We start from the raw sequence: 144,179 nt of genomic DNA on the forward strand, positions 1-144,179 counted from the left end.
AGAGTTATTTTGGTGTATTTAAAAGTAAAAAAAATGTTTTGATAACGGTAGTTCAATATTATTTATTTAGTTATTTATATAAAATATTAATTAATATTATTATAAATGATAATAATAATATTATAAATTAATAATATTATAAATTAACATTATTATGTTAATTTTTCTTTGATAACATTATTTATTTATTTATTTCAATATAATATTTGAATTTAATATGATTATAAATGTACGTAATATAGACAGCATGGAGAATATTTTATTCACAAATGCAAAATAAATAAATAAATAACCAATTGTTTTGAATACCTATTTATAATACCCTATTTGTAAATTTTCTTTCTTTTTGTTAAAGTATGTTTATCTAAGTATTTTTTATGGTTGCTTTTGATCATGTGTTCAAAATGTTGCAATAAAAATGTCAGAACAGTGACATTAGTTCCATTAAAACTATTTTAAACAACATCTGATGTACTTATCCTCTTATATTGACTATACTGATCGTGTTATGACTGCACATTAATTCATAGACATTTGTTCTTAACTTTTTATATACTTTTTACATAACTTAAAGTTCATGTGTTTCAATTATAATATATTTTTAAATTAATATTAATATTTTAATGACATTATTTCCCTTAAAATTTTAAACATCTGATGTATTTTTTCTCTTATATTTGCTATACTTGATCGTTTTTTGACTGCACACTAACTGATAGACATTTGTAATATTTGTGTTTTTTTTTATAGCAGCCAGTTCTTAAATTTTTATACGTTCATGTGTTTCAATTATAATATATTTTTTAATTAACAATAATATTTTAATGACATTATTTCCCTTAAAATGGTAAACAACATCTGATATATTTATTCTCTTATATTCACAATACTTGATCGTTTTCTGACTGATAGACATTTTTAATTTTTGTGTATTTTGTATAGTAGCCAGTTCTTAACTTCTTATACATTCATGTTTCAATTTGAATATCGTTAAATAATTTAACTTTACTTTATCATTTATTTTATTTATATACAAATTTGTTTTAACTTAAAATCTTGTGCAAACAAAACAAAATTAAATTAAAATAAATTAATAACATTATTTTTTGTTTGTTCTGTTATTCTTGTGTTCCGCCTCTAGAGGGCGCGTCAGTGCGGCGCGTCGCGTTCTGTGTGTCGCAGCTTTGGTGACGTTTTTCCAATCGACTCCAGAAAACTCTCCGCCGCCGCGGCCTAGCGCTCCCGGTCCCTCTTTCCCGTCATTTTATCACTCATGTCCGTCTGTCCCAACCCAAACCGAGCGGGACCCGCTGCCGTATGAGGCGCTGAACACGGGACTGTCGATTTAAACTGAGTTTTTACCCGGAAAGCGAGTGAAATTACAGTAAACAGAGTGAGGGAGCGATGACATCCCGAAGGTGAGAAACAAGCAAAAACAAACCCAATATTGTTCTAATTTCTCATTTATTTAGCATTTCTCGTCACTGTCGGGTATCTTGCTTTCATAATAAAGCAAACCAATGTTTGTTTCGAGTGTTTTAAGTCTGTAAAGTGCGAAAATGAACGCGTTTAGTTTAAATGTCAGCCAGTTTAATGATTTAAACCCAACAGGGCGAGACTGAACATGTTTGAGTCTAAAAGAGTCGGTCTAATGAGGAATTACTTTGAATTTACTTGTGTTTGGACATTAAAAGCTTTATTAATGGTCCTGTTTCATATCAGCTGATAATGATTGACAGGTCACATTGTAGATATGACCACAGATAGGGATGATCAACAAGAAAATGGCTCTGTGTTTTGAAATATGAGCTGACAGCAGTGTGGTGTGAATTTGTGTTTATTTGCTTATTGTAGATCATGTATCTGGACAGCTTTTTTGATTTTGTTTTGATGTGATTTGCATAGTAGATAGATAGAAATACGATTATTAGATGCCTGCATAATTAATCACATTAGCAATGTCTACATTTTTTGATATATATATTTTTTTAGATTAAATAAGCATTCCATTGATGTATGGTTTGTTAGGATAGGACAATATTTGGCTGAGATACAAGTATCTGAAAAATCTGGAATCTGAGAGTGCAAAAAAATCAAAATATTGAAAAAAATCACCTTTAAAGTTTTTAGCAATTCATATTACTAATCAAAAATTAACTTTATATATAATTACGGTAGGAAATGTACAAAATATCTTAATGGAACATGATTTAGATTTTTGGCATAAAAGAAAAATCGATAATTTTGACCCACACAGTGTATTATTGGCTATTGCTACTTAAAACTGGTTTTGTGGTCCAGGATCACAAATGTTATTGCATTAGAAGCAAACTGACAAATCTATGATCACTTGAGAAAACATTTGACAAAAAGTTATCATTTAGGAAAATTTGTTTGTGACATGCAAAATGCATTGATTTTATTGTTGCAAGTACTTTTGGTGTCCGTGTATAAAAATACACACGTATGCAGAGGCATATAATGCACAATTTTGTTCCAATATTCTGTAAATAAATTCCAATATTCTTGGAATAAAATAAATGTTAACTGAAATAAAATCAAATCAATTTCAAAAGCCAACACTATTCATTTTAATTTAGTTTAGCTTGTACTAAAACAACTAAAACTAAAACGAACGAATAAAAACTATGAAGAAATATTTAAAACGTATATAGAAACACAATACAATTACTAAGACTAACTAAAATGTTAATAAAAGCTAAAATATAACAATTAAAATTATGATTTTTTTTAAACTTAATGATTAAAAATAACTATTTATTAAATGTAATAATATTATTACAATTATTAAAACCAAAAAATACTAAAACATTTGCTAAAATTAAAATGAGAAATATAAAAATAAAACTGATTCAAAATAATAATAACAACTATAATAGTGTCTCAGTAATACTAAAATAACAGATCCCTCCATATTAAATGTGCTAAAGTGGCTTTATTTTTGAGCTGCAACTCTGGCTTCTGATTCTGAATTATGTTTTTTCATATGCGACGCTGAACCACAAAACCATAAGTTGCACGGGTATTTTTGTAGCAATAGCCAACAATACATTGTAATGGGTCAAAATGATTGGTTTTATGCCAAAAAATCAATAGGATATTAAGTAAAGATCAGGATATTTTGAAGATAGTTTGCAAATTTCCTACTATAAAAATATAAAGATGTAATTTTTGATTAGTAATATGCATTGCTGCAAACTTCATTTGCACAACTTTAAAGTTTTCTTAATATTTAGATTGTTTTGCACCCTCAGATTCCAAAAAGTTGGCCAAAAAATTCCAAACAATTTGCAAAAAGTTGTTTGTCAGCCAAATATTGTCCTATTCTAACAAACCACACATCAACAGAAACCCTTATGACTGGTTTTGTGGTCCAGGGTACCTTCATGCTTACTGTCCATTTATTGGTCAGTAGATGTTTTGCTTGTTGTCTGAAGCATTATTCCATGCAATCGCTATTTCATGTGATAAAGTGTTGCCTGTGTTTGTTTCTTTAGGTGGTTCCACCCCAACATCACTGGAGTGGAGGCGGAGAACCTTCTCCTCACTCGTGGTGTGGACGGCAGTTTCTTGGCTCGTCCCAGCAAAAGCAACCCTGGAGACTTTACACTCTCTGTCAGGTGAGAAAGGACAGATGAATCAGGATTTAGGCTGAGAATAGCAAGCGTTTATTGAAAAAATAGATATATACTATGCACTTGGCTGCAGTGTAAAATATCCTGCTAACTTTAAAAGTTAAAAAACTTCACATTTAAAGTTAAAAAAGGCAGAAATTCCTGCGTTTGCAGCAGGGAAGGAAATTAGCACCCCCATTAGTTTGAAAAGAACGCTTTTCAAAATCCCGTTGGTGTCCACCCAAATGGTTTTGTTAAGTAATCTCTTGTATTTTAGAATGCACGCTCTACGCTGCCGAGAGTTTCGCACTATAGTAAAAACGAAACCAAAAGTAAAACGCGCACGTGCATTCAAAAGCAACTTTAATACCCTGCGTTTAGAGAGCGACTCCCCAATGTGCGCAAATTAGGCTACATAAAATATCTAGGCTGTTATAGTATGTGGGCTATAAGTTGTGTAGTTGTGAAGATAGCTCTGTATCATGATAGAAAAAATCGGTGAAAATGTCAGTATTTCATTGAGACTTGAGATTAAATAAACTGCTCAAGTATAATAGATCTTGTAGTATTAATTTTCACATGCAGCTACACATTGTCTGTTAAAAACATAAAGTGGCTGGTAAAAACATTTAGTGGCTGGTAGATTTTGAAATCCACCAGACACACTGGCCGGTGGACAAAAAGGTTAAATTCCATCTCTGGTTTGCAGTGTTACCAGATGGATTTCATTAAGTGATATAATGTTAATATACTTTTCTACTAGCGATGTAACGGTATTATCAATGTCGTGGTATCACAATATCAACATCGTGGTCACATTCGATAGGCAAAAAGTGTAGTTCTTTAAAATATATTCTTATTCTAACATAAAAGATCTTTAAAATTGTGTTGTGGGCCATTGTGCTTTGGCACAGTATCTGTCAAACAAACTAAAACTGAAAGCACAATATAGCTTAATACTTTCATCAAGTCTATTTTTGCTGCGTGTAAACGAAGATGATCTGGTGTTTTCCGCACCTCAGAACGGCTCATTTCACAGTGAATGCATTGAACTCATTTATTGCATGTTCTGTGAGTTTAGCGTGCATTTGGGAACACAACGGCCACTAGTTATGCTTTATGTTCATGGCAGATGATTACAGCATTTCACTAGATTTGTGGTGAGGTGCATAGAGTTTTCTGTCAAAATAAAAGCTCTCCTGTTGTTTCCATCAAAATAAAACTTAAAAGTGCAGTATTAATTGCTGACAACTTGCAGTTTAAATGGGTAACGTTACTGCAGTCCAAATTCAAAGTCATTTTTTCAAGTGTAAAAATTAGGAAAGAAGTGTTGTAATTTCCCTACTGTAGTGTAATGCAAAAATAATATACCTATGAAATATTCCTTTTCATTTATTTTACAGTGCAATTGTTTTGCAAAATATGGCTGGCTATTACTGTCATAGGAATAACAATAATATAAAATTGTAGTTATTACATTCTAATTTGTTTGGCTTCGTAAAACACCAGTGTGAATGTAATTTAAACTGAGACAGTATACCACAAATAAAAAGAGGGTTGAGTCCCCTTTAAAGTTCAGGTACAAGTCAATTAACTTTTTTCTGATTTTTGCTTTTAATTTTGAACTCTTAAAGTTCATTAGAAAGAAGAGTTTAATTTTAAAATATACAAAAGTCTTCATTTGTCTTTTTTTTATATTGCAGTAATATCGCATTGTGGGCTTCAAATCACTAAATTATCGTATCGTGAGAATTTTGATATGGTTATATCCCTACTCTCAACTTAAACTACTAACTAAACTCTGCTATTTACCTTAAAAAGTGTTGATATCCATCATAATAATACAGTTTTGTGTGTAAATGTCTGTGTTTATGACTGTCAGCTGTCCAGCGACACTTAGTAGCTTAATGTATTCAGCGTCTGTTTATTTCTCTTCACAAGACACTGAGAATGTTGTGTAATAAAATCATAAAGCATTTAAACACCTTAAATTAAAACCCCTTTAAAACATTGATTACTCAGTACTCAGTCATGTAAAGAGGGCACCCACCGTCTGAACATCTGGCACCCGCAAGTCTTAAAGCTTGTGGAGGCTTGTCATAAATGCAAGATAATTATAATTCTCGAGGACCTTTCCTGACCCCGCCCCCTATCTCACCCTCGTTTCCTGTCAATTCTGATCTGTCCTATCTAGGGCCGGGACTTTAACGCTTTAATTTAGATTAATTAATTACACAAAAATAATGCGCATTTTAATCGCACTAAGTTTTGCACCGCGGAACGTTTCTCACTGGATGAGATTAGGCGGACCGATTATACTGGAGCACAAACTAGCGTTCAGACAAGCCAAAGACGTCCGTCCTAAATAGTATTGTATGTCCCAAATCGTAGTATGTTTAAAAAGTATTCCAAAGATTCCCGGATGGTCTACTACTTAACGATCAATGCACACTTTTAACTGCTAATATTGCCCGCAACACACAGCGCCGTGAACGAGGATTCAATTAGAACTACAAACACGCATAAAAAGTGTTAAAAAACTACAAACATGGAGGATATACGCGACCAACGGACAGGTAGAGAAAGGGGTTTGAGTGATAAATAATCAGTGTGTAACCTGATAAAAACTATTTTTTAAATGTTATCCGCATTATATTCCATGTGCAGCAACTTTTATAATGATAGGTTTGGTCATTAACGTTTAAATGCATAATTAAGCAAACACAAGAGCAGAGTTCTCGGAATGAAAGACTCGTTAAAGAACGTGCCTCTTGCTACACTTAATGGCAATATTCCACTGGTCTGTTGGACTTGGTTGAACAAAAATAAACAATATTTTGTTGCTTAAGCTTATGTATTCAGTCATTATTCAATGGTATACTAAAAATCCATGTAAAATTCTTAATTCTCACTGTTCTCAGGTAAAATATTTACATGCGATTAAAATGCGATTAATTTCGATTAATTAATTACAAAGCCTCTAATTAATTAGATTAAATTTTTTAATCGAGTCCCGGCCCTAGTCCTATCAAATAAAGGCAAAAATGCCAAAAATAAATCTTTAAAAAAAAAGAAAAAAAAGGAAAGAAATGCAATGCGGTTCTAAACAGTCTCTCACTGATGGTACTTGTAATGATTTTTGCGTCTTTCTTTGACAGACGTGCTTCCACACTACTGACATGTTTGCTGCATTAGTGCACGCCTCTATTTGATCGCGTCACGTCGTTGTTCAGTATAATTTATAGGGGTGGGCGATATGACCTAAAATTAATATCACAGTATTTTTTATCTTTTGAATGGTGACGGTATAATATCACGGTATTACTTTTTTTGGTACATTTTGGGAGGAGTAGCCTGTCCTGTCCCTTTAGTATGTGAATAAAGTTAATATTTTTTATAATATAATAAGTAAATGGTAGGTATCCTTATCAAAAAGAGACATGGAAGAGTATTATGCATTCTCAACATATTTATTTTGCAAAAAACATAAAGATCTTACTTAACAGTGTACAACAAAACAAAAATTATTTTTTATTGAAATTTAATTTCTGCAATATTTAAAACCTTTAAATAACTGGGGGAATCAACCCATAGCAACAGTTTAAAAGTAGACCAATTCTGTGGGGAAAAACGCAGACTTGGCAACCCTGCATCCAACACGAGCTGCTGGAGTTAATGTCATTGCACACATGAGTGCGAAATTTTCATCTGACATTTTTGCACATTAAAAAAAAAAATACAGGTTATGTTAATCGAGTTTACACACTGCCTCTGAAACGTTCGTCCGTCATAAAAAAATTCGGATCGTGTTTGATTTTCTGCATTTTCGCATCCATAATAAGCATTTTGAAAAGGATGGCGAATATGAGAAAACTTAAAAAAACGCATACGAAAATCGGACTCAGTGTACAATGACCTTTAGATTTGAATGATCACGGGTCGAAAGTAAAGAGAGATGACAAAAATAGACTGGAGGATTTGCTGCAATCTTGTACTCACTGACAAATATCTATTGTAAGATGTGCTGCTCCATTTACACAGAGTGTGCGTTATCGCAAAATCGAAAGTAAAAGTAAACAGCGCGAGCACTCAGTTAAAAGCGGTTTCTATACCCTGCATATTGAAAGTGCGAAAATTAAATTGTATACAATATTAGTTCGCCTCGCGCCCGCTCAATTTGTGATCCGCTGTATAAATCCTTCGGTTGCCACTCCGCCCCTGGTATAGGCTACAGGCCCGACCTTTCTTCACAGTGTTTCACCAGTCGTTTAATGGCCACTCCCCTTTTACCTAACCACCTGCAAAGCTGATACGAATATGTTTTACTTTTTTATTTACAACAAGATATATAGTATAAGGACAGGTATTCAGACCACAACTGAACGTTTGAAGAAAATGTAATGCCTTATTATTTTGAATTTGCCATTATTGGTGTAAATGCAGCCGTTCGAGGCACATCATTGATTTATTACGGTATTGACGGTATTAAAAAATCAATGTCGTGGCGCAATGTCACACCGGTGCTGACTATGACACCGGTGTACCGCCCACCCCTAATAATTTATTTGTCTTATCCGGCCGAACACCTAAAGAGCTTTTTTTGCTATTTTCAGACAAATAATTTCACTTGCCGAACATTCGGTGCCTCCATATTATATGGCAATGTTACGTACAGGTCTGCTATTATTAACTGAAGTTTCATGCACACTGAATTGAATCTCCTCTCATCACTAGGCGAAATGGTGCCGTCACTCACATTAAGATCCAAAACACGGGAGACTATTACGACCTGTACGGTGGAGAGAAGTTTGCCACCCTTGCTGAGCTGGTGCAGTATTACATGGAACATCACGGACAGCTGAAAGAGAAAAACGGAGACGTCATTGAGCTGAAATACCCGCTCAACTGTGCCGATCCCACTTCTGAGAGGTGAGTGTGAGCATAGCTCATCATGTGTCTGTCCTTCCATGACAACATGAGCCGATAGTTCTGTTTTATAGGCCTTTTTATTGGCGTCTGACTCTGATCCTAAACACTCTTCTCTGGCATTGTCCTTTATGTTTTTGCAAGGTGGTTTCATGGTCACCTATCTGGTCGTGAGGCCGAGAAGCTGTTGACGGAGAAGGGCAAGAATGGAAGCTTCCTAGTGAGGGAAAGTCAGAGTCACCCGGGAGATTTTGTGCTGTCCGTACGGACTGGAGATGACAAGACAGAAACCAGCGACGGCAAACCCAAAGTCACACATGTGATGATACGCTGTCAGGTAAAGTTCTTTTATTTCTTTGAAAGGGGCTAGGATGGGTAACTAGGTGTTAAACAACCAACTAGTCACTTAGTGAGCTTAAATAATGCAAATTAAAAAATATTCTACTTGTTTATTAAATGAAAAGATATGACTCTGCAATCTGAATACTTTTCATGTATTTTCTTCTACATTCATCTGCTCTAATTTATTGCTAATAAATAGCAGTCTAGTTTTGAACAGTAAGATTTTTAATGTTTTTTTAAAAGTCTCTTCTGCTCACCAAGCCTGCATTTATTTGCTCCAAAATACAACAAAAGCAGTAAGACTGTGAAATATTTTTACCATTTAAAATAACTAAATATGTTTAAAAATGTAATTTATTCCTGTGATCAAAGTCTTCCTTCAGAAATCATTCTAATATGCTGATTTGCTGTTCAAGAAACTTTTTTTAAAATTGTTATTATCAGTATTTACTAGTTACCAGTTTACCATTTTTTTGCCGGATTCTTTGATAAATAGAAAGATCTAAAGATCAGCATTTATCTGAAATAAAAAGCTTTTGTAACATTATACACTATAGCAACATTCAAAAGCTTTTTTTTGGGGAAAGAAATTATAGAAATGAATACTTTTATTTAGCATTTATTATTTATTTCATTTATTTATTTATTTAAATTGATGAAAAGTGAGAATAAAGACATTTATAATGTTACAAAAGATAAATTCAGTTCTTCTCAACTTTCTATTCATCAAAGAAACCTGAATTCTACTCTGGTGTTTTCAACATAATAATAATTATAAATGTTTTTGAGCAGCAAATCTGAATATTAGAATCTTTTCTGAAGGATCATGTGACTGGAGTAATGATGCTAAAAGTTCAGCTTTGAAATCACAGGAATAAATTACATTTTAAAATATATTCAAATAGAAAACAGTTTTTCCACAACATTATTGTTTTTTTTGCTGTACTTTGGATCAAATAAAAAGAGACTTCTTTAAAAAATATTAAAAATCTTACTGTTCAAAATCTTGAAACTTGGCAGTGTATTTTAAATAATTGGAAACCTGTTTTTATAGTGAGTTTGTTCATTTAGTTCCAAATCACAGTAATACAAAGGATGTTTATCTGTGTTATGTTATGTAAGTGGCTATAATTTCTGTTATCGTTTTATCAGCATGATCTGAAATTTGATGTTGGCGGTGGGGAGAAATTCGACTCGCTCACAGATCTGGTGGAGCATTACAAGAAAAACCCTATGGTGGAAACACTGGGGACAGTCTTGCAGCTCAAACAGGTGTGTATTTGACCATTTGAAGTAATCATGCGTTGAGAATTGCACTTGTAAATCATAAAATTGTCTGCTAAATGAATATACTTCTGTTTAGGAGACTGGGGTTAGTAAGAATAAAAAAAAAAGAAATTAATACTTTTCAGCATCAAAAGTGACACTTAAAACATTTATAATGTTGCAAATTGTTATTTAAAATAAATGCTGTTCTTTTGAACTCTGTTCAATAATAATGAAAGATGTTTCTCAAGCAACAAATATCAAGCACAGCATATTAGAATGATTTCTGAAGGATAATGTGACACTGAAGACTGCAGTGATGATGCTGAAAATTCAGCTTTGCATCAGACGAATAAATTACATTTGAACATATATTCACATAGAAAATAGTTATTTTAATTTACAAAAATATTTCACAATATTACAGTTTTTACTGTTTTTTTTAATCAAATAAATGTACCCTTGGTGAGCAGAAGAAACTTCTTTCAAAAACATACAAAAAAATCCAACTAACCCCAAGCTTTTGAACACTAATGTATATGTACTTGGTGCATTTGACATCTCTAAACACTTATTTGAGATGAACTGAACAAGATTATTCCTGGCCCAAGAGTTTTCTAATGCAGTTTTATGCTCTTTGCAGCCTCTGAACACTACCCGCATCAATGCAGCAGAGATCGAAAGTCGGGTACGAGAGCTCAGCAAGCTGGCAGAGACCACAGATAAGGTCAAGCAGGGATTCTGGGAGGAGTTTGAGGTGAGAGCCAATCAGCATTCAGTTTAGTGACAGACTGACCAATCAATATATGCTGCATCAAGAGTCAAGTTCTGACAATCATTTTTAATTCTTTGTCCACAGACGCTTCAGCAGCAGGAGTGTAAACTCCTCTACAGTCGCAAGGAGGGTCAGCGGCCAGAAAACAAAAACAAGAACAGATATAAGAACATTCTTCCCTGTGAGTGAACAACAACAGCAGCATTATGCAAAACTCTCACAATCACGTGTGCCACGTTTATGAACGATTACTGTCATTAATATTGTTATCTTCTTCAGTCGACCACACGCGAGTCGTGCTGACCGACGGTGACGCCAACGAACCTGGCTCTGACTACATCAACGCCAACATCATCATGGTAATAAAGGTGCCTTCATGTCCAGTCAGAATGAATAAATATTTATAAGTGTAGTAACGTTTTTTTGTGGTTTTCAGCCTGATATCGAGACTAAAAGCAACAATTCCAAGTTGAAGAGGAGCTACATCGCCACGCAGGGCTGTCTGCAAAACACCATCAGTGACTTTTGGAGGATGGTGTTCCAGGAGAACTCTCGAGTCATCGTTATGACCACAAAGGAAGTGGAACGGGGAAAGGTGAGGTGTTTCCTAATGGTTGGACCAGTTACAGACATTTTCATTCTGGTTCACAGGGTGTTGTATTGTTAAAAGAAAGATCGGAATAGGCAGAAAGTTTGTATAATGCGAAATAATGTTTTTTTCAAAACTTAGTTGGCGAAAGTAGAGTTGCGTAATTTAGATCTAATTTATTAAAAAAAAATTGTTATTTATGATTTAAATTGTGATTAAAATTTTTTTTAAACAAACTAAAACAATAAAAACTGTTTTATTATTTAAAATCAAATAACCAGTAATATGGGTAAATGGTTTTAAATTGAGATAAATAAGCTTTCTATTGATGTATGGTTTGTTAGAATAGAACAAACTTTTCTGGAAAATAAATCTGGAATCCGAGGGTGCAAAAAAGTTGTCTAAATGAAGTTCTTAGCCATGCATGTTACTAATCAAAAATGAAGTTTTGATATTTACGGTAGGAAATGTACAAAATATATTCATGAAACATGATCTTTACTTAATATCCTAATGATTTTTGGCATAAAAGAAAAATTTATCATTTTGACCCATACATGTATTGTTGGCTTTTCTGCAACATTTTTAGTAACTTGATCAACTAAAATAACTAAAAGTATAATAAAAATGCATAAAACTATAGACATAAAAAAAAAAACAATTATGACAAAGCACATCTACTTACTATAAACTTTTTTTTCATTATTAAAATGAAAATGGGAATTATACAAATATTTTTTTGCTGCACTTGTTTGTGAGGGTGTAATTACACTATTAAAAAAAGAGTTTTAAAATCTCATTTTACAGAACAACAGTAAAATTAAAAAATGAATTATAATAGCTGTTCAAATGTTCTAATCATTTTCAAATGTTAAACCATAAAACCTTTATTTTGGCAGAAAATTGTTGGGAGATTTTAAAGCTTATTTGCTGGTAACTAGGGTTGCAAAGGGGTGTGAAGTTTCTGAAAGTTTCTATAAAATAGCATTCTGGAAAGTTTCTGGAAATTTTCAAGAATTTTTCCACCACTTTATTCTCTTATTTTCATTAGAAATTTAGAAATGTGACCCTGGACCACAAAACCAGTCATAAGGTAAAATTTTACAAAACTGAGATATATACATCATATGAAAGCTCAACAAATAAGCTTTCTATTGATGCATAGTTTGTTAGGATAGGACAATATTTGACCGAGATACATCTATTTGAAAATCAGGAATCTGAGGATGCAAAAAAATCAAATTACTGAGAAAATCACCTTTAAAGTTGTCCAAATTAGTTTCTTAACAATGCATTTTACAAATTAAAAATTACATTTTGATATATTTACAGTAGGAATTTTAAAAAAAATCTTCATGGAACATGATCTTTACTTAATTTCCTAATGATTTTTGGCATAAAAGAAAAATCTAAAATTTTGACCCATGCAATGTATTTTTGGCTATTGCTACAAATATACCCCAGCGACTTAAGACTGGTTTTGTTGTCCAGTGTCACAAATATAGTTGGTGCATATTGCTTCATTCTGAAACTTTTATTTTTATTTTTTTTAAAGAAATTAAAACTTTTATTTAGAAAGGATGCATTAAATGGATCAAAAGTAACAGTAAAGCTATGTATAATGTGACATTAAAGACTGGAGTAATAATGCTAAAAATACATAACAGGAATTCAAATAGAAAAGAGTTATTTTAGCAAAGAGTTCTCATTTTACAGAACAACAGTACAATTAAATTAATTATAATAGTTGTCTTAATTCTCAAACGTTCTAATCATTTTCAAATGTTACACCATAAAACCTTTATTTTGGCAGAAATCTGTTGGGAGACTTTAAAGCTCTTTTGATGATAACTAGGGTTGCAAAGGGGTGTAAAATTTTCGACCATTTTTCAAAACTTTCCTAAAGTCCTAAAAATTTTTCCAGAAATTTCACAACCCTTTTATTCCCTTATTTTCATTAGAAATGTGGAAATATGTTGATGCATATTGCTTCACTCTGAAATCTGCAGTGTAACTCAACAAAGACAACATACATACAGGAAGCAGCGATAGTTTTTTTTTTTACATAAGAATTCTCACTTCCTCTTAGTAAACTGTATGTAAACGTACATGTAGAACACCATGTAAATAGTAGAATGTAAAACCATTACTGAAACTTAACATGCAGCGCATATATTTATTTAAATAAATCACAGCCTTTGTAATATGAAAATCACGCTAAACCATATCCAACATTGGGATAGTTGATAGCTCTATCTGAAATATGCTGAGACTCATTGTGTTTTCCTCCACAGAGTAAGTGTGTGAAGTATTGGCCTGACGTGTCTGCGCTGAAGGAGTACGGAGCCATGCGCGTGCGGAACGTGAAGGAAACGTTGGCGCACGATTACATCCTGCGAGAGCTGAAGCTGTCAAAAGTTGGACAGGTAAGATAAACCAAAATGTTTAAATCACCCCAAAACACAGGAGTGTTTCTCTAATACCGGTGATCTGTCTGATATTGTAGGGTAATACTGAGCGTACAGTGTGGCAGTACCATTTCCGCGCCTGGCCTGACCACGGTGTGCCTGGAGACCCTGGCGGCGTGCTGGACTTCCTGGAGGAGGTCAAAATGAAGCAGGAGAGCATAACCGGGGCTGGACCCATCGTGGTGCACTGCAGGTTATGAGAACACAATCAAAAACTAAGGTTTCTGTGGGTTTTAAAACTGCATCACTTGCACAAATTAAGGTCTTAAAAAGGTCTACGCAAATATCTAAACATCCTCAAATCAAGATGCATTTACTTTAGATGCAAAATTAAGTTATGAGTTAAGTCTCGTTTTCTGAGAAATATAACAAAATTAAGTGCGTTTATGCTTAAGGCGAGACACTGCAGGTAAATATAGGGTAAATAGGGTAAAAAAAATTAACTAATAGTTATCACCTTACTTACTCAGTTGATTCAGATTGGTTACATTGATAATTGCAAAAAAAATGTAGTTAAGTTTTCTAAAATGTTAGGTTTAAATATGCAAATGAGACATTTAATGAAATATGCACTAATTTGCATACATTTCTAGTACAAAAATCTAAACACTGGATGAAGTCAGTTTCAAAATGATTGTTTGTCTTTTTTTGACAAATTAGTCAAATCTTTTTACAGAGGGAATTTGGGGTATTTTCCCCATAATTCAGAAAATACTTTAGAACAGACAGAAAACAATATATTTGTAAAATTTTCGGGAGGCAATACATTTTTGTATGTAATTAAGCAATTTCTATATGAACAAATCCCTCTGTAAAAACCTTCAGGATATAGACCGGAATAAAAATGTAAAGTTTGATGTGTGTGAGTGCTACTGAAGTGGAGATTTATGGCTCAGTGCAGGAGATAAATCTCATTTTGAGAAAACGGCCTTTAAAAACATGTATTGTAATTGAAATCTATTGACACAAATAGATAAAGTGCTATAAAAGAAACACTTAACAGTGTCTTTTGGATGTTTTCTTTCCACTAGTCTGAAAAAACACTTGTATGAAAAACCAAAAAGCCCAGGTGCATGAAAAAACTGTTTTTGCCTTAAAACAAGAACAAATGTGACCCTGGACCACAAAACCAGTCTTAAGTCGCTGGGGTATGTTTGTAGCAATAGCCAAAAATACATTGTATGGGTCAAAATTATTGATTTTTCTTTTATGCCAAAAATCATTAGGAAATTAAGTAAAGATCATGTTCCATGAAGATTTTTTGTAAAATTCCTACTGTAAATGTATCAAAATGTAATTTTTGATTAGTAATATGCATTGTTAAGAACCTAATTTGGACAACTTTAAAGGTGATTTTCTCAGGATTTTGATTTTTTTGCACCCTCAGATTCCAGATTTTCAAATAGATGTATCTCGGCCAAATATTGTCCTATCCTAACAAACCATACATCAATAGAAAGCTTATTTATATATATACATCTCAGTTTTGTAAAATTTAACCTTATGACTGGTTTTGTGGTCCAGGGTCACAAATATCTGTCAATGGGGAATGAAAACTTGTTTTCCCTTTGAATTAAGTTGACTTATACTAAGTCCAATGGCAGATATTTGTTAGTTTTAATCATAAACGTCATGTATTTTGATTGATTTTCTAATTTTTCAACACATGAAACTTCAAAGTATTTATAATGCAACTCATTGTGCTTCCTATTTTCTTTACTTGGTCTTAATCTTAAATTTCCTTTCATAAAACCTGCAGAAACCCTAAAAACAGACTTGAACTGCTTTAAATCATCTCTTAAAATCAAAATGTTTGTCTTTTAGTTCTTATACTTAGACATGTAGTTTGACATATTTTTGTCAAGTGAGTGTGATTGTTGGTTATAAACTTTTTGTTTCTCTTTCTCCTGCAGTGCTGGGATCGGACGAACAGGAACGTTTATCGTGATCGATATTTTAATAGACATCATCAGAGAAAAGGGTGAAGTCCTTACATCTACATTGTTCATCTGTTAATGCCCTTTTTGTTAACTACTAGGCCCTACAATCTAAGCTAGGCCACAGTAGCAAGTTTACTTGAAGTTAGATCTGATCAGCAGTCTGTGTTGCGCAGGAGTGGACTGTGATATCGACGTGCCCAAGACTATCCAGATGGTGCGATCTCAGCGTTCAGGAATGGTACAGACAGAGGCCCAGTATCGCTTCATCTACATGGCCGTGCAGCATTATATTGAGACTCTACAGCGCCGCATAGAGGAGGAACAGGTGTGTATGACACTGTTATTCACAGAAGAGAGGCATTTCACTCTATTGATAGTGTTTAGCATATTTTGACTTTCATTTTTTTAGCAATAAGACTGTGAAATCATGATAATTATTATGCAAAATCATAGTTTTTACTATTGTAATATGGCTATATCACAATGCTATTCTATTGTAAAACAAAAAACATATTTAAAAATGTGCATATAATATAAAATAATGGCAACTCTTTACAAAAAGGTGTCATTTGTTAACATTAATTTATTAACTAACATGAACGAACAATGAACAATACATTTATCACATAATTTATTAATCTTTGTTGATGTTAGTTAATAAAAATACAGTCATGCATTGTTTGTTCATGTTAATTCACAGTGCATTAACTAATGTTAACTTGTGATTTTAATAATGCATAATTAGGATTAATGAACTAATAACGAACAACACTTATACAGCGTTTATGTTAACTAATGTTAACTAATGAACCTTATTGTGAAGTGTTAAGAAAATAATAATTTATTTTATTTGTTATTTTTACAAAACAACAATAAAATTACAGTTCTAATATTTAGTCTGTCTTAAATTATTCACTTTCAAATATTAAACCATAGAGTTTTATTTTTGCAGAACAAAGGCGAAATAATAAGTACAATATATGTAACACAAAATTAGATAAGAGCATATACAAAAAATGTCTCGAAATTACTAATTTTCAACTATTAAACCATAGAGCTTTTATTTTGGCTGAAAAATGCAGGGAAACTTTGAAGCTTAATAGATTTATAAATAGAGGAGCAGAATGATGTAGATTTGCTGTGTTGCCAACATGAATTAGTCTCATAGACTAATATTTTGTTAATTTCTTACCGTAAATATATCAAAACTTAATTTTTGATTAGTAATATGCATTGCTAAGAACTTAATTTAGACAACTTTAAAGGTTATTTTTCCCCAAAAAAATGTTTTGCACCCTCAGATATCAGTGATTCAAATAGTTTATCTTGGCCGCATATTGTCCTTACACCAATGGAAAACTTATTTATTCAGCTTTCAGATGATGTATAAATCTCAGTTAAAAAAAAAAGACCCTTATGACTGGTTTTGTGATCCAGAGTGACATATTAGAATTTGATTTATATAGCTGTACAATAAAATATATAAAATATAACTGTAAAATAATGATAATACTGTTTTATTATGATTATTATTTTTATTATTACTACTGCTACATTTAAAAAATGACTAAATATAATACAAAATGAGAACTATTAGAATTGTAATAATGCTGTTACATTATGAAATAAAACTTACATAATGATATGAAGTAATAATAATGGTATTTTATAGAACAACAATCATTAGACCTTTTATTTTCACAGAAAACTGCAGGAAACTTTAAAGCTTTTCTTCTGTTGACAGCAGATTTATAAAGAGAGGAGCAAAATGGTGTAGATTTGCAGTGTTCCCATCATAAATTTGTCTCATGGACTGTTTGTTTTGATTCCCTTTCAGAAAAGTAAAATTAAAGGACGCGAGTACACCAACATCAAATACTCTCTATCTGACCTGACCGCAGGAGATCAGAGCCCTCTGCCACCGTGCACACCAACACCAACCTGTGCCGAGTGAGAACACGCATGCATTTACACACCAAACCTCACCACATACACAGTTTCAATCATTTATTAAGTGGAAATATGTGTTTGTCATTTTAGAGAGAAAGTTTCTCATAAATCTGTGAATTAAAGACATTTTGGAAGGACTATGAAAAGCGAGCGTTGCGTAACGGAATGGAAACAGATTAAGTTTTCTGACATGTTTTTAAATACGAAGATTATGAGCTATCTAAGTAAATATGCACTCATTTGCATACATTTCTCGAACACTGGAAAAAGCCAGGTGCAAAAACTTCAATTTGGTTACATTTTAGAGCTTTTTATGGATTTTTTGGGATGTCAATTTTGTTAGATGAATATAAAATACTGTCAACAGACAGAAAAAATGCATTTTCACCATGTTATTATTTATATAAATCTGGTGAATGTTATATGAACAAACCCTACTATAAAAACCTTAAGAATACAGATGCAAATGGATGAAGTGTAATAAAATAAACACACGTTTTTGGAAATGCACAGATGAATTGTTTGCAGTACGACCAGTGACTGCAGGAAAAAAAACTGTTTTTCATGCACCTGTCAAGTTATTTTGGGCTTTTTGGTTTTTCGTAAAGTGCTTTTTCAGACTAGTTGAAAGAAAACATCCAAAAGACACTGTCAAGTGTTTCTTTTATAGCACTTTATCTATTTGTGTCAATAGATTTCAATTGCAATCCATATGTGACCCTGGACCAGAAAACCAGTCATAAGGGTAATTTTACAAAACTGAGATGTATACATCATATGAAAGCTCAATAAATAAGCTTTCTATTGATGTATGGTTTGTTAGGATAGGACAATATTTGGCCGAGATGCATCTATTTGAAAATCTGGAATCTGAGGGTGCAAAAAAATCAAAATACTGAGAAAATCACCTTTAAAGTTGTCCAAATTAAGTTCTTAACAATGCATATTACTAATCAAAATTTACATGTTGATATGTTTACAGTAAGAATTTTACAAAAAGTCTTCATGGAACATGATAATTACTTAATTTCCTAATGATTTTTGGCATAAAGGAAAAATTAATAATTTTGACCCATACTATGTATTTTTGGCTATTGCTACAAATATACCCCAGCGACTTAAGACTGGTTTTGTGGTCCAGGGTCACAAATTTTTAAAGGCTGTTTTCTCAAAATGAGTTTTTTTCTCCTACACTGAGCCATACATGTCCACTTCAGTAGCACTTACACAAACCAAACTTTACATATTTATTCCAGTCTATATCCTGAAGGTTTTTACAAAGGGATTTGTTCATATATAATTTGCCTGATTATATAAAACATTTGATTCCCCCCAAAATTGTAAAAATATATAGTTTTCTATCTGTTCTAAGTATTTTCTGAATTATGGAGTGACAAAAATGAGAATTCTTCCTAAAAACATATGACTCTAGTATATCATTAAAAATTAAACAAGAATTTTGAAACTGTCTTCATCCAGTGTTGATTTTTGTACTAGAAATGTATGCAAATTACTGCATATTTCATTATAAATAATGGATAATTTGCATATTTAAACCTAACATTTTAGAAAACTTGTAATACAAATTTTTTTTTGCAATTATTAATGTAATCAATCAGCTGGGTAAGTAAGGCCATAACTATTAGTTCATTTTTTTTACCCTATTTACCTGCAGTTTCTCTCCAGGCTTAGTTTTGATTTCAGGCCAGCTAAGTTGAAAACTTGTCTCATGATGTCTGGTTAAGATGTAAATCTGTGTTTTTTCAGCATGAGGGACGACAGCTCTCGAGTCTATGAGAACGTGGGTCTAATGCAACAGCAGAAGAGTCACAGATGAGACTCGGATTTCAGCACTGTCCAATTCACAGGTACGACGGCTCACTTTTCATCACAATACATCACAGTATCTTCAGTCACAGATTTAAGTTTCTTAAATCTACACATTTACATTTGTTTTTGATACTTTACAAGCCTGTTTACATAAAGAACTTAAAAAGTAGTTCACTTCCAGAGTGAAAATTTACAGATAATTACTCGCCACCATGTCATCCAAGATGTTCATGTCTTTCTTTCTTCAGTCGACAAGAAATTAAGGTTTTTGAGGAAAACATTTGAGGATTTTTCTCCATATAGTGGATTTCAATGGTGGGCAATGGTGTGAAGGTCTAAATTGCAGTTTCAATGCAGCTTCAAAGGGCTCTACACCATTCCAGCCGAGGAATAAGGGTCATTTTCTAAAGAAAAAAATAATTTATATACTTTTTAACCACAAATGCTCATCTTGCACTTACTCGACCTCACGCATTACGTAATCACGCACCTGTGGCTTAGGCAGAAGTAATGACCCAGTGTTTACAAAGCGAACGTGCAAAGGAAGTCAAACGGCCTTTTATCAAAAAAGGTAAACTACAATGTCAGATGATTTTGAAGTTGGAGGAGAAAACAAGATTGAGTTTTGTGTGTAACTTTTCCAATGTGATTGCATAATGCGTGAAGACGCACATGCACATCACAGAATTAATGCAACGTGCATTTGTGTTTAAAAAGTTTATAAATTGTATTTATTTATTTATTTTTGAAAATGACCAATCGTTTCACTAGATACGGCTCTTATTCCTCGGCTGGGATCGTGTAGAGCCCTTTGAAGCTGCAATGAAACTGCAATTTGGACCTTCAACCCCATAGAAGTCCACTATATGGAGAAAAATCCTTACTTACTTTTCAACTGAGAAAGAAAGACATGAACATTTTGCATGACGTACACTCGGTGCTTCACGATGCCATAGAAGAACCTTTTATGCCTAAATGATTACATAAAGAACTTTTAACATCTGAAGAAGCTTTCTGTTTCACAAAAGGTTGTTTGTTGTAAAAGAAGGTTTTTCAGACTATAAAAAGGTCAGACAGAGATAGTTCTTTAAAGAACCTTTGACTGAATGGTTCTTTGTGGAACCAAAAATGGTTCTTCTATGGCATCGCTGTGAAGAACCTTTTAAAGCACCTTTATTTTTAAGAGTGTAGGGGTCAGGAAATTTTTATTGAAATTTTTAGTGAACTTTTTTTCCAGAAACAAACTTCCCAAAGCTTGTGATAATTTGTGTACTTTTTTCCACACCTTATTAACTTGTGGTGTTTTCAGTCAGAAATGACCAATCTACAAAATTGCATAAAATTGTCTTATTGTTACCAAGTATTTAATTTAGGGCTGCAACCAACGATTATTTTGATAATCGATTAGTTGGCTGATTATTTTTTCGATTAATTGATTAGTTGGCTTAAAAAATATATATATATATATTTTTTTTTTTTTCAAAATCACACTATTCCACATTCTGAATGCTATGAAAACACAGTGGATAACATTTTACAACAATTCACCTGTCGTAATAAAGAGAAAAGACAAATATCTGAAGAAAAACACACTAACAAGCATAAAATAGAGTGTTTCTGCTACTTATTCTGCCGTGGCGGTGTTTAGTGTCCCTCCAACAGCAGCAGCGCCAGTGCCTTCAGCAGAGTCCCGCGTTCAGATGCACGCAGTAAACTTAAACTGGCCGCAAAGCCCCAGCTAAAGCAATTACCATGAATGTGCCGGGGGAAAAGTAAGGAGATATTCAAATTATTTATTAATAAACTAGTATTTTCTGAGTCAGTGTCGCAAAGATGAAGTTGACGATCCTTACTCGCTGCTCGCTGGACGCGCTTTTAAAGCCTAAATGCATCTTTATGGATTAGGCCTATAGCTAATGAAAGAGTTTTGTTTTCGATTTGAATTATTTTGTTTTATAGTAGTGAAGTAATAATTTAAAGTCAATTTATTACTCTTACATTTATGAGCAAAAATGAAGTTTCACATAGCTCTGGTGGCACCATGTCCTGCAAAAGCTTTCACTCTCCAAACAAACAATTGGATATGCGCCTAGTAGTACACATTTATCTAGGTTAAACGATTAAACTAATATTGTGATATGCTTTAAGTTTTTTTTTTTTATATCTAAGGATTTTAATTTAAATCGTGATGACTTGAGAAGGCTAAATTGATCTGTCTGCCGCTGACCGCTTGCGGTCGTTACTTTAAAAAATGAAAACTTTAATTTCACAAATAAAACGTGGTCCAAATATATTTCTAAATTAACTTTATAAACTAAAATAACGAAAATAAATGTAATTACTTTGCTATTAAAAACTTTCTTATTTAAATGTATTATTTCGTTGATTTATTTTAGCGTTTTGTAGGCTGCTTGTTCACCGACGGAATTGCTCAAACACGCACGTTTGTGAATAATGTTTGAGCCTCATTTATTTATCTATAAAACACCGCACCACCGGCGGTGGTAAGAATCTGCCACGGTCACAGCCATACAGTTCCTACCCTCCATAAATAGGTATGTGCACTACATGTTGTATTTAAATCTAAATTTAACATTCAACGACAGATGTTTCGGCAAAATAAATGTTTTTTACACTGAGTATTAATTGCCTCCCGGTCTGTGTTCTTGTCTGACACGCTCATTCAGTACAGTGTTGTTTTCGTCAACGATGACGATGACAAAATCATTTCGTTGACGGCACTTTTTTTCATGACGATAACGAGACGATGACGAGAGGAAAATGGCTCTTTGATGACTAAAACATGACGAGACGTGTGTGAGTTTTCGTTGAGAATAGACGAAAATGTTAGGGGGTGGTCCGTCAGACGTTTAAAATGCATGACATTTCTGCTAATTGTGCATGCCAATTAAAACCTAAAAAGTATCTGCCGCTATGGCAAGCCGTTTTAACATTAAATACTCTTTGCCATACTAGTATGGCAAGCGTTTTAGCATTCTATTCTTGTTTGGTTTAGCATTCTATTCTTGTTTGGTTACGCCCACCACCTGGCGTGCAGCGCACATAGTGCTCAACACGTCACATTGTTGTCACTCAGACAGACGGGATTAAACATGATGGCGGCAGTTTGCACACAGGGTGGTCGCAAACGGCGAGAGGACCTATGGGTGTATTTCAAATATATGTCTTTTATGTCTAAAACCATTCCTTCATTATTGTAATTATTGGTGAAAATAGTCGATCCGGAAGCTCACAATGTGTTGAACTATAGATCTGCTATTTTCACAACTTATAAGTGACACTACCCAACAGCAAAATACTTACTGACCTACATTAATTTGTTAAAAGACTACTTTTTCCCCTTTTTTTTGACTAAAATTAGACTAAAACCTTTTTGACTTTTCGTCGACTAAAATTGGACTAAAACTATCACATATAGAAGTGACTAAAATTTGAGTAAAACTAATAAGCATTTTAGTCCAAAAGACTAAGACTAAATCTAAGATGGTTGTCAAAAACAACACTGATTCAGTATAGATTTAAACTTAACACAGACTGCCAGAATGGACTTTTATGCATAAATGGAAATGCTCTTGTGAATTTGTGATATTTACAGATAATGATATGACCGTAAACTAAAAGTTTTCATACTGAGGATGCAAACGGATCTCTAAGCGCCTCACAGGGCAAGCCATTACTCTATTAGCATCAAGTTTAAAATAAGGAATTCTCATGTTTTGGGCAGCTTGGATCATGTAACTATCCTGCAGCATCTCAGTCTGTTTCCTCCACTATTTTTAGATGCATTTTGTCTATAGAAATGCGTCATTCAGTGCTGTAATTTGGCGTAATCCTCTGGAGTTGTACGTGCACTGTGGGGCGGACCCGATTAATCGATAATGAGAATCATTGTTGACGAATTTCATTATCGATAATAATCGATTTTATCGATTAGTTGTTGCAGCCCTAATTTAATTCGATCTTTTCTTGTTGTTTTCTTTCAATTAGCACAGGTTTTGTATTTCTTTTTTTAACTAATTAATCGTAAGCCTCATTGGTCTGTGCTCATGCAGCCTCAGCTCTTAAGTGAACATTGACAAAAAGATTTACAACTAATGATTATTTCAGTCTAAACTAAGGTGCATAAGCTCAGATCAATAAGGCCTAAAATCAATCAGTTCATTAAAGAAATACAAAACCTGTGCTAATTGAAAGAAAACAAGTTGACAAAAAGATTGAACCCAAAGGTGGGTGATTAATAAAGCATAATGAGAGATTTACAAGCTTCTTTTAAACGGCCATTCATTTTTGACTGGAAACAGGATTTTAGGCACAGCTCGAGCATTAAAGGACTATTGTACTTCCAAAACAAAAATGTACAGATAATTTACTCATCCCCTTCATCTAAGATGTGTATGTCTGTCTGTCTTCAGTCATAAAGAAATTATGTTTTTTGAGGAAAATTTTCTGGAATTTTCTCGATATAGTGGACTTCTATGGTGCCTGTGAATTTAAATGCAGCTTCAAATGGCTCTAAATGATCCCAGCCGAGAAAGAAGGGTCTTATCTAGCAAAACATGCTTGTTTTGTGTGCACTCCAGTTCAAGACAGTTAGGGTATGTCAAAAAACTCCCATCTAATTTTCTCCTCCAACTTCAAAATCCTCCTACATAGCTGTTTTACCTTTATCTTGTAAAGGCCGTTTGATCTTCTTTGCACATTCATACCCTAACTGTATTGAACCGGACGAATGCACATTGCAGAGCTAGACAAGATGAGCATTTGTGATTAAAAAGTGTATAAATATTGATTTATTTCAGAAAATGACAGATTGTTTCACTAGATATGACCCTTCTTCCTCAGCTGGGATCATTTAGTGCCCTTTGAAGCTGCATTTAAACTGCATTTTGGAAGTTCAAACTCAAGGGCACCATAGAAGTCCACTATATGGTGAGAAGTCCTGAAATGTTTTACTCAAAAAACATAATTTCTTTACGACTGAAGAAAGACAGACCTGAACATCTTGGATGACAAGGGGGTGAGTAAATGATCTGTAAATTTGTGTTCTAGAAGAGAATTAATCCTTTAAAATGCCTTGATTCACTCAAAAATTGCATTGCCATCAGCCTCTGAGAAGTTCATGTACCATTTCTGTTCAGGTTGTCTTTTTTAATCTTTGAATTTGTTTTTAGTTCCTCATTTCTGTCCAGTAATGACTGTGTACGATCTTTCTCTTTCTTATTCCCCGACAGGAACTGTTTTTGTTGTTGCCAGACGCTCCTGAAACACCTAAGAAGCGATCATGACCTCAACGCAGTGACAAAAAAATACAGGAAAAAATAAAAAAAGAAGAAAAAAAAATTTCCAGAGACCGGTCCACACGAGCTCAGAGACATGTGGATGGAGTGAATTTGATTTCTCCTTCCAGCTACGTAGCCTTTTAATCCCACACTAAGAAACCACTGTGACGATCATGAAGCCTTACACAGAATAAACCCAAAACAGCCCCTGCAAAATCATGTCTTTTTGGGTGTGGAGTTTTCTGAAATCGATTCAGGCTACTTTTAACGCGTGTGGGAAAAGCTTACGCTCTTTCGTTCATCTCTTAACGTCGTTTCTTTCTCCATCTCTTTTTAAACAAAGCAAGAACGCTTTCTGGAACGCATCAAGTGTGATATATTCAGAAAATGGACACTGTCATCACATACGCCTTTAGTAAAATAACCGGGAACAGAAGAGAAGCGAAAGGAATGAGGTGCATCCCTTTCTCTTTAGCGAACAGGAGGGATGCACCTCATCATCCGCCGTATTTGGTTCAAAGGCCCGATGTGCCATTCTAGTGCTAGTGCTAAAGTCAAATCAGAGGATCCAAGTCATTCTAGTCCACTCTCACATCCTCTGCCTTCAGTTTAAAACCCAGCGTCCTTAAGACTTTGCTCCAAACAGCAGGAGATCTTCAGCACACCCTCGGTTTGCCTTTTCGTCCCCCTCGAGAGCGACGTCCTGACTTTTCTGTGGGACAAAACGTCCGTGTCACTGGCTTGTTTGTGTTACTGAATTATTGTTCTGCTGCATCAGACCACCCAGCAGCTGCTTTGGCTTGACTGCCGAATCTGTTTCTTATTATTTTATAATGATTTTGCTGTCTTTTTAAAAAAAAAAAAAAACTTTTTATTTACGTCAAAGCACCGTATGAACTTAATTTCCAAATCACTGTTTTTTAAGAGTGACTGTACATTCGTAACCCTAGTGATTTCTCGCTTGTAAAGAGCTGTGGAAATAATTATGGGTTTTAAAAAGTGTTATTCGGGCCCTCTATGATGGACAAACTTGACTTTTGGATTGTTTTTGCCAGGTCACATGCCTACTTTTTGGGCTTTTCTAGTTTTTGCCCGCTTCACTAAACTAAACTCTTGTTGTGTTCAGCATCAGCAGTATTTCGTAATTCGTTTTAACGTTTTCGCAAGTGCTTCTTTCTTCATAACCATCGGTTCAGACCTTGTCTTTGTTCACAGCCTTAGGTGTCTTAAAGGAAAAGTGCACTTCCAGAACAAACATTTACAGATATTTTACTCACCCCCTTGTCATCCAAGACGTTTATGTGTTTCTTCACTCATAAAGAAATGATTTCTCTCCACATAGTTAGGGTTGGGTATCGTTTGGGGTTTTTTCGATACCGGTGCCAAATCGATACTTTTAAAACGGTACCGGTGCCAAAACGGTGCCTGAACAGATACTTTTAAAAAAGCCACAAACTGGTGGATGACACAAGAATATAATTTTTATTGAACGAAAACGTTCTTTAAATTGAACAATGCAATAAAAGTTTAAAGTATACATTGATATTTATGTAAATACAAAACACAACAACAAAACCTAAGCCACCTAACCCAACTACAATAATTTACCAGCTTCAAATTTCAGCAATTCTGTTGCAGAAATATTTCCATATTTGTCTTCTCTGAAAAAAGAGACACCTCTCCTGACTTATTGCATGTCCTGGTATGACTGAGGCAAGGGGCGTCCACATTGACGGTGCGATTTGTGAAAAAAAAGCAAAGGGGGGATGCTTTTAAAAACTTTTTTCTCTTCCCGTAGGCGGAGGTTGACCAAACTGTTAGTGTAATCTGTTAACAACGCACATTATACACCCGGTTTTTTAAGGCAAGAACCAGATAACGAGTGTCACGTCATGAAATGTTTTTAATACGAAAACGGTCTAATGTGATCACAATTTAATAAAAACATAGCAAGTTAGGCCTATTAATTGTAATGATTTTATTTCAAACAACTAATACATTATATAGAGAAAGTGAGCAGAGTATCAACGGAGCTTTTTGAAACTATTTGAAACTTTTTACGAATTAGTAAACCACTGCGTCGCAAAATGATTCACTGTTTCGAAGCGCTCCAACTGGACTTCAATCCCAGCTGATGTCCGCAAACTGTCAAACACGGTACATGCCTCTGCTTTCAAGTTTATTCCATGTGCCCTCAAATGTTTCATTAGGTTTGACGTGTTTCCCCCTTTACACGCAACACGTCGCGGTGTCAGAGTCATTTCTAGTGAAATATAGCCACACTTTAAAACGTTTAGTTTTTGGCATTTTAAGTTAAGCGCGTTTAATGTAGCTAGCTAAGCTAACAGCAGACCACCTGCTGCAGTCAGAGCAAGTGTGACAATAGTTGCTGTTCTCATTTCCCGACGATTTGTGCTTTTAATTCGAAATGTGCAAAATGGACAGTAATTACAAAGACGTCTTGGATTTGTATCATCAAAGCTTTCCGACGTTCACGTGAGTTTTCTCATTTAGGAAATATTTTTTTCCGATCATTCTAACACCCCATACCGGTAAATGCACTATTTATATGTGACCCTGGACCACAAAACCAGTCATAAGGTTAAATTTGACAAAAACTCAATAAATAAGCTTTCTATTGATGTATGGTTTGTTAGGATAGGACAATATTTGACTGAGATACATGTATTTGAAATCAGAAATCTGAGGATGCAAAAAAATCAAAAAGACTGAGAAAATCACCTTTAAAGTTGTCCAAATTAGGTTCTTAACAATGCATATTACAAATCAAAAATTACATTTTGATATGTTTACAGTAGGAATTTTACAAAAAATCTTCATGGAACATGAACTTTACTTAATTTCTTAATGATTTTTGACACAAAAGAAAAATCAAAAATTTTGACCCATGCAATGTATTTTTGGCTATTGCTACAAATATACCCCAGCGACTTAAGACTGGTTTTGTGGTCCAGGGTCACATATTTAACTAGCGATCATGCCTATTGATGAATCAGTGCTTCGTACATTCGTGTCATAGCACCAGAAGACAGTTACTTCAATCGATGGTTCAGGCATTTATGTGGCACCGAAATTCGCGTTTTGATTCGGTCCGGTACATACTGGTACCCAACCCTACATATAGTGGACTTCTATGGTGCCCACGAGTTTGAACTTCCAAAATGCAGTTTAAATGCAGCTTCAAAGGGCTCTAAACGATCCCAGCCAAGGAAGAAGGGTCTTATCTAGCAAAACGATTGGTTATTTTCTAAAAAAAAAAAAAAAGGGAAATTTATAGACTTTTTAACCTTAAATGCTCATCTTGTCTAGCTCTGCGTGTACTCTGTGTATTCCTGTTCAAGACAGTTAGGGTATGTCGAAAAACTCCCATCTTCTTTTTTTTTTAATCCTCCAACTTTAAAATCGTCCAACTTTTTGACCTTTTTTTCTAAAGGCCGTTTGATCTTCATCGCACGTTCAGTTTGTAAACACTGGGTGAGTACTTCTGCAGCGATGTAGGATGATTTTGAAGTTGAAAATTAGTTTTTTGACGTACCCTAACTGTCTTGAACCAAAATACACAAGAGTATTAGAGGTTAAAAAAGTATATAAATATATAAATAACTGATTGTTTTGCTAGATAAGACCCTTCTTCCTTGACTCGGATCATTTAGAGGCATTTAAAGCTGCATTTAAACTGCATTTTGGACGTTCAAACTCGGGGGCACCATAGAAGTCCACTATATGGAGAGAAATCCTGAAATGTTTTCCTCAAAAAACATAATTTCTTTACGACTGAAGAAAGAAAGACAGGGGTGAGTAAATGATCTGTAAATTTTTGTTCTGAAAGTGAGCTAATCATTTAAGATCAACATTTTGTTTGTATTATCTGGCTTTGCTTTGTTCACTTTGAACGTCGATTCCTTACACATTTATGACAGAAATGTAGTTTTTCTATTCGCCGTACTGTAGTGTTTATCGTCCTAAAGTGTGTGGGTCTTCTGTTTCAGCCATGCTTTTTGTTTTTTTGTAAACATTACACACGTCTGTGTGTTGGTGACCAATTATCTTTCTTTTGAAACCAACTAAAAAAAGTCCCAGTCCTCTTCGCTCCACAGAAAGCATTACGGTCCAAAGCAACTAATGTGAATTTTTGTCATCGTGAAGAGAACGAAAACGATTGTGGAACTCGATGCAAACTATATTTTTTAAACTTGTATATTGTACATGAATATCTTGTAGAGGAGAATGTACTTACTAAACATATGTAATTGCCATTAAGATATACTGTATGTTTAACCCAGCAGCATTTCTTCTCGTGCCAGACGGTGAGCCTTACGGAAGCTAATAGGGTTGATCGTGTTGTTCGGCTCGCAATGCAATTAACCAACATGAACTCCTTGATAACAATAAACAAGAAGCTCACATCTTCATGCTTGAGTCCTTTTTCTTTATTGTAATCTGTGCAGTTGAATGTAAATTTGCTGAAACTTTTCTCACCCTCAGGCCTCATCCGAGATGTAGATGAGTTTGTTTCTTCATCAGGTTTGGAGGAATGTAGCATTGCATCACTTGCTCACCAATGGATGTGAATGGGTGCCGTCAGAATGAAAGTCCAAACAGCTGATAAAAACATCGCAATAATCCACAGGTACTCCACATTGTTGTTTTTGAGAATGATCATAACAGGTAACGCTCTGCAAAACAATTTTAGGTTTGTTATGAACGAGTTACATGGCCACAATAGATGTAGTTGTGCTGGACTGTGGTTTTCTGTTGTGCAGCTGTTTCACTGCAGGACTGTGAACAAAATTCTTATGACTGCAAGGCTGGATTTTCCTGGGAAGCCACAAGGACTCAAGGTGAACTTGCTTGGAATAAGCAAAGTAAAAACTAAATGTGAAAAATCACACAATGTTTCAAATGTTTCTTGGATACAATCACAACTTATTTGCTGAAGCCTGAAACTTCTCATATGTTTCCCTTGTGAGAAAGACTTCAGTAATCTCAGTTTCAAAGACATTTGATCATCTCAGACTGCTCCAAATGGCTTCCAAGATTTTATAAAGAAAAGTACAGTAAAAGGTTTGCAAGTACGCAAAGTGTCATTGTTATACTGTTATAGTGTCTGGTAATATTTTAATTAGATTTCATCATTTTTTTATTTTTTTTATTTATATTTATTTATTACTTTTTTTATTCATTTAAAGGTTTAGTAATTTTGTTGTGGGTTTTTGAATTTTTAATCTTTTTTTGTTTAGTTTTAAGTTTTCTCTTTTTTGTAGTTAGTGTTTTTTTAAGTGTAATTTTTGTTGTGTGTTTGTGCTTTTTTAGTTTTTTTATTTAAGGTTTTAGTAATTTTGTTGTGGTTAAGTTTTAGTAATTTTGTTTTGTTTTTGTCATTTTTATTTTTTTCTTGGTTTAAAGTTTGTAATTTTGTTGTGTTTTTGACATTTTTATTTGTTTAATTTTAGTAATTTTCGGTTTTGACATTTGTATACATTTTTTTTTAGCTAATTTTTTATTATCTTTTTTTGGTTTAGGTAAGGTTTTAGTAAATTTGTTGTGGGTTTTGACATGTTTATTTTTTTGGTTTTAAGTTAAGTAATTGTTTTTCTTTTTTTTTGTTAAAGTTTCAGTAATTTTGTTTGTTTTTGTCATTTAAATTATATTTGTTAATTATATTTATAGTTTGAGTCATTTGTTGTGCTTTTTCATTTTAGTAGTTTTTTAAAGTTTTATCATTTTGTTGTGTGTTTTTTGACGTTTTTTTCATGCGAGTTATTTTTTAGTTTGTGTTTTTGTCTTTTTTTATTCGTTTTTTTGTCATTTTAATATTTTTTTCTTAGTTTAAAGTTTTTTTTTATATATATATATATATATATATATATATATATATATATATAATTTTTTGTTTAGGTAAAGTTTTAATTATTTTGGTGTGTTTTTGACTTTATTATTTTAATATTTAGACTTTATTATGATTATTAATTATTATTGTTATTATTAGTCTCTTTTTATCATTTTTAGTATAGGTAACATTTTAGTAATTTTTTAAAATTTAGTTTTAGTAATTTTGTTGTTTCGACAGATTTTTTACATTTAAGTTTCAGTAATTTTGTTCAGTGTTTTTGACATTTTTATTTCTTTTAAATATGTGAATAGATTTATTTATACGTTTTTAATGAATAGTTTTATTTTATTTTGTTTGTTATTTTAGTACTTCAACTAACTAAATAAAAATGAGAAATGTTGCCTTTGCAACTATAGCTAAAATAAGTTTTTTTTTTTTTTTTAAGTAAACATTTATTTTGGATTGTGTGCTTTTATTTTTACTACTATTTACATTACTATTTTAACCTTAAGTTCCCCTTTCAGTATGGACTCAAACATTTCTCTTGAAGATCAAATGATCTGAGCTGCTGTTCTCCACGTTCATTTTATAGCTGTAAAACTCTTAATGTATGACAACTTCTGACTCATTTGTGTCTATTTGTGTTTGGAGTGAAATGAAACGTTACTAAGTACTGCATTACATCTCATGAGCTTTGAGAGCAAAATCTGGTCTATAATTAAAACGGCATGAATGTTAATAATTAATACATTGTGCACATACTGGTGCATTTCATTACAAGGTCTATGTTTTAAATCACAAGATGCAGATTTAGATACAATTGCTTTTATCTATTTTTACACTAAACCTTTGATGCTTTTAGGCATTTTTAGCTATTATTGTGCACTTACAATAATCCGCTAGTTGTCTTTGAGGTTTAATTATGGCAGAACCTTTGGATCTGAACACACAAGATATTATCCACCCAGAGCAGACGAGGACACGGACCCCGAGGAGCCGCGAGACGTTATTGACTGCCGTCTTGATAAAACAGGAAAAGGTTAAGCTGCCGTCTGTCTAGAGATGCAGTCCTGTGTTTGATAATGAAGAGCAGCTCTGCTAAAAGAGCATGTGGACATTCAGGACCAGATAAAGAGTCACTGGTACACATTCATGTTGCTTTCTGCCTAGTTTTTGTTAGTTTATGACAAGTAATTGTACATTTTAAAAAAGGGGGGTAAAGTAATGGAAAAATAAAGAATGTAAGAATTCAAAACAGCAGTAGTAAAGAATCAAACAGCAGGCAGATCATTCTATCGCTGTCATTTTTCTGTCTCTTGTTCTTCATTCTCCTCCTGTTCAGTGATGTGAGGCTGTTAACTCTCTCATGCGTCTCTCGAGATGCTTTTGGTTCCTGTGAAGCATTTTCTCATTCTGCTCACTCTCATCTTCCACTTTCATTTCGTTTGACCCCTGTACAGCAGGATCTCTGACCTGACATCAGCGTCTGAATCAAAGTATTACAGAGTGACTGTCGGACCGAGAGGAAATCGAACCACGATGGGTAACGTTAGGGTTTTAAACAGCAGCAGGCAAGTTACAGTGACAGATGAACACACATTCAAATTGAAAATATAAGAATGAAAAACTGATTCAGAATATTAATAAAATTATATAGATGATTCTAAAATAACACCTGAATTAGTTTATTATATTTTCCTTTTTTATTTTAATTTTAATTTTAGAACCTGCTCCGAAATCCAGATCCTAATGATTTGCGAACCCGCACCAAAGTCCCGGTTTGAATCAAATGATTTGTGATCCTGCATCAAAGACCAGATCTGAATCATTCACGAACCCGCATTAAAATCCAGATCTGAATCAAATGATTCGCAAACCTGCATTAAAGTCCCGAACTGAATCCAATGCTTCACAAACCTGCATCGAAGTCCCGATTTGAATCAAATGATTCGCAAACCTGCATCGAAGTCCAGATTTGAATCAAATGATTCGCAAATACTCACTGAAGTCTCAATAATCAAATGATTTGCAAATACTCACTGAAGTCTCAATGATCAAATGATTTGCGAACCCGCTCTGAAGTCCCGATTTGAATCAAATGATTTGCGAACCCGCTCTGAAGTCCCGATTTGAATCAAATGATTCGCAATCCTGCATCGAAATCCTGATCTGAATTAAGTGATTTGTGAGCCCACATTGAAATCCTGATCTGAATCAAATAATTCGCGAGCCTGCATCGAAGTCCCGATCTGAATCAAATGATTTGCAGAACCTACAACGAGTCCCGATCTAAATCAAATGATTCGTGAACCTGCTCGGAAGTCCCGATCTGAATCAAATGATTTGCAGAAACTACAACGAGTCCCGATCTAAATCAAATGATTCGTGAACCTGCTCGGAAGTCACCGTCTAAATCGAGCGAACCCGCTTGGAAGTCACCTTCTGAATCAAATGATTCACGATCCCGCATCGAATTCCCCATCTGAATCAAATGATTTGTGATCCCGCATCAAAGTCCCGATCTGAATCAAATGATTCGCGAACCTGCTCCCGATCTGATTCGCGATCCTGCATTGAAATGCCGACCTGAATTAAGTGATTCGCGAACCCGCATTGAAATCCCGATCTAAATCAAATGATTCGTGAACCTGCTCGGAAGTCCCGATCTGAATCAAATGATTCGCGATCCTGCATTGAAATGCCGATCTAAATTAAGTGATTCGCGAACCCGCATTGAAATCCCGATCTGAAATAAGTGATTTGCAAAACCACAACGAGTACTGATCTGAATCAAATGATTCGCGAACCCGCTCGGAAGTCACCATCTGATTCAAATGATTCGCAAACTCTCGGAAGTCACCATCTGAATCAAATGATTTGTGAACTCTCGGAAGTCACCGTCTAAATCGAGCGAACCCGCTTGGAAGTCACCTTCTGAATCAAATGATTCACGATCCCGCATCGAATTCCCCATCTGAATCAAATGATTTGTGATCCCGCATCAAAGTCCCGATCTGAATCAAATGATTCGCGAACCTGCTCCCGATCTGATTCGCGATCCTGCATTGAAATGCCGACCTGAATTAAGTGATTCGCGAACCCGCATTGAAATCCCGATCTAAATCAAATGATTCGCGAACCTGCTCGGAATTCCTGATCTGAATCAATGATTTGCGAACCTGTATAGAAGTCCCAATCTGAATCAAATGATTCGCGAACCTGCTCGGAAGTCGCCATCTGAATCAAATTATTTAGGAACTCTCGGAAGTCGCCATCTTAATCAAATGATTCGCGATCCCGCATCAAAGTCCTGATCTGAATCAAATGATTTGCAAAACCACACAGAGTCCCGATCTGAATCAAGTTATTCGGGAAACCACAACGAGTCGCCATTTGAATCAAATGATTCGTGAACCCGCTCAGAAAGTCGCTATCTGAATCAAATGATTTGCAAAACCACAACGAGTACTGATCTGAATCAAATGATTTGCGAACCCGCTCAGAAGTTACCTTCTGAATCAAATTATTTAGGAACTCTCGGAAGTCACCATCTGAATCAAATGATTCGCGAAACCACAACGAGTCCCGATCTGAATCAAGTGATTCGGGAAACCACAACGAGTCGCCATTTGAATCAAATGATTCGTGAACCCGCTCAGAAAGTCGCCATATGAATCAAATGATTTGCAAAACCATAACGAGTACTGATCTGAATCAAATGATTTGCAAAACCACAACGAGTACTGATCTGAATCAAATGATTCGCGAACCCGCTCAGAAGTCACCTTCTGAATCAAATGATTCACGATCCCTCATCGAAGTTCCCATCTGAATCAAATGATTCGTGATCACACGTCAAAGTCCCGATTTGAATCAAATGATTTGCAATCCTGCCTCGAAATCCCGATCTAAATTAAGTGATTTGTGAACCCGCATTGAAATCCCGATCTGAATCAAATGATTCGCGAACCTGCTCCCAATCTGATTCGCGATCCTACGTTGAAATGCCGATCTAAATCAAATGATTCACGAACCTGCTCGGAATTCCTGATCTGAATCAAATGATTTGCGAACCCACATCGAAGTCCCAATCTGAATCAAATGATTTGCGAAACCACACAGAGTCCCGATCTGAATCAAGTGATTCCGGAAACCACAACGAGTCGCCATTTGAATCAAATGATTCGTGAACCCGCTCAGAAAGTCGCCATCTGAATCAAATGATTCGCGAAATCCCAACGAGTCCCCATCGGAATCAAATGATTTGCGAAACCACACAGAGTCCCGATCTGAATCAAATGATTCCGGAAACCACAACGAGTCGCCATTTGAATCAAATGATTCGTGAACCCGCTCAGAAAGTCCCCATCGGAATCAAATGAATCACGAACCCACTCGGAAGTCGCCTTCTGAATCAAATGATTGGCGAACCCACCAGGAAGTCACCGTCGGAATCACAAAACCACACAGAGTCCGATCTGAATCAAATGATTTGTAATCCTTCACCAAAGTCCCTATTTGAACCAGGATTCGCGAAACCAGAACGAGTCCCTGTCTGAATCAAATGATTCATGAACCCGCTCGGAAGTCGCGATCTGAATTAAATGATTCGCTGCTTTTTAAAATCATTACAAGCGATGTCGAAATTCAAAAAAAAAATCTCTTTTTTTTTTTTTTTGCTACTGGGTTGCTTGAACTGAATAATCGAAGTCACGTTAGTTTGAATCAATCGGAGCGGTTCCAGCGTAAATGAGTCGCTCAATTTATTCTGTTTGTCTGTTCCTCTCGTCTTGACTCTTTTTATAGGTGACACTGTCAGCTACTGGCTAGCTCGCTCGCTAGTTTTATGACATTAACTGATATAAGCGAAAAAGTATGATGTTTACAAACAAAATATCCATATTTCCATTCTACATTCAACACAAATCTACAAACATATTCAGGTGAGGTAACCGGTTTAACGTTACTGCTAACTAGTGAAAACACTATTAAAATGACAGGCTGCAGCTCAAAATACATGTTAGATGGAAACATTGCTCATTATCTAGTTTGTAGCTTAATTCGCTATATTTGAAATAGTTTGAGCACAGTTCAGTTGGAGACATTTCATAATCATCTAGTCATCTCACCATTGAAGTGAATGACTTTATCAGCATGTATTGTAATAAATATTTGAGAAATGACTGTTGTATCTGATTGTATTAGTCTATTATAGAGTGAAAGTCAATGTAAAAAGTTACTTTATCATGTGTCCTTTCTGACATTATTTCTCTGTGATTCTAGTGTAATTTGCTTCAAAAACAATCACAAGGGGGCAGTAGAATCACACGAGGTGAGGTCACACGGTCACTGACGACTGTAATTTTGCTCAGTATTTCTAATTATAACAAATTACAGCATAATTGGCCATTTCACTCGCACAGAGGCAAATGTGACCTTTTAAAACTAATGAGCCACGGTTAAAGACGGTGGTTAGTAAAGAAAAGAGCTCACCTGAGCAAACCAAACTGGACAAGATGTATGTATAACATTGTTGCTATATGTTAGTGTACAAATGCAAATAATGCAAAATGACTTCTTATTTGCAGGCCTATAGGAAGAAACGCTGCCAGAAGGAGTGGATTAAAAAAATGGACTCATAATCATCATCATGATGATGAGCATCATCATCTTCATCAGGTATGTGCGGTGTAAATGAATTGTGCAGTTTCTTTCTCATTGGATGGCAGCACAGCTCGGTCAGACAGGAGGGGGTGGGGGTTTGGCTTTTCTTCTCCCTAAAGACAGTATTAAAGCATCATTCCTGCATCACTGTGGAGGAGAAAGAGAGAGAGACGCACACATCTTCATCTGTGCTGCTGCTGCTGAGCGCAGGAGGAGAGCGGTGAGTGACTTCACATCACTGACAGCTTGCATCAAGTCTCATAATGCAACCCTGATATTCAGACAGAGCTGATATAGAATGATTAGGCCTTGCGTTTCATCGCATTTTAACCATTTAGATAAATGCATCGGGTCAGGAGGAGATTTATGATTGTTATGCATGTCTGTAAAATCTTGCACTGGTCTATTATTAGACACATGCATTGGAAGAAAGCAACACAGATGGCAGGGACATCCATGCATGTTGTGCAATTAATGTGGCATGATTGGAATTGGTGCCTGTGATCTAGAGTTTGTGCCACTCTTCTTTAGTGGAGTTTTGAACATAGATTCACATAGTTGTGAAGAGCTCTAAAGGGCTTTTGAACAACATCCTCAAAAGGCTGCTGATGAGTGTGCGTTATGTAATGGGAAGTTGAGTCTTTTCTCTCTGGGGCCGCGCTTTTGTGCGCGAGACGGGGATCTGACGGCATTCGGAGGCAATAAATGCTCCTACAAGATGCAAGACACATTTACAAGTTTGTGAGCTTAAAAATAACTATTTTGCTTTTGCAGATCAAAGCTTTGCAACATCAGTCCTTGATCACAGAAAAGCAAAGTCAGTCTTAGGAAACCTGTGTTGTTTTGGCTCAGGGCGCAAATGAAGAATAGGTCACGATTGCATCACATCCAGGTTTCTTGTAGTCATAGTCTAAACTCCAGTGTTCTTTCAGCTCAGATCTTTCTCTAATTCCTCAACGCTCGACTGGCTGTGTGCGCGATTAGTGGCTTTCTTTGCTCTCAGCTATTGGATCTCAAAATACAAAGCTTATAGAGCATGACTGTTGACGCTTTACAAGACTTAATGGAAGCCTCTACTTCCTTAACCCAGGATGCTGAAAATGAAATGCACTCTACAGTTAAATTGATCACTTCTCCAGGGTTAAGTGTTAACCCTGTAAAACCTCACATATGAAATGATATGCCATTTATTGGACCTTTAGACTCCACAAAACCAACCATAAGGGTCTTTTTTTTTTTTAATTGAGATTTATACATCATCTGAAAGTTGGTTTGTTAGGAAAGGACAATATTTGGCCAAGATACAACTATTTGAAAATCTGCAATCTAAGAATGCAAAAAAATTTGCCTTAAAGCGAGACACTGCAGGTGAATAGGGTAAAAAACAACAACTAATAGTTATCACCTTACTTACTCAGTTGATTGATTACATTGTTAATTGCAAACATTTTTTTGTATTACACGTTTTATAAAATGTTAGGTTTTAAAATGCAAATGAGGCATTGTTTGATGAAATATGTGCTGATTTTTAGTACAAAAATGTAAAAACTGGATGAAGTCAGTTTCAAAATTCTTGTTTAATTTTTTTGACATATTAGAGTCAAATGTTTTTACAGAGGGGATTTGGGGTATGTCATTTTGTCACTCCATAATTCAGAAAATGCTTAGAACAGGCAGAAAACTGTATATTTTTGACAGTTTTTGGGGAATTAAATGTTGTATAAAATCAAGCAATTTATATATGAACAGATCCCTCTGTAAAAACCTTCAGGAAATGGACAGGAATAAAAATGTAAGGTTTGGTGTGTGTGAGTGCTACTAAAGTGGAGATTTAATGGCTCAGTGTAGGAGAAAAAACTCATTTTGAGAAAACGGCCTTTAAAAATATGCATTGCAATTGAAATCTATTGACACAAATAGATAAAGTGCTATAAAAGAAACACTTAACAGTGTCTTTTGGATGTTTTCCTTTCACTAGTCTGAAATACACTTTATGAAAAACCAAAAAGCCCAAAATCTCAAACATGACAGTTGTCCAAATGAAGTTCATGGCAACGATTAAGTTTTGATATATTTTCGGTAGGAAATTTACAAAATATCTTCATGGAAAATGATCTTTACTTAATATCCTAGTGATATTTGGCATGATTTTGAACCATACAATGTATTTTGGCCTATTTCTACAAATATGCCCATGCTATCTAAGACTGGTTTTGTGGTCCAGGGTCACATACAGTGAAAATATGGATGTAAAAACAGATTTAGAAAGCCCAAACTGAGCAAAAATATGCAATTTGTTGTAAACGTTAAGCACAAGCTGAATGGGTTTAGGGTCCTGCACCAAAACTACATATTTTACAGTCACCCTTACACACATTGATCATAAACACATCTACAAAGCTAAGCACCACAGCGGCCATCCGTTAAAAAACTAATATGTACCACGATAGATATCAGAGGTAGAATGCAAAATGTTTCAATACAAGCATTTCAGTCAAATGGAATTTATGCAATATTTCAAACTTTTAACCCACGGGAGAAAATCAACCCACCGCAACAGTTTAAAATCAGCCCAATTCTGTGGAAAAAATGCGGATTTGGCAACCCTATGTCCAACTCGAGCTGCATCCAAAGCCATTTAAATACTCTGCATATTGATATTGACTTTTATATTCAATATTAGAATGTCCCGCACAAGGCTTTAAAGGGATATTTCACCCAAAAATGAATGTTTATCTGCTTACCCCCAGGGCATCCAAGATGTAGGTGACTTTGTTTCCTCAGAAAAACACAAACGAAGATTTTTAATGAAAACCGGTGCAGTCTGCCAGCCTTATCCTTTAAGAGTAAACAAAAACATGCACAGACAAATCCAAATTACACCCTGCGGCTCGTGACGATACATTGATGTCCTAAGACACGAAACGATCGGTTTTTGTGAGAAACTGAACAGTATTTATATCATTTTTTACCTTTGATACACAGCCACGTCCATCTGTCATGAGCACGAGTTTGGCATCAGTCACGTCACATGAGCACGCGCTCTAGCGTAGAATACGCAAACGCCGGAAGCGATCTGTCGCATGAATACGACGCTCATTGTTTCCACAGTGCACAGAGATTGTGGGTATAGCGGCTATTCAAAATGGTAATTACTTGCGCTTATCCTGATTGTTTAAACCGATTTAACCCTCATACCGTAAGCTGGACAAATGTGGGCAAAATAATTTTAATTAATTTTAAAAAATACTTCCCTTGATCTGAGTGGTACAAGACTTGGTTACTTTTCCTAAGTTTGCCACCTGAACACGCAAAAAAAAAAAAAACGACTGGATTCTACAATGTTAAGTGGGTGAAAAAAAAAAAACTCCTTAATCCCGTATTCGTGGACAAAAATGGGCACCCATAGGAATGAATGGGAAAAACTGTAATTCAGAGAATTTTTTATAATTTTTGGCAAATAAAAATCAGTAGATCCAATACAATGCATATATTACATACACAAAAATGAAGGGGTGATCCTGTACAACCTTCTCAACATGGCAACAACTCTCTCACACACACACACACACACACACACACACACACACACACACACACACACACACACACACACACACAAACAAACAAAGCATTCAATAAGCCTATAACAGAGCTGGAATTTTTTTTTTTTTTTTTTTTTTTAATAAAAACTCACTCACACATACAAAAAGACCCAGGAATTGGCACCAATTAGTTTGAGTTATTGAAATTTGATGTTCTTTGTTTCAAAAAAAATAATGAATGATTTACTACTTTGTCTTTTCCTTATAGCATGGTCATATATATCTAAGCATATTTTGGCATCTTTGTATAGTCTCACCTAACACAGATATATATTTATTAAAATTACAATTTTAACTTGTGATAAAGTAAAAAAAATTAAGAGGTCAAATTCATCATAACAGTGGTTCATAGAGTTCAACCTATATGCAGCAATTCAGTACTGCAGCCATCTAGTGGTTATTGATATTATTGTTTTTTTTTTGTTAATTTTATACTAACATAAGACACCAGATGCCACCAAAGTCACTTCATCTTTAGGGTTTAACTCTCTGAACTTACTGGAATGATTTTTTTTAATTAAGATAATTAAATATTAAATATAACATAAAAATAAGCATAATTTACATAAAAAATATGGTACTTTTAGAGGTAAATAAATTCAAAAATACCCCCAAAATAAAAAAAACACCATAAATTGATAGATTTTATTTTATCGAAGATAGTGATATAACATTTATTGAACACAAATTTTTTGATCACACCTGAGACCTCTGTGCCTACATTTGTCCACAAACACGGGATTAAGGGCTGTAATGTGAATACGGTATTAGGGTTAAAGCTAAAAGATTACGTTTGCTTGGGCAAACTCATCCGGGACTTTTCACTGATTTCCCCTTACGGCGTTTGCGTATACTACGCCAGAAGCGCGTGCACATGTGACGTGACTGATGCCAAACTCGTGCTCATGACAGATGGACGTGGCTGTGTATCAAAGGTAAAAAAATGATATAAATACTGTTCAGTTTCTCACAAAAACCGATCGTTTCGTGTCTTAAGACATCAATGTATCATCACGAGCCGCAGGGTGTAATTTGGATTTGTCTGTGCATGTTTTTGTTTACTTTTAAAGGTCTGGTGCCCATCCACGTCCATGATAAGGCTGGCAGACTGCACCGGTTTTCGTTAAAAATCTTCGTTTGTGTTTTTCTGAGGAAACAAAGTCACCTACATCTTGGATGCATTGGGGGTAAGCAGATAAACATCAAATTTTCATTTTTGGGTGAACTATCCCTTTAATACAAAAACACGCACAGTAAATGGTGACTGTAGAAAGCAAAAGCCGAATCCTGGACATTTTGGGCGATTTAGGAATCCTGACTGGACGCACTTTTTTTTTTTTTTAAGTCCAAAAAGACGACATATGGTCACCCTAGTTTCAGTGCAGCTTTAAAGGGCAGAGGAATAAGGGTCTTATCTAGCAAAACAATTGGTTATTTTCTAAAAAAAAAATACAATTTGTATACTTTAACCTCAAATGCTCTTCTTGCCTAGCTCTGTGATGCACATGTGTGCTCTGGTGAGGCAAACATTTCAGGTTTTCTCTCCATATAGTAGACTTCAATGGTGCGCAACAGATTGAGGGTTTAAAAAAGCAGTTTCAACGCAACTTCAAATGGCTCTAAACAATCCAATCAGAGGAATAAGGGTTTTATCTAGTGAAACGATCAGTCATTTTCTTCAAAAAATTACAGCTTATAGACTTTTTTACCACAAATGCTCCTCTTGTCTGACTCTACAATGTGCATGCATACTCTTGTGTGCGGTTCAAGACAGTTAGGGTATGTTGAAAAACATCAAAAGCATTGTACATCGCTGCAGAAGTACCGACCCAGTGTTTACAAAGTGAATGAAAAAGGTAAAACATCAATGTAGGACAATTTTGAAGTTGGAGGAGAAAATGAGATTGGAGTTTTTTGACATAACCTAACTGTCTTGAACCGGAGCACACAAGAGTACACATGCACATCATAGAGTTAGACAAGAGGAGCATTTGTGGTTAAAGAAAATGACTGATCGTTTCACTAGATAAGACCCTTATTTTTCAGATTGGATGGTTTAGAGCCATTTGAAATTGCATTGAAACTGCTTTTTTAAACCCTCAATCCGTTGAGCACCATTGAAGTCTACTATATGGAGAGAAAACCTGAAATGTTTGCCTCAAAAAATGTAATTTCTTTGCGACTGAAGAAAGAAAGAAATTAATATCTTGGGTGTCATGGGGGATGAGTAAATTATCAGGAAATTTTTATTCTGAAAGTGGAGTAATGCTTTAATAATGCCCATGTTTGCATAATTAATGTAACATTTTTGTCGTCTAGCTCTTGTTTTCCTTCAGCTGTTGTTTTCTCTCAGTGGTCTGATGAAGGCTTTGTTAAATCCTCTCTGGGTGCTGCTTTCACCATAGAAGTGACATGGTGGGCTATAGCATTAATGAAATGCTGGAGAAGCAGCTGTGTGCTTTCCTACTGCAGACAGATGGCCGGGACATCACACACCTGGGTATAAAGCTCCTGTGCATTGATTGTAAGCATCAAAATATGTTGGCATGAAATGGCATTTGCAGTGTTTCCCTCTGTAATGTGACAAACAGGATATTCAGCCAGAAATAGATGCAGGGCAAGAGTTGGTTTTACCAATCAGGAATTAATTAGACTGTAAAAAGTGGTTTCTGTTGACGTCAGCCCAGCTGAAGCACAGCAAGTTGTAACATTTTGAGGAAAGCTTGGAGACTTGAAAACATTTCTTTGTTTGCGATAATGGCCATTAGTGAATCATTCACAATAAGACCAAAAATGTGCTTTATTTTATCCGTCAGGAATTGTTTGGATGGTGAAGAGGAGAGGAAGAAAATAAGTTAATAGTCCATTGTGATGACGGGTTGCACAACAAAAATATTTGTGCATTTGAAAAAAAAAAAAAAGTTTTAACTCATTCATAAATGTAATAAAAGTGATGCATAAATGAAATGGGTACAAAAACAGGCAAGATTTCTGCACTCAAAAATAATGACATGGTTTATTATTAACCATTTGCATCTGAAAATCATATTCATTGGGAAAACAATTTGGTTAATTTAGTTAAAAAGTGTGAACATGGTTAAAATATGGCTGTGACTGTGAAACAAGCTATATTTAATTAGTTAAAGTGTGTGAGATTGAAGCAAACCTGATTTATTGATGATCAACATATAAAACTAGATATAATACAACACCAGTCAAAAGTTTTTGAACAGTAAGATGTTTAATGTTTTTAAAGAAGTCTCTTCTGCTCACCAAGCCTGCATTTGTTGAATCCAAAGTACAGCAAAACCAGTAAAATTTTGAAATATTTTTACTATTTAAAATAACTGTTTTCTATTTATATATTTTGTAAATATATATTTTATAATATATTTTTAAAATGTAATTTATTCCTATGATTTCAAAGCTGAATTTTCAGCATTATTACTGCAGTCTTCAGTGTCACATGATCCTTCAGAAATCGTTCTATTATGCTGATTTGCTGTTCAAGAAACATTTATTTTTATTATTATTATTATTATTATTATTATTTAAAACAGTTAAGTAAACAGTTGAAAATGATAGAAATTAATAGGTTTATTTAGCGAGGATGCTTTAAATTGATCAAAAGTGATAATACGGACATTTATAATGTTACAAAAGATTTCTATTTCAGATAAATGCTGTTCTTCTGAAGTTTCTATTCATCAAAGAAACCTGAAAAAATTCTACTCATCTGTTTTCAACATCATCATAATAATGTTTTTTTAAGCAGCAAATCAGATTATTAGAATGATTTCTGAAGGATCATGTGACTGGAGTAATGATGCTAAAAATTCAGCTTTGAAGTCAGGGATAAATTATATTTTAAAATATATTCAAATAGAAAACTTTTTCAAAATTGTACAGTTTTTGCAGTACTTTGCATCAAATAAATGCTTTTTTAAAAAACATTAAAAATCTTATACGTAGTGTATATTTAAAACACATTGTTTATTAGTACTATTACAGACATCTGACCTGTTTCATTTAAGTATAAATGACAAATATGCATCACATTCATTTATGTTAAAACGATGTAATCCACATGTATGTAAATATTACAGTATTTTTGCAATTCAAATACATAGATCTCAAATGTAGGCCTAAATATTTTTAGTACATCATTCACAATATGACCAGAAACATATTAAGAAGGATAAAAAGGGTCCATTTCTATTTCTTTTGACATTATCGTTCACTTTTTTTCTCTCTAGTCACAACTGAAAAGGTCCCGAAACCGAGCCTTGAGGTACACCGCATAATTTTCCGTGGGCTGCGTTGAAAATATCTCCCCTGTAGAATTAATTTGGTGTTCAAAGGCATGTAAAAATAAGAGTAACCCTTTATGACAGTCCACACTCAGCTCAGCATCTCCATCGTGCCACATATCCATGGATTTAACACTGTTCTGCATCCGTTAACTCCAAAGGAGACTCATCAAAATGGTGGTAAAGGGATAAACTTGTTGGGGTTCTCAGTAAGCCGGTAAGCCGATTCTTACCACGTCTAGAGTAGGTGGATGATCTTGTGTGTGCTGATGCTGATGTTGTTGTGCATTCTGTGAAGAAGAGAAACGGCGGAGTGTTTGTTACAGGAATACGTTAAGTAGGTCAGATACAGTGTATCAAGGCTTTTTAAAATTTTATGCATGCACTTCCAGTGGTGGTGACGTATCAGAAATGTCCCATGCAACCACTGTCATGTGTTAAATGCTTTTATAAATCAAGTATTAACCCTAAAGCCTGACATATGAAATGTCGGAGGAATCCAATTATTTGAAATGGAACAGTTTATTGAACTTTAAGTATTAAAAAAACTAAAAAGGAGGGAAACAACACCTCATTTTTATTCAGGCCCTAACTGATCAAAAATTTGCATTTTGCAACTAATTTAGAACCATAAAATAAGAGGAAATTCCGAGACCTTAAAGTTCTATTGTTTTTGGCTTTGTTCGAATCCATTTTTCCAGGTCGTTGGGCCTTTTGCAGTGGACGTGCACACAGACACACACTCGCACATGTGCTGTAAAACCCCTTGGAGGAGCGCATTGTATTGTGGAGCTAAAACGCCTCGGTTTCTGTTTACTTCACGTCAGTTTTGTGGAGCGTTTCCGTGGGCTAGTGACGCTTCTCCTGCTCAGCAGCTGCTGATGAATTCCAAGTGACATGGGTTTTTCTCTTGGCAGCGCGGCGAGGCAAACCTGGCATCGCTGTATTCCGGAGCTGCTTGCTGAGCACGCCTTTGCTTTCCTGTTATAAGAGCTTCCTAGCACCTGATTAATTGGGTTCGCGGAAGAATCAATGTACATTTTGTAAATAACTTTTTTGGCTGTTTTATTGAAAGCAAAGAGATGAGAAATGATTTGGAGATGAGGGTGGAAATTCAAGCTGGATCTGAATCATCATCTCCCATATGAGTAACACGGCTTAATGTGTCTGGAGCTTAATGCAATGGGCACACTATAAGAATGAAGCATGTGAGCCTCTAATGTTTTGAAAAGAACAGTTGTTTTAGTGTCTTTGATATATTCTTATAGTTTTTAATATTTTAAATAAGATTTTTCAGTTTTAGTAATTTTCTGGTTTCTCTGTCTGATTTATTTTGCTATTTTAGCACTTTAGCACTAGTGAACATTAAAACTTGATAATTGCGATAAATTGCTTAGTACAGTAATCAAATCGTTTGATGTGTAGGGTGTTTCTGAGGGAAGCACACAAGGCATTTCAATATTATAATGATCAAATATTTAAAACTTTTTGTTTTATATATAATTATATATTTTAAATATAGCTGCAAGCAGCGATTTACTAGGGTTCAGGTGCTTTAAGGCATTTAAGCACATAGAAAAAGACATTATTTACCAAGTCTGTAACCACCTAAATCAATCTGAAAAAGGATTTTTGGCAAATCCAGGTAATTTACTATAGAAATATTATGTTTTTTAACATTTATGACTGTTATGGCACCAGCTGTGCTCCGATCTCCTTAAAACTTTGCATGCTTGTTTTGCACGTGCTCACCAGGTTTCGTGTAGTTTTGAGTTTTCCTTTAGGCTTAGTAGAATTTTGGGTCAATTTGGACAGGCCCCTTTTCTAAATTACCCCGTTATAGCTTCCCAAAGTGTAAATTTTAACATTTTTTGAAAATTAATGACCTAGAGTCCAGAGAATTGTACAGTTTTTTTCTAGATTGAGTGAAAAACCTAGGACTAGTTTGCACAAGTAGTTTTTTTTCCATTTTATCATTCTCTGACAGCAGTGGTTCTAGAGGCAAAGTAGTATGTTCTATAGTATGATATGAACATCGCTTGCATGTGGGAAAAACCATGCAATGTACAATCGTTTACACGCTTGAAAATGCGATATCGCCCCCAGTGGCTGATTTCTGTAAAATTTCAAAGAGTCAAACAGGCCCACCGAGTTTCGTTCTGATCGGCCTCCATTAACCTCGTTAACCTCGGCCAATGGCGGGCCTGGCGGCCATGTTTTTTTTTTTCAGATACGCAAATGTCCTTATAGACACTTGTGGCACTTTGGACTAAGACCGTGCACAGCAATTTTCATGTTGATGGGACAAATGGTTTTGTATGGATAAAACTTTTAAATTTTTTTCTCCTTCTTATAGCTCCACGATTTTTGTCCTGTGACTTCAGACTGAGCTCTTACATAAGTATTCTGAGTTTGGCGAAAGTATCTCATTCCATTAAGGAGTTCTAGGCATTTTACTAAAAGTAGTTCCGCTCCTTTCAAACATTTTCAAACACTGGTTTGGTTCTGATCGGGCAAAAAAACCTAGAACTAGGTTTGTAGTTTTTAAAAAAAATCCAAAATACCAGAACATTTCGCTCACGATCAAATGGCATGCACTTTGTCTGACATGAGTCAAGGATTCCAATGACGAAAGACTCTTGAGGCTGCAATTGACGCTTTAGGAGTTATGAGCGATTTCGTATTTGTGATCACTGTAGCACCCCTGTTAGGCCGATTGGGGCGAGCTTTGGTGACATTGTCAGCGGTGTGAGTACTACCATCTCTCCAAGTTTCAAGTCTCTAGGACTTACGGTTTGGTCTGCATGATCCTTTTTTATGTGGAGATTGCTGATCCTTGGCCATTCTAACAATTCCAATAGGGTTTCAGTGCTATGTATTTGAACCCCTAATTACATGTTTAAAATATATTAGAATATTAGAACATTTTTGTTACTTACAATAGTAATTTATAAAAGTAATATATTTCTCTTTATTTTTTATTTAGAGTTAAAACATACAAATTTCAAATAATGACATTTTATTCAATTGTATAATAATTTATTGTTATTTATGGTCAAAGAAGTGAGCATGCAAATGTGTCGTTAAATTATTGAAATATTAACTTAAAATCTCAGGGGGCACTTCCATGTAAAATATTTCACGTTAAATGGTTTTGGCTGATTAAACAAGTTCAGGAAACCATGTTTCAAAGGAACAATAAATAAGTCTGGAGCAACATATGCATGTGGGCAAATAATGGGCAACATGAGGGTAAGCAAATAAGTTTGAACAGGACCAGAGTTGCCAAATATACACAAATAACAAAAAGATGCAAACAACAGCACTTTACATGTGTAAGCATCTAAACTTCTTTTGGTCCGCACTGATTCGTCTTTGATAATGATAGCGCTGACATGTTTGTGTAAACACCACGCTTTAATGAGTTTACACCAGCACATCTCTCTGTTTACCACCCTCTTGACAAATAACAGCCCCAATTAATCCCAGCATCTCGTTATCCCACATCTCATTAACCTGCATTCTGCTTGAAGTGAGATTACCTACCTGAATGTATTTAAATACTGTATTTTGGAAGGTTGTGGCCGGTTTGTGAGCAAATGGAGCAGTGATGGAGGAGAGCAGGTGTTTTTGCTAGAGGCGGCCCGGTGGTTGGGGGTCTACAAGCCCCAAGGCGTATATAAATCACAGCACAAGAGCTCACTAGAGTGTATTATAGGTAATAATATCAGCCATGCTGGAACAGCTGAGGTTATAGATTGTGAATGTGGGGATGTTGCCAACCTCAGGAAGGTGTGGAAAAAGAAGCAGCCTTTGCCAAATCCAGGCGTGCTGACATCGCGGATCAAACCGACTCGGTATCGTGTGCCAAACGGCTCATCTGCTTCCAGAGCGCGATGATGTGGCATTTAGGTTATAATATGAGAAATCAGTTGGCTAATGAAGCTCTGTTGGCCTGTAGTTCTACAGTGGTTCTTTGCAGCGCCTTAGATTCTGCACAGGTTCTTTATTGGCATCCATTGAACTTTTCAGTTGGACAAAAGATTCTTTATAGTGGAAAAGGTTTTGATATTATTCAAATAAAGGTTCTTTATTGGCATTGGTTCCATTAAGAATCTTTAACATCCATTAGGGTTCGTACAGATACTGTAAAATTAAATTCCAGGACTTTTCAAGCACTATTTTCATGATTTTCATGGACTTCAATCCGAGATCTAATGTTGCCGAATCCTGGCCTGAAGACATCTAACGGCCAGTATTCAGATATAATTATAGCGCACCTGTTGGCAGCAGGATATGTCATGTCTTATACTAACTTAAACGTACAAAGTTTAATCTGCACCAAACTTCATATGTTTGATATAAAAGTGCTGGCATGAACACATCTACATGCCAATGTTCAGTTTTTAAATAGCGCCACCAGCTGGCAGCAGGAAGTTTGGCACATATAAATGACTTTGATAGATTTCTCCTGTATTTACTATATTAAGATCTTCGCAATTTAACATTGCTAAGGCCTTTAGATTAGACTGACCAAATATGTTGATATCATTAAATCTCTAGGAGGAGTTTGTTTCAGCGTAAAACATGTCACTTCCTGTTGTCAGCAGGTGGCGCTATGACTATAACTGAATATGGGCATGTAGATGTCTTTAGGTCAGGAGTGTTATCACACATGTAAAGTTTGGGGCAAATCGGACATTGTATGCCTGAGTTATAACAACTTCCTGTTTCATGGCGAAAAATCGAAATCCGTCAGGCCGCCACGGACACGCCCTCCAACGAAAACTCTAGATATTCGCAATTTAACGTCACATGGGCCTTTAGATTAGACTCACGAAATTTGGTGTTGATCTGAATAAATCTCTAGGAGGAGTACGATGCCTGAAAATGGCAAAAATGACACAAAATTTGCGTAGAAATTAAAAATGACCAACTTCCTGTTGGGTTTCAGATTTTGCTCCAAGAGACTTTTTTGTAGGTATCAGTGTGTTACACGTGTGTCCCGATTTTCATGCATGTACGTGAAGCGTAGCTCAAAGCACACTCTGTTGAACGTGTATAGGTGGCGCTATAGAGCCATTTTGCCACACCCACAGTTTCATGAGTTTTTGAGCAATGGCAAAAATTAAATGAAGCACATGTTAAGTATCACTACTAAAATATTACAAAGTATAATACATTTTACTATAGTAAAACCATGGGTAATTTTTTTTTAGGGATTTGTATTTGTGTATACTTTTTTTTCTATTTCATTTTTTTTTTATACTTGTACTGCCTTAATAGTTTGATGTTTTCTACTGTTTAAGAAAAATAACTGAAATAGATCTGAAATCCCGATCTGAATCAAATGATTTGCAGACCGCACTCCGAAATTCCGATCTAAAGCAAAAGATTGCAAACCTGGGTCTCTCAAGAACCCTCTTCTTCACTCTTAAAAATAAAGATTCTTTATTGGCATTGATGGTTCCATAAAAAAACATTTAATCTGTAAAACCTTTCCATTTGACAAAAGGCTCTTTATAGAGGAATTAAAAAAATAGATGATTAAAATAAAGGTTCTATATGCATTCGGCAATGATGGTTCCATTCCATGAAGACATCAACATCTCTAAACCTTTCCACTGGACAAAAGGTTGATTATAATGGCAAACAATTCTTTAGATGATTCAAAAGTTTCTTTATTGTCCATGATTCTATACAACAACTATTTTTGTTTCCCCAAAGAACTGTGAAGAACTTTTTAAAAATGATAAAGAACCTTTTATCCAATGGAAAGATACTTTTGATTTTGAATGTTCTTCATGGAACCACTAATGGCAATAAAGAACATTTATTTTTAACGGTGTAGATTATAAATGTTCTTGATGTTTCATTATACACTCTTTTCAAAGTGATGCCATAGAGAAACCATTTTTGCTTCTCTTAAGAACCATTAAGAACCATTAAAATTTCACTATAAAGAGCCTTAAGTGGATTGAAAATATTGAATTGATGTTAAATGTTCTTCATGGAACCACCTTTATTTTTAAGAATAGGTATTCAGATAATATAGATGCTTTACTAAATATTCTTGTATAAAATCAAGCTGTTTGTTTTAAGACTATCATGTATCATCTAAGAAGATGTAGTTTATTTGTATCAAACTCACCCAAAGATTTCCGCAGCTGTGCTTTCTTTATATGGGACTGTCTGGATTTCATGGCTCAGTGCTATTGAATTTTCTTTAGCCATTAATACAATAAAGCAATCAATGTCTTGAATGTCCCAGCATAGAAAATGACATTTAGGGCACATTGATGCACTGCCCCCAACAACTGACCCAACCAGAAACACATAGACCAGCTCTTGATCTATTGTTGTCCTTGACAAAGGGTTTCTGCAGGCATTAATTCACCTGTCCACAAATTAGAGCCTTAAAAGATCTTAAATCGGAGCCTTAAATTCATAGAGTCATGGCTTTAAATGTTGCATGCATCGCAATATCCTTAAATCACAATGCATTGTGAAAGTGTAAACATGAAGACTGTTTTTTGAGAAATGTGACAAAATAATAGTGTTTATGCTTAAAATGAACAAATGTAACTTTTCTGATCTCACTGGCTGGTATTTGTTCTTGTTTTAATCATAAACTCAGTCCATTCAGATTAATTTCTTTGTGTCCCCTTCCATTTAATTATTAAACTGTTTACTTAGTCTTTAAAGGTTTAAATTTACCTTCAAAACCTACAGAAATACTAGTTAAGCTGTAGAGCCAAACATCTTCCTTTATCATTCCATAAATGCGTTTCTCTGTCTGCATTGGATGTTATTTGTATATAGCTTAGTTCTGAGTTGCAAGCATTTACATTTAAGTGCAAGGCTGACGGTTATGTCGGCGTCAGCATTTTCGTATAAATCCAGGCAGCTAATGCAAACACATTTGATTTTTGATGCACATTTCAGTGGAGCCTTTGAAGATCCAGCGGGCCCATAGAGATGCGCGTTCATACGTGATAGACGCGCTTTCTATGGAAACGGCTGATGAGATGAATAGTGACAGCGCTGGTGAGAGTGTGATGTAATTTCTGATCATCACTCTCCCTCTATTTCCCCTTTACTCTGTCTCCGTGTCCTCCTCCTCTTCTTTTCAGCCCCAGATGGCAATCAGTCATGTCCTCCGTCACCTCGACATTTTCAATCAGCGTTTCGAGCGTCTCTGTGGGGACGGAATAGAATTTGCCCAACACGCCGGAAAGAGCGATGCATTGACTCATTAATGATATGACATGCTGTAATGTCAAAAGGCACCGAGCAGATTTCACTTGCGCCGGAGATAAAGCGCAAAACAGCTGTTGTAATTGCTCTACCTTTGAAAATTATTTCCTGACTGATGCGTGGCCGTATGCGCGGCACGGTGTGCCTCTAAAATCCCCTCTGTTGGTTGATTGCGATTGGGTAATAATACGGACAGATGGGGCCGCTGGGAGTTTTCGGTCGTATATTTAAGCGTTCGCCGCTGCAGATGTGTTTGGCCGTGCGCTGGGCGTAATTGACTATTGTGCTTGTGTGCTTTAGGACTGGCTGCAAGATGTACGGCAGGCAGATGGAGTCCGCCGCTGGAATCGAGGAGCTGACGGACGAGGAAAAGGAAATTATCAACAGCGTGCTGGCGAGAGCCAAGATGATGGAGGCCATGGAGCAAGAGAGGATTGGGTGAGACGCTGACTTGAAGTCATTCTCTTGTTCTGTTCCTGTGGGAAACACAATTGAGATGTCTAAGTCAAGACTAGTCAAGTCACCTTATGTTGTGTGTTGTACATCTGACAAAATCTTAACGAAGAACTCGTCTCTTGAGATATAAAGGAATAATATAAATTTTGCCCATTGGAGAATTGTCCCAAATATCTGTTCTGCAGAGTTATTCGATTAAACAGAGACTCTTTTGAAGCCTCTTGCTTGTTTGGCTTTGTTTTATGCTATCCACATGAATATATTTAGCCCTCTCCTCCTATTGTGTGTCAACAATTGCCTCATTTGTGTCTATTTTTATTCTTTGTAAGGTATTGTAGGAAAAACATCTAAGACAAAGTTGATACTTTAGGAAGAGTAAATCATAGGTTTATGTGAAAGAGCAATGAGTGTGTCAAGGGCATAGAATTTCCATAATTTCCAATATTCAACTACAGTTCAGTTGAATGATAAAGTTTGCCCTCTTTAACTTTGTTGTTCTGCTGTTTTGTGTTCATCTGCTTTTCCCATTTGCGCTTTTTACATTGACTATCACTTTATATAGACTAAGTGTAGTAACATCTAGAAGCAATAAGAATGCTCCCGAGCTAAATTTGTAGTGTCCCAGATCTTTTCAGTTTTTTATTAGTAATAAATTTGCACAAATGTGACCATGGACCACAAAACCAGTCATAACGTTAAATTTTACAAAACTGAGAGGTAAACATCACATGAAAGCTCAATAAATAAGCTTTCTATTGATGTATGGTTTGTTAGGATAGGACAATATTTGGCCGAGATACATCTATTTGAAAATCTGGAATCTGAGGGTGCAAAAAAATCTAAATACTGAGAAAATCACCTTTAAAGTTGTCCAAATTAAGTTCTTAACAATGCATATTACTAATCAAAAATAGCATTTTGATAGGTTTACAGTAGGAATTTTACAAAAAATCTTCATGTAACATGATCTTTACTTAATTTCCTAATGATTTTTGGCATAAAAGAAAAATCAACAATTTTAACCCATACTATGTATTTTTGGCTATTGCTACAAATATACCCCAGCGACTTAAGACTGGTTTTGTGGTCCAGGGTCACAAATGTTAAAAACCTATTTTTTGCTTTGCCATTATGGACTAGGGAGTGTAGATTGATGTGGGAAAAAAGTAATTTAAAGTAGTTTAACATAAGGCAGCAACATAACATAATGTTAAAAAAAAGAAGGGGTATGAATAATTTCGCAAGGCACTGTAGACTGACAAATTCCATAACTTCAGTGGTATGGGATGACTGGATGCTTTCAACTGATTTCCTATTAAACTGTCACCAACTGAACTGCAGTGCTCAAACTATTTTAAATATAGTGAATTAAGCTACAAACTCGATCATAATACACAGTGTTTCCATCTAACATGTATTTTAAGGTGCAGCTCGTCATCACTATTTAGCAGTAAACTGGTTAGTTCTCATGAATATGTCCGTAGTTTGTGTTGGATGTTCTCTTCAGAATGGAAATGTTTATTTTACTTGTAAACATCATACTTTTTGTTCACTTATTTAAGTTAAAGTCATAAAACTAACGAGCTAATTCAGTGGTAGTACTGGCAGTGTCATGTATACATGGCTGAAAAGAGGAACAGACAAACTGATTCAATTAAATGAGTCACGCTGGAACCGCTCCGATTGATTCAAACTCGTGACTTCGATCATTCAGTTGAAGCAATTCACTAGCAAAAACTACACTGTGAAAAGTTTTCACCAGTTTCAACTTAAAAACTTAAGTTCAGCAGCTGCCTTAACTTATTACACTAAAAATTAGTTGATTTAACTTATGAGTTAAAATGACTTAAGTTGATTTAACTTAAAATTTTAAGGCAGCTGCTAAACTTTTTAAGTTTTTAAGCTGAAACTGGTGAAAACTTTTTACAGTGTAGATCAAAATAGCCATTCATTTTCGAATTTCAACATCATTCGTAATGATTTTAAAAAGCATGTGTAGTGGGTGAAATTGAGCTTTTCGAAACTCCTAATCAGTTAAACCACTGCATCGCAAAATGATTCACTGTTCACACTCTAATCGGATCGTGAATCAGTTGATTCAGATCCGGGGACTTCAGTGCGGGTTTGCAAATTATTTGATTTAGATTGGAACCTTGCAGCGGGTTCAAGCGAATCATTCAATTCACGAAATGATTCGATGAAGTCTCGATTTGAAATAATGGTACGCAAATAATTTGATTCGGATCAGAACTTAAGAGCCGGTTTGTGAATCATTTTACGAATTGAATGATTCGTGATCCGTGCTGTAGTATTTGGATTTGAAATGATGGTTCACAAATCATTAGTTTTCTGCAATTCCAGAGCAGGTTCTCAAATCGTTTTGCGAATTGAATAATTTGCGAACTGTGCTCTAAAGTCCTGATTTGAAATTATGGTTTGCGAATCATTTGATTTAGATCGAAACTTCACGTTGGTTTGGCGAATCATTTTGCGAATTGAATGATTCGCGATCTGTGTTTTAAAGTCCCGATTTGAAATGATGGTTTGTGAGTTATTTAATTTGGATCAGAACTTGAGAGCAGGTTTGCGAATCATTTAGCGAATTTAATGATTGTCGATCCGTTCTAAAGTCCTCATTTGAAATGATGTTTTGCGAATCATTTGATTTAGATAGAAACTTTACATTGGGTTGCCGAATCATTTAGCGAATTTAATGATTGTCGATCCGTTCTAAAGTCCTCTTTTGAAATGATGTTTTGCGAATCATTTGATTCAGATCGGGCCTTTGGTGCAGTTTCGCTGATCTTTTTTTAATTATTATTTTTTTTATTTAAACATTTTTACTGTAAACGTATTTACAAAACATCAAACCATTAAGGCAGTACAGTAAGCCAATAAAAACAAAAGGAAAAAGAAACACAAATACAAAACCTTTAAAAAATAACCAAGGTTTTCATTATAGTAAAACTGTAGTAAGCATGTTTTTTTCACCTTAAAGGACACAAAGAATGAATATAGAAGAGCAGTTTTCACTGTTTTAGGATTAACAGACTTCTGTTTCCATGTATTTGTCTAGATCAACTTGAGCAAAGAAAAGAGAGGGTTAGAGCAAGATTTTTGTTGAAATTTAGCTAGCAAAAAACACAAATTGTTATATTTTCCATATTCTCTTTCAAGTAGTCAATAAATCCAAAGAAAACATCTTTAAAACAGAAAGAATCAGTCACTTACAAAATGAGATTTAATGAACATTAAAAGAATCTGACCAAAATGTCTCTGTGTGGTACATTGCCAAACAAGTGAATGACATCTTCCTCAGAAGAGTGACAAAAATGTCACTTTAATGTCTGATATTATAATTACGTGTCAATTATAATATATTTGACACCAATGCCAAACCACAAATCAAACCTATGCCGTTGTGTGCAATGAAATATTCCTCTGCTCAAGAATAATTCTCCTGAATGTCTGTTTCCAGAGAGCAGTACAATCAAATAGAGACCAAATGGAGATTTTGCTGAATCCTCCTGCTTGTTTGATTTTGTTTTATGCTATTAACATGAATTTATTTTTAACTCCGTACTCATTTTATGTCAACACCTGTCTCATTAGCTGACTTATTTATGTCTATTTTTATTTCTCCCAAGATATCTTCAATTAGTGAAGTAAATCAGATGTCCGTTGTAGATAGCAATAAGACTCTGTTGAGACTTTGCAGAAAACACTTTGTTTTATGGTGTCCTTTACTCCTATTGTTTGTCAATAATTGTCTCATTTGTGTCCTTGTAAGACATTTTAGGGGAACATCTGAGATGAAGTTGATACTTTTGGTAAAGGAAATCATAATGGAGAACTCCATTAAGTCTCTTTTAATGTCTGTGCAATTAAATATTACTCTGTCCAGGAAAACTGTCCCAAATGTCTGTTTCAGAGAGCAATATGATTAAGCAGAGACCAAATGGAAACTTTGCTGAAGCTTCTTGCTTGTTTGGTTGTTTTATGCTGCCCACATGATTTATTCTTAGCTCTGTACTCCTATTGTATGTCAACAATTGTACCATTGGTGTCTGTTTGTATTCCTCATAAAGCATTTTAGGAGAAACACCTAGAACAAACTTGACATTTTGCAATAATGCACTGGCACAATGAGCTGAATAATGACACTAAATTTGGAATGTCGGCAGTTATTGAACTGAATTGATTAAACATTAAATTAAATTGAGTTAAAAAATGATCTTTACAGCTCAAATTGACTTTATTTCATAATTGCCTAATTTTATAAGATTAATAATGTTAGTTCCCCATTTATTAATGCAAAGCTGCTTTGAAAGACTTGAAGCATGTGTAAAAAAGACTTTTTCCCGAACATTCTGTCTTTCACTGGGTGACTAAAGAGTTTTTCATTTGATTCAGATTGGGACTTTAAAGTGTGTATCGCCAATCATTAGATCAGAACTTCGGAGCGAGTTTGTGAATTTTTTTGATTCAGATTGGAACTTTAGAGTGGGTTCGCAAAATCATTTGATTTACACTGGGGCTTCGGAGCAGGTTCATGAATCTTTTGTTTCAGATCGGAACTGTGGAGCGGGTTCACGATTTCACGGGTTCACGTTTCTCGAAATGAATAATTCAGAAGTCCTGATCTGAAATGATGGTTAGCAAATCATTCTTTAGATTGGCACGACGGAGAGTGGAGTGCAGATCGCAAATCTTTTGATTCACATCTGAATTCACATATTGTGAATCATTTGATTCAGATCGGAACGTTGCAGTGGGTTCACAAATCATTTCTCGAATTGAATAATTCACGATCCGCGCTCCGATGTCCGGATCTGAAATGATGTTTCGCAAAATCATTAGATGGAGCGGGTTCGTGAATCTTTTGATTTAAATCAGAACTTTGCATATCATAAATCATTTGATTCAGACTGGAACTTCAGAGCGGGTTTGTGGATCTTTTGATTCAGATCAGAACTTTGGAAATTATTCACAATCTGTGCTATTAAGTCCAGATCTGAAATGATGGTTCGCAAATCATTCTTTAGATCGGCAACTTCACATATAACTATCCCATATTTGATTCAGATCGGAATGTGGGAGCAGGTTTGTGAATCTTTTGATTCAGATTGGAACTTTGGAGCGGGTTTGCAAATCATTTCACAAATTGAATGATTTGCTATCTGCACTCTGATGTCCTGATTTGAAATGATGGTTGAAATGATTAGATTTGGATCGGGGCTTCAGAGCGGGTTCATGAATCTTTGATCAGAACTTTGCATATCATGAATCATTTGATACAGATTGGAATTTCGAAGCAGGTTTGTCAATCTTTTGATTCGGATCAGAACTTTACATATTGTGAATCATTTGATTCAGATCGGAACATCAAAGCAGGTTTGTCAATCTTTTGATTCGGATCAGAACTTTGGAGCAGGTTCGCAAATCATTTCCTGAATTAAATGATTTGCACTCCGCGCTCTGAAGTCCTGATCTGAAATGATGGTTCGCAAATCATTCTTTAGATCGGCAACTTCACGTATAACTATCACATATTTGATTCAGATCGGAATGTCGGAGCAGGTTTGTGAATCTTTTGATTCAGATTGGAACTTTGCAGCGGGTTTGCAAATCATTTCACGAATTGAATGATTTGCTATCTGCACTCTGATGTCCTGATTTGAAATGATGGTTCATAAAATCATTAGATTTAGATCGGGGCTTCAGAGCGGGTTCATGAATCTTTTGATTTAGATCAGAACTTTGCATATCATGAATCATTTGATACAGATCGGAATTTCGAAGCAGGTTTGTCAATCTTTTGATTCGGATCGGAACTTTACATATTGTGAATCATTTGATTCAGATCGGAACGTCAAAGCAGGTTTGTCAATCTTTTGATTCGGATCAGAACTTTGGAACGGGTTCGCAAATCGTTTCTTGAATTAAACGATTTGCACTCCGCGCTCCGAAGTCCTGATCTGAAATGATGGTTCGCAAAGTCATTTGATTTACATTGGGGCTTCGGAGCGGGTTCATGAATCATTTGATTCAGATCGGAATGTCGGAGCGGGTTTGTGAATCATTTGATACAGATCGGAATTTCGAAGCAGGTTTGTCAATCTTTTGATTCAGATCGGAACTTTACATATTGTGAATCATTTGATTCAGATCGGAACATCAAAGCAGGTTTGTCAATCTTTTGATTCGAATCAGAAATTTGGAGCGGGTTCGCAAATCATTTCTTGAATTAAATGATTTGCACTCCGCGCGCCGAAGTCCTGATCTGAAATGATGGTTCGCAAATCATTCTTTAGATCGGCAACTTCACGTATAACTATCACATATTTGATTCAGATCGGAATGTCAGAGCAGGTTTGTGAATCTTTTGATTCAGATTGGAACTTTGGAGCGGGTTTGCAAATCATTTCACGAATTGAATGATTTGCTATCTGCACTCTGATGTCCTGATTTGAAATGATGGTTCACAAAATCATTAGATTTAGATCGGGGCTTCAGAGCGGGTTCATGAATCTTTTGATTTAGATCAGAACTTTGCATATCATGAATCATTTGATACAGATCGGAATTTCGAAGCAGGTTTGTCAATCTTTTGATTCAGATCGGAACTTTACATATTGTGAGTCATTTGATTCAGATCGGAACGTCAAAGCAAGTTTATCAATCTTTTGATTCGGATCAGAACTTTGGAGCGGGTTCGCAAATCATTTCTTGAATTAAATGATTTGCACTCCGCGCTCCGAAGTCCTGATCTGAAATGATGGTTCGCAAAGTCATTTGATTTACATTGGGGCTTCGGAGTGGGTTCATGAATCTTTTGATTCAGATCGGAACTTCACATATTGTGAATCATTTGATTCAGATCGGAATGTCGGAGCGGGTTTGTGCATCTTTTGATTCAGATTGGAACTTTGGAGTGAGATTGCAAATAATTTCTCTAAATGATTGATCTACGATCCACACTCCGAAGTCCTGATCTGAAATGATTGTTTACAAATCATTCTTTAGATTGGCACTATGGTGCATGGAGCACAGATCGGAATCTTGAAGCGGGTGTGTGAATCTCTTGATTAAAATCTAAACTTCAGTGCATGGATTGCAAATCATTTGATGTAGATCAAAACTTCGGAGTAGGTTTGTGAATCTTTTGATCACTTCAAAGCGAATTCACAGATCATTTTGCCAGTTGAATGTTTCACAATCTGCACTCCACAATCCCGATTTGAAATAATGGTTCACAAATCATTTGATTTATATCAGAACTTTATTCCTCATACAGCATTTTAGGAGAAACACCTGGAACAAAGTTGATATCAAAAGTTGGGGTTTGAAAGACAATTAAAATTCTGCAATAATGCACTGACGCAGTCGGATGAGAACAACATTTTAACTGAGCTGAATAATGACACCAAATCTGGAACATCTGCAGTTATTGAACTGAATTAATTTAACAGAAAACTTAATTGAGTTGAAAAATAATGTCTGTAGAGCTGCTTTACAGCTCAAATTGACATCAGTTAATAATTGCTGAATTTTTAAACATTAATAATGTTAGTTCCCTGTTTGTTAATGCAAAGCTGCTTTGAAACTCTGCTTTTGAAAATCTGAACTGCTCCAATTGATTTCGATCATTCAGTTCAAGTAATTCACTAGCAAAAAACAGATCAAAAGAGCAATTGTTTTCGAATTTTGACATTGCTTGTAATGATTTTAAAAGGCATGTAGCTATAGTGATGGGTATAACAGAGCTTTTCGAAACTCTGAATCAGTTAAACCATTTCATCTCAAAATGATTCACTGTTCACACTCTAGTTGGATCGTGTATCAGAAGCATTTGATTCAGATTGGGACTTTAAAGGCGTATTGCAAATCATTAGATCTGAACTTCAGAGCAGGTTTGTGAATCTTTTGATTCAGATTGAAACTTTTGAGTGGGTTTGCATTTCATTTCTTAAATTGAATGTTTTGCGATCCGTGCTCTAAAGTCCTGATCTGAAATAATGGTTTGTGATATTATTTGGTTTAGATCAGGGATTCACGAATGATTCAGCGGGTTTGTAAATCTTTTGATTCAGATCGAAACTTCAGAGCGGGTTCTTGAATCTTTTGATTCAGATTGAAAACTTCGGAGCAGGTTCGCAAATTATAATTTTTTTAAATGAATGATTCACAAATAATTCAGCGAGTTTTTAAATCTTTTAATTCAGATCAGAACTTCGGAGCGGGTTCTTGAATCTTTTGATTCAGATTGAAAACTTTGGAGCAGGTTTGCAAATTATTATTTTTTTAAATTAATGATTCACAAATAATTCTGAGAGTTTGTAAATCTTTTAATTCAGATCAGAACTTCAGAGCGGGTTCTTGAATCTTTTGATTCAGATTGAAACTTTTGAGTGGGTTTGCATTTCATTTCTCAAATTGAATGTTTTGCGATCCGTGCTCTAAAGTCCTGATCTGAAATAATGGTTTGTGAGATTATTTGATTTAGATCAGGGATTCACGAATGATTCAGCGGGTTTGTAAATCTTTTGATTCAGATCGAAACTTCAGAGCGTGTTCTTGAATCTTTTGATTCAGATTGAAAACTTCGGAGCAGGTTTGCAAATTATTATTTTTTTAAATTAATGATTCACAAATAATTCTGAGAGTTTGTAAATCTTTTAATTCAGATCAGAACTTCAGAGCGGGTTCTTGAATCTTTTGATTCAGATTGAAACTTTTGAGTGGGTTTGCGTTTCATTTCTCAAATTGAATGTTTTGCGATCCGTGCTCTAAAGTCCTGATCTGAAATAATGGTTTGTGAGATTATTTGATTTAGATCAGGGATTCACGAATGATTCAGCGGGTTTGTAAATCTTTTGATTCAGATCGAAACTTCAGAGCGGGTTCTTGAATCTTTTGATTCAGATCGAAAACTTCGGAGCAGGTTCGCAAATTATAATTTTTTAAAATGAATGATTCACAAATAATTCAGCGAGTTTTTAAATCTTTTAATTCAGATCGGAACTTCGGAGCGGGTTCTTGAATCTTTTGATTCAGATTGAAAACTTCGGAGCAGGTTTGCAAATTATTATTTTTTTAAATTAATGATTCACAAATAATTCTGAGAGTTTGTAAATCTTTTAATTCAGATCAGAACTTCAGAGCGGGTTCTTGAATCTTTTGATTCAGATTGAAACTTTTGAGTGGGTTTGCATTTCATTTCTCAAATTGAATGTTTTGCGATCCGTGCTCTAAAGTCCTGATCTGAAATAATGGTTTGTGAGATTATTTGATTTAGATCAGGGATTCACGAATGATTCTGAGAGTTTGTAAATCTTTTGATTCAGATCAGAACTTCAGAGCGAGTTCTTGAATCTTTGATTCAGATTGATAACTTCGGAGCAGGTTTCCAAATTATAATTTTTTTAAATGAATGATTCACAAATAATTCTGAGAGTTTGTAAATCTTTTGATTCAGATCAGAACTTCAGAGCGGGTTCTTGAATCTTTGATTCAGATTGAAAACTTCAGAGCAGGTTCCCAAATTATTTCTCGAAATGAGTGATTCACGATCCACCCTCCAAAGTCCCGATCTGAAATGGTGGTTCGCAAATCTTCATTTAAATCGGCACTACCGAGTGTGGATTGTAAATCATTTGATTTAGGTCAGAACATTAGAGTGGGATCGTGAATCTTTTGATTCAGATTGAAACTTCAAAGTGGGTTAGCGAATCATTACGCAAATTGAATAAATCAGCTCCGAAGTCCCAATTTTAAATGATCCATTAAATTTAGATCAGAAATTTGGAGTGGGTTTGCAAATCTTTTGATTCATGAAGCAAAGAGCGAATGGAGACGTTGTTGAAGTTTTTTGCTTGTTTGGTTTTATTATGATTTATGTCCATTTTTATTCCTCATACAGCAACAATTGGATAAGAACATTTCAACTGAACATTTGCAGTTATTGAACTGAATTGATTAAACAATGAACTAAATTAAGTTGAATAATGACCTCTGTAGAGCTGCTTTACAGCTCGAATTGACTTTTCATTTCATTTCATAATTGCTAAATTTTACAACATTAATAATGTTAGTTCCCTGTTTATTATTGCGAAGCTGCTTTGAAACTCTGCTTTTGAAAATCTGTAATGTGACTTGAAACACTTGCAAAAATAATGGCTTTTCCCAAACGCTCTGTCTTCCACTGGTTGACCAAACAGGTTTTCATATAAATGAATTATCCTCAGGGTCACATATGCCATCACATTATCGCACACAGGACTGGAGTCAGTAGCTCCTGTAGCAAAAGCAATACTGACCAACACCTGAGACCCCTGTAACAGAGGGACAAAAGCATCAGTTCAGAGTTTCCTCTCATTTCGCAATTCAGCCCAAGCACATCTGTCCAAGTGATTGAGAAGACGGGCGTGCTTAAGCTATTTTACAAGCCAAGAGGAATGTACAGCAAGAAATTAATAGTGCTAACTAGACAAGAACTGCCTTCTTTCTCATTCTCCTTCCCTCTTTCTCAGCACTTTGCTTGCAAAATGTCTTAACTCACAGTTCTTTACATCAATACTTTAGAACAACCGCTTGGAGGAGGGGCAGAAGTGTGCTGACGTTATACTTTGTCGTTTTTTCGTCCCGCAGGCGTCTGGTAAATCGCCTGGACAGCATGAAGCGGACGGCCTGCGGTGACGGCTACACCCGTTGTTTACTCTGCGGCCAGCAGTTCGGCCTGGCGGGCGTCAGCGCGGTCGTGTGCGCAGAGTGCAAAAAGGTAGACCTCATGCAATTATCTAATGCATGCCGAGTCTTCCAATAACGATTGTCCAAAAATAACCAAGCAGAAATGAATGAGCAATATGCACTTATCTTTATTACTGAGCCATGTGCGCATTTAGGAGAGATGCCAATCAGTCTGCACAATCGAATATAATGACACAGAATGCATATGGCTGTCTTTTGTGACGCCTGACACAAAGATCAATAGATCATTTATTGATCCCGGAGGGGCTGTTTTTAGCGATGGAACTTAATGCCATCTGAGTGCGTTTACACCTGCGCAGCCTCCTGAGGCCTGTTTGTGTTTCACCCCCACAGAACATGTGCACTAAGTGTGGCGTTCAAAGTGCCAGTCGTTCCAGTCCAACATGGTTGTGCAAAATCTGCAGTGAGCACAAAGAGGTGAGATGCATGGAGGCATATCTAAATTGTGTTAGAGCAATAGCAGTTCAGCCGAAACCCAAAATTGTCATCATTTTGCTGTCCGTTTCAGAGAATAATGAGTTCGTTGTGACTTTCAAGCTCCAAAAAGCACCTTATTTAAGTAGTTCAAAAGACTTTTGAAGTCATATGATAGCTTTGTGTGAGAAACATTTATTTTTTTATGCAGGTCTTAAACCTCATATCACCTTGGTGTGCCAAGTTTTGCCAACACAGGGTTATTATAGATAGCACTGATGTACTATTATTTTTTTTTTAAATTAGATTTTTACTTTTTCGCATTATTTTGCCACTTTATTTTTATTTATTTATTTATTTATTTTTAATTATGCCTATATAGTATTTATTAAATTAAATGTAATTATTTTAGTTTTAAAAATGAGTGTTGCCTTGGCAGCTTGTTGATATAAAATAAGTCATTTTTAGAAATGTATTTTATTTTATTTTATTTAGTGACAATTTTATTTCAATTCTTATTTTTGTCATTTTTTAATTATTTATTTATAAATAATTAATTAATTTAATTCAACAATTAAAAATAATTATTTAAATTTAATTAATTAAATTAAATGTAATTATTTTAGTTTTAAAAATGAGTGTTGCCTTGGCAGCTTGTTGATATAAAATAAGTCATTTTTAGAAATTTAGTGTCATTTTAATTTATTTAGTGTCAATTTTATTTCAATTCTTATTTTTGTCATTTTTTAATTATTTATTTATAAATAATTAAATTACTTTTTTTAACTTATTTAATTATTTTTATAAATAATTATAAATAATTAAATTTAAATAATTATTTTTAATTGTTGAATTATTTTTGAATTAATTGAATTAATTGTATCAATTCTTATTTTTGTCATTTTTTAATTATTTATTTATAAATAATTAAATTACATTTTTTTTTACTTATTTAATTATTTTTATAAATAATTATAAGTAATTAAATTTAAATAATTATTTTTAATTATTGAATTTTTTTTTAATTATGCCTATATAGTATTTATTAAATTAAATGTAATTATTTTAGTTTTAAAAATGAGTGTTGCCTTGGCAGCTTGTTGATATAAAATAAGTCATTTTTAGAAATTTATTTTATTTTATTTAGTGTCAATTTTATTTCAACTCTTATTTTTGTCATTTTTTAATTATTTATTTATAAATAATTAAATTTAAATATTTTTTTTTAACTTATTTAATTATTTTTATAAATGAGAAATGTTGCCTTGGCAGCTTGCTGATATAAAATAAGTCATTTTTAGAAATGTATTTTATTTTATTTAGTGTCAATTTTATTTCAATTCTTATTTTTGTCATTTTTGAATTATTTAATTATAAATAATTAAATTTAAATAATTATTTTTTAATTATTTTAGTACTTAAACTAAACAAAAAGTAGACATTTTGACAACTTGCTAAAATAATAAATTTTTTTAAATATTATTTCTTTTATTTCATTTAGTGTTAATTTTATTTAAAGTAATGATTTTTTTTTAAAAAATCATTTTAGGTTATATATTTATTTATTTATTTTTTATGGAAATAAGTTGCATGAAAAAAAATTTTTTTCATGCTTTTCAAAATAAGCATGTTGATGTGAAACAGGAGAATAAGTAAACAAGAGACATTTCCTGTTTAGGTGAATTATTCCTTAAATGTGATATGGAAGTAATTAACTGCATAGTGAATCATTCATGTTTAAACATCTGTTTATTTCAGAAAAGGGTGTACTTTAAAAAAGTGCTTGTTTATGCAAAACTGCACTTACCTGACAGCTGAGCAGTCGTTGCAATGCTTAAGCAGTGATATCCATATCTGAACAAATCCATTTCTAAATCAACAAAAAAGCTCTATAAATAACATTTGACTGGCTGCACGTAATAATTATTCTGCGTGTAACTCAAGAGATATAAATAGACAGGATAGTTCAGCACCTCTAACTTTCGAAGGCACTCTGACTGCGATGAGATGATTCATCCTTTTGACGACGTAAGTCACGGTTACTCTCGTTGTCAGACGGGGTCAGTTGCAGCAGGAGATGTGACTCTCTTTAATGCAACAAGATCGTGAAGCCCGAATCCCATTTGCGTTTAATCCATTGAGTCGCTGACATTTTACTTCATAACACCAGGGCACAACTGAGTTCCTGCATTTTCATATTCCGGCCGTTCCAGCTCCCAGCTGATGCTTATTTGGATGGTAATTGGCTGAGATGAGATTCACAGGTGCTGTAAAAGAAAACATAGAAACTTATGTAATGCCACATTGTTTTGCAGAGTCTATGAATTCTAGCTAATGATGTTATACAGTGCCTTGCAAAAGTATTCATACCCCTTCATTTTTTTTCACGTTCTGCTGCAGCATTATGTTAAACTGCTTTAAATTAGTTTTCCCCCACATCAATTTACACTCCATACACTACAATAATGACAAAGCAAAAACCAGATTCGCAAATTTGACCAATTCATTAAAAATAAAACACTGAAATAAGTATTCATACAGCGCAAGTCTTTTCGGGTATGATGTGACAAGCTTTGCACATCTGCATTTGGCAATTATCTGCCATTCTTTGCCTCAGCTTTTCACCTCTCAAGCTCTGTCAGCTTGGATGGGGGCTGGCAGACATTTTCTAGAGTCCAAGTTGTTCCAATCATCTTCCATTATGGATAATGGAGGCTACATGCTTCTGTGAACCTTCAGTGCAGCAGATTTTTTTCTGAACTCTTCCCTAGATCATTGCCTTAACGCAAGTCTGTCACTGAGCTCTACAGGCAGTTATCTTGACCTCAGGACTTGGTTTTTGCTCTGATATGCATTTTCAGCTGTTAGACCTTTTCTGAGAGGTGTGTGCCTTTCTAAATCATACTCATTCAAATGAATTTGCCACAGTTTAACTCCACTCAAAGTGTAGTAACATCTAGAAACAATATGAATGCTCCTGAACTAAATTTCGAGTGTCCCAGAAAAGGGTATGAATACTTATGCAACGGGATCTTTTCAGTTTTTTATTTTTAATAAATTTGCACAAATGTTAAAAAACTGTTTTTTGCTTTGCCATTGGAGTAGGGAGTGTAGATTGATGTGGGGAAAAAGTAATTTAAAGTAGTTTAACATAAGGCAGCAACATAACAAAATGTGAAAAAAATGAAGGGGTATGAATAATTTCGCAAGGCACTGTATATGGGCCATTCTACAGAATTGGTGCAAACTGCTGTCCCACAATCAAAAACACATTTAAAAAGCATTTAAGTATTCAAATCTTAGATCCTGTTGAAACCACAATAATATTTAAAATATTAGTAAGCTTAATATATATAAAATCAATCAATTTATTACGTACTTTCAATTGAGAGGTGGCTGAAACTCCTGAAATCCTGAAACCTAAACCCAAAATTTCAACGTATGAAAACTTTCCATTGTTTTTTTCAAATGTATCTTTTTGATACTTCAAAAACAGTATTTGATTTATGTTTTTTTGTCAATTATGAAACTTTATGTAAAAAATGTGTCCCCGCAGCTTTTATGTCACTACCGCAAACAATGTACTGTATGTTTTGTCCATTGGCTGAGACTGATTTTAACTACACCCCTACATTAATGATCAGGAAATATTCCTGTGTCCCTTTCGCATACAAGGTGTGAGTAGATTTATTTAGTTTTTCTATGTGTACAACTGTTTAAAACGGTGCTAGCTAACCTTCTGATTGGCATCTTTGAGCTAGGTTCAAAAGTATTTGAAATTGTCAGTACATCTTTGTTTTTTTTGTGTTAATCCATAGAATTTTCTCTACCAAAACAGTCAAGACCAAAACATATCATTGTTTCGGTAGTGACATAAGGGAACACATAATCTTCATATTTGGGGGAAATTAACCAAATTTTAATACAGTTATGCATTTTTTTTTATTTTTTATTTTTTTGTATTTTAGTATGTGAGTTAAAATTCTGTAGTGTGACGTGGTTGAAAATGAGCTTTCACTTCCAAAACAAGGGATGTTTTGTCAAAAATAAAGCATACTGAATTAGCAACTAAGATGTTATGATAGTTTTTGTTTCAATGTATATTCAAACTAATGAATCTTTAACTTTGAAATCAGTATGATCCACTTTTAGCTTTTTATAAAGAAACATTGCTTTCAAAATACAACAAATCTCATAAATGACACTTATTGTTAAAAATTTATTAGAATTTAGAATTTTTTTAATAAAATAGCAATAAATATCTAGATGTAAGCTAAATCTTAATAGGTCAATATAACCCCTTCAAATTAAATTATGATTACCGTTTCAGTAGTGACAAATCTGGGGAAAGGACAAATATGCCAAAACTTTCTGAAAATACAATATGAGAATTAAGATTTGGTGGTGTTTCAGAAGTGGCATCTTTGGTTTTTGAGTGTTATTCCATAGAATTGTCAAAAAGGGAACACATAATCCTCATATTTGAAGAAAATAATTAAAATTTTAGTACAGTTACGCATTTGTTTTTTGTATTTTTGTATGTTTTATTAGTGTTTTAGTATGTGAGTTAAAATTCTGTAATGTGATGTGTTCGAAAATGTGCTTTCACCTCCAAAACAAGGGATGTTTTGTCAGAAAAGTATACTGAATTATCAACTAAGATGTTATGATAGTTTTTGGTTCAATGTATTTGGTTCAATGTATTTGGTTCAATGAGAATTAACTGCACAATTACTAGAAATGTGTACCTTAAATACAGGATGAGTAGATAGGCCCATCATTTTGAGGTAAATGTGTTCAGAAGTCTGTGTGTAACTTTAAGAAACGTCACTACCAAACACTTTTTTACTGCAATTAAGCACACTTTTTTGGGAATTATTCTATATTTGAGGAAAATAATCAAAATTTTAGTATGTGTTAATGTGATGTGGTCGAAAATGTGCTTTCACTTCTGAAACAAGGGATGTTTTGTATGTATACTGAATTATCAACTAAGATGTTATGATAGTGTTTGGTTCAATGTATATTCAAACGAATGAATCCTTTGAAATCAGTATGATCAACTATTTTGCCTTTTACAAAGAAAAATTTGATTGAAAATACAACAAATCTCATAAATCACACTTCAAATATTGTTAAAAAATTGTTACAAATATTGTTACCTCTAAATTTTTTTAATAAAATAGCAAAAAATATATTCACAATCTAGATGTAAGCAAAATCTTAATAGGTCAATATAACAATATTCTAATTAAAGTATTATTACTGTTTCGGTAGTGACAAATTTGGGGAAAGGACAAATATTCCAAAACTGTCTGGAAATACAATATGAGAATTAACTGCACAATTACTAAAAATTTGTAGAATCCCCTAAAATTCAAGTGGGTTTAAAATTGCTTTTTTTTTTTTTGTAACGCATCAAATTACTTGAAGCTTGGAAAGTGGAACAGCAAAGATCTGCAAAAAGGCGGATTCTTAAATGAAGTTTACATTTCCGCCTTTGGCAGTAGTCTGTTCTATGCCAGAATTAGTTTAGCAGACTTTTGCAATTCACTCACACTAGACTAAACTGAGCACAGATGTATGTTATTAGTGGCGAATTAAAATAAAACACTGCACTGAAATTACACTGAAGTTGCCAAATGATCCTTTGTTCTTTCACAAAGATGCTGAAGCGCTCCGGTGCCTGGTTTTTCAAAGGTTTACCACAACAGAATTTACCCGCTCCCTTACCGGTCTCTAATAACAGAGAGCTCAGAACCACCAGTGCACCAACTTCTATCAATTCATCAACCCATGGAGAATCTGCAGTATCTTCACAGCCAAAAAATATAGGTAAACGCTACACTTTCAGTATTGCTTTGCACTGGAAAAAATCCTTATTACAAATTCTCAATACCATGCAGTTTTTTAATGCATTCGCACTAGGCATGGTTACTTTACTGTAGTGTTTTCATAATTCATGCTTCAAAGAAACTGCTGTATTTTCATTCAGAAAGCATGCAGGTCACCGGCAGAGAGCAGCAGATATCTGGTAAGTGTCCTGCATTTCAATAACGCTTAATATCACCAGGAGGAAATGAGGCTTATGATTGCAGTATCATTTTACCGTTTTTTCCTGTGCTCAGCAGAAACGGTGCCCCCTAAACGGGACGAGCATTCTGTCATATCCCAAAGAGCCCTAGAGGACCACAGAGGTAGACAGTCTATGAGCAGGAACACAGTTCAGTCCGACGTCGCAGCGGAAGGACAAACTTACTCACCTGTGGTGAAGAGAGAAGTACCGGTTATGAGCTCCAAACCTCTGCCGTCAACCTTTTCTACAACTCCCATACAAAAAGGTGAGAGAACTCATGCAATATTCAGATGACGTAGGGAGTAATGATTCAGCAATGGGGATATTGTAAAAGTAGTGATGGGAATAAAATATATTTAAATAGTAAACAGTTATCTTAAAAAAAAAAAAAAAAAAAAAAAAAAAAAAAATTATATATATATATATATATATATATATATATAATTTTTTATTTTTTTTGCTGTACTTTGGATCAAATAAATGCAGGCTAGGTGAGCAAAAGAGACTTCCAGGGTTCGTAGAAGGTGCTTAAAGTACTTGACTTTTTTTTTTTTAATTTAAGGCCTGGAAGACCATAAAAAAAATAGCAATATTCCTGAAGAGGTACTTGAAAAGTACTTGATTCCTTGAAAGACAACGCATAAATACCTGTTTTATTTTGTCAATGAGCACACATCTTTTCACGCAATTCAAGAAATCACACCTTTTTCTTTTATTTTAGTTAATGTCAGAAAAGTCATGCTAAGCAAGTAGTAGTACTGACAATGTTGTGTAAAAACATGGCTGAAGATGTGAAAAGAGGAACAGATGAACTAAATCAATTGAGTCGTTTACACTGGAACCGCTCCGATCGATTACAACTCCTGATTTCAGTCATTAATTTCAAGAGATTCACTGGCAAAAAACAGATCAAATTAAAAGAGCCATTCGTTTTCAGATTTTAACATCGCTTGTAAAGATTTTAAAAAGCACATAGTGTTGGGTGAAAAGGAGCTTTTCGAAACTCTGAATCAGTTTAACCATTGTGTCACAAAATCCGATCAAATAATTCTGGTCAAATAATTCACAAACCGTGCTCCGAGTCCTGATCTGAAATGATGGACTTCAGATTGCGGATCGCGAATCATTTGATTTAGATCAGAACTTTGGAGCGGGTTAGCAAATCTTTTGCTTTAGATCAGAACTTTCAGAGTGTGGATCGCAAATTATTTAATTTAGATTGAAACTTCGGAGTGTGGATCACAAATTTTTTGACTTAGATTGAAACTTCGGAGTGTGGATCGCAAATCATTTGATTTAGATTGGAACTTCAGAGTGAGTTTTCAAATCTTTTGATTTAGATTGAAACTTCGGAGTGTAGATCGCAAATCTTTTGCTTTAGATTGAAACTTAAGAGTGGGTTTGCAAATCTTTTGCTTTAAATTGGATCTTCATACTTCGGATCGTGGAGCGGGTTTGCAAATCTTTTGCTGAATCATTTGATTCAGATCAGAACTTCAGAGTGAGTTTTCAAATCTTTTGCTTTAGATTGGAGCTTCAGAGTGTGGATCGCAAATTATTTGATTTAGATTGAAACTGTGGAGTGTGGATCGCAAATTATTTGATTTAGATTGAAACTGTGGAGTGTGGATCGCAAATTATTTGATTTAGATTGAAACTGTGGAGTGTGGATCGCAAATTTTTAGATTTAGATTGAAACTTCAGAGTGTGGATCGCAAATCATTTGATTTAGATCAGAACTTCAGAGTGAGTTTTCAAATCTTTTGCTTTAAATTGGATCTTCATACTTCGGATCGTGGAGCGGGTTTGCAAATCTTTTGCTTTAGATCGGATCTTCGTAGCGCAGATCGCAAATCATTTGATCCAGATCGTGACTTCGGTGCTGGTTCTCAAATCTCTTGCTTTAAATTGGATCTTTGTACCACGGATCACAAATCATTTGATTTAGATTGAAACTTCGGAGTGTGGATAGCAAATCATTTGATTTAGATCAGAACTTCAGAGTGAGTTTTCAAATCTTTTGCTTTAGATTGGATCTTCATACTTCGGATCGTGGAGCGGGTTTGCAAATCTTTTGCTTTAGATCAGAACTTCGGAGCCTGGATCGCAAATTTTTAGATTTAGATTGAAACTTCGGAGTGTGGATAGCAAATCATTTGATTCAGATCAGAACTTCAGAGTGAGTTTTCAAATCTTTTGCTTTAGATTGGAACTTCAGAGTGTGGATCGCAAATTTTTAGATTTAGATTGAAACTTCGGAGTGTGGATAGCAAATCATTTGATTTAGATTGAAACTTCGGAGTGTAGATCGCAAATCTTTTGCTTTAGATTGAAACTTCAGAGTGGGTTTGCAAATCTTTTGCTTTAAATTGGTTCTTCATACTTCGGATCGTGGAGCAGGTTTGCTAATATTTTGCTGAATCATTTGCAAAATCTTTTGCTGAATCATTTGATTCAGATCAGAACTTCAGAGTGAGTTTTCAAATCTTTTGCTTTAGATTGGAGCTTCAGAGTGTGGATCGCAAATTATTTGATTCAGATCAGAACTTCAGAGTGAGTTTTCAAATCTTTTGCTTTAGATTGGAACTTCAGAGTGTGGATCGCAAATTATTTGATTTAGATTGAAACTTCGTAGTGTGGATCACAATTCATTTGATTTAGATTGAAACTGCGGAGTGTGGATCGCAAATTATTTGATTTAGATTGAAACTTCGGAGTGTGGATCGCAAATTATTTGATTTAGATTGAAACTTCGGAGTGTGGATCACAATTCATTTGATTTAGATTGAAACTGCGGAGTGTGGATCGCAATTCATTTGATTTAGATTGAAACTGCGGAGTGTGGATCGCAAATTATTTGATTTAGATTGAAACTTCGGAGTGTGGATCACAATTCATTTGATTTAGATTGAAACTGCGGAGTGTGGATCGCAAATTATTTGATTTAGATTGAAACTGCGGAGTGTGGATCGCAAATTATTTGATTTAGATTGAAACTTCGGAGTGTGGATCACAATTCATTTGATTTAGATTGAAACTGCGGAGTGTGGATCGCAAATTATTTGATTTAGATTGAAACTTCGGAGTGTGGAACGCAAATCATTTGATTCAGATCAGAACTTCAGTGTGAGTTTTCAAATATTTTGCTTTAGATTGAAACTTTGGAGTGTAGATCGCAAATATTTTGCTTTAAATTGGATCTTCATACTTCGGATCGTGGAGCGGGTTTGCAAATCTTTTGCTTTAGATCGGATCTTCGTAGCGCAGATCACGAATCATTTGATCCAGATCGTGACTTCGGTGCTGGTTCTCAAATCTCTTGCTTTAAATTGGATCTTTGTACCACGGATCGCAAATCATTTGCTTTAGATCGGAACTTTGGAGTATGTATCACAAATCATTTGCTTTAGATCGGAACTTTGGAGTATGTATCACAAATCATTTGCTTTAGATCGGAACTTTGGAGAGGGTTTGCCAATGTTTTGCTTTAGATCGGATCTTCGTAGCGCAGATTGCGAATCATTTGATTCAGATCAGGACTTTGGTGTGGGTTTGCAAATCTTTTGCTTTAGATTGAAAATTTGGAGTGCGGATCGTAAATCATTTGATTCAAATCAGGACCTTGGTGCGGGTTCGCAAATCACTTGCTTCATATTTGGTTCCCGGATCGATTTTGAAAAAAAAATTTGACAGGATTTTGGAGCAATTTCACTAATCTCTCTTTTTTTCTGGTTCGCAATTTTTTTGCTTTAGATTGAATCTTCGTACCACGGATCGCAAATCATTTGATTTAGTTTAAAACTTCAGAACGGGTTTACAAATCTTTTGCTTTAGATCAGATCTTCGTAGCACTGATTGTGAATCATTTGATTCAGATCGGGACTTCAGTGCAGGTTTGCAAATCTTTTGCTTTAGATCGGATCTTTGTAGTGCGGATCGCAAATCATTTGATTCAGATCAGGACTTTGGTGCGGGTTCGTGAATCATTTGTTTCATATTTGGAATCCGGGTCGATTTCACAATTTTTTTTCCCTTAAACAGTAGAAAACATCAAACCATTAGGTATACACAAATACAAATCCCCTAAAGAAAATTAACCATGGCTTTACTATAGTAAAATTGTAGTATACATTCAGTAGTAATACTTCACATGTGCTTAACTTTATTTCTGCCATATTTTATTAGTATATTTTTATTGGATCTATTTCTCTTTTTTTTTTAGAAATTGAAATAGAAGACATAAGTGAGATCTCTGATTAAAGTCCTTGAAAATCAAAAAAGTAGTGCTTGAAAAGTCCTGGATTTCATTTTACACTATCTGTATGATCCTGGGACTTCTTGAAAAAAAAGATTAAAGAAATCTTACTGTGCAAAAACATTTGACTGGTAGTGTTTATCCGAACCTCCACCATCAAAATGTGAGCAATGAAGATTAACAATATTTTAGAAAAAGCAAGCATTTATAGATTGTACAGTTGCTGCGCTTGTTAATGCTTTTGCATTTAAATTTCAGATTTAATTTAATTCAATTCACATCACATACCGATAGCTAAAATGTAGTTTTGAATCCCACAAGCTTTTGATTCATCGCCATTGTGCCCTTGATCAAGATGCTTAACCTCAGATTGCCCCAGAGGGACTGAACTTATAATAAGCGCACTGCAGATTGCTTTGGTTAAAAGCATCAGCTAAATGACTTCTTACAGTTGGTTGATGCATCTGGAGTTATCGATCTGGATGCTGAACTCTCTGATTACTGTGTTTCCTTACTTAATTGTTTTAGTGTTACACTGTAGAGACTGTGCATACTTGGCTTCCAAACAATCTGTGCAATAAGTGCACACGTCTCTTGGTATGTATTCTAGATCCTGTGAGTCGACCGGAGGCCAGGGCACCACCTGCTATGCAGACCGACGCACGTTTGCCAGCTGCCAACAGCGTTCCTGCTTCACGCCAGCCACCACCCCCCACCGCGGAGGATGAAGAGGACGCCAACAGCTACGACTCTGACGATGCCAGTAAGATGCTAATTTGCACTGACATATGGACATGTTTGTACCCCATGGGAACCACACAGAACAAAATGGTTTACCGTGCAAGTCTTGCATCACAGATTGCGTAAAATCAGCAGACGAGCGCTTGAAATGGTGTTGAAGTGAGACTGTTTTTCTTTGGTGTCAGCTTTTTTCATGGCTTTGACACAATGTTGTCCACTTTCCAGCCACTCTGGGCATGTTGGAGTTCAGTCTGCTCTACGAAGAGGAGAAAAACGAACTGCACTGCAATATAATCAAAGCAAAGGTATTGTCTTTCTTCGCTAGAACAGGCTGTTTCGATGCAATCTATTTCTGCACTGGAAAAACGTTTCTGAAGGATCATGTCTCGATGCGTTTGACCGCTAACCATGCAATTATTTCGTCTTTGCTGAAGGGTCTCAAGCCCATGGACTCCAATGGTCTGGCCGATCCTTATGTGAAATTACACTTGCTTCCAGGAGCCAGTAAGGTAGTGATCTTTAAAAGAAATCCTGCTAATTGTAAATATCCCTAGCTATGTGTACATGCAACCAAATAAGCCTTTGGCTCAGTGGGATTGAGTTAAATTTCAAGTCAAGATTGGAAGGGGTGGTTAAGAACTACCAGTCAAGATTTAGATTTTTTTAAATTTGTTTTGGTGTCTATTCTGTATGGAAGCCCGTTTCTGCCACTGAATAAAAAATAAAAAAGGTAACTGTGATTTTAATTTCACAATTCTACCTTTTTTTCTCAAAATTTTGAGTTTACTTCTCGCAATTCTGCCCTTTTTTATCTCAGTGAAATAAATGCACAATTGCAAGTTATAAAGTCAGAATTGCGAGATATAAACTCTTTTATAAGTCTTTTTTAAACTTTTTTTTTTAAAGATATATATTTTAAAAAAATTTCTAGCAATTCTGAGATTTATAAAGTCCAGTTCTGAGGAGAAAAAAAAGACTGATATGTTCACAGAATTGTGAGTTTATATCTCACAATTCTGACTCAATAATTCGCAATTGTGAGTTTATATCATAATTCTGATTTCATTTCTCAAAATTATGAGTTTATATCATGCAATTCTGACTTTATAACTTTCAATTGTGACTATTTTTCACAGAATTGTATTTATGTCTCTGAATTCTGACTTCATTTCTCAGAATTGTGAGTTTATATCACGCAGTTCTGACTATTTCTCAAAATTGTGAGTTTATATCACGCAGTTGTGACTATTTCTCAGAATTGTGAGTTTATATCTCGCAGTTGTGACTATTTCTCAAAAATCTGAGTTTATGTCTCAGATTTCTGACTTCATTTTTCAGAATTGTTAGTTTATATCTCGGAATTCTGACTTCATTTCTAAGAATTGTGAGTTTATATAGCAGAATTCTGACTTAATTTCTTTTAATTGGGAATTATATCTCAGAATTCTGACTTCATTTCTCAGAATTGTGAGTTTATATCATGCAATTCTGACTATAACTCGCAATTGTGAGTATATCACACAATTGCGACTTTATTTCTCAAAATTGCGACTTTATATCACAATTCTGACTTGATTTCTCAGAATTGTGAGTTTATATCATGCAATTGTGACTTTATAACTTGCAATTGTGACTTTATTTCTCAGAATTGTGTTTATGTCTCTGAATTCTGACTTCATTTCTCAGAATTGTGAGTTGATATCACGCAGTTCTGACTATTTCTCAAAATTCTGAGTTTATGTCTCAGATTTCTGACTTCATTTTTCAGAATTGTTAGTTTATATCTCGGAATTCTGACTTCATTTCTAAGAATTGTGAGTTTATATATCAGAATTCGTTATGTAAGGAATAATTGACGACAGGCCGTAGAATTCTTAGAAAATAATGCACACCCGAGGTGGTGATGCGGTCACGACGCGAAGCGGAGTGGCCGTTACACCTCGGGTGTGCATTATTTTCGTAGAATTCTACGGCCCGAAGTCAATTATTCCGCTTATACTACAGTTACCACACCTCAAGACATCGATCAAATGATATATTTCAAGACATTCGTCCCGTTTTTATCCTTAAAACTCTATTGTGAGTAGGATTAATTTCTTACGCAGCTCATTCAACAGCTTCGTTGCTAGTTCCAAAACGTCATTTTAGAACTAGTAACGACGCTTGGGCTGTTAATAGCTAAATAATGCCGTTAATAATTAAGTTTAGACAGACCGAAAGACAAGCAGACAGACGGAAAGAGTGAGGGAGAGAAAAACTAAGTGTATGACTTTACCTCTCTCACGTCTGTGTCTCTCAGGGTGACTGGCAGCATCGTCTCTACTAGCAGTTAAACTTTAAGTTCATTTTCTTCAAGACCACGCCGTTGTTACCTCGCTTGTGAGAGCTGTCATATCGTTTTTAAGTTGTTAATCGTCAGAGCAGCGCTAACAACATTAGCGCGAATGCTAACGCGAGTGCAAACTGTAACGTTATGTGTGTGCGTCTGCTGTGAGGTGAGTGAGAGAGGGCGAGAGAAATAGTTTGTGCTTTCCGTACATAATAAAACGTAATATATTTTGGAAAAAAACATGGAAATAATCTGTCGTTTTTATCCGGATGTTTACTGTATTTATTATTTTGGTCAGTGTCATTGTGGGTTTTAGTTATTTTGCTGTTTTGGGCTGTAAGGACCTTTGAAATAACTGAAATCGTGTGGCGAAGTGATTTAGACATGCACTGCGGTCTAAAGCTGCCTGGAACTACGTTCGCCGTGCGTTTCCCTGAATATAATGCACACCTCTAGAACGTTCGTCAGCCAATCAGATTCAAGCATTTAACGGCCCTGTAGTATAAAACGTTATAACTCGCAAGTGTGCGTTTATATCTCACAATTTTAAGAAAAAAATCTGAATTGCAAGTTTGTGTCACGCAATTCTGAGAAGAAAAGTCAGAATTGTGAGATAACAAGTCGCAATAACCTTTTTTAAAATGTTTTATTCAGTGGCGAAAATGGGCTTCCATACTTCTGCTCACCAGGGCTGCATTTATTTGATCCAAATTACAGCAAAAGCAGTAATAGTGTGAAATATTTTTACTATTTAAAACAGTTTTCTATTTAAATATATTTTAAAATATTCTTTATTCCTGTGATTTCAAAGCTGAATTTTTAGCGTCATTACTCCAGTCACACGATCCTTCAGAAATCATTCTAATATTCTGATTTGCTCCTCAAAATATATTTATTATCATCATTATGTTGAAAACAGCTAAGTAGAATTTTTTTCAGGTTTCTTGTTCAGAAGAACATCATTTATCTTAAATAGAAACTTTATCTTCTCTTTATCATCACTTTTGATCAATTTAAAGCATCATTGCTAAATAAAAGTATCTAAATAATATACTGACTCCAAGCCTTTGAATGGAATATTGTTTAATGTTACAAAAGCTTTTTATTTCAGATAAATGCTAATCTTTGGATCTTTTTAATTATTCGAAGAATCCTGGAAAAAAAATGTACTCAACTGTTTAAAAAATTGATAATAATACTACTAATAAAAATGTTTCATGAACAGCAAATTTAGCATATTAGAATGATTTCTGAAGGGTCATGTGACACTGAAGACTGGAGTAATGATGCTGAAAATTCAGCTTTGATCACAGAAATAAATTACACCTTAAAATAAATTCAAACAGAAAGCAATTATTTTAAATATTACTGATTTTGCTGTATTTTGGATCAAATGAATGCAGGCTTGGTGAGCAGAAAGAGACGTCGTCAAAAAACATAAAAAAAAACTTTGACTGGTAGTGTAATTCAATCAACTGGAAAAAGAAGCATGTAAACCTTTGAATCCAACAATCTTATTCTGACTGATGAAAATGAGTGCATGTAAACATAATACCTACTATTATTCAGCTGCAGCATAAAGCTGTACAAGTTGTCACAGAACATGACGGATGCATGATATTGTGTTGATCTCTCAGTCTAACAAGCTAAGAACAAAGACGCTTCGTACCACCTTGAACCCCGTGTGGAACGAGACCCTTGTTTATCATGGCATCACTAATGAAGACATGCAGAAAAAGACTCTCAGGTAATGCACTGAAGCTTTCAGAGGTAAAGAAAGGGGCAACATAATGCTAATTGTTAACAGTTCTCCTTTTCTCAGTCGAGCTTGTTGCATTTTCTTCTTTCATTGCATTTGCAACTTAAAGATTCTTAGAAAAGCCTCACTGATGTGTTCGGTTAGAATAGTTTGCAGTCGATTTAATTAAAGCCGTGACATTTCCCAGAGTGGAAAGGGTCAGCATCCGCATTGTTCCCTGGCAGGCTTTCTGTCAGCGACGAGGACAAGTTCGGCCATAATGAGTTTATCGGCGAGACGCGGGTGGTCTTGAAAAAACTGAAGCTGAACCAGAAGAAGACCTTCAATGTGTGTCTTGAGAGAGTGATTCCGGTAAGCTGAAGGGGACGTCAAACCCTTTTGTAGAAAGTTTTTTGTAATGGGGTCATTCTTACAGTTTGGTGGATTTTGGACTGAACAGGTTTGTAAAATAAAAAACATCCCTCTGATGGTTTTATCAGAGGGAGAAAATGTAGTATAATCTAATAATCCTGATTTTTAATCCTGTCTTTTTGACTGTTTTAAAATGCAGCATGTGTGCTAATACTTCAATGTTTTAAACTAATGAAGCCCATGAGTCTGCAGTGAATGGGTGCCGTCAGAATGAGGGTCCAAACAGTTGTTAAAAACATCACAATAATCCACACCACTCCAGTCCATCAGTTAACATCTTGTGAAGTGAAAAGATGTATTTTAGTAAGAAACAAATCCATCATTAAGACATTTTTAACTTCAAAACATTGCTACTGGCTAAAATATGAGTAAAAAAGTGAAAAAGTCATCTTGTCTGAATCAGGAGAGAAATATGCACCGTTTACAAGTCTGAAACACAGGGTTTGATATTTTACAGATACTGTAAAATTAAATTCCAGGGCTTTCAAGGACTTTTCAAGCACTACTTATTATTACAAAGGCTTCAGTCAGAGATTTCATTTATGTCTTCTATTTTAAATTCTAAAAAAAGAGAAATAGAAAAATATACGAATTAAAAATGGCAAAAAATAAATGAAGCACATGCAAAGTATTACTACTAAAGCAGTGGTTCACAAAGTGTGCTACTCATTCTTTTTAGGAATAAAACTGCCTCGTTTTTAAACGGTGCAGAGCTGCAGCTGAATAGGCCTACTATGCTGCTGTATTTCAATGCTGGTTATTATGGTGGTGCTTGGATACCCAAATATTTTCTAAGGTGGTACTTGGTATAAAAAGTCTGAGAACCACTGTACTAAAGTATCACAAAATATACTACATTTTTACTATAGCAAAACCACAGTTAATTTTCTTAAGGGAAGACACTGTAGGCAAAATCACAGTTTTTTCATGCACCTGTCAAGTTTGAGATTTTGGGCTTTTTGGTTTTTCATAAAGTGTTTTTTCATACTAGTGGAAAGAAAACACACAAAAGACACTGTTAAGTGTTTCTTTTATAGCACTTTATCTATTTGTGTCAATAGATTTCAATTACAATCCATATTTTTAAAGTCTGTTTTCTCAAAATGAGTCTTTTCTCCTACACTGAGCCATAAATCTCCACTTCAGTAGCTCTTACACACACCAAACTTTACATTTTTACATTCCTGTCTATATCCTATCCTGTGTCACAATCAGGCGGGGTTGAGGAGTGGAGATGGATGAGGAGAACCAGAGTATAAAACACTTGAAAATTATACAAACAAACAAAAACCAGGAGCAGGAAACAGGCACATGTAACGTTAGTAACATTAACGACGGACAAGGGGTAGTGAGCAGACACAGACTTAAATACACTGAAGACAGGGCGTGGTTACAAACGAGATAATAGGATGACGAGGGGGAAATACAAATATGGGCATGACTAGACCAAATGAGACAGAACTAAAGGGGGAGACAAGGACTAAACCATTAGAACTGGAAACATAGGGGGAAAAACACTAGGAGAACAGAACAAGACAGGACAAAATACTGACATCCTGAAGGTTTTTACAGAGGGATTTGTTGATATATAATTTACTTGATTTTATACAACATTTTATTCCCCCAAAACTGGTAAAAAAATATATATATACATTTTCTGTTTGTTTTAAGTTTTTTTCTAAATTATGAAGTGACAAAATGAGATACCCAAAATCCCCTCTGTAAAAACATTTGACTCTAATATGTCAAAAAAATTAAACAATTTTTAAAACTGACTTCATTCAGTGTTTAGATTTTTGTACTAGAAATTAGCTCATAATTAATTAAATAATGCCTCGTTTGCATATTTAAACCTAACATTTTATAAAACTTATAATATAACTTATAATATAAAAAATGGTTGCAATTATCAATGTAATCAATCAACTGCTGGTGATAACTATTAGTTAATTTTTTTTACCCTATTCACCTGCAGTGTCTCGCCTTAAGGGATTTGTATTTGTGTATACTCTTTTTTTTTTTCTTTGTTTTTATAACTGTAATGCCTTGAAAAGATTCACGAAATCGCTCCAAAAACCTAATCTAAATCAAATGATTATTTAATTTAAATCAGAACTGGTTTGTGAATCATTTCACGAGTTGAATGATTCAACTCAAATTATTCGCGATCCGCGCAACGATGATCCGATCTAAAGCATTCGTGAACCCGCTTCAAAGTTCTTCAAAGTTGATCTAAATCAACTGATTCACGAACACGTTCTGAAGTTCTGATCAAAATCAAATGATTCACGATCCACACTTTGAAGTCCTGATCTGATCGGAACTTTGAAGCGGGTTCAAGAAACTTTTGCTTTAGATCAGATCATCGTAGCGCGGATCGCAAATCATTTGGGTTGAATCATTCAACTCGCGAAATGATTAACGAACCCGTTCCGATATAAATCAAATGAATCCCGATCCATGCTCGCGAATCATTTGATTTAAAGGATTAGTTCACTTTCAGAACAAGAATTTACAGATGATGTACTCACCCCCTTGTCATCCAAGATGTTCATGTCTTTCACTTTTTTATTTTCACTGAAAATAATGCACACCTCTAGAACGTTCGTCAGCCAATCAGATTCAAGCATTCAAGGGCCCTGTAGTATAAACGGTTTTACTGCACACGGAAGTAGTCCGACTCTTAACTGAAAGAATGCTTTGCATTTCCGGTCTGCATTGTTTCTAGTCAAATTAGGGTATTTTCCGAGCTAATAAACTAATGTTAAATCTATTAAAATGTTTTTAAAAAGCACATGGCTCCATAGCGCCATCACTTGGCAATGTCGCAATGACGTCACTTGTCAGTGCCTCACTTTAATGACTGTTCAACATACATTTTGTGGTTAACAGGCAATGCTGATAGTGCCTGTGTTTCGTCTTGTAAAAATACAGGTATGTTAATTGATGGTATGAATGTAAAAAAAAAAAAAGTATACGAATTCCACTTAGTATTATCATTGTTAAATATTGTTGTTTATACCAGTGGTTCCCAACCACAATCCTGGAGGCCCCCTAACACTGCATGTTGTCCATGTCTCCTTAATCAAACACACCTGATTCAGATGACCAGCTCATTAGCAGAGACTCCAAGACCTGAAATGGATGTGTCAGACAAAGGAGAGATGCAAAATGTGCACTGTTGGGGGGGCCTCCAGGAATGTAGTTGGGAAGCACTGGTTTATACTAATAAAATATATAATGTAAATGTGTGTTGTGACTGGTGCTTTCCAGCAATGCTATTAGACCTAAAATAAGCGAAAGAGGTATGTTTCTTTAATTGTGTGAAAAGATGTAGCCTATTTTTGACAAAAATAAAAACTTACAGATATGATGTCTTTCAACAAATCATGGACATTAAGTACTTCTTCAGGAACATTGCTATTTTCAAGGATTTTCCAGGCCTTAAATTTCAAAAAGTCACATTCATGTACTTTTATCCTTGTGTGTCCAAAAAAAAAAAGTTACACATGGATGCAAAAATGTACAAAAACTGTTATGAAAAGATTACTTTTCTTTACTTTCACTGTTGATTTTTTTTTAACCAGCATCTGTTCTATCCATAGATTCCAAACATTCATTAGTTTTCAGAATTGTAACCCTTTAAATGCTGGTTTGTTTGCATAATGCCACAGGTGTTTTTTTTTTTATGAAAAAATGAAATGTAGTAATTTCCATATGCTAAATGTTAAGCGGATTTTTTTTCTTGGGGGTGTCAATGAAGAACAATAATTGAGGCTTTTTTATTTTAATATATATATTTTTTTTAAATATGCCAAATTTCAATCAAATGGCCCTGGTTTAAAAAAATAAATATTGCAGTTTAATGGGTTTCAATGTAGACGTTTTTGTACGGAGGGTAAAATTGTTTTAAGGAAATGGTGAAATTTTAAAATTTCATAAAAAAAAAAAAAAAAAAAAGCCAAAATTAATGCAGTTGGCATTAACACAGGCACACTTAAAACTGAAATGGACAAAAATGTCTTTAAGGTCGCACAAGGGTTAAGCACCTTGTACAAACCCTGATATCAGCTGTTTGGACTCTCATTCTGACTGCACCCATTCACTGCAGATGACCTATTGGTTAAAAAAAAAAAAAAAAAAAAATTTGTAGGAATGACCTAGTTTGACTTTGCAATGTAAACTGACTGTGTTTAACACCTGGTACGCAGGTGAGACGTACTGCTGGCGCAGGGGCATCTCGTGGCATGGCGCTCTATGAAGAGGAGGTAACTGCTTCATACATCTTGAGACAAATATGAAAATTAAATATTTGCAACTGTCAGGGTCAGCAGAAAGGAACCCAAATGAGTGAGTTAAACAAACTTATTGAAAACAAGTTCAGGGGCGCACAATCTTGAGACAGCTCCAACCAGCAGGAAGAGAATTATGCCTCCAGAGATGGACAATCTGGAGAACAGTCCCAGTCTGTGGCCAAACCAGGCAGAGGAATGGGGAGAAGACCAGAGCAGTAACAGCAGAGCGTGCAATCAGAGTGATGGAACTCAAAGCAGGCCAGTAACAGATTAGCTTCTCAGCACCAGGCTGCCCTGGAGAACCAACAGACAGGGAGTCTCAGGCTGGTAGAGCAGGACTGGAGGGAACACACAACACAAGGAGAAACATGTAATAAAAGGAAGAAAAATAAATAAATAAATAAATAAATAAATAAATAAATGCAAAAAAAAAAAATATTACACAAAACAAAAGGTAAAGTAAACATCTAAATTTAGACTAAAGAAGAACTAAAAGTATCTAATCCAAATAAAACAAGCCTAAAGAACAACTAAGGAAACTATTACAAGTAAATATAAGCATAAAGGAAACGATCCAAACCCAAAACAGGAAAACTGCAGCAAAGGGCACACCAGGAATATAGAGCAGCAAGTCCCCTAAACACTAGATGAGAAACAGCACAATATAAAGGGAGGAAGGTAATGAGGGCCAGGTGAACACAATTAAAGAAACGCGGACAAGACCAGGGCTAAACAAGAGGGTGTGACCAAGGAAAACCAGGAGGTGGGATCACAGGAACACATGGCAGACGCAAACAAAGACAAAGCAATATTAAGACACAAGACAAAGGTGCCATAGAATGCATTGATACAATATTTTAAATTGGTCTCTGATAGAGAACAATTAAAGGCAAAAAAAAATTTTTTTTCCAGAAATGGTTTTACAAGTCCATTTACAAACTTAGGATTTGTCCCTAGAATGAAATGGTCTGTTATTACCTTATTTGGGAGGTTCCACAATACCGAAAAATCCACTTAGATTAATTTGAGTAAAAATGTGTTTTCTTTACTAAGAAAGTGGCAAGATGAAACCATTATTTCCTGTTTCAAACTTTCACATAGCATCTTTAGGTTATAATAAGATTAAAAATTCAAATCCAGATTTATTGTCAGAAAATACATTATTTTTTTTTTCCCCAAAATGCAATAAATCCATCAGGGCTCTAAGCTTATTTTTCTTTTTAGGAGCACTTGTGATCCTAACTTGAAACATTTAGGAGCACAGTAAAAAATTTAGGAGCACCTTCTAATCAATAGTCAGAAAATCTGATCAAAATCAGCTATCCCATTACAAGTTGATATTTGACTCCTTAACGTGAATTAAACAGGAATTTAGCTTTTACCTTTGTAATGGCATTTTTCTAACTTTATTAAAAGTATGTCACCTTTTATGTCAATTTTTAAAAAATACATCATTTCTAATTAAAACAACAGTATGAGAACAAGTATAATAGGAAATGAAATCAGTATTAACAAAATTAATTTGTCCCTAGAATGAAATGTTATTACCTTACTTGGAAGGTTGATCATGAATAATAATGATGAGCTCTGCTCTATAACGTCATAGTCTGTTATGTTGGAATTGGCCTCTTTTTCAGTGGTCTTTTGCAAACACCAGATTTATATAAGAAAGAAGGAAACGATGGTGTTTGAGACTCACGGTATGTCATGTCCATGTACACAACTGTTATCATTCAACTATGCCAAGGTAAATACAGTTTTCCATTCTGTGGCACCTTTAAACAAAGACAACACAGACAAAGCTGCCTATTGTCCCAAGTACACATTGTCATTATCGTCCTTTGAGATTGTTCCCACTGTGCTATCGAGTCAGGCATTTAACCTCCGTTTCTCCTTGTTGAACTGCATTTGTAAACCTGCGTGCATTAGAAGTCACTTTGGTTAGAAAGTTCAGCTAAATGATTGATCTGTTAATTAGTGTCCGCAAGATAAATGGGTTTACTCATCTTTCACGTGGCTTTTTTAGTTGAAGGATGACGAAGAGGCAGAGGAGAGAGGACGTATCCTGATTTCTCTCACCTACAGTAGTCAACAGGGTCGTCTGATTGTGGGTGTCGTTCGATGTGCTCATCTGGCAGCGATGGACTCGAATGGCTATTCGGACCCTTTTGTGAAGATGCAAGTATACAATTAATACACCAATGTTATCTGTAAGAAGAAGAATTTTCTTGGTGGAATTGTTTTGTGACCATCGTTAGGCTTATTTAACACTCCGTGAGCTTTTGTGTCTGCTGTTTTTCAGATACTTGAAGCCTGACATGGGAAAGAAAGCGAAGAATAAAACTCAGATCAAAAAGAAGACCCTTAACCCTGAGTTTAATGAGGTACTCTTTCTTTCTGTCTCTGGCGATAGGACCTGAAGTGAGCGTCTTGACACACTCGACGCTGACGTGACACCGTGACAGGGCTTTAATACGCTCTGACACTATAATAAAGGGAGGTTTTTTTGGCATATATCTCATGAAATGGAGCTGTCATAGGGTTTTCTTGTGGTTTCAGGAGTTCAGCTATGAAATCAAGCATGCCGAACTGGCAAAGAAGACTTTGGATGTCTCTGTCTGGGATTATGACATGGGAAAATCCAATGATTTCATAGGTGAGAAATATACAAAACTAGTACAAAAAACTAGTCGTAAATGTCAGTTTTTTGAAATTGCACAAACTGAAAGCTGAATAAATAAGCTTTCTATTGATGTCCGGTTTGTTAGGATGGGGCAAGATTTGGCTGAGATACAATTATGTGAAAATTTGGAATCGGGGTGCCAAAAATCAGAAATATTGAGAAAATCGTTCTTGGCAATTCATATTACTAATAAAAAATTAAGTTTGGATTTATTTATGATAGGAAATTTGCTAAATATCTTCATGGAACATGATCTTCACTTAATATCCTAATGATTTTTGGCATAAAAGAAAAATCGATCATTTTGACCCATAAAAATGTATTTTTGGCTATTGTTACAAATGAAGAGTTTGGTTCCAAAACACCATGAATCCATTTGAATTAATTCGAGTAAAAATGTGTTTTCTTTACCAAGAAAGTGGCAAGATGAAACCAATATTTTCTGTTTCAAACTTTCACGTAGCATCTTTAGGTTATAATGACATTAAAAATTCAAATCCAGATTTTGATTTTCAAAGATTTATTGTCAAAAAATAAATTATTCTTTTCCCAAAATGCAATAAATCCGTCAGGGCTCTAAGCTTATTTTTCATTTTAGGAAACACTTTTGATCCAAACTTAAAACATTTAGTAGCACAGTAAAAATTTTAGGAGCACCTTCTAATCAATAATCAGAAAATCTGATCAAAATTAGCCTATTACAAGTTGTATTTTGACTCCTTAAAGTGAATTAAAGGGGAATTTTGTTTTTACCTATGTAATGGCATTTTTCTATCTTTATTAAAAGTATGTCACTCTTTATGTCAAGTTTTAAAAAATATATAATTTAGAAGATTTTGAGAATTTCTAATTAAAACAGCAGAATAAGAACCAGTATAATAGGAATAAGTTATCAATCAAATGAAATCACTATTAACAAAATTAATTTGTAACTTCATAAATTCATGTGGAGATTAATGTTTTAAATGTACAATTTTGAATATAGAAATATTAAATGATTTAAATAACTGAAAAAGATACTTTAAAAATCAAACTAAAATGGGCAGTAGGTGGCGGCAAGTCACTGATTTAATTACTGAATCATTTATTATAGGGATGCTCATATTGACCGTTTAACCGTTAACCGCCAGTAAGAATTTTAACCGATTATTACTATCAGTTAAACGGTTTAATTTTTTTTTTTTTTTTTACGTTTGCTCCATGGTGAAAGAAAAAATGTATTACTCACGGGCGCGTGTCCGTGCAGTACGGCTGTTCAGACATATTTTGCTGAGTAAGCACCTGCTTTACCTTTTCTTAGTTTATGTTACTGATGTAGTAGCCTATATGCAACATGATGGCAATGGCAATATTGGGTTATCAAAGAGTGAATCCATAAATAAATGTAACGTTATTTAATTTCTAAATTAATTATAGTCTAAAGAGTGCGCGCTCTCCTTACTATCACTGGAAAGTTGTCACTCATACATTACTGCAGTTCATCTCACAAAGTTAATAAAAAGTAATAAAATAACCTTTACACTGTACAATTAATCTCTTATTTTCATCATGTCTACACTTTCTTGTTTTAATGAGAGAGTTCGCAGAGGTGTAGAAGCAGAACAGAAACCGGCACTTTGAGTGGTGAGTGGATCGTAACATAGCCGCCTCTGATTGGCCACAGCGATAATGTAATCAACAGAAATGTCTGTGATTGGCTATTGAACGCTGTGAAAACACGTTTCTCCACATATGACCAGTGGATGAAAAGACCCGTCACGAACCGCAAATTGAAAGGATCTTTGTGAAGTGTTTTTGTCGCGGATCTAAGAGTTAACAGACAACGTCCCAGTCTATCCGTGTAGCATGTCCACATGTTAAAAACTAGGTACACTGAGGTATAGGCTGGCCTGCTATATGTTTTTATGTCCGACGAGAAGAATAAGACCGGTACCTTTCTTCAAAGCGAATAGAAGGATTCAGTGTGTTTTAGTTTTGTCATATTAATTAGGTAGTTATTTAATTTATACACATTTAGTATAGGCCTATTTATATTATTATTATTTTTTTTTCATTCTGATTTTCTCTGTTCTCAGAAGCGCTGCTGATGCGTGATAATTTGAGTAACGTTATATGTGAATGCAGTTTTTGTTGTTGCTCTGTATGCTGCTGTTTGCACATTAAAATAAAACATTTGCTTGTATTTTTTATGTATATCATCACAGATACTCGTGCATTCTATTTTTACTTTAAACGAATTTATTATTCTAATTTTATCAGTTAACGGTTAATGTTCGGATAACGAGCAGCGGTTGTCGGTCAGGAGAATTAACCGAAATGAGCATCCCTAATTTATTAATTTGATTCGTTTGAACAGCTGATTAATTGAGGAATAAAGCAAGTCTTTATGAATGGGTAGTTGATTCATTGACTCACTAGATTCATTTAGAACGCAGTTTCATTCATAAACAAAAGTATAAAATTAAAAATGGACATTTCAATACTGACCAGATATAATACTGATTTTGTCAGGAACTCATTAATGGCGTTTAGCTCGTTTTGGAACCAAACTCTTCAAATACACCTGTGCTACTTAAGACTGGTTTTGTGGCCCAGGGTCACATATTATATTGGCCAATAGTTAACCCAAAAATGAAAACTTGCTAGAATTTACTTAATTTACCCATTCAAGATGGCCCAGGCCATTCAAGATGTGGAGAAGATTGAACAGATTTGGATAAAGGTAGCATTGCGTCACTTGCTCACTAATGGATCCTCTGCAGTGAATGGGTGCCGTCAGAATGAGAGTCCAAACAGCTGATAAAAACATCACAATGATCTACAAGCAATCCACACCACTCCAGTCCATCAATTAACATCTTGTGAAAACAAAAGAAGAAGCATGTTTGTAAGAAACAAATCCATCCTTAGGACATTTTTACAAGCCAACACAGTCCAAAACAGTCAGAAACAAAATTGTGGGTGGATTTTGATGTGAGAGGACAATGGGAGATGCACTGTCTCACTTATTATGGCCAGAAGCAACTATTTGAAGTTTAAAGTTTCTTACAATTGCACAGCTCTTTTCTTTACAAGATGTTAACTGATGGACTGGAGTGGGTTACTTGTGGATTATTGTGATGTTTTTATCAGCCATTTGGACTCTAATTCTGACGGCACCCATTCACTGCAGAGGATCCTCTGCTGAGCAAGTGACGTAATTCTACATTTCTCCAAATCTGATGAAGAAACAAACTCATCTACACCTTGAATGGCCTGAGGATCAGTACATTTTCAGCAAACGTTCATTTTTAGGTTACTGTTCCTTTAAAATCCTTATACAGTATGCCTCTTTTCCACACAGGTGGCTGCCAGCTTGGTATCACGGCTAAGGGCGAATGTCTGAAGCACTGGTATGAATGTCTGAAGAACAAGGACAAGAAGATCGAACGCTGGCATGTTCTGTTGAATCAAAACAACGTTGAGGCGGATGACTGAGGTGTCGTATCAAACAAAGTAATCTCGCTTCCAAGCTCGAACGGCTGATAATGTTTTCCTTTCATTCAGAAAAAAAAAATCCGTTGTCTTTGCCTCTCCTAAAACCCTGTGATGAGCTATAGTGGTCCAGCTGAGAAAAAAAAAACATAGAAAACCCAGTTAGTTTTGTTGGTGGGAAAAAAAAAGACAGTGTATGATTTTTTTTTCACTCAGTAAATGCCTTAAAGAACAAAACCTCATGAATACAGATGTGATGCAAATATATTAGTCATCAAACCCTGCAACCAAATATACTCAAGGACACTGGGGGAAAAATTGACTTTAAGTTCTTTAAGTAAAGTAGCATGTGAAATGCTATTGTTTGCATTAGAAATATATGCATATGTCTTTCATTCATTTGTGTTTATGTTCCAATTAGTGTGTCACAGATGAGGAAAACTGTGTTTAAAACATATTGTGACTATAAAGTATTAGAGTTAATGACAGGTTGTCAAAGTTTAGTATTGCATTAATTACATATGGAAATGTCCTGTTGTTACTTGCATGGAATTCATGGATGTGTTCTCCGATTATACGTCATCGTCATCAAGTTTTGAGTTTGTTTCATGTTTACTGGTGTTGTTGATTTACAATACCCAATAAAGTGTTCTCAGCTATCGCCTATGAATCAGTGATGTGAATCGCTTATGAATCTTTCTGGAAACTGGAACAAAGGTGAGCGGGTGAACTCGATACAGTACGTCTCTGTTACGAGGCGTCATGCGAAGGCTGGCATTTTGGTGTTGTGTCTGATGTAAGTATACTATCTTTCAAGGTCATGTTCTTTAAAATCATTCCCAAAGGTTTGACCTTCGAACAGTGACGAGACATTAGATTTCCCTGGATCTTTCATCTATTGCTGTCGTGTTTGCCTACATCATTATGTAATTGATTAACCAAATTTTTTTTTTTTTTAATTGACAGGACACTGCAAGAGAAATTGCAAAAAATATTGACTAATTTCAAAAGTCCAGAGTCAATGGGTGGGGGTTATTCTGTGTTTTCTTAACATCATGACTCAATAGAGTGCAGTAGAGAAAGAGTGTATTTGAGCACTTCCGGATCCATTGTCCGAGGTCAGTGGGTTTTTGGTTAATGCCTAAAACAAGATATTTTCATGTTTTATTCTATTTTTTAAAGCTTTTACTAGTCTTGAAAAACGTGGTCGCTAATATGCGTCTAAGTGGGTCTACATAGGTTATCATAACATCAGAGCTGAGTAATAACTGATTACATGTAATCTGTAATTAACATGTAATTTAAGGTCTGGAAAACCCTTGAAAATAGCAATATTCCTGAAGAGGTACTTCAAAGGTGCTTGAATTGTTTCAAGACAATGTATCTCTGAAATAAGTGTTTTATTTAGTCAATAAGCACATATCTCTTCACACACACACAAAAAAAAAATCACCTTTCAGTTAATGTCAGTAAACAATCAAGCTAAGCAAGTAGTAGTACTGACAGTGTCGTGTAAACATGGCTGAAGTTGCAAAAAGACAAACAGATGAGCCAAATTAATTGAGTCATTTACACTGGAACCGCTGCAATTGATTCAAGCTCAAGCTCGTGACTTGGTTCATTCATTTCAAGCGATTCACTAGCATGTTTAAAAAATGTAAACATGGCTTGTAATGATTTTCAAAAGCATGCGAAACTGAGCTTTTTAAAACTCTGAATCATTTAAACTATTGTGTTGCAAAATGATTCACTGTTTCGAAGTGCTCGATTGCATATCTCGAATTGTTTGTGTCAGATCGGAACTTTAAATCTCGTATCATGAATCATCTGATTTAGATCGGAACGGGTTCGTGAATCATTTCGCAAATTGAATGATTCAAATCAAATGATTCACGATACGCGATTCGAAGTCCCGATCTAAATCAAATGATTCACGATGCTCAAAGTTCCGATCTAAGTCAAATGATTCGCGATTCGTACTCACAGTCCTGATCAGAAATGATGGTTCACAAATCATTATTTGGATCGGGACTTCAGAGCGTGGATTGCGGATCATTTGATTTAGATCGGAACTTCAGAGTGGGTTCACGAATCTCTTGTTTTGCATCAGAACTTCGAAGCATAGATCGTGAATCATTTGATTTAGATCGGAACAGGTTTGTGAATCATTTTGCGAATTGAATGATTCAAATCAAATGATTTGCGATACGTGATTTGAAATCTGATCTAAATAAAATGATTTGTGATACGCAAAGTTCCAATCTAAGTCAAATGATTCGCGATACGTGCTTCGAGTTCTGATCTGAAATGATGATTCACGAATCATGCTTTGAAGTTCTGATGTAAAGCAAAAGATTCACGAACCCATTTCGAAGTTCTGATCTAAATCAAATGGTCTGTGATCCACGCTCTAAAGTCCCAATCTGAATAATGATTTGTGAACCATCATTTCAGATCAGGACTCCGAGCGTGAATCATTTGACTTAGATCGGAACTTCGCATATTGCGAATCATTGGATTTAGATTGGGACTTCAAATCACGTCTCGCAATTCATTTGATTTGAATCATTCAAATCACAAAATGATTCACAAACTCGTTCCGATCTAAATCAAATAATTCATGATACGCTAAGTTCCAATCTAAATCAAATAACTCGCGATACGAGATTTAAAGTCCCGATCTAACACAAATGATTCGCAATAGCATCAGAACATGGACCGTGGATCGCGAATCGTTTAATTTAGATTGGAACTTCGAAGTGGGTCTGATCAGAACCTTGGAGTGGGATCACAAATCATTTGCTTTACATCTGAACTTTGGTGCGTGGATCACGAATCATTTGATTTAGATCGAAACTTTGCATATCGTGAACTAATTGTTTTAGATCGGAATGGGTTTCGCAAATTGAATGATTCAAATCAAATGATTCACTATATGCGATTTAAATCGGGACCTCAGTGCATGGATCGCGAATCATTTGATTTAGATCAGAATGGGTTTGTGAATCATTTAGCAAATTAAATGATTCGAATCAAATGATTCACAATACGCGATTTGAAGTCCTGATCTAAGTCACATGATTCGCAATCCTGATCTGAAGTGATGGTTTGCAAATTAATATTCAGATCGGAACTTCAGAGTGTGGATTGCGAATCGTTTAATTTAGGTCGGAACTTTGGAGTGGGTTTGCAAATCTTTCGCTTTACATAGGAACATTTCGCCCATTGAATGATTCAAATCAAATGATTCGCAAATTATTTGTTTCATATCAGGATTTCAGAGTGATTTCGCTATTTATGTTCGCTAATCAGTAGAAAACATAAAATCATTATGGCAGTAACATTAAGAAATAAAGTAGCTATACAAAAATACAAATCCCTTAAGAAATCCCTTACTTTTTTTTTTAAACTGAAGACAAAATCTTCAGATCTGATTGAAGTCCTTGAAAATCAAGAAAGTAGTGCTTGATAAGTCCTTGAAAGTCCCAGAATTACATTTTATAGTATTTTATTACAGCAAATGAGATATATTCTCTTACTCTTTGTATTTTTATATCAATATGGCACAAGATTATCCTATTTAAACCAATGTTAAAAAATTATGATTATGTTACATAAAATGTGTAATGTAATGGATTTAGATTACTAACTATAATTTTTGCATTGCAATTTGGAATAAATTACAGATTACAATTAGCAAATAATCTACCCAGCTCTGCAGGAAATTACATTTTTACAAGCCAAACTGGTAAACTTTACAGTTATAATCGCATTCTTGCAAACTCAAACATTCAATTTGCACTGTATAAAGTGATTTTTAAGCCAAAGGTTTTCTGTTAGTAGGTTGGTTTACCTGAAAATGTAAACACGGACACATTGTTGTGACACTATCAAAACATTGCTTTGTTTGTTTAAACCTCTTGGTTGGTTGATACAGCAACGTTGACTCAACCAATGTTGGGAGTTTGTGGGTGAGACTATCTGTTTGTCTGACCAATGGCAGGTGTTTGGGAAACCTGTTGGAAAACATTATTTTTTCAATTCTTCTTGAGAGCAATAACACACATCACTTTCAATAACGTAAAAATAACCTCACTCAACATATTATGCTAACTCATTCCCCATATTCAGAATTCAGGGTCTATTTTCCATGTGTCTTTCTTAAGGCTGTTTTAAATTAATATCCATTACCCAGCACCAAAGAAAGAAAAAAGCACATTTTAAAATTCCAGCTCACCAGGGTTTTGACTGTAATGGCGTAATTGCAATTACTCCAAATTGAGCTAACAGTCAGTTTAAGTATTCCTCCGAGAGCATTCTACCTTTTAGTCAAGTAATTGCTGAAAGCAAATGCTTTTAGCTTCTCATTTGATAGCAATCTTGCAATTTTCTTTCGTTTCCTAAAGCTTGTGTTTTTCCTCATTTGGACGGATGTTGGAAATACATTTACCGGTGGAAGTAGCACCAATAAAAGCGCTGTAATGGTTAACTGATTACTACCGCATCCAATGGTGACACGGCAGAAACTTTGTGCGAATCAGGCGAGGGCTTGTGCCAATCAGCGCAGGTGGACACGTACAACAGACTCAGGTGACCTTTGCATCCTCATGTAAACACTGCAGCCTCCTGCAGAAATGTAAATAGGTTTAAAATTAATATTCCTAGATGGAAATAAATTGGCATATAAAATTGCCAGATGGCTGCTAACTTCTAGAACTGAAAGACAATACATGCAAAATGCAAATTTAAAATGCAATAATCATGAGCAAATTAATTTACTTTTATCAAAGTTGAAAATCTGATATCAAATTTATTTTTATGGAACTTGATGTTGTGACATATTCGTGTGATATATTCAATTAAATCTGAATTATTATTATTTTTTAACTTTGTGACAGAGAGAGTTTTACAGAGAGAAAGGAAATGCCTGTAAGGAATATTAACATGCAATATAAATCCAACTAAGTAATTATTTTAGGGACTTATTTTGCATAAATGCAAAATATGGTTTGTGGCTAGCCTAGAAATAAATATTTATGACTTGTAATTTAATTTACGTGCAGACAGCATGTTAAATAAGCACATAATGATTTTTAATAAAAATTGAATGCACAGAATGAAAATGCTGACCTAACGTAACCTGAATGCACAAATGTAATAGTTTTAGATCGCATGTTTCTTTCTCCTCCCACGTGGAATTTGAATCTTTTTGTCACGTTGTAAAGAATCATTTCATCATGAGTAATAAGATATTAAATGTTTACGGCTGAGGGCATTGTTGACACTAATAAAAAATGATAGTGATCAATTATAGAGATAATTATAGTCATGTGAACTCACGAAAAGGGAGGGTTTACAATCTGATTTACATCTTTGATGTATATGTGTGTGCTTCCAAGTCTGTATTTACCAAAGACACACCCCCTTGTGTCATCCCGTCCCCGTCTGTTCTGATATGGCCACGAGCCATATGCGAAAATCCCACATACGGATGGGAGTATAAATAAGGAGTGGTTGAAGCATGCTCTTTGCCAGAGATGAGGGGTTAAAAACCCAGTTGCCCTGCAGCACCTCTGGCTATTCATTCATTCATTTAGTTTTAAAAACAGTATTGTTGTGCAGTTATCATTTTGCGATAAAAATGCAAAGCAATTATCTCTTAAAGGCAGTTGTGTACCTTTTCGTACTGTTTCACACTGGTTTCAGTGATAACACTGACATTTTCTGTATTTGGACTAGATCCACTTCAGGTGGGCAAACGCAGTATGCGTTTCTCCGAAGGACTCAGGCGTCTCTTGTCTTGTATGACAGCATCTGGAACAATAACAACAGCCTTTTTAGATGCGTAACAAGCGATGAGCAATCTGTGATTGAGAGTTACCTGTCTGGGTGTTGGGAAGACAGTTCTTTCTCAAAAAGCCTTGATGAACGCTTCGACGTCAGTGAGCTGATCAAACCTCATGGCCCCTGTGAGGTTGCAGGCATTACGGAGGAATTCACAGCATCTGTACGGAGGGCCAGAGACTTGGGGAGCGTTGAACCTGATGGATTCGAGCACCAGGATGGGGGAGAAAGTTCCAGACAGACGCTGCACCGATCAAAGCGAGCTTGGATGATTCCAGGGACTCTGTGGTGTGGGTCTGGAAATAAAGCTATGGCCTTTACTGATCTGGGTAAGAAGGATTATATCATTGAATCAGTTTATATAAATTATATATTTGATAAAACATATACAGTTGAGGTCAAAAGTTTACATGCACCTTGCATAATCTGCTAAATGTTTATTATTTTAACAATAAGAGGGATCATATCATATATTTTTATTTATTTAGTACTGACCTGAATTAGATATTTCACATAAAAGATGTTTACATATAGTCCACAAGAGAAAATAATAGTTGAATTTATAAAAATGACCACGTTCAACAGTTTACATACACTTGATTGTTAATACTTTTGTTACCCTTGTTTGTCCTGAACAGTTAAACTGCCTGCCATTCTTCAGGTCCCACAAATTCTTTGGTTTTTCTGCATTTTTGTGTATTTGAACCCTTTCCAGCAATGACTGTTTGATTTTGAGATCCATCTTTTCACACTGAGGACAACTGAGAAACTCATATGCAACTATTACAGAAGGTTCAAGAAGGAAAAAAGGAAAGGAAAAAAAAAAAAACACAATGCATTAAGAGCTGGGGGTGAAAACTTTTGAACAGACTTGTTCAAACTTGTGTGCATTTTTCCTATTTTGCCTAAATATCATATTTTTTTCATTTAGTATTGCCCTTTAGAAGCTACAGAAGATACATGTTTCTCAGAAGACTAAATAAGTTAAATTAACCCTGATCTTCAAAAAAAGTTTAGACCCCTGGCTCTTAATGCATCATGTTTCTTTCTTAAGCATCAGAGAGCATTTGAACCTTCTGTAATAGTTGCATATGAGTCCCTCAATTGTCCTCAGTGTAAAAAGATGGATCTCAAGATCATACAGTCATTGTTGGAAAGGGTTCAAATACACAAAAATGCTGAAAAAACAAAGAATTTGTGAGACCTGAAGGATTTTTCTGAAGAACAGTGGTCAGTTTAGCTGTTCAGGACAAACAAGGGAACAACTATCACTAAAAAACAAAAAACAAAACAACAACAAAAAAACAGCTGTGGATCATTCAGGTAACAACAGAGTATTAAGAATCAAATGTATGTAAACTTTTAAACGGGGTAATTTTTATAAATTCAATTCAATTATTTTCTCTTGTGGACTAGATGTAAATTAAACTGGTTGATTTAATTAAACTATTGAATAGGGAGTAAATAAATATCTTTACCTGTTCGTCTTCTGCAGGTGTCTTTGAAGATACAGATAAATGCTGCAGGGAACACGACCACTGTAAAGACACCATCCCCTCTTTTTCGTACGACCACGGTGTCTTCAACACGAACATCTTCACTTTATCGCACTGTGACTGTGACAACAGGTATGTCTTATAGAGCGGGAAATGTGAGCATCACTTTCCTGTTGAGACTACCAGCACTGGACATTCATTCCATAATGTTCATTTGTGTAACATGAAACATGTCCAACATAACCAGAGAGCTATTTCACTGAGCAAACGTCTCGGATTACTGTATCTTATAACATTGTAATCAGGCCTTATGATATCAATTCAGGTTCCGCCGCTGTCTCCTGGGTGTTAACAATACCATATCCAACCTTGTGGGCTACGGATACTTCAACGTGCTAAAGATGAGCTGCTTCGAGTTCTCTCAGCAGATGCAGTGTGCCAAGAGGACGTGGTGGGGAACGTATGTATTCGCTTTCATTCGACTCAGCTCTTTTCTGTTGCAAAACATTCGGACTTTTCAGAAAATAAAAACAATGCTAAAAGTAAAACAAGACGTGAACATGACAAATTAGAAAGCAGAGTGATTTCTACCTTTGGTAAGACTCTTTAATGTTAGAAAAAAAAAAAGGTTATGCTCACCAAGGCTGCATTAATTTGTTTAAAAATGCAGGGAAATTGTGAAATATTATTAGAATTAAAAATAACTTGTTTCTATTTGAATACATTGTAAATGAAATTCATTCCTGAGATGCAAAGCTCAATTATCAGCATCATTACTCCAGTGTTCAGTGTCACGTGGTCTATCAGAAACCATTTTAATATGCTGATTTGTTGCTCAAGAAAATTGTTTTATTAGCAATGATGGAAACAGTTGTGATATATTTTATTCCAGGATTCATTAATAGAAAGTCCAAAAGAACATTATTTATTCAAAATAGAATCTTTAGTAACATTATAAGTGACTTTACTGTCACTTTTGGTTAATGTAATGCATCCCTGCTGAATAAAAGTATTCATTTTCTTAAGAAAAAAAAAACATTTATTTGATTTTACATTATACAGGTTTTCAAATTTAGGTCAAAAAATGCAAAAGCCTTAAAACCTTTCAATGTCAGACACAAAACAAGCAAAAACCTTGTTGTACTTTGGAAATTTGGCACTTTAGTGCGATTTGTACATACTGTAATCTCTGAGCACATACTGTTGTGTACACAGTCACAAAATCCTGTGTTTTTCTCATTGGCAGGTGTGCAATTTATGAGCTTGCTCAATACGCTGTGGTGAAAGATGCAGCGAACTACACCGACACACTGCCAGAACAAGACATGGAGACGCTGGAAACCAGTTTTCACCAAGCGATCACTCTGGGACAAAACCAGGTCACCAAAAACACAGAGGAATCACTTACCATACGAGATTCCAAGAGCGGGAATGGAGAACCGAGTCCAGTTTCGACATCGCCAGGGCCATCTGTTACAACACTGCAGTCCCGGAAATCTGAAGCTTCCGTACCTCCAACAGACGCACCAAAGATAAAAGGTGAACTAAACTAAATATTACTCATATCCGATCTGTTTTAAATCAACCAAATTGGGAATCTTGTAAAAGCTTCACTTTTTTTGTTTTGTTTCATAGGCAAGTTTGAGATGTGTGAACTCTACAGAGACCTGGATTCATGCCATCTACAGATCCCAGCTTTACAGGAGAAATTCGGTCTGCAAAACCCTGGCATGAGGACCCTTTATCACTGTAACTGTACTGCCAGGTGAATACACATTCAATATAGATATTAAAACAATATATCTGCTCAGCTTCAGGCCATCCAAGATGTAGATGAGTTTGTTTCTTCATTAGAACAGATTTACATCACTTGCTCACCAATGGATCCTCTGCAGTGAATGGGTGCCGTCAGAATGAGAGTCCAAACAGCTGAGAAAAACATCACTACAATCCACAAGTAATCCACACCACTCCAGTCTTGTGAAGTGAAAACCTGCATGTTTGTAAAAAAACAAAATATCATTGAGACATTTTAACTTCAAACAAGTCTTTTAAAAAAATAGTTTTATCTGAATCAGGAGAGAAATATGCACAGAATAAGCACTGTTTACAAGCAAAAGCAGTCTAAAGTAGTTCTAAACATGTATGTTGTGGATGTTAATGTGAGAGGACAACAGGGAGGAAGCGTTGTTATGAATTATGGACTCATATTTTGGCAGGAAGCAATGGTTTAAAGCTAAAAAGATGGATTTGTTGTTTACTAACACACAGCTTTTCGCTTCACAAGATGTTGTTTGATGGACTCAAGGAGTTGTGAAGGTTACTTGAATTATTGTGATGTTTTTATAAGCTGTTTGGACTCTCATTCTGACGGCACCCATTCACCAAAGAGGATCCATTGGTGAGCAAGCGATGCAATGCTACATTTCTCCAAATCTGTTCTGATAAATAAACAGCATAAACAGGCTGGTTTTAGGTTAAAGAAGTTCACTTCCAGAACAAAAATGTACAGGCAATTTACTTACCCAATTGTCAAGATGTTCATGTCTTTATTTCTTCAGTCGTAAAGAAATCATGTTTTTTGAGGAAAACATTTCAGGATTTCTCTCCATATAATGGACTTCTATGGTGCCCCCGAGTTTGAACTTCCAAAATGTTGTTTAAATGCAGCTTCAAAGGGCTCTAATCGACCCCAGCCAAGGAAGAAGGGTCTAGCGAAACAATCGGTTATTTTCTGGGGAAAAAAAATAAAGACAATTTATATACTTTTTAACCTCAAATGCTCATCTTGTCTAGCTTTGTGTAAACTCAGTGTATTGTGGTTCAAGACAGTTAGGGTATGTTAAAAAACTCCCATCTCATTTTCTTCTCCAACTTCAAATCATCCTACATTGCTGTTTTTTTTTTTTTTTTGTAAAGGGCATTTGATCTTCTTTGCATGTTCAGTTTGTAAATACTGGGTCGGTACTTCTGCAACGATGTAGGATGATTTTAAAGTTGGAGGAGAAAATGAGATGGGAGTTTTTTGGCTTACCCTAAATGTCTTAAACCGGAATACACTGAGTTAAGGCATTTGAGGTTAAAAAGTATATAAATTGTCAATTTTCTTTTAAAATAACCAATCGTTTCGCTACATAAGATAAAACCTTTCTTCCTTGGCTGGGATCATTTAAAGCCCTTTGAAGCTGCATTTAAACTGGAAGTTCAAACTCGAGGGCACCAAGTCCACTATATGCAGAGAAATCCATAAAACGGATTTTCTTTACGACTGAAGAAAGAAGGACATGAACGTCTTGGATGACAAGGGGGTGAGTAAATGATCTGTAAATTTTTGTTCTGGAAGTGAACTGAAGTAACGATTTTTCTCTACTATCTACTAATAAATGTTGGTTTCACAGGTTTGTCCAAAAGATGTTGTCCAAAGAATTGGATGAAACTGACCCCGTGCATTCGCTGTTGTTGGATTTCGTATCACAATCCTGCTTCACCCTGCCACAGTCTGACAACTCTCTCAATGGGAAAAGGTTGGTATAGACATGATCTAGGGTTAGTAACTTAAAAGCTGGTGGATTCAGGTTAATCATCCCTAAAGTAAACATGTGCTGTGAATGAGAATGTATCTACTAAACAAAGAATAATGTAAATAAAGAACGGACAGTTAATCAAAGTGCTTCTGAGGCGTAAACCATGAAACCCAAACCAATCTTTGTGGTGTCTCTTCTATTTAACAGCTCAACTAATCCACCAGAAGCACAGCTCGTCCAAAACTGGAGGAAAGACATGACAGGAGGGCGACATCTAGTGGACTTCAAACGCAAGATCAAGAGGATGAACCTTAGGCGCTCCAAGAGGAAAGACTCTCCAGTTAGATTATATAAGAAATGCATCAGGATGCACACTAAACTCGACAAAGTAAAAAAACGTGCAATGGGAAAACAATAGCAAAACAAATGCGCTAAGGAGTCACACATCTATCTTTTGGAATAAGACATTTGTGCTGAAATAGTATTGTGGACATATTTATATTGAGAATTGGTTATTTAGCCTAATATAAAAGGTCAGAGTGTTACAGTTAGCTCATTCTGGGGTAATATGGTACAAATAGGAATAATAGGACATACATTGATCAAACTTCTGAGTGGTATATACATTGTAATTATTTGAAACTGATATTCAGCCACACACTTAAATGAAATAATACATCATACATATTTAAAAGTCATCAAGCCATGATAAGGTTCTCGAGCTTTCATTCATGTTAAACTTCACCCCACAATCTACAGATAAACTACTTATAGGTTGAAATACAAAGGTATGCATTTGGACATCCTAAAATAATTTTCATACCTCAAAATCTGTTTTCTGTTTCATTTTTGTGCTGAGGTGCAATTCCCCCTTTTTCCTCTCAGGTAAAATTGCGGGATGCAATTGCGCATCCCGAAATTCTCTTTAAGAATTGACTTTGTTACGATATGTTTTGGTCTCTTCTACCTAATATTGCACTATATCTGAATTGATGTAACAAACGAGTGTTGTGTAAAATGTGTGTAAAATTGTAAATAACATGTAAATTAAATTTAATAAATACATCTTTATATATACACACTACCAGTCAAAAGTTTTTGAACAGTAAGTGTCAGGATCCTGCCCTGACTGTCTTGTCTTTGTTCAATGTTTCTTTGTTTGTTTTGTGTCTAAACACATGGGTTTGTCTCTGTTTGTGTCTGCCAGGTGCTCCTCTTGTCCCACCTCCTTGTTTCCCCTGGTCACGTCCCCTTGTTTAGCCCTTGTCTGCTTGATTGTCTTCACCTGGTCCTTGTGTGTGCTGCTTTATATATTGGGTTCCTTTCCTTTGTGTTTCAGTGGGTTTGTTTTGGCGTTTACTTGTCCTTCGATCTTGCGCTAGTTATTTTTATATCCTCTTTTGTTTTTTTGTCTTCTCTGGTTCTTGTTTTTTATTAGTTATTATTTTGTGCATTCTAAATCTAGTTTTGTTTCTCTTTTGATTTTAGGTTTTCTTTTGCCCTTGTTTTTGCAGTTCCAGTTCCTTTTTGGATCTTTGCTTTTTTTATTTGTTTGGCTGGTTTTGGTTTTATATTGCTTTTGCTTTGTTCTTTGGTTTTCTATTGTCTTGAGTCTTGTCTTTATCGTGTTTAGTCCAGTCCTGCCCTTAGCCAGATTCCCTGGTCACTGACTCCTACTGCCTGGAAGCAGCTCCCCACTCTCAAGTCATGTCTCTGGTTCTGGAAGTTCCTACCTGGCGGCTAGACTGGTACTACATCAGTGTTTCACCTCAAGCTAAAGGTTCCTGTTTGAACCGTTTCACTCCTCATTCTCCTGCTGTTCCAGTCTACGTCTTGTTAATAAAATACCCTTGTCTTATTTGCATCTGGGTCCTATTTTTTGCTGATCACTGACAGTAAGAGGGTTGTGTGTGTGTGGTGTTTTTTTTTTTTTTTTTTTTAAATGTAGTCTCTCCTGCTCACCAAGCCTGCATTTACTTGATCCAAAATACAGCAAAAGCAGTAATATTGTGAAATATTTTTTTTATTTAAAATTGCTGTTTTCTATTTGGATATATTATAAAATGTCATTACTCCAGTTACACAATTGTCCAGAAATCATTCTAAAATGCTGATTTTTCTGTTCAGAGTTATCTATATTTAAAACAGCTGAGTACACTTTCCAGGGTTCTTTGATGAATAGAAAGATCCAAAGATCAGATTGTAATCTAAAATAAAAAGCTTTGCAACATTATACACTACACCATTTAAAAGCTTGCAGTCAGTATAATTTTATTTTATTAAAAAAATATAGAAATTAATACTTCTATTTAGCAAGGATGTGTTAAATTAATCAAAAGTGATGATAAAGACATTTATAATTTTACGAAAGATTTCAGATAAATGCTGTTCCGCTGAACTTTATATTCATCAAATAAATTCTACTAAACTGTTTTCAACAAAATGTTTTTTGAGCAGCAAATCAGAATATTAGAATGATATCTGAAGAATCACATAATGGTGCTAAAATTCAGCTTTGAAATTTCCAGGAATAAATTATTTTAAAATATATTCAAATAGAAAACAGTTTTTTTTTAACTAGTAAAACTATTTTAAAAAAATTACTTTTTTTTCCCTGTACTTTGGATCAAACAAATCCAGGCTTGGTGAGCAGAAGAGACTTCTTTAAAAAAAAAAAAACAGTAAAAATCTAATAAAAGTCAACTTTTATACTGTAATTATTAGAAATCGATATCCACACACATATTCCAATGAAATACTGCATCATAAACTTTTAAATTTTAAGTCACTACTTTTTTCAGTAATCAATCATTCTTGATCTTTCGCTGACGTTAAACTTTACCTCACAATCTAGAGATAAACTAGATATAAGGTTAAATACAACGACATGGAAATGATATACAACAGTATTTGACATCCCAAAGTATTTGTCATACCTCAAAATCTGTTTTCCGTTTCATTTTTCTCCTGAGGTAGGCTACAATTCCCGCTTTTTCTCCTCAGGTAAAAACGCGGGATGCAATTGCGCATGCGCTGAAAAGTCAGTACTCTTTAAGAATTGACTATGTTACGATATGTTTTGGTCTCTTCTATATATATATATTGCGCTATATCTGAATTTATAACAAGCGAGTGTCGTAAATGAATGTAAAATTGTAAATAATATGTACATTAATTTGAATAAAGGCATCTTTAGGCTATATGAGTTGACTTTGATCATGTTTAAGACCTTATATATTTATTTATTTATTTATTCAATGTTTTTATTGTAAATGATCATATATATTAGTACATTTATATGTTAATCAGTCAAAAAGTACTTATTATTATTATTTAAAATATCAGATATCAGAAATAATATTTTAACAATAGCTGCGCTATTGTAAATGACTGTCATTTAATGGTCAGTTAATGTTTGCATCGTCAAAGTTTAAAAAATATTTTGTCACACAATAATTTCACAGACTAAAAAGTTAGGAAAGATGCCTCAGTCAGTACACCTAGCGATTCAGGCCTAACTAGTCGCAGTAGGTAACTCAACTCCCGTCTGATGTCATAAATAGTAACTGAAGCCCTGAACTACTGAAACCATCTGAACCGCCTCTACCGGGAGGAGAGAGAGAAGAAAAACATGGCGAACTTTCCTCTGGAATAACTGTTTTCCGAAGAGCTGCTGAGCGTTTGTGCAAGCACTGTGCATGAATTAATTTATGCATCAACTCGCTATCTGAATCTGAAGACGGTTTAGTCCGGGAAACGAGGCTTTTTCTCATGGATTCGGAGCGTTTGAAGTATCATGGGATGAAAGTTTGAAACAGTTGGATACTAAAGTAGGACAGGATGGAGAAACAAGGAACAAGACGCGAAAAGGTAAATAAACGCACAGCTAGTGTGAAATGTGAGGCTTGATTGTGTTGTGCAACAATGTGCTGTAAAACTGGATTTATTGTTGCGGTGTATTTCCATTAAAGCTGGCTTTCCTGTTGGCGTGCTACTACAGAGTGCAGCATAAAGCCACATACACTCAAAACTTTGTCAAATGTGACATGCTTTCAGTGTTTTAGATTCTTTCCAGCACTCTTTTAGACCTAGATGCTTATTGTGCAAGTTTAGATTGTGATTGAGTAACATGTCATTGCTGCTGCTAATATACTTGCAGTGTGTGTTTGCATTGGACTAAATTGTCAAGTGTATTTTTTGAGCTAAACTTAGACGATTTTCATAATACTGATACTGACATTTCATCTCAGACTACTGGAGGAAATGAAAAGTCACAGTCAGTCAATATTCATAGCAGGCATCATGGTTTAATGAATGCTGAAATATCTGGGTTGGCTTTAACCCAGAGGTTGTAGGTTCAAACCTTGCATGGGTTGATCTATAAATGATGAGAAAACGCTTCACCTTAGATTAATGCACGAGTACCTGTATGTTGTTTGCATAAAATTGCCAGTTTAGTGTGAGCAACTGCAAAAAAGCAAGGTTTTTTATCCTTAACACATGCCTTTATGGGTTACAGAGACCTGAATTGATAAGAATCTATGTAAAGACACCTGTTAGATGAATAATATGTGACTCTGGACCACAAAACCAGTCTTAAGTAGCACGGGTACATTGTATGGGTCAAATTTATCAATTTTTCTTTTATGCCAAAAATCATTATCGTATTAAGTAAAGATCATGTTCCATGAAGATATTTTGTACATTTCCTACCGTAAATATATCAAAGCTTAATTTTTGATTAGTAATATGCATTGCTAAGAACTTAATTTGGACACCTTTAAAGATGATTTTCTCAAGTTTTATTTATGTATATTTTTCAGATAGTTGTATTTTGGCCTGAATATTGCTAATCCTAACAAACTATACACCAATGTAAAGCTTATTTATTCAGCTTTAAGTAAAAAAAAGACCCTTATGACTGGTTTTGTAGTCCAGGATCACATATTGTCTCAACCAGTTGTGCAAACAATTTAATATTTGACACTATTGCTGATTTATTAGTGCTTTGTGAGCTTCCAGCATGCATTGCAGCATGAATCAAATGGAGTTTGAGTAAATTATGCAGTTAGTGCTATAGGATTATTGATTTGCTGTTTGCTGACTTTGTTTGTGTTGCTGTTGCTATTGTTGTCTTGTCTTCGCTGGTTATTTATTATATGTTGATTTTTGAGAGCTTTTTGTTTACTTGTTTGTTCATTGTTGCCATTTGAGGTTTGAGTGTTGAGGTCAATGTGCGACTATTTATGATATTGTGTGCGAAATGGAGCTTACAAGCAAACATTCCAGAGTTTTCTTTGATTATCAGCAATTCATTTTGCCAATTTATAATTTACAGAACTAGAAATACATATAGTTGCATTGTAAATAATTTATAGTTATATATCAAGAATTTATTGAGATTGCATTTAGTGGACAAATTCAAATTGGCTAATCAAAACTGTCAGAAATGAATGCATCATTTAGTTTTTTTAAATAAATATATATTTTACTCCGGTTCATAAGTTTAAATTTTTATTTATTTTTAATGTATTTATTTGGATGGAAAGTGTGCTTGCTTGTCATAAAGTCAGTGTGCAAAGAATATTAATATTGCTGAAAACAAACTGCATTTTCTTTAAGCAAAATAAAGTTTCTTATCTCTTTGCTTTGATCTTGGTGTTAAATATGGCTCAAACATGTTCTTGACAGTGTTGTAGTATTATTTACAGTCAAGCCCGAAATTATTCATACCCCTGGCTAATTCTGACTTAAAGTTACTTTTATTCAACCAGCAAGTTATTTTTTGACCGGAAATGACACAGGCTTCTCCCAAAAGATAATAAGACGATGTACAAGAGGCATCATTGTGGAAAAAAATATTACTCATCTTTTATTTATATTTGAACAAAAAGTGGCATGTCCAAAATTATCCATACCCTTCTCAATAATCAATAGAAAAGCCTTTATTGGCTATTACAGCAATCAAACGCTTCCTGTAATTGCTGACCAGCTTTTTGCATGTCTTCACTGGTATTTTTGCCCATTCATCTTTAGCGATGAGCTCCAACTCTTTCAGGTTGGAGGGTCTCCTTGCCATCACCCTGATCTTTAGCTCCCTCCACAGATTCTCAACTCAATTTAAGTCAGGACTCTGGCTGGGCCACGTTAATGTTCTTGTCTGCTAACCATTTCTTCACCACTTTTGCTGTGCGTTTTAGGTCGTTTTAGGTTTAGGTCGTGCTGAAATGTCCACTGGTGCCCAAGGCCAAGTTTCTCTGCAGACTGCCTGATGTTGTTGTTGAGAATTTTGATGTATTGCTCCTTTTTCATGGTGCTGTTTACTGTGATTAGGTTCCCTGGTCCACCGGCTGAAAAACACCCCCAAAACATTAGGTTCCCACCACCATGTTTGACAGTGGGGATGGTGTTCTTAGGGTTGAAGGCTTCAATTTGTTTAATCTGACCATAAAACAGAAGACCAGAAGTCTTCTTCTTTGTCCAGATGAGCATTTGCAAAGGCCAAGTGGGCTTTTGTGTGCCTTATCTGGAGAAGTGGTGTCCTCCTTGGTCTGTGTCCGTGGAACCCAGCGGTGTACAGTGTCCGTTGGACTGTCTGCCTTGAGATGTTGCCACCAGCAGAGCCCAGATTCATCAGGATGGCCTTAGTGGTGATCCTTTTTTACCTCTCTCACTATCCTCCTGGCCAGCACAGGTGTCACTTTTGGCTTCCGACCACATCCTTTTTTTCACAGTGCGGAACGTCTTGTATTTTTTAATAATACTTTGCGCTGTAGCCACTGGAACTTCAAAAAATTTAGATATGGCCTTATAGCCCTTTCCTGACTTGTGAGTATCCACAATGCGCAGCTGCAGGTCCTCAGTGAGCTCCTTTGTCTTAACCATGACTGTCCACAAACCAGCAGAGAGTTTCTGTTTTTCACCTGTTGAGTTGATTAAAACAGCTGTTCCCAATGAATCAGGGTAGTTAGGATGCTTTAGAACAGCTTGGACTATTTGGAATGGTATAGAACTTTGGATTTTCCCATAAACTGTGACAGTTTGCAAAGGGTATGAATAATTTTGGACATGCCACTTTTTGTTCAAATATAAATTAAAGCTGAGAAATATTTTTTACAACAATGATGCCTCTTGTACATTTTCTTATTATCTTTTGGGAGAAGCCTGTGTCATTTCCGGTCAAAAAAAAAAAAAAACTTGCTGGTTGAATAAAAGTAACTTTAAGTCAGAATTTGCCAGGGGTATGAATAATTTCGGGCTTGACTGTATATATAATATAATATTTTTATATTTTCTTTTTTCATTTTTGTTTATCCTGAAAACCAGACAGGATTTTGACATCACATTGTCATCCAGGCGACCTCCACCGTGGTCATTCCCAGCAGACCATGACCATGTTTTGTGGTGTTTTCAGACTCACCAGATGTTGGTGGGTGCACCTGTGTTTTCTTTGAACCCAGATGGAGAGAATGCGGAGAAAATCTCCAACCGAATCTGTCAAGTGGGTGTTTCAGAGGACAGCAGACTTTGTGTTTTTGGCAGAGTAAACAAATCATCTTCAAGATCTTGAATGAAATATTTAGTGGCAATATTCGCCAACCATCAACAGCAACAGAACTCAAAGATAAACTTTCCCATGCCTGCCCTCTTGTCATATATGATCATGTTTTTTCCCTGAAAAAAATCTATTCTTGCATTATAAATGCAAGGAAGTGCTGAATGCACACATGCATCCTGATTGCAAAAAGTGACCCCAGACCACAAAACCAGTCATAAGGGTCAGTTTTTTTAAGTAAGATTTATACAGCATCTGAAAGCTGAATAAATAAGACTGAGAAAATAATTGACCGCGACTGTTTGGAAATCTGAAATCTGAGGGTGGAAAAAAATCTAAATATTGAGAAAATCGCCTTTAAAGTTGTCCAAATTTAGTTCTTATGCAATGCATATTACTAATCAAAAATTAAGTTTTGATATTTACGGTAGGAAATTTACAAAATATCTTCATGAAACATGATCTTTACTTAATATCCTAATCATTTTTTGCATAAAAGAAAAATCGATAATTTTGACTCATAGTCCCATACAATGTATTTTTAATGCTAAAAATATGCACCAACTGGCTGAACTATGATCCAACTGAAGTTTTTTTTTTTTAACAGGTTTTTCTTCAAGACTTGGATGTTATGTAACCTAAATACAATATTAAAATAGTTTAGCATACAAAAACAAAGATGTTTTTAAAATGAAAATGTAAATTTTAAAACAAAGATAATATTATTTCATTTTCTTTCTATCCACTTCAAAATGTAATGTTTAATTCAGTGTGTAAATGATTATTATTTTTTTTTCAATGTACAAAGTGGCAAGTGTATTTGTGCTAAAATACTGTAGAGATTAATTGGACTTATAAAAGATTCATTAAGTTTAAAAGCTTGACGTTTAACACTGTTCTAGGCTGGTTTATGCTGGTTTGGTGGTCTGCCTGGTGTTGGTTAAACAAGTAAATCTTACCAGTTAAAGAAATAGTTCACACAAAAATTTAAATTTGCTGAAAATGTACTCACCCTTAAGCCAAATAAGATGTAGATGAGTTTGTTTCTTCATCAGATTTGGAGAAATGTAGCATTATATCACTTGCTCACCAATGGCTCCTCTTTGGTGAATGGGTGCCGTCAGAATGAGAGTCCAAACAGCTGATACAAACATCACAGTAATCCACACCACTCTAGTCCTTCAGTTAACATCTTATGAAGTAAAAAGGCTATTTGTTCTGAACTGTTTTGGCTTGTAAATGGTATATGACCTGTGCATATTTCTCTCCTGGGAGATTTTATGCATAGCGGACTCATATTTTGTCTCAGTGATGGATTTGTTTCTTACAAACACACAACTTTTGTCTTCAGAAGATGTTAATTGATGGATTGGAGAGGTGTGGATTTTTGTGATGTTTTTATCAGCTGTTTGGACTCTGACGGTACCCATTCGCTGCCGTGGATCCACTAGTGAGCAAGTAATGCAATGATGCATTTCTCCAAATCTGAAGAAGAAACAAACTCATCTACATCTTGAATGAGATTTTCAGCAAATGTTCTTTCTTGAGTGAACTGTTACTTTCAGCAAGTTAAGATAATGCACCATACGCTGGTGAGCAGCTGTACTTTCTAAGCAGTGTTATGGGGTCAGTCTTTAGATGTTTGTGAGATGTTCAGATGTTTGGGAAGGTTTTGGGCAGAGGAGATGGCTGTAGACAGCTGTTGGACAGATAGCTAGTTTAAAGTCGAGCCGACGCCCCGCAGGCCCTTATGAGCGGGCATCAACTTCTCCATCGGCCGCCTGATGCCTGCCAGAGGAGAGGCTTGTTTTCATTTTCCCAGGAATGTGACTCAGCCCCTGACCTGCTCGAGATGGAGGGGTGGGATCATGATCGGCCAGACAGACATGGAAGCAGTGAGACACAGGGATCAACTTTGTTTGCTGGTACTGGGTGAATCTCATCAAAATGCCCATGTCACATTTTACCTCAAAATATATATTTTTATTTTATATGTAATTTAGTGTTTGTTTGTTTTTTTTACCTTTATATATGAAATGATTCTAAAATTTATTTTAAGTTATTAATGTTTTACTATAAGAATTCACAAATTCATTGAGAATGAGATTTTTCAAAATTGTATTTATTTTTTTGCATTACATTTAATGAGGTTTTGGGTGGAAAATATGCTTGATTGTCATAAAAAATATGCAGAGTGCAGTGTTTTTCTTTTATGCCAACAAGATTTTGTAAATTTCCTACCGTAAATATATCAAAACCTAATTTTTGATTATTAATATGAATTGCTAAGAACATCATTTGGACAAATTTAAAGGTGATTTTCTCAATATTTAAATTTTTTTTTTTTTGCACCCTCAGATTCCAGATTTTCAAAGAGTTGACCCTTATGACTGGTTTTATGGTCCAGCGTCACATTTTTTTTTTTTGTTGTTTTCTGTTTTTCTGTTTTATATCAGTTTTAGTTTGAATAATTTTTGTACTTTGCAGTTATTTGCCAAGGCAAAGTTTTTTTTTTATTTCCCCTTTAGTTTTTAGTATTTAATACTTAATTTTAGTTTCAATTTCAAAAACTATTTTTAAACTATTTAAGTTTGTTTTTCATGTAATTTTAATTTGTTTGTTTGCCTCCATTTTTAGTATTTAAACTTAAATTTCAACTTAACTGTTTATGAAGGCGATATTTCTAATTTTCATTTAATTTTAAGTTTATATTTTTTATATAATATTTTAGGGACGCACCGAAATGAAAATTCTTGGCCGAAACCGAAAACCGAAAAAGAGGAAACCAAGGCCGAAACACCGAAAGAATTATGCCAATTATTAGTATCATTGCATTTATGGCTATGACTGTGTACTAATCTTACTAAAATTAAGGCATTGCAATTGCATAAATTAATATTAAAGTTTCAAAGAATAAATCAATTATATTAATTTATCAATTATTATCAATCAAGTATTATATTACTTAACATATACATATATTTACTGTCTTTGTTTTGTTTAATTGTTTACATTTTCAGGTCACATTTACAACTCTACGTGTTTCTCTTCCAGCAGGAGGCGCTTTCAGAATGGTTCACAAAGCAGCGCAGCAAATGACTTTGAAACGTGCTGCGCTCATATTTATTTAATGGATAGCCTTTTGAAGTTTCATCGCAATTCTTGTCTTTCAGTCCCCACATTTAAGACCACCTGAAATCATAATTAAGACTTTCTTAACCCCTAATAACACTGCAGTCATCAATGAAAATTAAGAGCTTTATTTCAAGAACCGACTTTCAAAAACAAACTTTACACAAAATACGTTTCGTTTTATTTTTTTCTCACCATGTTTGGGGCACAAGAAAAAATATTAGGGGACTAAATTAATATCAGCATATGAAGTATAACCGTCTCTCATTGTCTCTGAGAGAATGCAGGTCAGATGCTGAAAGCACTGTCAGTTTTTACTTTCGCTTTCACATATTGCGCAGTTTTCACGTTGCTTGTGTGCTATCCATTGGCTCACCTCCATGGTTTAAAACATAAATATTTACAGTATATAGAAAAGACATATCTTTAAAATATTGCGACGTAACACCAACATAAAGCCATTGTTTTTCACTCACTGAAAGCCACATCTGTCTCGATCTCTGCTCTCATCACTGGCTGCACGCACGACTGCAGACACACACCCTCTTGAAATTTCGGCATTACAAGTTTTGCAAATCGCTATCCGTGGGTCTTTCTCAGATATACTGAAATACGTCCACACGACGTGTTGCTTCAGACAAGCACGTGCAGGCCGCGGTTTCTGTTTGCGTCAACATATTGTTTCGGCCGTGTTGTTTTCGATGATAAAAATTCACTTTTGGGCCATTTTCGGCCGAAAATTTTCGGTGGCCGAATATTCGGTGCATCCCTACAATATTTATATTTTTTCAGCTTTAGTTTTAGTAAATTTACCCCTGGTTTCACAGACAAGGCTTAAGCCTAGTCCTAGACTAAAGTCTAAGTCTGAGCTGTTTCAACTGAAAAAAACATGTACTGACTGATCTTAAAATATATTAGTGCCTTTGTCTTGTCTTAAGATGCACACCACAGTAGTGTATTTTTCTAAGCACGTTTATAAAAATTACTTAAATTTCCTAATTGAACTTTGGCTTAATACTGGCTTAGTCTTAGCCCTGTCTGTGAAACCAGGCCTATTTCAATGTAACCGTTCTAATTTTCATTTCAGCTTTTAAGTTTTTCATCTGATATTTAGATTTCATTTTATTTCAGATTTTTGGTTTTTAATCCTTTTAGTTGTAGATCTCGACATCACTGGTTCATGACAGCTTTATTGAGAGACACCCTATCAGTTTTGAGGGTCACAAGAAGATTTCCCTGTTGTGTTTCTCTGAGCGTGTCTGTGTATTGTCATGACTCGTGTCGCGCCAGTCCGGTTAAAAGGCCTTGTTTGCTTGCTGACCGTAGCGTCTGGTGTTGTTAGTTTGAGTTTAAGCGTCGGGTCAGCTGTTTGATGTGAGCGGCGATCAGACAGGAAGAACACGGCAGGAGAGGAAAACAACCTTTATATATTTTACCCAAATCAATTTTCACACCACGCTTGGATAATCCGGCGTCCTCTGGCCTGACCCTGTGCTGTTACTAATAACAAGCACACACCATGCTGCCTTTAAAGCACTGTCCTCAGTGTCCATTGTGCCTGTGTTTATGATACTCATAAACAGAGGTCAGATTTAGTTTATTTATTATTTAGAGCCAGAACATCATTACTAATAAATTGCATTATGGTTCTGTTTTGAAATGGATTATTTTAAAGAGGTCTGGAGACAGCTTTCACTAAGCTTTCAAGTTCTTTTTTGCAGAAGTTCCATAGCTTGTATGTGCAAAGTACGATTTAATGCAAATTAGTTTTGCAAAAAACTGCGACTGCAATTTAGGAGTTATGAGCTATTTCATACTTTTGATCACTGTAGCGCCCCCCTCAGGCCGATTTGGGCGAGCATTGGTGACATTGTCGGCGGTGTGAGTACAACAATACCTGCAATTTTCAAGTCTCTACAACTTACGGTTTGGTCTGCACAATAATTTCGATATATATCGTGCAGCCCTAATTTCTAAAAAAGTAGTACTGAGGTCTTCTTGAAAGTCTGTTAGTATTGTAATTTTACTGTTGTTCTGTAAAATAAAATAAAGTAACACAATTATAACAATCATTACAACAGCTCTATTAATACATTTATTATAACATTCTCCTTTGCTTAGCAAGGCTGCATTTATTCATACATTAAAAACACATGCCTGATTGAAGAAGGGGGTCTTAAAAATGGCCAAAGAATATTATTTCACTTAACTTTTTAATTTGAAGGTAAATTATGCTTTGTTGGTAGGCTAAAATGTCTACTAGAATGTTAAAAATGTTCAGTGTTAAATAAATATTTTTTAATTGATTTTTTTTTTCTTTGAAAAGCAAGACAAAACTGTTAAAAAGCAAATATTGGCTATTTTATGCAGTGGTGAAAAAAATTGGCAAAATACATGCAGGGAAAAACACAAAAAACTGTGTTTTTCTGATTTTTCATTTCAGTGCATCCCTACAAAATAGGCCTGATCGATATATATTTGTTTTTGCGATGTCCAAATATTTAAAATTAGACATAGCTTGTCTTTTTGAACCCTTTATTTTCCACGTGAAAATGTCATAACACAACTCGAAACAGCGTTCAATATTGAAGTTATTCTAAGATCATTATTTGACAGTACTGGTTTGGATTTTGCTCAAAATGAGCTCAGATTTGGTGCCGTCTTGATGTTCTCTAGCCATTTGGACTCGGCCATAATCAATCAAACTGCTAATGGAATTAGTCCGTGTCCAGAGATCAGTGAGAAGCCTGTGACTACATTCAGCATGTCCATTATTACGTGTGTGGTCAGTTCACGCCTGTTATTTTTGGACTGTCGGCTAAAGCTGGAGTTGTACATGGGCTCCATATGTTACGTGTGCTTGGGATGATCTACATTGTGAGCTCTTCGCTCTGTTGTCTCAGCTGAAGATGAAGATGACCACCGGCTCCATCGGCCAAATCTGTCTGTTCAGAATTACCTCCACCAAGGCTCTCATTATCTGCCCATATAGACAGCCGCCAACGTAAATACGGCTGACACTGTTATCTGTGTCTGGCCCTGGATGTAGATTTCGCCAGACTTTCCTGAAGCTTCAAAACAATAGGACATGTTCAAACCACTCCACAGAACTCTGTTAAAAATGAGTCGTTTCTTTCATACTGTTGACTTTCAGTTTTTAATTGAGAGTTTAGCTCATTAATTTGCGACTCGTGAGGCCATCCCATAGAGAACTGATTGTTTAATCCTAATTAGATGTCTGACATGAAAAAGACTATTGAACTGTACAAATACAAACGTGTGCTTGTTTTATGTGCTTGACGTTAATTGAATTGTACAATGTGATTTATATTCTGAAAAATAATCATAATCAAAGGGGTAAAAATCACTTTTACATGGTGTTTGCATGTAAATGTGTCTCATCGTTGTAGGATGGTTGTGTCCACACACTGCTATACATTTTTTTTAAATCCCCAAAAAACCTGGAAAGTCTCAATTATCAAGTCGTTTTGATTTTCTGAGCAGTATGATGTCATATTGCTCAGGCCCCGCCCACGACCGCTGAGGGACTGTCCCGTGTTAGCATATTTCCACCCTCAGCCAGTTGTACGCTGTCTGCCATTTTCTCAGTGTTCGAGAAGCTGTAGTGAACGCGTAAGCAGTGCAGGTGTTTTGTATTTGGATTTAAAAGTGAACATAAGAGTCTTCATTTTCTCCTGACATCAGAGCCACTGAGGATGCAGTTGATTGGTTTCGTTTTTGATGGTAAAGTGCTTCCAAATACACAAAAACAGAAGAGAGGGGTGGAGTCAGCAGTAGCTCATTATCATTTAAAGGGACATGCACAGAAATGCTCACTGTGAACAGAGCTGTTTTTGAGAAGGTAAAAAGGTGTTGTTTTAGATGACCATTGAGGAATTTTAACCAAAGTAATCTACAGACATTTAATGAAGACCCTAAAGAATCATACTAATATATCATATTATTAATTCTCGACTGCAATTTTATGTATTTATTTATTTAAGGCTTTCGTTTTTTTCTACCTATTAATTCCTAGTCCCAAATGCCGAAAATAATAAAATAAAATAAAATAAAATAAATTGAAAATATAAAATTAAAAAAGAATATAAAATATAAAATAAAATAATAAAATGAAAATACAATAAAATAATTATGATATACCAGTATGCAAGTACTATGGAAGCCTGTTTCTGCCACTGAATAAAAAATAAAAAAGGTAATTGCGACTTTTTATCTCACAATTTGGACTTTTTTTTTCTTCTCAAAATTGCATTATACAAACTCACAATTCTGACTTTTTTCTCAGAATTGTAAGATACTCGTAATTGTGAGTTATAAAGTCAGAATTGTGAGATATAAACTTGCAATTGCGAGTTGTAAAGTCAGAATTGCGAGATATAAAGTCACATCTGACTTTTTTTCTTAGAAATGCGTGATATAAACTCGCAATTGTGAGTTAAGTCCAATTTTGAGGGGGAAAAAGACTGAAATGTTCTCAGAATTGCGAGTTTATATCTCACAATTCTGACTTAATAATTCACAATTCTGACTTTATAAAACACAATTGCGAGTTAAGTCAGAACTGTGAGATATAAACTCAAAATTCTGAGAAAAAGTCAGAATTGTGAGTTGCAATTGATCTTGCAATTCTGACTTTATTTCTTAATTGCAAGTTAATATCATGCCGTTTTGACTTCATTACTCAGAATTGCTAGTTTATATCTCATAATTAAAACAAAAGTCAGAATTGCAAGATGTAAACTCGCAATTGCAAGAAAAAAGTCTGAATTGTCAGATGGAAAAAGTTGCAATTACCTTTTTTTATTATTCAGTGGCGGAAACGTCCTTAGAATAACATTAAAATGTAAATTAGGCAAAGACTGAGAGAAGAAAAATTATTATTATTATTATTATTTATTTATTTATTTATTTTTTTAAAATTGTTGGTTATGTTAATGTTTTATTGTAAGGCTGTTTTTTTTTTTTTTTTTTTTTTTTTTTAAATTGTTGGTTATGTTAATGTTTTATTGTAAGGCTGTTTTTTTTTAAATCAATTTTACTGTCCACCGCATTGTAAAAAATATATTTTTCTTAATTTGGAAAAAAAAATTACTTGATTATGTTTTGCAATAAAACACTATTTCAGTCTTTCTACTTTAAAATGTTATGTTAAATTCAATGTGTTGCTTGCCATTTCCTTTTTCTACACCATTTCTTTTTCAATTCAGATGAAAATCAAAAGTCCAATCACTTCATAATGTGCCTCACAAATCAAGCTCATCATATGAAGCACTCGACTCACAATTAATTCAAATTTGGCATTAACATTTTGCTAAGCTAACATTGCACTCACAATACTAGGTTAAATATTGTGTATTTTATTATTACTTTACCAGTATTGATTGAAATATTCATCAAGACTGTTTGCCATCTTGGATTCATTTTGGATTTACAGAGCTTGTTGCAGTGCATTCTGGGATTGAATGTGTTTGGTAAGCATAGATTACTACCTTAGATTTTGGCTAAAAGAAGGTATTTTATAAGGAAGCATAATGTGTTTGCCTGCTTATTACATAGGCGTCTAAATGATGCCTTCAAATGCTGCCGATGTGGGTGGCTCATCAAGTTTCCTTCTGAACGCGCTTTCTGGCTTTAGAGTCTCTCAGAGGAGCTGAATGCGCCGTTTGTCCTCTCTGTTGTTCATTGGTTTTACTTTGATGTTGTAAATCGCTACAAAATTCAGCATTTCTTTGCCTCTTTTTGCACTTGGTTTCTTTCCCACCGATGCGCTGTGTTTCTTCCTGGCCATTTTCATTTCTCTCCGTCTCTCATGGTGTCGTTCTAGTGCTCCGGCTCTTCCTTTTAGCCTCTCTGGAAGTAATTATCCCGCTGTGCTATCCCAGAATTCCTGCAGAAGGGAAGAGGGGTGTGGCCTGTGTGTGAGATTACAGGCTGGAGTGGCTTTCTTCGCCTGCCGTTTTACTTTCTCTCTCTCCGTCTCCATCCCCTCCCTGTTTTTCCCTGTCGCTCTTGGGAATTCTCCAGATGTGAAGCTCTTAGGTGGCTAGTCATAAATTTCCTGCATTCTCTGAAGTCAGCAGGAGCCACTGGTGTGTGTCTCCCCGAGGAATCGACCTCACAGCCAAAACAATGAGCGCGGCCTGATGCCGGCGCTGTGGCTTTGGAATAATATATTATTTTTGAAAGAAATGGCTTTGGCAATTTTGACCCATTTTCCTTCAGTTTCCTCTTTGCAGTTTTTTGAACTAGACATTTGCCATTGTCTTTTGTGCACATATAAGCAAACTTCACCATATCATCTATAATTGCCATTCTATCATCAATATACACTACCAGTCAAAAGTTTTTGAACAGTAAGATCAGTAAGTCTCTTCTGCTCACCAAGCCTGCATTTATTTGATAGAAAGTACTGCAAAAAACGGTACAATTTTGAATTTTTTTTCTATTTAAAATAACTGCTTTCTCTTTGAATATATTTTAAAATGTAATTTATTCCTGTGATTTTAACAGGAATCATTACTCCAGTCATGTGATCCTTCAGAAATAATTCAAATATTCTGTTTTGCTGCTTAAAATACATTTTTTATTAATATTATGTTAAAAACAGCCGAGTAGATTTTTTTTTTTCAGGTTTCTTTGATAAATAGAAAGTTCAGAAGAACAGCATTTTTCTGGAATGGAAATCTTTTGTAACATTATGCTTGTCTTTATTATCGCTTTTGGTCAATTTAAAGTGTCCTTGCTATCATTTCTTTTTGACGTCCAAGCTTTTGATAAATGCTGATCTTTGGATCTTTCTATTCATCAAAGAATCCTGAAAAAAAGTGCTCAACTGTTTTAAATATTGATAATAATAATGAAAATGATCTGAATTTCTGGAGGATCATGTGACACTGAAGACTGGAGTAATGATGCCAGAAATTCAGCTTTGCATCACAGAAATAAATTACATTTTAAAATATATTCAAATAGAAAGCAGTTATTTTAAATAGTAAAAATATTTCACAATATTAATGCTTTCACTGTATCTTGGATCAAATAAATGCAGGCTTGGTGAGCAGAAGAGACTTCTTCAAAAAACATTAAGAAACTTTTGACTGGTATTGTAAATGAATATAAACTGAATAAATATATTCTGATTAAGCTAGCATTGCAATCGTAGCTTAAGTTAAGTTTAAGCACCGTTTCCATAAAATTATAAAAGCTTATCCAGCTACAATTTAGCTTTAATGCTTGATTATCACTTAAAATATGCCATTTTTTGTTTTGTTTTTTTTTTAACAGGGAAAATGGTACAGATTTGTGACCCTGGACCACAAAACCAGTCATAAGGTTAAATTTTTACAAAACTGAGATGTATACATCATATGAAAGCTCAATAAAAAAAAGCTTTCTGTTGATGTATGGTTTGTTAGAATAGGACAATATTTGGCCGAGATACATCTATTTGAAAATTAGGAATCTGAGGGTGCAAAAAATCTAAATACTGAGAAAATCACCTTTAAAGTTGTCCAAATTAAGTTCTTAACAATGCATATTACTAACCAAAAATGACATTTTGATATATTTACAGTAGGAATTTTACAAAAAATCTTCATAGACATGATCTTTACTTAATTTCCTAATGATTTTTGGCATAAAAGAAAAATCAAAAATTTTGACCCATGCAATGTATTTTTGGCTATTGCTACAAATATACCCCAGCGACTTAAAGTCCCCCTGAAATCAAAATTAAAGTTTTTTGGCTTTTAGTATGAATATATTAGCTTTAAGGTTATCTATAAGCTAGTGTGCTTAAAAACAATGACAAAATTTGCGTTTACAAGATATGAGCATTCAGAACTTGCAGTCTCGTCACTTCCACCAATATGAATCAAGGATTTGGATGATATCACCGTGCACTTCAGTTTCTAATCAAACGTTCTGTCCAATCAAATGCTCTCTAGAGTCCGTAGTGTCCCGCTCCCTACACAGAGACGCAATACACGGAGCAGATCATATGTGCGATCGGCATGTATTAAACTACACAGCCTCAGCATGATTATGATCACTATTTCGTTTTAGCAAGAGTTTCATATTGAATCTGTGGGTGATTTATTAGTCTGTGGCTGTCACAAGCTTACAAATGCGGCTTTACTGAGCTCAACGGCTCTGGCCGGAGCAGATATAAATGGAACGCTATTGGCTATTCAAAATTAGTGGGCGGGGCTGGGCGATGTTTTTGTTTCAGTTAAAAGAACGTCACCACATAGAATAACGCTGCGTGTTTCAAGGCACTTCAGTGGACCTTTAAGACTGGTTTTGTGGTCCAGGGTCACATTTATAATTTCTCATGTGCTCACCACATCAGATATCATACATGAGCAATGTCCATTCATTATGTTTGCAAATGCAATGGATTTATACTATATAATTATAATCAGCATTGTTTTATTAACAAATTAGTCAATATTAGCATTAATTTTATGTACACTACCATTCAAAAGTTTGGGGTCAGTGTATGATTTAAAAAAAAAAAAGAAATTAATACTTATTCAGCAGGGATGCATTAAAATGATCGAAATTGACTAAAAACATTTATAATGTTACAATGAGCATCAAATCTGCATATTAAAATGGTTTCTGAAGGATCATGTGACCCTGAAGAATGCAGTAATGATGCTGAAAATTCAGCTCTGAAATCACAGGAATAAATTACATTTTACATTTATATTCATATAGAAAAGTGTTTTTTTTTTATTTGTAATAATATTTCAGAATATGACTGTTTTTTTACTGTATTTTTGATCAAATAAACGCAGGCTTGGTGAGCAGGAGAGACACTACTTATCCAGCTACAATTGTTTTTAATGCTTGATTATCACTTAATTTTTTTTTTGTTGAAAACAGGGAAAATGTAACATTTATAATTCATCTCATGTGCTCATCACATCAAATGTCATGCATAAACAATGCCCCTTCATAATATTTGCAGATGCAATTGATTTATACTATATAATTGTAATCAGCTTTGTTTTGTTAACAAATTAGTCGATATTATGTCGACACTAAAGACTAGAGTAATGATGCTGAAAATTCGGCTTTGCATCATAGGAATTATATTCACATAGAAAAGTGTTTACAAAAATCTATAATAATATTTCAGAATATTACTGTTTTTACTGTATTTTTAATGAAATAAATGCAGCCTTGATGAGCAGATTTGTATATGCGTCAAATACATTTTGCTCTCAAGGTTTCTTCCTTATGCACATAAACGTCTCAGAAAAATACTTATGCATTGTGTGAAAAGCACTATACAAATGCATTGACATTTGAATTATTATTTTCGATTAGTGTGATTAGTGCATTAGTGTGTGTTGGGTAACGTTAAAACCTTCTTGGTCTTCTATAAGTTGTTTTGCATTCATCTAGTATTTCTGTAGTAGCGTGTGCTGTTGTGACATTGAGTTTCATGGCCTGATCTTACAGCCTTTCAGAAGGGGCTGTACTGTTGAGCTAGGGGTGGGCGATATGACCTAAAATTAATATCACGGTATTTTTCATCTTTTGAACGGTGCCGGTATAATATCACGGTATTACTTTTTTTGGTACATTTTCGGAGAAGTAGCCTGTCCTGTCCATTTAGTATGTGAATAAAGTTAATCTTTTCATAATATAATAAGTATATGGTAGGTATCATTATCAAAAAGAGACATGGGAGAGTATTATGCATTCTCAACATATTTATTTTGCAAAAAACCTAAAGATCTTACTTAACAGTGTACAACAAAACAAAAATTATTTTTTTAAATTTAATTTCTGCAATATTTAAAACCTTTAAATAACTGGGGGAAATCAACCCATGGCAACAGTTTAAAAGTAGACCAATTCTGTGGGGAAAAACGCGGACTTGGCAACCCTGCATCCAACATGAGCTGCTGGAGTTAATGTCTTTGCACACGTGAGTACGAAATTTTCGTCCGACATTTTTGCACGTTAAAAAAAATACAGGTTATGTTAATCGAGTTTACACACTGCCTCTGAAACTTTCATCCGTCATAAAAAAATTTGGATCATGTTTGATGTTCTGCATTTTCACATCCATAATAAGCATTTTGATAAGGATGGCGAATATGAGAAAACTAAAAAAAAAAAAACACACATACGAAAATCGGACTCAGACAGTGTACAATGACCTTTAGATTTGAACGATCACGGGTCGAAAGTAAAGAGAGATGACAAAAATAGACTGGAGGATTTGTTGCAATCTTGTACTCACTGACAAATATCTATTATAAGATGTGCTGCTCCCTTTACAAAATCGAAAGTAAACGTAAACAGGCCGGTCGCGTTCGCCTCGCGCCTGCTCAATTTGTGATCCGCTGTGTAAATCCTTTGGCCGGCCGACCGGGAAAAGTCCCGGACGTCCCGATTGCCACTCCGCCCCTGGTATAGGCTACAGGGCCGACCTTTCTTCACGATGTTTCACCAGCCGTTTAATGGCCACTCCCCTTTTACCTACCACCTGCAAAGCTGATACGAATATGTTTTACTTTTTTATTTACAACAAGATATATAGTATAAGGACAGGTATTCAGACCACAACTGAACGTTTGAAGAAAATTTAATGTTTTAAATATACCGGTATTGACGGTATTAGAAAATCCATGTCGTGGCGCTATCTCACACCGGTGATGACTATGACACCGGTGTACCGCCCACCCCTATGTTGAGCTTTGTGTTTTTTCAAGGGTTTCCTTCATACTCCCAAGGAGATTAAGAAAAAGGTTTCCTCTGTGCTTGCCCCTGCCAATATAATCCTAAAACCCTGCAAAGCTGCTTTGCTACATGTTAAACACAACAAACGCAGGCATACAAATACAGCAGAGGTGAGCTGAATTCAACATGAGTCAGCATCGTTTCTATTTAACTGGGTCATGTTCTGTTTTTTCCTACTTACACTGTCAGTCAAGATGCACGAAAAACAATTCATCATCCTTTCTCTGACTCTCAGACTGTGCTTTTAAGGCTTTATGCAAATAACAGCTGATGGGATTGGCTAATTGTCAGTGTGGGCGTGGAAAATTGTTGCAAAAACCCTGAATAGGTGTTGATATTTAAATATCTTTGAATGTTTTTTAATGTCTTTGAATCAGTTTTTTTACTGGTTTTTCTTCTATATGTGAGCCTGGACCGCAAAACCAGTCAAGTAGCACGGGTATATTTGTAGCAATAGCCAAAAATGCATTGTATGGGTCAAAATTATCGATTTTTCTTTTATGCCAAAAACCATTTGTATATTAAGTAATATTAAGATCCATGAAGATATTTTGTAAATTTCTGACCGTAATAATATTATTTCACAGTATTACTCTTTTTATTGTATATTTTATCAAATAAATGCAAACTTGGTGAACAGAAGATGCTACTTTCAAAAACAGTAAAAATAAATAAAATAAAAATAAACATTGCAAAATAAATATATACACAACTGATGCTGAAAATTCAGATTTGATCACAGAAATAACTTTTCATACTTTCAAAAACATTATTTCTGTAAAAAAAAAGAGTAATATTCTTAATTATTATTTAAAATAACTGTTTTTTTATGTGAATATATTGTAAAATGTTATCTATTTCTGTGATCAAAGCTGAATTTTCAGCATCATTAATATATGTATTTATTTACTTTGCAATATTTTTATTTACATTTTTTGTTCTGTTTTTTGAAGGCAGCATCTTCTGCTCACCAAGTTTGCATTTATTTGATTAAAAAATACTGTAAAAACTGTAATTGTAAAATATCATCATTATTTAAAATATCTGTTTTCTATGTGAGTATATTTTAAAATGTTATTTATATAAATATATCATAACTTAATTTTTGATTAGTAACATACATTGCTAAGAACTTAATTTGGACAACTTTAAAGGCGATTTTCTAATATTTTATTTTTTATTTACGTACAGATGCATTAAATTGCTTAAAAGTGATTTAAGCAATTTTTGTTTGCATTGATTTGATTAAAAAATATAGGAACAACAGTAACAATGTGAAATAATATTATAATTATTTATAATCATTTATATATGTATGTATTTTTAATATGTTGATAAATATTTTTTATTTATGAATATTTTATTTTTTACTGTTTTTGAAACTATGAAATGTTATTTCTGTGATCAAATCTGAATTTTCAGCATCATTTATGTATGTATCTATTTTGCAATGTTTATTTATGAATATTTATTTTATTTTTGCTGTTTTTGAAAGTAGCATCTTATGTGCACCAAGTTTGCATTTATTTGATAAAAATACAATAAAAACAGTAATACTGTGAAATATTATTATTATTATTATTAAGTGTTTTCTATGTAAATATATTGTAAAATGTTATTTATTTCTGATCAAAGCTAAATTTACAGCATTATGTATGCATTTACTTATTTATTTTGCAATATTTTTCATTTATATTTTCACTGTTTTTGAAAGTAGCATCTTATGCTCACAAAGTTTGCATTTATTTGATAAATACAGTTAAAACAGTATTGTTTATTATTCTTATTATTGTTATTTAAAATAACTACTGTGAACATAACTTATTATGTGAATATATTGTAAGCTGAATTTTCAGCATCATTTATGTATTTTTATTTACAATATTTTTATTTATAAATATTTTTAATTTTATTTATATTTTCACTGTTTTTGAAAGTAGCATCTTATACTCTCCAAGTTTGCATTTATTTGATACAGAATACAGCAAAAACAGTAATATTGTGAAGTTTTATTATTATTATTTAAAATAACAGTTTTCAATGTGAATATATTGTAAAATGTTATTTATTTATGTGATCAAAGCTGCATTTTCAGCATCATTTATGTATGCATGTATTTATTAATTTATTTTGCTATATTTTTATTTATAAATATTTTTATTTATAATTTTACTATTTTTGAAAGTGTCATCTTATGCTCACCAAGTTTGCATTTCTGTTATAAAAATACAGTAAAAACGGGTATATTGTGAAATATTATTATTTAAAATAATGCATGTATTTACTTATTTTGCAATATTTTTATTTATAAATATTTTATATTTTCACTGTTTTCACTGTTTTTTTTCACAGCATTGTATGCTCACCAAGTTTGCATTTATTTGATTAAAAATTACAGTAAAAACAATGCTACTTTCAAAACCAGTGAAAATATAAATAAAATAAAACATATTTATAAATAAAAATATTGCAAAATAAAACAAAATAAATAAGTAAATACATGCATTATTTTATATAATAATATTTCACAATATACCTGTTTTTACTGTATTTTTTTATCAAATAAATGCAAACTTTGTGAGCATACAGTGTTGTTGTAAAATATCATTATTATTATTTAAACTAACTGTCATCTACGTGAATATATTGTAAAATGTTATTTATTTTATTTAAAGCTGAATTTACAGCATCATTTATTATGTATGTATGCATGTATTATTATTCTTTTTTTTTATAAATATTTTTTATTTTTATTTATAATTTTACTGTCATCTTATGCTCACCAAGTTTGCATTTCTGTTACAAAAAGACAGTAAAAATGGGTATATTGTGAAATAGTATTATTTAAAATAATGCATGCATTTACTTATTAATTTTATTTTATTTTGCAGTATTTTTATTTATAATCTTTTTTTAAATTTTATCTATATTTTCACTGTTTTTGAAAGCAGCATCGTATGCTCACCAAGTTTGCATTTGATAAAAAAATACAGTAAAAAGTGTTATTGTAAAATATCATTATTATTATTATTATTATTATTATTTAAAATATCTGTTTTCTATGTGAATATATTTTAAAATGTTATTTATTCCTGTAATCAAAGCTGAATTTTGAGCATAATTTATGTATGCATGTATTATTTATTTATTTTGCAATATTTTTATTTATAAATATTTTGTATTTTATTTATATTTTTACAGTTTTTGAAAGCAGCATCTTATGCTCACCAAGGCTGCATTAATTTGATTTGTTTTCTATATGAATATATTTCAAAATGGAATTTTTTAAAAATGTATTCAGCATCATTACTCCAGTCTTCAGTGTCACATGATCCTTCATAAATCATTCTAATATGCTGATTTGCTGCTCAAGAAACATTATCATCAATGTTAAAAACAGTTTCATATTTATGTGGAAACCATGCAACATTTTTTTTTCAGGATTCTTTGATGAATAGAACGTTGAAAAAAGAGCAGCATTTGCATGAAATTGAAATCCTTATGGTCACTTTTGATCAAGAGCTTTTTCTGAATGCCTGAAACACTAATGCATCTCTCTGATGTGTCTCTTCCTGGCTAGTTTGGTCTGTTTGGACCGCGAGCGCTGGGCAGGGCAGTGCACGCCGCCGCCGATGGCCCGGGCCTCAGCAAGGCAGAGTTCATGGAGAAGGTGCGGCAAAGCAACGAGGCCTGCCAGCTGGGAGACTTCCAGACGGCCGTGAAGCTGTACGGCGAGGCCCTGCGCGCCGACCCACAGAACTGCATCCTGTACAGCAACCGCTCGGCTGCTCACCTCAAACTGGGCCAGTACCAGACCGCTCTGGACGACGCAGTCAAAGCCCGCCTCCTGAACCCTAAATGGCCGAAGGTAAGTGCGTGGGCGGGGCTTCGTATCTTTCCTTTCAGGTTATAGCCCGAAGAAGCAGAGATCCTCGCCGTCTTCCGTTTGTTTGTTTGTTCTGTTAGCATTCATAGCAGGTTCAGCGAGCCGAGAGCTTGAGATTTTGCCAAATTGCCTCTTTGCTTAACATTTCTCAGCTGTGATGTTAACCCGGCGCTCACAGCAGAGCATCACGGTAAAGTCAGCGTCTGAAAAATGATCGCAGGAGTGGCCTTGCGGCAGGAGCTCATCTGCTCTTGGCAACAGGAAAAGGGCACGCTGTGATAGACTTACTAACAAACACTGGCTGTTTTTTTACTATATGCTCTCTTATAGCTATTAAGTATTAAACTGGATTATTTATGTGGAGAGAACTTGATCAGTTGGAATCCATTTCTGATTTTTGTCTGATATTATTTACTAGCTTTTATATCATGTGTTGCTGTTCTGGCTAATTGTTTTTAACTTTTTTTTTTCAGCCAAAATATCTACAAATTCTTAAATCAAGAAGGATTTTCTAGACAAGTAAAAATTATTGTCTGATTTCCAGAAAAAAACAAGTCAAAATTAAGTGAGTTTTTGCTTAGAACAAGCAAAATAATCTGCGAATTTTATTTCAAACAGAAAACAATATTATTATTTTTTTACCGCATTGGCAGATTATTTAGCTTGTTTCAATCAAAAACACACTTAATTTTGACTTGTTTTTTTCTGGAAATCAGACAATAATTTTTACTTGTCTAGAATATCCTTCTTGATTTAAGAATTTTAAATATTTTGGCTGGAAACAAGACCAAAAAGTAGTAGTTATAGATAAAGTGGCCTGAATAGTTACTGAGATGATTAGCATTGGTGAGATCCTTGCTGTGTTAGTTTCTTCTTGTGGCTTTTTTGTGTGTGCATATCTTGTAAAATAAGTGTTTGATTGATTTTAGCAATTAGTGTACATATTATTTACCATCATATACATCTTACTGATACGTACACTGCTGCTCAAACGTTTGGGATGTGCTTTTAATAATGCTTTTTGAAGCAGACTTTATGCTCATCAAGGCTGCATTTATTTGATGAAAAATGCAGACAGAAACTGTAATATTGTGAAATGTTAATGCAATTTAAAATAGTTTTTTTTTTTAGTTTAATATACTTTAAAATATAATTTATTCCTGTGATGCAAAGCTACATTTTCAGCATCATTACTTTAGTTTTCAGTGTCACATGATCCTTCAGAAATCATTTTAATATGCTGATTTATTATCAATGTTAGAAACAGTTGTGCTGCTTAATATTTTTTTCGGATCCTGTAATACTTTTTTCAGGATTCTTTGATAAATAAATCTTTAAAAAGAACCGCATTTATTTAAAATACTGTTACTTTTGTAACAATAAACAATTACTTTTGGGTCAGTAAATTTTTTCTTTCTTTCTCTCTTTGAAAGAAATTAATACTTTTGTTTAGCAAGGATGTGTGACTTTGATAAAAAGTGATTGTAAAGACTTCTATTGTCAGAAAAGATTTCTATTTTGAATAAATGCTGTTCTTTTTAACTTTATTCATCAAAGAAAGCTGAAAAAGGTATCACAGATTTAAAAAAATATATAAAGCAAGGCAACAGTTTCCAACTTTGATAATAAAAGCAATAAATCAGTATATTAGAATTATTTCTGAAGGATCATGTGACACTGTAGACTGGAGTAATGGCTGATGAAAATTCAGCTTTGCATCACAGAAATAAATTATATTTTAAAGTGTTTTAATATGAGAAACTCTTATTTTGAATTGCAATAATATTTTTAAAATATTACTTTTTTCCTGTATTTTTGATAGAATAAATAGAATTGAGCGTGAAACATTAAAAAAACATTAAAAATCGTACCTTTTACCTTTGAGCGCCAGTATGTTACACTAGATTGATTACAGAGATAATTTGATTATTTGGATTTGATTTCTGACGTACTTCCCACACAACATGTACAGTATGTGTGATATTATTTACTAGCTTTATTTTATGCATTGCAGTTCTGGCTTGTTTTTAAATCAACTGATCACCTACGTAATGTTGTTAGATTCTTCGGTCATTTCTGGATATCGATAAGCTGGTTATTTGTAAGGTCCTATGGTTTCTGCGATGCGGAAAATGTGGACGGAATTGCGGAATGGATAAATCGGTCTCTAGAATTGCTTTGAGAGTCACTTCATGAGCATTTTACCATTTCTTTTGAGAAAAACTATCGTCTTATCATATACAAACGGAAATGTACAGGACTTCACAGCTACCTGTCAAAATAAAAGTTAGTTTTAATTTGAAGAAATTGTGATGGAAATATATTGTAGAATGTAAGCCTAATTATGTCACTATTAAAACTATTATTTTTAAGGAAAATTTACTAGAAAAATTATTTACTAGAAATACACAACACAGTATTTCTGGAAAAAAAGAGAAATAAATGAAATGTTTTTTTTGGTATAAAATCAGTTTTATATAAAATTTAATGAAACCATAGATAAGGAATCCAGAAAATTCAGGAAAAACTAAAAAATAAAACTGAATGCTTTTTGAGTAATTGCTTTTTTTAATTTAGCCATTAAAACAGTCTAGAAAAATTTAAACGGAAAAAGCTGAATCCAGAAAAATTAAAATGGAAAAAAATGGCCCTATATTTGCCTAATACTTTGCTATACTGAAGCTATTAGCATTGGTGAGATTCTTGCTCCATTAGTTTGTGCTTGTGTCAATAAATCAGAAATGTGTTATTCGTTAGCATTCATGTTGTGTATAATAAGTATTTGATTCATTTTGGCAGTTAGTGTATGCGTTATTTGGCATTATTTACATCTGAGTCTGCACTAAAATCCATTTTGTTTTTAGTTACATGTCGTTACACACTACCGTTCAAAAGTTTGGGGTCTGTAATATATATATTTTTTAAAGAAATTAATTATTTTATTCAGGAAGGATGCATTAAATTGATCAAAAGTGACATTAAAGACATTTATGATATTATGCTGTTCTTTTTGGAAACTTTATTCATCAATCCTGAAAAAAAAAGTAGCATGGTTTCCACTAAATATAAAGCAGCTCAACAGTTTTCAACATTGATAATCATAAATGTTTCTTGAGCTTTATATCCGCATTTTAGAATGATTCCTGAAGGATCATGTGACACTGAAGACTGGAGTAATAATGCTGAAAATTCAGCTTAGAATCACAGAAAAAAATACATTTTAAAATATATTCAAATAGAAAACACTTATTTAAAATGATAAAACTATTTCAGAATTTTACTGATTTTACTGTATTTTTGATCAAATAAATGCAGCCTCAAACTTTTGAACGAAGTCCTTATGATATTGAAAGCACAATGGATAGTTCTGCGCTGCTAATAAAAATGTAGGTGTGACGAAGTAAATGTAGAGCTGTTGATATCCTGCAAATATCTTGAGACTTTAGTGTGCTTGAATTGATATTGCACTTGAAGTGTATCATAAATTGCTTCAAGTGCCCCTATTATGCCATGTTAAAGGTAGTTAATATTGTTGTAATAGTCTCAAAAATTTCTCAAAAATTAGATTTAATTTTACCCCGTTTCTAAATGATTCGTAAACGACTCGTGTGAAGCAGTTCGAAGAATCAGACTCTCTAAACCCCTCCTTTCCGTGAGCCCTCACCGCTGTGATTGGTCAGATGGTGCAGTCCTTTTGGATTGGTCTACCGCTTCAGCGCAAAACGAAACGCCCATTGGCATAACTGAATGACAGCTGTGGAGACCTGTTAATGCATAGAAAAGAGAGCCTCGATTTTACCCTATCAATTCGAGCCGGAGTCTGACGATGAAACGGTTGAAGTGGCACATCGACAAGAAACTGTTTTGCAAGCACGACTGGAGCAGGACGTCTCTCAGTGGGTCATATGTTAACTGTGGACAGTGTTTGCAATTTGCTTTTGTAAGCGAACCGGGCACACCTCTACGTTGTGAACTTCAACACTGTAACGTACAACCCATAACACTGCGTTAAGCCATCGTTTATCATTATCATTACTTAAACTAATAAGGCAGACAGACAGTCAAGCTGCATCAATCACAATTTTTAGACTACATTGCACTCACAGCTGAACAACAGAACTACAGAAACGCAAGTTAGCCGCTTACCAAGACATGTGCGGGGTTGTTACACACCATAACGTACACAAAGACGTATTTTGAACGATCGCTAGAAAATACAATCATCAATTATTAATCATACTTACAGGTAGAAGTTCAGAGGAGCAAGCCGGTCCAAATAAACTGGGCACTGATCCATTTTTTAAAACCAAGCGTTTGGTGAATCTCGCGTTGTAACGTTACTCCCCAAGATTGGAAAAACAGTCATCAGTAAAATGACGCGAACACAACACAAGATTGGAATTGGACTGCTGAGGTGTTGAAAAAATTAATGTTAACCACTCATTCTTGGTAGTTTCATCTTTCGGAAGGGCATATAAAACAAATTCACTCTCACAGCGCAGGGCGTCTTCTTGACATGATGTAACGTTAATCCACGTGAAAATGGTAGGCCTACTGTTTGTGGGCGGGCAAGTTGTTCGCGAAATTGAACGTGGGCGGACATTACGCAAATGTGTAGCTCGTGACGTGTGGCCATTACAGAAAAAAAATTCGAATTGCTGACGACTCGTTTAGGCGAATGTGAGCCGACTCTTTTTTTTGTTAGACAAAAACTTCATTTATAGTGCACTGTCCGCGTCACAACTTTGCAGATAGTTTATGTTCACATACAGCTACATGACACACTACATGAAATATCATATTTGAAAAGGCATAATAGGGGCACTTTCAGATTAAAATGTCAAAATATATCAATTTAGGTTGTTTGTCGAAACCGAGTTTTTGTTCTACTTTGAACCGGCCGAACAACACATGTGCACTCCTAACAGCTCTAGTCGTAATTATTTTCTAATCACACAAACATGCTTGGTTTTAATAAGAACTGAGGATATTGGAATGGCCTTTTTTTCTCAATTGTGAGAGAAAACCGGTTTTGCGCAGACGTGAGTGGTACTTTGGTTTGGTCTCACTCTGACCACGCAATCCTCTCCTCCCCGGCCCAAAGCACATGTGGCAAAACCCAAACCCAGTGAGGAACGTTAACCTCTGTGTGCACAGCTGCCCGTCTTCTGCTTTCTGACATTTAATTTGCTGCATGGAACCAAAAAGGAGGGACTTTCTCGTTTGGCTTTGAGAAAAGGGCAGAAACTTGGGTTCCATTTTACTCAACCAAAATGTGTGAAATTGTTGTCTTTATGAGCAGCGGGCTCCTCTGAGACACGACGGGGAGTGTTCGACCTAACCAGCGCCACAAGTGCAGGGCACCGGGACCTAGCCGAGGAAGTTTTGTGGGAACGAACAGACAGCGGTCCCTGTATCTGATAGGCTGTGCTTCCTTTTGGGACAGAATAGGAGGAAGTAGTGGGTGTGGGGCCGAGCTGCTGTTTTGTTGTGGAAATCCTGGACGGGTTCAGCGGCGAACTTGTGCTGCGAGGACAATAACTGCAATAACAGCAACATTCCACCGACTTTACAGGCCTGAAACACTGCAGATTTGTCCCGTTACACATATGCGGAGCGTTTCTGCCAGAAGTCTCATGAAAAACACAAATAAACAAACAAATATGAAGTTATTACATTGCCTAGAAGAGAATTTTTGCTTTTCTTTTTTATGTGTGACCCTGGACCACAAAACCCAGTCAAAATTGAGATTAATACATCATCTGACAGCTGAATAAATAAGCTTTTTGTTGACGCATGGTTTCTTAGGATATGAAAATATTTGGTCGAGATACAACTATTTGTATATTTGGAATCTGAGGGTGCAAAAAATAAAAAAGAGAAAATCGCCTTTAAAGTTGTCCAAATGAAGTTCTTAGCAATGCATATTACCAATCAAAAATTGTTTTGATATATTTACGGTAGGAAATTTACAAAATATTTTCATGGAACATGATTTTTACTTAATATCCTAATGATTTTTGGCTTAAAAATCAATTATTTTGACCCAAACAATGTATTTTTAGCTATTTTTTTTTTATTGCTCCGAATATACCTGTGCTACTTGAGACTGGTTTTGTGGTCCAGGGTCATATTTCAGGGACTTAATGGAGTAGAAACTTTCTCAAATGTTCTTCAGATTCAACTCAATTTAGTATTGTTCATATAGAGTCAAAAAATAGCTATACAAGTAGATTTTTCAAAGCAATGTTGTGGTTGGCATTAAAACTTTCCTAGTATTTGAGTTCTAGTGCGCTGATTGGTTGATAGGTGTTGCTAGGCAGTTGCTAAGGTGTTCTGATTGGTCATATTCATTTTTTTTTAATGTATGGTATGAGCCCCATCTTCAGTTTAAATAAACACTGTTGTCCAAAAAAAAAAAAAATTGAGGCAGGATGCATTAAATTGATCAAAAGTCACAGTAAAGACATTTATGATGTTACAATAGATTTACATTTCAAACAAATGCTTTTATTTTGCACTTTTCTACTCTGAAAAGTCCTGGTTTCCACTGAGTTATTAAAAAGCAACTGTTTTCAACTTTGATAATAATCAGAAATGTTTATTAGGCATCAAATCAGCATATTAGAATGATTTCTGAGAGATTATGAGACACTTGAGACTGGAGTAATGATGCTGAAAATTCAGCTTTGCATCACAAGAATAAATTAAAATTAAAAAAATATTAAAATAAAAAACTGTAATTTTAATTTGTAGTAATATTTCACAATATTACTGTTTTTTTTTCTGTATATATATAAAAAAAAGTGATAACAGATATTTAATAGTCAGTTTTTATCAAATAAAACGGATTTCATAGAGTTATACTATTAGCATTGGTGAGAATCTTGCTCCATTAGTTTCTGCTTGACTATAAATTATAAATAAATCTTATTCCTTTAAGTTCATATTGTTTAAAACAAGTGTTGGATTCATTTTGGCAATTAGTGTATGTGTTATTTGCCATTATTTACATTTGTGTCTGCGTTAACCCTTTTTGTTATCGACTACATGTTGTTAGACACTACAGTTCAAAAGTTTGAGTTATAAGTTTTTTTTTGTTTTTTGTTTTCAAGAAATCAATTATTTTGTTCAGCAAGGATGCATTAAATTGACCAAAAGTGACAGTAAAGACATTTATAATGTTATGTAAGATTCATTCAAGATTAATTTTCAAAGTTCTTTTTGGAAATGTTCTTCAACCCTGAAAAAAAATTCTCACAGTTTCCACAAAATATTAAGCAGCTCAACTGTTTACAACATTGATAATAATCAGAAATGTTTCTTGAGCAGCAAATCAGCATATTAGAATGATTTCTGAAGGATCACGTGACACTGAAGACTGAAGTAATGATGCTGAAAATTCAGCTTCGATTCCAGGAATAAATTGCAATTTAAAATATATTCAAATAGAAACCACTGATTTTTAAATTGTACAACTATTTCAGAATTTTAGTGATGTTACAGCATTTGTGATCAAAGAAATGCAGCCTTGTTGAGAAGAGACTTCTTCCCTCAATCTTTTGAACCGTACTGTATTAAGTCCTTATGTCTATAGGATATTTGTAAAATTCAGCTTTGTATCACAAGAATAGAAATAGAAAACAGTTACTTTAATTTGTAAAAATATTTCACAAAAGTCCTGTTTTTACAGTATTTTTGATTAAATAAATGCAGCCTTGATAAGAAGAAAAGACTTATTTAAAAAAAATCTAATGCATTTGTGCAATTTATTAGTCAGTTTTATCATATTCCATGGCAAAAACCAATGTCTGATCATTTTGAAACACAACAGCACAACTCTTTTCAACAAAAGACGTGATTTCAGCTATGCTTGATGTAGTATGAATGATCTAGATTGAATTAAAAACCACAGTTTACTTCACACTTGATCTAATGAATGAGATTCAGCCATTTCTAAGTGTTTGTTTTTGTAATCTGGACTTGTGTTTACAGCTCTGCTTCTGCCTTACTGTATATTTCAGGAAAAAGACACAGTAATGGCCTTTTTGTGGGGAAACTTGCTCAATGAGCCAGTACTTCACACCTGACAGCCAGGCGAGAGCGGCAGAATGATAAACTAGTTGTAAGTCCTTGTGTTGATTGAAAGCTGTTGATGTTTTTCCTCTTCGTCACACACTCAGACGCCTCTCAACCCTTTATGAGGGGCCACAGCGAGTGATGAATGTGAAGAGAAGGCAAATGAACGCAGGCGAGTGTCGCTTCATCAGCATTCTCCTGCGGGAGCTTGAGGACCCTGAAAGACTTGAGACATCAGTGTTTTTATCTGTATTTATGCATCGTTTGAAGTGTTTGTGCACGCCAAGATGCAGATTAGGTTTGTTTTTAGTTTAACTCTCATGATAAGAGGACTTGCTGTCAGAGTTGGGCGGTTTGGCTAAAAAATAAATTCAATATTGATGTTTTTCAGCCTTGTGATGATGTTTGATTTTGCAGCGACTTAGTATAGCATTTTATTATGCAAATTATTGCATTAAATATATGTGACCCTGGACCAGTCTTAAGTAGCACGGGTATATTTGTAGCAATAGCCAAAAATACATTGTATGTGTATTTATTATCGAAATTATTACAGAGCTGTACAACAAATGCAAGGCACAAGTGGAATATTATGCAGCAACAACCGCTTCAATAAGTAAATTAATGCATACAGAAGCACCAAATTGGTGTATTTGAATATTTATATTTACTTGATGCAACAGTTCTGAGAAAGAAGCCAATTTTTTTTATAGAGTTGTTGAAAAGTTTAATTTTTCTTGTTAGCTGATGAGCAACACTTGTTTTACTTTGGCTAAACAAAGTATGCAAAACTACAAAAAAAAAAAGAATCTTCTGACATATATATATATATATATATATATATATATATATATATATATATATATATATATATATAATTTTTTTTTTTTAATTTATTTTAAATTTATTTTTTTTCAAATTTTGTGACAAAATATATTTACTAATCTGTTTTCAAAAAATGAATAAAATGTTAAATTACTTAATTTGTCACTCATGTTAATTCCTTAATGTGATAATGAAGTGTCCTCTTTTCATTCTCAAAATGAGTTCCCTTTCATCAGGGTAAAAGCAACATTCATTATTAATTTCAGAACATATTAGAGCCTTGATTTGCCTGAATTGACAGTGAATAAGGTGAGTCAAATTGTTTATGAAACAACCCAAAATAAGCTTTAAAAAGTATTTTATTTCAGGGTTTTGATTATACTGTACTTTCACATTTTTTTATTCTTTGAAAATGCTTACAAAATTATCCCAATTATTTTTGAATTATTATTTGATTTTTAAGCAGTTCAAAACACCTGATGAACATAAATGAATTTGTACACATCGCAATATATATCGCTGGAAAAAAATATCGCAATGTAATTTTTTCCCAATATCGTGCAGCCCTATTGTCTATCACTCTGTCGCTCTATAATTTTATTGATCTATCCCTCTATCGGTGTGTCACTATCTATCACTTTGTCACTCTATCTTTTTGTCACATTCTATTGCCCTGTTACTCTATTGTTTTTTCATTTTATCAATCTGTCACTATGGTTGTTACCATCAAGTGCTCTATCACTACAATTTTATCAATTTATCGTTTTGTCACTATCGCTCTGTTGCTCTATCACTCTTTCTGTCATTTTGTTACACTATCTATTGTTTTGTCACAATAACTCTTGCTCTATCTATCATTTTGTTGATCTATCACTCTATTGTTTTGTCCCTTTCTATTGCTCTGTCGCTCTATTGCTTTATCGATCTGTCACTCTACCGTTTTGTCACTATCAGTTGCTCTTTCACTATTTTATCACTCTATTGTTTTGTCACTATCACTCTGTTGCTCTATCGCTCTTTCTTAAATTTTTTTTTTACACAATTGTTTTGTCACTATAAATCTTTTTGTCAATCTATACCTCTATTGTTTTGTTCTTTTCTATTGCTCTGTTGCTCTATCGTTTTGTCACTGTCTATCGCTCTGTCGCTCTATTGCTTTATCATTTTATCGATCTGTCACTCTACCATTTTGTCCCTATCAGTTGCTCTATCATGGTATGGTTTTGTCACTATTGCTTTTTTGCTCTATCTGTCATTTTGTTACACTATGTATTGTTTTGTCTCTATAACTCTATCTATTGCTCTGTCTATCATTTTATTGATCTTTCATTCTATAATTTTGTCACTGTCGCTCTGTGTTTTTGTTAAATGCATACAAGTAAAATGTATGTATTATGCATCAGTATAACTGTGAGTTGTAATAAATAGCAATATATTCCTGCTTGTATTTCTTACTTGAACATTTTAAAGCATGCAAAGTACCATAAGTGAATGAATCATTGAACCGAAACAGTCAGTTTGAATGAACTCATTCATGGCAAAACACAATTGCTAAATAAAAATTATTTTATATCTGTAACAAGTAAATGTTTCATATTTGTTAAATATTCAGCATAGTATGCAGCGTAATGGCTTGCCGTACCGCAGTGCTGTGGACTGAAGATACATGGAGGTGACGTGCAGGGCAGGGTCATAGCAATAGTCCCGCTGTTTCGTCACGGCGGGGTCGCCAGCTGAGGTCGGCTTTAATTAAGGCTCAATAACAGCGGCCGCTCTGAGAAGGCTATTTACTTCTGTCAGCGCTGACCGCCCCTCCTCCTCTTCCCAGCCTCGCATAGATGTCCGTGTTGGCACAACAGCCATGTCTCGCCCCTTTAGAGGGCCCATGGGAAGGAGAAAACTGTGGGAGCGGCGCTGTGCATCCAAACACGTGCGGCAGCAACACAAAAACACACACAGGCCTTGCAGTCGCTTGCTCTTGTTTTTCCGGTGTTTTAGTCTTTATCCTTTTAAATGCGCTTTTTGTCATTTAGATCGAGCATTTCGAATTGAAAGCGTTTTTCTGAGAGGACGTCTAGACTTTTTTTTCCCCCTCGCATTCCCTGCATGTTATCCCTTTTATTAAAAGAAGTCCCAGGCACTGTTTCATTCTGCGCGGTTGCTAGGCTGGGGTTTTCGAGCTTGCAAACGCTCAGGTAGGCGAAGACTGCGGAAAGTCTCACACCTGGGTGTTTCTCCGGGGGGGGGGGTGGGGGGGGCTTTACGACTTCAAAGGGCAGATAATTCATGCAGATTCACCCTGTCCGTCTTTATTACTTAAATCTGATTGCGTTCCTTTCGTTCGCGGGCCCTGCGCTGATCAAAGACAGACGGCGTGGACCATGTTGTTTAAACACACACTGAGGGATTATGCATGAACTGGCGTATGAATGCAAATTCGAACCATGCAATGACTTGCAATTTTCAGATCAGTTCACAGCAGGATGAGTGACACTGCTCACCTGTTTTAAAGCTCCAATGGATCTCATATTGTAAAGATGCTTTGATAAAGGCCTTTTTGTCACTTTATCACTCTATCTATAGTTTTGTTGCTGTGTCTGTTGCTCTATCATTTTGTCGCTCCATCACTCTATTGTTCACTACTTATCGCTGTTGCTCTATCTGTGGCTCTATCTTTATTTATCATTTTGTCACTCTATCTGTCGCTCTCTTATCACTCTATCATCACTTTATTGTTTTGTTCCTCTATATTTTTGTAACTATCACTCTGTAATTTTGTTGCTCTATCTATCATTCTGAAACTATCATTGTTCTGTCGCTTTATCATTTTATCACTATCGCTCTGTTGCCCTGTCGTTTTGCTGCTCTATCGTTTTGTCACTATTGCTTTATCGATCATTTTGTTGCTCTATCATGTTGTCACTGTGTCTATCACTCTGTCTATATTTTTGTTACTCTATCTATTGCTGTCACTATCATTTTGTCACTATATCTATTGCTCTGGCCCTCTATCACTCATTCTTGTCATTTTGTTGCAGTTGTTTTGTCATTGTTTTGATCTGTCTCTATCTATCTGTCTCTGTCTGTCTGTCTGTCTGTCTATCACTCTATCTCTATCACTCTGTCTGTCTATATCAATTGTTTTTTCTCTATCCATCACTCTATCTATTGTTTTTTCTGTATCTATCACTCCGTCATTTTGTTGCTCTATCTATCGCTCTGGTCCTCTATCTGTCACTCCGTCATTTTGTTGCTCTATCTATCGCTCTGGTCCTCTATCTGTCACTCCGTCATTTTGTCGCTCTATCGCTCTGGTCCTCTATCTGTCACTCCGTCATTTTGTCGCTCTATCTATCGCTCTGGTCCTCTATCTGTCACTCCGTCATTTTGTCGCTCTATCTATCGCTCTGGTCCTCTATCTGTCACTCCGTCATTTTGTGGCTCTATCTATCGCTCTGGTCCTCTGTCACTCCGTCATTTTGTCGCTCTATCTATCGCTCTGATCCTCTATCTGTCACTCCGTCATTTTGTCGCTCTGTCTATCGCTCTGGTCCTCTATCTGTCACTCCGTCATTTTGTCGCTCTATCTATCGCTCTGGTCCTCTATCTATCACTCCATCATTTTGTCGCTCTATCTATCGCTCTGGTCCTCTATCTGTCACTCCATCATTTTGTCGCTCTATCTATCGCTCTGGTCCTCTATCTGTCACTCCGTCATTTTGTCGCTCTATCGCTCTGGTCCTCTATCTGTCACTCCGTCATTTTGTCGCTCTATCTATCGCTCTGGTCCTCTATCTGTCACTCCGTCATTTTGTCGCTCTATCTATCGCTCTGGTCCTCTGTCACTCCATCATTTTGTCGCTCTATCTATCGCTCTGGTCCTCTATCTGTCACTCCGTCATTTTGTCGCTCTATCGCTCTGGTCCTCTATCTGTCACTCCGTCATTTTGTCGCTCTATCTATCGCTCTGGTCCTCTATCTGTCACTCCGTCATTTTGTCGCTCTATCTATCGCTCTGGTCCTCTATCTGTCACTCCGTCATTTTGTCGCTCTATCTATCGCTCTGGTCCTCTATCTGTCACTCCGTCATTTTGTCGCTCTATCTATCGCTCTGGTCCTCTATCTGTCACTCCGTCATTTTGTCGCTCTATCTATCGCTCTGGTCCTCTATCTGTCACTCCGTCATTTTGTCGCTCTATCGCTCTGGTCCTCTATCTGTCACTCCGTCATTTTGTCGCTCTATCTATCGCTCTGGTCCTCTATCTGTCACTCCGTCATTTTGTCGCTCTATCTATCGCTCTGGTCCTCTATCTGTCACTCCGTCATTTTGTCGCTCTATCTATCGCTCTGGTCCTCTATCTGTCACTCCGTCATTTTGTCGCTCTATCGCTCTGGTCCTCTATCTGTCACTCCGTCATTTTGTCGCTCTATCTATCACTCTGGTCCTCTATCTATCACTCTGTCATTTTGTTTTGTTGCTGTTGTTTTGACACTCTATCACTCTATTGTTTTTTTTCTCTATAGTGTTATTGTTCGTTTTGTTGCTGTATCTATCACTCTATCTTTTTGTTACTCTTATCGCTCTCACTATCTATCGTTTGTTACTATTTTTCGCTATCATTTTGTCTCTCTATCTATCGCTCTGTCCCTCTATCACACTATCTGTTTTGTCAATCTACCTTTTGTCTATTGTTGCATCTATCATTCCAGCTAAAAATTCAGCTTTTGATTAAATGCGTTCTAGTCTACTGATTTCTGCAATATCGTTTCAATCAACGATCATAATGTCGTGGAACACGAGAAGTTGTCTGGTCTTTTATATGAAGGAAATTCCATTCAGATCACAGTATTGCCGTAGACACAGAGGACCTGTCTTGTGTTTTAAAATCAAAGTGCCTTATGCAATCGAACCGTCCCTCTTGAAAGTCTTGATTCATTGTGAGTCTGGGAAGATCTTTAGACTGTCTCTTCTCCACTCTGGATGCCAAAGAAACAGCCCACAGGGCCGTTTTCCCATGTTGCACCGCGGCTCGAGCTTCTTTTGACGTGTCTGGCACCCTGTTCTTATAAAGCAATATTCAGACCACACCGTAATTTTCTCTTCAGGGAAGCGCGCTGAAAAGGGGGCTCAGCGTTAATGACACGCAAGCATGACATATACTGCATTAAAAACACACGGCCTCAAATCTCTAGAGGTCTAGTTATGATACACAGCAGTACATTTAAATTCAGGTCATGCTGAATAGGGATGTGAAAATCATGTTTTGAAACTGTCTAGTCGTTAGGCTCACTAGTTTAACTTGGGAAAGTTATGTAGATTTTGGAGAGTTTGGTTGGTTTTTAATAATGTTACATTTTTTAATAATAATAATGAAAACGGCAGTTATTATTACTATTATTATTTTGACCAAATTGTACAACCCTACAAACAAGCTCAGGAAACCTGGAATATTAAATATAGTTTAAATGACAATTTTTATGAAAAATATTTAGAATAAAAACGTGTTTAACAACAACAATAATATAACAATAATAGTAATATTTTTAACAACAACAACAATAATAATAAATATTTGTAATAATAATAGCACTTATATAATAAAACATTATTTTTACTATAATATAAAAAAATAATATTACTATATATTAAGAGACATAATAATAATAATAATAATAATAATAATAATAATAATAATTAACTGTAAAAAATGTAAAAAGTTAAATTCTAATATTTATTATTATAATAATAATAATAATAATAATAATAATAATTATTATTATTATTATTATTATTATACATTTTGGCCAAATTGTACAGCCCTACAAACAAGCACAGGAAACCTGGAATATTAAATATTATATATTTTAAATCACAATTGTTATTATAAAGTTCAGGATTTAAAAATATTTTTATTTTTATTATTATTATTATTATTATTATTATTATTATTATTATTATTAATTATAATTATAATTATAATTATTATTATTTATAATAATAATAATAATAATAATAATAATAATAATAATAATTATTATTATTATTAATTATTATTATTATTATTATTATTATTATTATTAACAAAACAATAATAATAATGCATATTAGTAATAATAATAAACATATTACTACTACTACTACTATTAAAAATAAAGCAAAAATATTACTATATATAATTCACAGTAAAAAAAATTAAAAAACACAATAATAATAATAATAATAATAATAATAATAATAATTTTACACCTGTGAATAAGTTAAATTCTAATATTTATTATTATTATTATTATTATTATTATTATTATAAAATAATAAACATATTACTATTACTACTACAATTTAAAAATATACAAATATATATAAAACAAAAATGTTACTATTTATTTCACAGTACAACTGTGAAGTTAAATTCTAATAATAATAATAATAATAATAATAATAATAATAATAATTATAATAATTATAATTATTATTATTATTATTATTATTATTATTATTGTTATTATTATTGTAGTCATGTACATATATAATCACAAAACGTTTGGACAAGTTTTGTAGCCCTGCAAACTAGCACAGGACATCTGGTATATCACATTTGAAATCTAAATCACAATTTATTAGGAAAATAATGATTTATTATTATTTTTTCTTTAAATCCTGCACCCATATGGTTAACCAGTAGATATTTAATATCCAAATACCATTTACTGCACTAAATTTAAATTGAGACCTGCGGATTATATATAATAGCAGGAACATTGCTCACAGCAGGTGATTTTCACAAAGTCTTTATAGTTTTTGTTGAAGGTGGTGAGTTTGTTAAAGCAGCGCTTTGATGCAGTGCTTTAAAGGAAATTAATTTAAAAACGCAACTAGTTGGAAGACTTTCGGGTGACTATCAGCATGCTGAAAGCGTTTCTGAGAAGTTCTAGAAGAAAAATCACCACCATTAAAATATTTAAGAAAAAAGTACCAACTTGACCCATCTGTAATATTCATTCACTGATGTCTAATTCATGTTTTGAGCTGTTTGCTGTTCAGTGAAGCTGTTTTAAACTAGTGTTGCATTATATACCAGTACTAAAAAAGGTTTAGCGATACCCTGATTTAAAAAATGGTAAGATTACGCATTTTACTAGCACCGGCACTTTTGATAAGAGCCGTATTAACACTGTTTATTAAAGGGCATATGATTAAAGCGAAGTGGAAAATGTGGACAGAATCACGCGATCCAGTCATAAAAAAAATAATTTTGGTTTGGTTTAACTTGACAGAAATATTACTTTATGTAAGCATAGTACTACTGATACTATTAATAAAAATATTATTAAAACAATATTTAAGGAATATTTGCCAGAAAATTTGTTTACAAGAAAATTGTAAATACACGAAACAGTTTTTCTGAAAAAACAAAATAATACATTTTTTAAATAAAACCTAATTAATCTTTACACAAACTTTTGATTATTAATTCATTTAATTAAACTATTAAAATTGAATGCAGAAAATGAATAGAAAACAGATTCACAGAATTTGATCAAAATGAAAAATAATTAAATAATAATAATAATAATAATAATAATAATAATATTAAATAAAATATATAAAACTTATTTCTATGCCAACATTTATTTGTTTATTTATTTGAAAATAAATTATTATTATTAATATTAAAAATTAATAATAAAATATATATTTTTTAAAAACAATTCAGAAGGTTGTTTTTAGAAGGATCTAAACACCTTTCATAACTAATGTTGCTTTGCAACGATTTGTATCGTGAAAAGCGCTATACAAATAAATAAACTTGAATTTTAGGGTAAAAAATATTAATTTAATGTCAAATGTCATTAGTTTACAAATTGTGCCAAGGAATGATTCTCAGTTTGTTTGTTTTTTTAAATTCTTGACTTCAGTTTTTCTTAAAAACAAACTGAGAATCATTCCTTGGCACAATTTGTATTTGTGTAAAAAAAAATTATAAATAAATAAACTGAATAAAAGTAATATTTTTTTGAATGTAACCATTAAAATAGAGTCTAGAAAAAATATAAAAATGGGAAAAATGGAATTCAGAAAAATTAAAAAAACAAAACAGAATTTTTGGAATAAAACATATTTCATAGAGCCCATATTTATTTCATTTGTGTCTTTGTTTTATTGTATTAGTCCTTTAGTTTGTTACTTGCATCTACACTACCAGTCAAAAGTTTGGACACACTTGACTTAATTAATTAATTTATAGTTTAATTTTTTGTCAAATATTAATTATTTTAAAAAACAATACAATATATTTTTTGTTTTGATTTGATTTGATTTGATTGTATTTGAAAAACATTTTTTTTTAATTGGAAAAAAAAATCTTAACTTCAGTTTTTTTTTTAAACAAACTGAGCATAATTTTGTATTTGTAAAAAAAAAAAAAAAAAAAAAATTAAAAATAAAATAACATAAATAATAAAAATAAAATAAAATAAAACAGTAGTTGCTTGCCATAGTTCTGTGTAGTGGCACTGGCATGTGATTTTTATTATTTTATTATTTTTTTTAAGGAGGATGAAATGCTTTTTTTTAAATAGATAAAATAACTATAACCTTGTGACAACTACATATTGTTTGCTTAGTTCACGCTCGTCAGAAACGGTCACTATATCAAGTCGAGCTTTGTAAATATCATCATAAGCTTTGGATTTCGGTTCATCTCTGCATTTCATTTTGCTCCCTTTTGCATTTCTCTTTTTCAATTTACATATTCACAAAGACGCCCTGAAGTGCTTCGCTGGGTGAATAAACTAAAACAGTTTGGCCTGTTGTATGGCAGAGCTTTGTATCGACTTCACACAGCCATGTTTGTGCGAGTTCTCGGCCCCTTTCATGTTAATGGGGCCCTCGAGGCCCGAAGTGTCCTAGACGGCACGGCTTTGCAGACTTTGCGTCTTCTCGCGCAGTTTAACATGCGTTGCCACATGGGAGAAGCCGAGCCCTGGCAGAGCTGGCGCTTGACATCGTGGATGAATGAAGCGGCTCTCGGATTCTTTCTAAGAGAGGACTTACTCCATCACAGCTGCTTAAAAGTGTCTTTGAGACCAAGCCAAGCATTCAGAAGGTGTTTCATTGTTTTTCGAAGGATGTGAACGCGTCTGGTTTGCTCATATGAATGCAACTAGCGGTTAGTTGTGTCATGTCAAGAATGCATTCGTGCCGCTTTGATGGCTGTGTATTGTTACGTGTATTATTGATATGTAATGGGAGATGGTAGCGTGATGTTCAGTTCATGTTGTACTCTGTTCGCAAAGTGCTTACAGATTCAAATTGGCTGTTTAGAGGGTGAATCACACTAAAACTGTGAAAACGTTTTGTTCCTGCTCTGTCATGCATCTTGAAGATGTAAAAAATATGTATTTCATTTAAAACAAAAAAAATTAAAATATGTATTTAAAAAAAATATTCAGAAGGCATTTCATAGTTTTTAGAAGGATATGGATACGCATGGGTTGCTTATAAATGCAACTTTCTTTTTTTCGTGTATTTACACTTTTATTTTTTATGTAATTTAATTTTATTTTATTTTTTCTTTCTTTTAATAAAATAAATGGTAAAAAAATAATATATCAACAAACAATAATATCTATCTGCAACTTTTTTTGCATATTTACATTTGTATTTTTTATGTAATTTAAT

The 144,179-nt window shown here is 34.5% G+C and overlaps 3 protein-coding genes and 2 long non-coding RNA genes across 6 annotated transcripts; 3 read left to right on the forward strand and 2 right to left on the reverse strand.

The window, feature by feature from the left end:
• The first annotated feature begins 1,222 nt into the window (after window positions 1-1,222).
• ptpn11a (protein tyrosine phosphatase non-receptor type 11a) lies at window positions 1,223-27,134 on the forward strand. Its single transcript, XM_073829888.1, has 16 exons — window positions 1,223-1,418; window positions 3,519-3,641; window positions 8,370-8,564; window positions 8,706-8,898; window positions 10,056-10,175; window positions 10,813-10,926; window positions 11,029-11,125; window positions 11,224-11,303; window positions 11,381-11,539; window positions 13,828-13,959; window positions 14,040-14,194; window positions 15,915-15,982; window positions 16,115-16,266; window positions 17,779-17,891; window positions 19,659-19,759; window positions 24,974-27,134. Exons 1-15 carry the CDS (start codon window positions 1,405-1,407, stop codon window positions 19,726-19,728), a joined length of 1,785 nt encoding a protein of 594 aa, XP_073685989.1. The 5' UTR covers window positions 1,223-1,404; the 3' UTR covers window positions 19,729-19,759; window positions 24,974-27,134.
• Window positions 27,135-36,635: 9,501 nt separating this feature from the next.
• Window positions 36,636-89,637, forward strand: rph3aa (rabphilin 3A homolog (mouse), a). Of its 2 annotated transcripts, XM_073829640.1 has the most exons (17): window positions 36,636-36,759; window positions 52,012-52,149; window positions 62,818-62,947; window positions 63,271-63,354; window positions 69,018-69,186; window positions 69,347-69,385; window positions 69,480-69,692; window positions 74,293-74,445; window positions 74,649-74,728; window positions 74,858-74,932; window positions 78,390-78,499; window positions 78,736-78,862; window positions 83,134-83,190; window positions 85,244-85,395; window positions 85,520-85,601; window positions 85,777-85,873; window positions 89,244-89,637. In XM_073829640.1, the coding sequence occupies exons 2-17, from the start codon at window positions 52,025-52,027 to the stop codon at window positions 89,375-89,377; spliced, it is 1,827 nt and encodes a 608-aa protein (XP_073685741.1). In that variant the 5' UTR covers window positions 36,636-36,759; window positions 52,012-52,024; the 3' UTR covers window positions 89,378-89,637. The 2 variants fall into 2 exon arrangements, with proteins under 2 accessions (XP_073685741.1, XP_073685740.1); XM_073829639.1 differs by lacking the exons at window positions 85,777-85,873; window positions 89,244-89,637 and having other exon boundaries at window positions 69,483-69,692; window positions 85,244-85,560.
• On the reverse strand, window positions 62,056-69,533 carry LOC141299284 (uncharacterized). Its single transcript, XR_012341746.1, has 4 exons — window positions 69,461-69,533; window positions 65,325-65,597; window positions 65,159-65,221; window positions 62,056-62,501 (listed from the first exon to the last, which is right to left on the reverse strand). It is a non-coding gene; the product is annotated as an uncharacterized lncRNA (long non-coding RNA).
• Window positions 89,387-94,370, reverse strand: LOC141299282 (uncharacterized). Its single transcript, XR_012341745.1, has 3 exons — window positions 93,612-94,370; window positions 93,228-93,390; window positions 89,387-89,507 (listed from the first exon to the last, which is right to left on the reverse strand). It is a non-coding gene; the product is annotated as an uncharacterized lncRNA (long non-coding RNA).
• Window positions 94,371-94,893: 523 nt separating this feature from the next.
• Window positions 94,894-101,315, forward strand: pla2g3 (phospholipase A2 group III). The gene is made up of 7 exons (XM_073829003.1): window positions 94,894-95,547; window positions 96,714-96,846; window positions 97,040-97,174; window positions 97,961-98,253; window positions 98,350-98,479; window positions 100,113-100,238; window positions 100,446-101,315. The coding sequence occupies exons 1-7, from the start codon at window positions 94,896-94,898 to the stop codon at window positions 100,654-100,656; spliced, it is 1,680 nt and encodes a 559-aa protein (XP_073685104.1). The 5' UTR covers window positions 94,894-94,895; the 3' UTR covers window positions 100,657-101,315.
• Window positions 101,316-144,179: the final 42,864 nt, after the last annotated feature.

The sequence above is a fragment of the Garra rufa genome, chromosome 23 (assembly GCF_049309525.1).
Source record: "Garra rufa chromosome 23, GarRuf1.0, whole genome shotgun sequence".
NCBI lineage: Eukaryota > Metazoa > Chordata > Actinopteri > Cypriniformes > Cyprinidae > Garra > Garra rufa.

Coding starts and splice junctions, on each gene's coding strand:
- rph3aa (XM_073829640.1), top strand. CDS start 52,025: ATGTACGGCAGGCAGATGGAGTCCGCCGCTGGAATCGAGGAGCTGACG. Junction 74,933..78,389: donor TGCTTCCAGGAGCCAGTAAG/GTAGTGATCTTT, acceptor TTGATCTCTCAG/TCTAACAAGCTAAGAACAAA. Junction 83,191..85,243: donor TGGCGCTCTATGAAGAGGAG/GTAACTGCTTCA, acceptor TGGCTTTTTTAG/TTGAAGGATGACGAAGAGGC.
- pla2g3 (XM_073829003.1), top strand. CDS start 94,896: ATGCTCTTTGCCAGAGATGAGGGGTTAAAAACCCAGTTGCCCTGCAGC. Junction 98,480..100,112: donor CACTGTAACTGTACTGCCAG/GTGAATACACAT, acceptor TTGGTTTCACAG/GTTTGTCCAAAAGATGTTGT. Junction 100,239..100,445: donor AACTCTCTCAATGGGAAAAG/GTTGGTATAGAC, acceptor TCTATTTAACAG/CTCAACTAATCCACCAGAAG.
- ptpn11a (XM_073829888.1), top strand. Junction 3,642..8,369: donor GACTTTACACTCTCTGTCAG/GTGAGAAAGGAC, acceptor TCTCATCACTAG/GCGAAATGGTGCCGTCACTC. Junction 11,126..11,223: donor ATATAAGAACATTCTTCCCT/GTGAGTGAACAA, acceptor TATCTTCTTCAG/TCGACCACACGCGAGTCGTG.